Raw genomic sequence first — 117619 nt, 5'->3', positions numbered from 1 at the left:
AGCTACAACTCTGTGAGTTTATGCCTTCTGGGGGAAAGCGGTTCTCAGATCAAATGCCTCTTTATTAAGCTTAATTACTCAAGGTTTTACCTTCCTGCGTTGACTAAAGGTTTGAAATTAAATGTGTTGTGTGCAAAGGGAAAAAAAAGCACCCGCACACAGGCCTCACGTCTGTCAGCAGGAACCTATTGTGCTAATATCTGTCAATGCTCTCAGATTTGTACGACCGTTACATCCATGCTGTCCATCAACACATGTGATGTCACAAGTATGACAAGTTTTTACTGGTTTGAACTGTTCGCTCTTTTCCCACCCTTTTCCCTGAAAAGAAAACCATTCGAATAAATACTTGTCACATTAATTCCTGAGGCCATTCGGGAAAACTAAACGAGAGGATTGAAAACTGCGATAAATAAAGAGGAAAGTAGGTGCATGGATTCAAAAGGGTGCTGAAAACTTTCCTCTGTGGTTTTTAATCCATATTGACATGATAGCATCACATAGTTGCACACCCTAAAGGTGCTATATTAGGTTTACATCGGGTGCATGTGGTGGACTCATTGTCATGTTCAAGAAACCAGTTTGAGATTATCTTTTTTACATTGTATGTTATCCTGCTGGAAGCAAACATCAGAATTCTGTTAATGTCCATCACTATGTGACCACAAGTGATGGACATTGTCAGCAGCAATAGTAAGGAAGGCTGAGGCTTTTAGATGCAGTTGGTACTGACGGGCTCAAAGTGAATATGGTGTGGTCTTCTGCTGCTGTAACCCATCTGCTTCAAGGTTCAAAGTGTGGTGTGTTCAGAGATGCTTTTCTGCATAACTTGGTTGTTATTTGAGTTACTTTTGCCTTCCTATCAGCTCAAAGCAGTATTTTTAATCAAAACTGCTGCTCACTCAATATTTTGACTTTTTCCAGATCATCCTCAGTCAAAAACGGAAAAGGTTTTGTGGGAAAATTCCAGTACATCAGACTTGCCTGCCTGACAGTAACAACCACACCACAGTCAAAGTCACTTAAATCACCTTTCTTCACAGTTCTAACGCTCGGTTTGAACTTCAACAAGATGTCATGTCTACAAGCCTGAATGCATTTAGTTTCTGCTGAATATGTAAGTGCTGAATATCTGCCTGCAATAGCATTTGCGCATGCATAATAGCAAATACCAATTATTCTGCTCTATTTTAATTCATACTTTCCCAAACTATTTTTGAGTCTCTGTTCCAAAATATATTTCTTTGGTTCTTTTTGGACCCACTACTGAAGTCTCAGAAAAAATCTGGGAAAATTTAGGCTGAAAATGACAAAGTGAAAACGTAATTGCCTTCGTGGAGGTCACAATTATTTAAGTGATATTCCATTCCCAGTCAAATATGCTGGTGATTTTTATTTGAAACACTTGTATGATCTCACCAAGCCCAACAAGCAGTTTAAAGCAGCATGCTGAAGGAATAATGAGAAAATATTTGCAAAGTTTTACAGAATCTCAAAATTATTTTTAGAGATTCTGCACACACTCACACACACACACACACACTCACACACACACACACATTAGGAAGACCAACAAAAGCAGTGAGCAAGCAGTGGCTTGACAAACAAATAGCTGTGTGGATGGCTTTAGATACCAAATAAACACAGAAACAAACACACACACACACACATTCACTTTCCGCCCTTTTCAGTTAATCGCTGACATGTTTTATTCACTCTCAGTTGTGCATTTGTCTTGGATGCAGCTTCAGATAACCCCCAGTGTCCTTAGCCAAATATTTTCTTTGGAAAAACAGACAAATAACATTAACGTGCACAGATTTTCCAGTTGCATGTCTCTTCAGTTCTGCCTTGCATTGTTTTAGTTGTAAAACCAAGTTGTTTGAATTTGAACAATCCCTGAGGTGCTGGAGCACGGTGGAAGGCTCGAGACTAAACTATGCAGTGAGCTCACCCTCCTCTTCATGCCCTGGAGATGAGTGACATATAGTTTGTGAACAATTCACTCACTGTGGATGAGTCATTTTAGCAGAAATGAGTGGGAATGGATGAAAAGGGCTTTCTTAGGAGTCTCATATTTAATAGTAGTAGCCAATAAAGCTGAATTCCAAGACAATATTGATGTGCAACGTGTGACGACTTCTCTGAAAAACATTGGCTGTATCCTGAGACCTTCTTGAAGCACTTACACGGTGAACTGTAGGCCCTGAAGCCGAAGAACCACAGTTTATGAAAAGCTGCAGCCCCTCAAGTCCTGCATGACTCTGCAAACCACAGTTGGTAATAATAAACAGGATGGAAAGAAGGATGAAAAACGAGAGATGGAGAGCATCTCGCAGAAAGAGAAGAGCCACTAATTTTCCACTTTTGGGAAAATTCAGTCTGCAATTAGGGTCCAACATCGCCAGAAACTTGACATCCATGTTACTTACATTAGCAATGCGGGCCCAGACTCCGGCCATGAGGCGACGGTAGACGAAAAGGAAAGCCTTTGTCAGGAGGAAAACACAAGCAGTGCAGGAGAGATGAGGTATAAAATCATTAGAGAGGTTTTTTCTACAGGTTTTACACATCTATAAAGGACGTTGACAGAGTTTGTGGAGAGTGAGTTGTTGTGAGTTGCCTGAGGTCACAGTGGGTGTTAACTCTGTGAAATCAGTGTCTGTGTGAATAAAATTTTCAGATAACCCACTTTTACTCATTCATTCAGGTCATTAGCACAAAATTGTGCTTACGTTAAAGAGCAGCCAGTGAAAAGCCTGCAGAAATGAGAGCAGACTGAGAGCTCCGTTGGTTTTAAACACACTGCGGTCCGTGTTCACTATGCGCTCTTTCTCAAGAAAACCGGCTTGAGCAGACACAAAGGACATTCTCAGCCCATTACACAAAACCATGCACACGTGCAAAATTTAAATAAATAATTTACTGCTATATTGAGATTATTGTGTTGAAATCTGGGGCAACACAAGACCTCTCTACAAAAATATGCACAATTCAAAAAAGAGCAATAAGGATAATACATAATGTTTGGTATCATGAACACAAAAATACCTTATAAAATTCATGGATTTGGTCCAATTTAAGTTAAAATTTATTTTGTCTGCTGATTCACATTATGTGTATATACATGTGCTGTTGTATAGAATAAGAATATCATCGTGTAGGTGATATAACAGAGTATTTATCTGGGGGCAGCACTGGATAAGCCACTGCTTCTTTCCTGCTACCTCTCGAACACCTTCTCTTTGTGTTGTACAGACCATTTTTATTTGTGTTTTCCATTTTCTGTTTGTTTTATTGAAATTGTAATTGTTCTAAAAGAAAGAAAGATAAAGAAAATGACTGCTTGTGCATTCACAGACTGCAGGTCTGAAAAGCTTTTTCACAGCGACCAGTTTAAGTTCTGGTGATATGTTCATGCTTATTTTACAGGATAAGTGTGTGCAGAAGGTGCAAGCAGTGCTATTGATTGCACTAATATTAAATCTGCTCTGACACGCTTAATGACTCGTGCCAATATTTTTTTTTAAATTGCTTTAAAAAAATAGCATTCACAGCTGTGTTTTGTTTGTGCCGTGTATAAACTGGTTTCGGATAAACATTATAACTGGGATTTAGAAATTAAGTCAAGATAGGAAAGATAGAAAGTCTAGGCTTGAGTTGCCAAGTATGGGAAAAAGAAAAGAAAGGCTCTTGCAATGTTTGCTCTCTCTTAAACACAATGGAAATCATGACCTGGTTGCTCAAAATCCACAAACCTTCTTCTGCAGAGTGACACGCTTGGTGGGTATAGTTCGGTGGCAGGGAAAAAAGCTCCTTCTATGGCAAATACAACCTCAAAAAGGAAAAAGATATATATAATTACATGGTGCAGGTCAAAGGTAAACATTTGTCACTGTGGGGTAAGCTGTCCCTTTAAGCTCTGCAAAAAATCTGATCCACTGATTTCTAAAGCTGTAACATCCAGCCTACAATTACTCATGCCTGCAATCAAGTGGAAGGATCCATCACTCTTGCATAGAAACAACAAAACAAAGCAAGAAAACAGTCGACCCACATCACAATACTGAATCAGCTTCAAATCCTCAACAATCGCTCACAAAAAAAACATGAAAAAAAAACTGTAAACATCCGGAGTGGAAAATATGGCAACGTTAAAGCAAACTCCCCCAACTATTAGATAGAAAAACAGAATAGCATTACTAACAACAAACACATGAACTTGAATTCCTCCTGTTTGCCTTATGGACCCAGTCAGCCCCCCAGACAAAGAAAGGAATCAGTACATACAAGTGCACCCAGAAAGAAAGGAGGTAAAAGTGGTAAGAGGAGAAGAAGCTAAGTGGGGAAAAAACAGTTATCAGTGAAGGTTAAAGCAGCAGCTTACCTTCAGCCAACTGGTAGAGGAAAAAGAAAGAAAGAAATACAAAGAGTTGGAAAAGAAAATACCTCCAAAGAAGATAAACTGTTTGTGCCCCTGAAGCGATTTCCGAAATAAAGATGTGTGGTTTAGTCAGTATATGCAAACATGAGAAATTATTTCCCCGAGTGAGCAAAATCCACATACTCAAATGTGAGGCAGAGCCCATTCATGTGCCATAACTGGGCCAATGAATTTAATCTGGTGTTATGGCCATTATTGTAGGCTTAAAGTGAAAAAAATGATGAGCTCACTATTTTTAGATTGCCAAGACATTTGTGCTGCAAATTGCCCTCAACCTCGCCTTTATATCAAGATTGATCTTAAAGCTCACAGCTAAAGCTAAAAGCGTAGTATTGTGATTTAAGCTTGTCTCTAGGTGCAGACAAATGCATCAGTCATTTTTATTGAAACAGATGTGGACACATGGACAGACAGCAATGAAAAATCGCCTCCCTCTTTGCCGAAAGTACAGCTGGTTAAGTGTAAGGAGATGTTGAGGAAATGTTTGTAGATGTTATTGTGGTGGGGGTTAGGGTTAGGTATGAAAGACTGAGAGACAGCTGTGTCTCAGTGTTTAGCCTTTCTAACAGTATTATCATAGATTTGGATCAGTCAGTTAGACCACTGTAGTCCTTAAAAAGAGTACAGACATTCATACTACAGAGAGGATGGCTGTTACCTAAAAAACTGATATAACCACCATAATATCACCTGTTGGTTTGTGGATGCCTCAATTATTTTAATCTATGTCAAATATTTATTTATTTATTTTTGTTTTTTGGAAGCAGAAGTAATAAGCTAATGCTTGTTAACTTGGTTAATTCACAGTCACAGAGGCCTAGAGACCAGTCGTCGACTCCCTGGCAACCTCCAGTCTTCTAGGAAAAATATATATTCCACAGCCAGTTGGTGAGTGGTTGCTGCCTGTCGCCTGGTGCAACAAAGAGGGTACTGTACCAGAAAAGCCTGATTGAAATTGTTTTGGTTGCTAGCAGATTGATGCTGCCATCCACAGTTTGCATGAAAAATGCCAACATGTCTGCAAGCACTTGTCACGTACTCTCTGAGCAGTAGAGAAACTTGTGAAAGCTCAATGCAAACTGGAAGCAAAGAACGTTTGCCTCCCTAGAGAATGTTTGCAGACGACTCAGCATCCTCTGTGCAAACTACAGGTGACTGGTGATCAAGGCTTTTGCAAGGAGGTATTCATTGCAACCAGTTTTAACAGCTGCCAGTAATCTCTGACAACAACTTGCCAACTAGTTGGGTCAGTAACCAAAGGTTCCCAGATAGCCACAAATTAAGCTTCACGCCTGTGTCTAAAGGGTCTAAGCAGGAAGCATCCATATACTCTATTAGACTAGAAACATAGCACTTACAGCCATTTATGTTGGCTTCCGCCTGTCATTCAAGGTGGGTATACCTAGCATAAACTTAGTCCTAATAAAACTAATACAATTTAAACTCATGAGTTATATATATGTATATATGTATATAAGTATATATGTATATAAGTATATAAGTATGTATATATATATAAAACACCTATACACAGGGAGTTTTAGAAAGGAAATTTTTTAAACATAAACTAAATATAATTATTTCTGTTTAAAAGGTTGGCATTTTAACACAGGAGTCTGTATTGTTTTCTGAGCCAGCCTCAAGTGGCCATTTCAAGAACTGCAGGTTTTGACACTTTTGACACTTGGGGGTGTGCTTCATTTTTCAGCTGTGCATATCTTCTAAAAGCTTAGAAATCTCCCAATCTAGTTGCACAGTCAGGTAAAAGAAATAATTACCTGAATTATTTTGTATTTAAAAAACAAAAACAAAAATCAGTGTTACTCCCATAAACCTAGCGTGCTAATCTTCTAAACAATGTTTGCAATTTCTAAACGATTAGCACATGAGCATTGTTGCTGTGAATAAGTGAATAACTGTGCTGTTTCTCACTCTCTGTCAGAAAACCACTTTTTAACTTCAAACAGCTCCTTATTCTGGTGCAAAGATGTCAGACAACAAACACGTGAGCAAATGTTTATGTGGTCAATACTTGAGCCTATCCCAGCTGCAAAAGGGTGAAAGGCAGGGTACACCCTGGACAGGTCGCCAGTTAACCCAACCCCATTACCTGCATGTCTTTGGAGAAAAAGCCAGAGGACCTAACCACTGCACTACCAACCTCAAGAGATTACAGCACTCACAGAATCACAAAAAATGTTTTAAGCCACTTTGCCTTGTTTTAATAAAGTTAATTTGAAACACAAAGCTCTGGGTTTCTTTGCTCTAAAGGAAAAACTGCATATCCAAGGGCCAACCCAGATAATTATCTACAGAAACAACAAAGTCAGTGTTAGGTTCTGAGGCTGAGAGTTAAAAGTTCTCTGCAGGACTTCTTTATGTGAAGCAGTAACAGACAGGGCAAAAGACTAAGTGTAAATGCTTGAGAAAATCTGAACTGCAAGGTGGGGAAAACAAAGAATAAAATGCAATAACCAATCAGAAAATATACAAAAAAACAAATAAAAAAATAAAACCAGAGAAAAATAACAGCATTTAAAATGGAAAATAGGGCCAGATAAACAAGCCATGTCCACAGATAGCCAGGTCCTGTCGAGGTGGACCACCACTGTGCAAACGCATTGCCTGACATCTGTTTTGCTGCTTGGTTGTGCACGGTGGTTTATGTTGAGAAAGCGGTGTGTGTATATCATCTTTGGCTCAGATCCATGGGATCTTGACAGTTGGCTGCAGGCAAGGTTGTCGGATGCGATGGTTTCACAGGGAGAAGAAAGAGTCAACAAAGCAAAGATGAGGAGTGTGGATCTAGTCTCTTTCTTCGCTCAAGAGGCCACGTAATGCTTGAGAAGAAAAGCGTCATGGTCTGGTTTACTGCAGAACAACGGAACTGCAAGAGACTTCCTGAAATGTGTCAGTTTTTCGTTTCTCCTCTGGATACACAAAGAGAGGGGAAGCCCCCCGCCCCGTTCCCCCCGTTTTATGCGACAGCAGCATGTGGAAGAAATTTGGTTCAGCTCTCTTGGAAATTTTGTTGAAAATTTCATCTGCCAAGACGATTTCGCATTGTATAAATGTTCATTGTGAAAGTTCACCAGATCCAAGGTGGACAAAAGGTTGAGAGCAATGGGTCAACACAGGGTTGATTTATTTTTAGGATTGATGTTTCTTTTGGGGTCTGTGAGAACTTTTGATTTATTAGCAGCGAATCACACTAAATATGTTGTGTATGCCAGAAAGCATTTATCATTTTTGACTGGAAAACACAGAAAGCAGGAAACATTACGAAATTAAATCATTACCACTCTGCAACACAGCTCTTTCAGTACTGGCTTTGTTCTGCTGTTTGGCTACATTTATTAGAAAGTATCAGCGTTGCAGATGAAAAGAACTTAGGAACATTAAACTCAGTTGGAGTTCTGAATGCAGTCATGTCAGGAAACAAAGACAAAGAAGCATGACTGCCTTAAACTGTTACATGAAACCTTTTTCTTCTGCTGCTGATTGGACAGATCTGGAAACCGATCCAGAGACCAACACTGCAACGCTGACTTTTTGCAAAGTTACAGTACTGTGCAAAAGCTGTGAGTCAAGCCTCATTTCTTTATATTTTCCTTCCAAGGAGCCAGCCTTTCTTGTCATTTTTAATTTAATTCAGGTTTCCTGTAGGTGTTTTTCTTTGGACATTGGCTTCTTTTTCACTCATTATCAACTCAGTCTTTGTACCTGACCATGTTATGTTTTTTTTTATTCAGAACTGGTGGAATTATAAATGCAGAAAAGTACCATCACATTTTCATCCATCATGCAATAGCATCTGTAAGGCATCTGATTTGCAACAGCTTGATTTTTTTGGCATGACAATGATCACAAATACACTGCTAATGAAGTAAAAAAAAAAAAAAAAAACACAGGGAAACTCTATCAGTCAAGGATTGGCCTCCGCAGAGCCCCACTCAGTTTTTGGCAATGTGTTGAAAAGAGGAAAATGATGAAGCATAAAGATCTGATTGACAAATGAAAGAAAAACCTCTGACAACTGCAACTTTCTGTAAAAATTAATTTATTCCAAAAAGCTACAGTCACTATTACAAAAGCTATTGTATCGGCGAGGCAAGCCAGGTGTTTACATTGTAGAGAGAGCAAGATCATATAAAAAGCAAATACAGAATGTATAACAAAAGCAACCTTTTTTTTCTGACACAGAAAAAGCCAAACCCGTACCATGCCAGGCTCACTGGCTGGAATTAATGGGTGCTCAGCACCCTGTTATATACGAAAATGACACCTTGATTCAGTACAAATCACAGATTAATGTGAACTTGGAAAAATGCACTCTTGGGGGAAACCCCCCCACAAACAAATACTGAATTTAAAAATAGTTTTCACACCTTATTCTTTGGTATATTTGTTGCTCCTCGTAAAGAGAACTAGATCAATATGCAGGCCTGTAACCACTTACCCCACACATGCTTATTTTAGCTCACTAGCTTGCACAGCCAGTAATTGTGAGCATCTGAAGTCAACCTAATGCCATGCACTTACAAACTTCTGAGTTAATAAAAGGTTATTTGTACCTCAGCACTCGCAGGAAACGTAGGATCATTTAAAACAATACATGCCACACTGTCACATATCCTCTCAAAAGTCAATGTTTGATTTGAAGAATTTTGTCAGCAAAACCAAGAAAAAAAAAACAAATTCTAAAATGTATACAATGCTTGTGTCCAGCACAGAAACAAGAAATATCAGATTTAGATATTTCATTTCCAATGTTTGAACATCATCTCCCTGCTGTTTGGGCATTCAAAAGCTTTGAACTATGAGCTTTCTAGTAGTTGTTTGTGCGGCCACTTGAAATAAACTGAAACAGTACACACTGGTATAAGTTGTGGGTAGATTAGGTGACAGTACAGTCGTACAGAGAAACAATGATGTCACTGGCACAGATCAACTGAACCACAAACTAAAGAGTGAGGCACTAAACTTTGTTGCATGAGCAAAGCAAAGGAATCAATCTGCGGGTTAAAATGAATGCTTCTTTGGAAATAAGGCGAATCTTGTGGAAGACATGAAGAATACAATGGCTTTCGTGCTTATTCAGAGTTCTTAGATCTTTCTGTCACCTCGCCCAACATTTCACTTGCTATTGTTTCAGTTTGATCTGCCACTAATGCTTCACAGAGAGCACTTCTCCGTCAGTTAACAGGAAGAAGCTCTAATTTTTTAGCTTTTTGGAGAGGGCCTTTTTAATCGGCTGGTTCTTTTGGTCCTGGGTCGTGTCCTGATCGGGGTGACTTTGCGGCTTCTTCGATTCGTAAATCTGTTTGAAGCTGAGGGTTTGCTGCTCTTTTGTTGTTTCTCGTTGAGCCTGGCGTAGCAGACGTTTCATGGTCTTCACCTTTTCTCTCAGGTGGCCGTTGGCTTTCTCCAAGGAACGCACTTTCTGGGAGAGGGTCCTCACCCTCTCTTCTTCCTCAAACAGAGCCTTCTGCACGGTGGAGCACAGCAACTGCGAGGAGAAGGAAAACAGAGCCAAATACGTTTGTATTACCTGAAAAAGCACGAGATGTCTTACACTAGGTAAACGTGAAAGGTTACAGTTAACCTCTCATTGAAGGCCAGTGTTAGCCTTATTCTGCAGGCTTTCCCACAAATTTTCATCCTGCGCTGCAACTTGAGTGAAATCATAGTTGGCACTTTATCCCACAATGAATCACGCTAAATGCTAGAGTCAAGTCAAATCTCTCTGTGATACATTTAAGATGTAACACCTACTAGATCTGTTGCTCTTGATGCCAGAATCTAATGAGAGATGTGTTTTTAGTGCCAACAGCTCATAGGTCTTCCAGTGTTTTAGCTTTTGTATAAACAGCAGAGAATTTATCGCTGTGTAACTGTGGCAGTGAACTGTTTTAAGCATTATCGTGTAGCACAAGTCCCGCTCTTTATGTAATACTGTGGGCAACGGTGCAGCTCTATAGCAACTAGGGAAAAATTATTACACAACATACTTTTCCCATTTCAGTGAGACACCACTGTGAGATGGAACCTGTGACAGACATCCAAAGGCCTGGACCATTCCTGGGTGAAAAAACGAACTCCAGATGCCTCAGAATGCATGCCTGTCTGCTTGAGTGTGGATTTCCGTAGCAGATCCTAATGCTTCCACATGGGCCAGCATGAAACACTGATGTAAATTCTCCTTCATCAGATAACAACCACTCATGGTTTTTCAGGAAATGTTAAAAATGTGCTGCCGGCTGCCTGCCCACATCGCTGCTTAGTACATTACTTCTCGTTATATTAGCTGTGGGTTTTGCCCATGTGCTCTTCCATATGTCCCAGAGCGAATTCTGTGGAAATATTAAACTTTACAATGCAAAGAATGAAGTTTAGGAGCTAAAAGAAATGTTTTATGACGCATAAAGTGTAAAGTGGCACATCTATGTTTTTGTGCACACGTTCAGTTAGAGGTGGACCAAAAGCAAACCTGCTGAACCTAGAACGGCGCCATGGATGGATTAGATGATAGCAGCTAGTGTGAAAAATTCACAAGTGTAATTCATCTTCAACATACTTTGTATTAAACTGTTAAAGTCTGTTGGGAAATGAACTTGGAGAGACATGAAATTCAAATTTGTATAATCAGGATTTGGGAGATATGGTTTTTCGGTTAGATCTCCTGTATGACACATGGTGTCAAACTACAGTTGTTAGGATTTATAAGAACGACGGGAAAAAAAACTTTCAGCTTCTGCAATATTTTTCTATTTGATTGCCATCAAGTGAAAAACTGATAAAATTAAGATGATTTAATTACAATTGTTAATTATATGTTTGTTTTTAATGTCTATTTAGATTTAATGTAAGGAACAAAATTTGTGTGTGTTGTTTTTCTTTGTACACCGACTCCTCCTACACAATAAAGAGCTGAGCAACCAAACTTGGCACACAGGTACATCTTAGGCCCCCAAAGGACTGCTATCAATTTCAGAGATTGTCATGTCATCAGGTTGCCTGGCAGACACATACCAGTGTGCTAAAATCAACTGTTTTTGTCTTTGCGTACGTACATCACCTCAAAAAAGCATCATATCATTTTACCTTCACGCCTAACAGCACAAACCGGCCAAACATACTGTAGCTTGGGCATGTTGTAGTGCATTAAATATATTCTGATGTTTAAACCCCAGAATGGCTCAAGCTCCACATGCAACACTGTTAAAATGATCGTGCCTGCCTCTTCTGTGAACCACACTTTTCTTCTTTCTTTCTGCATTTTTTTCTAAAGTTTCTCTAAAATGCATCCAACCAGCACAGACAATATCCAGGACTTCTAATGTGTCTGACCTAAATCTGTTTTAACCTAATTACTGAAGCAGTGTAGGATGATCTTGGCACAGAGCTTTGAATGTCCTTCATTAAACCTGAAGATCTATTCCTGAAGACTACTTAAAGAAATGACAAGAAAGCTTGATGAGAGAGTTCAGGCTGTGTTGAAGAATAAAGGTGCTCATAATAAATATTGACTTTCAAGCGTGTTAAAGTTTTTGGTGTGTATATTGTATTTTTTTTTTCAGATGTCTCAATAAATCACTTCCCTATGTCACATATTCCTAAGAAAATATAAACAAATGAGAGGCAGCTTGAGACTTTTGCACAGTTGGACCGTATGCAACCTGAAGCTGCGGTCTTCCTACATTGTGTGATTAGTGTTGGCTCTGTGTCCTATCACTGGGTCAAGACTGTTTTTGGCCCGTTAACACTATTATTTCACCATCAGTGTGAGAAACATAAAACTGTGGGAAAATCCCTGCTTCTTAAAATAATGTTTATGTTACTAATAACGTTTAGTGTTAAATCACAACATGACGTCACCCCATCTGATTTACTCCAGTTGACACTGGACTATAAGATGCAGGACATATTATCCAGTCTGATTTGACTTCAGGTCAACTGTCCAAACAACGGTCGCTGAGTAGCACTAAAAGCAAAGTCTGTTTTTATTTTCCTAGAAGGAAATTTAATCACCAGAGTGATATAACAAAGCGGCACCGATATTAAGACGTCACTCTGTAATTATAATCACAAGCCGGATCAAAAGAAAAAAAAAAGTTTTCCATTAATGGAAATACAAAACTATGTTTTCTTTTCTTTTCTTTTCTTTTTTTTTTTTAACCCATGGCAGATTCTTTCTTTTATGAGTAGTCAGCAAATGAAAACCAGACAGGAGTGAACTGATCTTAACCGGGAGGGGGGGGGTTATGCCAAAAGGTTTAAATTCATTAAAAGAGATAAAAGAGCGGTGAGCGGCTGGAAACCCTTTCAAAACTGACTCAGTCGAGGTTTAGGAGCAGCACGTGTAGACACAAACATGCTCTAATCATTTCAGCAGTGACAGCAGGGGTGTGAAGCGGAGACTGAGCTGGTTCATTAAGGTCATATTATAATCTCATGTGCATCATTAGAAGCATTACAAGAGTAAGAGTGTGGCACTGCTACACCACCGATCTGCAATCATGAGCTTTATTTTGTAGAAAATTGTCACTTACTTTGAAAATATTTTAATTATGTTTGTTCTACTTTATGTAGCGACTTTATTCAGGATTTTTTGTATGCTTTTGTCCTTTAAACAATTTTTATCTAGCCCAGTGGTTCTCGAGCCACTGCAGGGATGGCACGTTTGCTGATGCTATTACGCTAACCTTCATTTAAGTAAAGTTCAACTGCTGGATGCAGGCTGTAAATTGTGGGGTGTGAGGAACCAACCTTTGTCAGCCCCTGAAATGAGGCGTGCCAGAAAAAAGTTTGAGCACCGCTGATCTAGCCAAACTTAAAGAAACGTGCTTCTGGTTTCCCATGCTGTAAGAACACATTAAGGTCCTTTGAACAGGATGTCAAACTGAATACTTTTCACATTTACCACAATGCTTGTGGCTATCATGTCCTATAGTATACTTTTTTGCCTGAAGTACTACGTGGGAAGCCACCAGAACTTGCAGCAGCTAAATAAGAAAAACACTCCCCTTCTCACTAACTGGATTTAAACAGATGACTTCAAGAGAGTCAAACATCAAGTCTCTCTTGGTGGGTCTGAGTATCTGCATACCCGGCTGTCCTCCTGAGCCTCCCACTCCGGGGTAAAGGTGTGGACTTGAGTTCCAGGCGTGCAGTTGGAAAACTGGAAGAGGCTAGCAAACATGCGGTGATTCTCTGCGGTGTCGGTAAAGATGGGGTCCTGAAAGTTCACTCCGTGGGGGACGATGTTGTAATTCTCATCCATCCTGCACGACAGAAAGTGGAAAGAATCTGCTGATACAGCGACGAGCAAGAGTGAAATGTGGGCTTTCAGTAAAAAAACAAAACAAAACTCAAATATGTGGAAACAAACAGATGCACGCAGACAGAAGAATAGATTGTGTAACATTTAATTATCACCAGAAGTCCACTCAAAGCAAATAAATAGATTTGTGCAAAAATCGCTATAAGCATTTTGCACAAGTCCACTCACTCAATGTTTGTTTGTTGTCTGAGAATTTAGGCATTTAGTATTTGTATGATTTTCATATATACAATTTCTTTATCTGGGGAAAAAAAAGAAACACATCTCTAGAGAATTGTTAACAGGCCTTGCTCTATTTTTATGCAAATTCAAGCATTATGTGGATGACTCAAACCAGCAAATTACAAGCCAAAGGCTTTTACAAAGCATGTTTCATATCTTCAGGAAGTCTTGAAGCAGTGGGTTTCCATACATCTGGATTCCATCTCATATCCCTCAAGGGACATGAAAAGTTTGGCTGTCCCTATAGGAAGCTGTGTGGGTGTGTGTTGTATATGTGGGTATCTGTGTGTATGTTGAAAGAGCGAGAAGAAAGCTGATGTTTTGCTTCAACAGAAGATGTCAAAGGTGAGATGTAATCACAGTCACTGTGAGGTCTGAAGAAATGAAAATCCTTTTTCTTTTTTCTTTTTTCACACAGTATCGGTTTAGTACATGATCGAGAGTGCAAAAGCAGCATGCATACTTCAAAAACCTTACTTTGAGTAAAAGTAAGTATAGCTTTCTCCTCCTTCAAGGCTCAGTGTTAGGTTACCTCATTTATAACGTAAAAGTTACAAATCCTGAAAAAAATGAACTATAAGCTAAGGTTTTTGCATTGAACATATGGCTAAAGCAGAACACTCAATCTGGCTCATTTAAAGGTCCCGAGGGAGGTCTTCAGTTGCAGTTTTCTCCATGCTCAGCTCTGTCCAGGGAGCTTATACTCATGATTGATTGGAAAGACTATTTTAGTCAGAGACTATGCTTTTGGGGCTTTTACAACAGGAAATGAACATCCACTGGAGACTGTGATGAGAAGTTTTCAGTTTGGACTTGATACTATAGTGTCTGGGACTTGATGTTGTACTCCACTAAAACTAAACTGATCTGTTTCAGGTTCAGGAAACAGGAGGTGCCTCGACCTCGCACATAGCAGAACATGCAAACACAATTTGTTCAAGCCATCATCTCCCATCTAAACCATTTGATTTAATACTCTCTGAATATTTGGTTGCTGTGGTGTCAAACACCACACGAAACTGAGACTAAAACCTATTTCTTCTTTTTTTAGGGTGCTAAAAGAATCGTTGGAAAATAAATCAATTTGCTATGTTTGCAATCACCAGGAAACTTAGTTGGATTGTTTAAATATGTAAATATGAAGCTACTAACAGCATAACAGCATATGGCTTCGAATAAGCATCCTCTCACTCACCAAGCCTGTGCTTTCCAGAATAAGTAAAGGGTGTTCTTCTCCCCCACTTTCGCCAAGTGCACGCTCACAGAGGATTTTTGGATCTTTCTATTAATGCTTTATGTCTTGCTTAGTCACACACTTCCTTTGACTTTAGGAAATGCTGCTCCTGGCCAGCCAATTAACTCCCAGATTGCATCACCCCCTGTTAAACTGTAAGGTGAAATTTTCAGGCTTTGTTCTGATCTCTGCAATTTTTTTTTACATGAAGTTACGAGTCTTGCCACACACTGTCATTTGATATGTTGTTATGACAGTGTAATAACTGTTCCCATCCCAGTAATTACTTGGGTTCTTGAGCTATTTTTTTTTTAAAAAAAACATCTGTTAAAAGCAATACACTGGCAGTCTTTCAATCCTAGATGCCCTGAAGTTAAAGGAAAATGTGGGTAAACATATTTGGGGTTTTTCCTCCATTATATCTTTGGTAAACATTGACAAAGACCACTGTATTGCTTTACTGAAGTAATCATGGCTTTTTAATTATCTTCAGGTCTCCACTTAAACACAACTCTGTTGCAACTTGCTCTAGGAAGTTTCCGATAGCGGTCGCCTGCCCCGATTACAGGGATAACATCCGGATGGTTTTCACCATCGCAACAGGGGGACGGCAAAGCTGTCCATGAAGGTGTGATTAAGTCAGGCTGGTAAAACAAATCATATGAAAGTCTTTTTGCTATCACCACTCACAGCAAAACCCTATCACACATGTGCACGTAATTCTGCATATATGAGGTGTAACATGTGCTATAAAACATTATTGTTGTTGGCTCTGCCACATACCCTCATGTGGGACAGACAAACTTTAAACTTGAGGAATGCATTTTTAGTGCCCCTCTCTGAATATCCTGTCTCTTCATCTGTGAGTGAGAAATTGTCTCCAACTGGGGAGGCGTGTGAGCACACGCTCCTTTTGTCAGGTGACACACTGGTGCATATATGGAGGACAAAAGGTGGTCGTATTGACCACTGGTGTGCTCATAACTCTTCAAAAATTCTTTGTAGTTTACCTTCAAGCTCTTGGAAATGTCTGGCTCTGTAATTACACTAGCTGGAAAGCAACAGACGTTTCCTGAGCAACAGTGTTGTTTCTGTCCAACACAGACATTTAGGAATTAACCTGTTGCATACTTTTCTTTTCTTGTCTTTTTTTTTTTAAATCTGGAAATTGGTTGGTTATTCGGCACATTAACTGAATTTGGGATGGTGTCACAGACAGATAATGACTGAAAGAGAATATGCTGTATGGGGGACAGGTGCCAGTTATCTGCCTTTGAGTGAACTTTGAGTGCAAATTCACTAAATCTGTCAACAATACTTTGTTTCCATGACAGATCTCAGCACAGGCCTGATGAGGTGCTGGTTTTCATTGGAAAGAGTGCTACGTGCCATCTGTGGATTTTGCATTATTCATAGAGAATAAATCACATCTGCACTTAATGAGGATGAAGAAAACTTAAACCTGCTAGTTATTTTTCATCATATAAAGCAATGACATGGCTATTGACTAAACCTTTTGTTCTTCTATTCTTTAAATATTTAACTGTCTCTTGTGTCAAAGAGGACCTAAGAAAAAGATGGACAGGTAGCCAACTTAGTCAGGTAATCATCTTCTGATTCTGATGTAATGCAGTCAAATGCACATTTTGAAGTGCAGGTAAAGACCTGTAGGAGATCATCTGTCAGGGACAAAGCACACACTGCATATTTGAGTGTAAACATATAAAATCCTTAAACGCTGTCTCCCTTTGTCTATATTTCCACATTGAATATATAGGATGTGTGAAATTAAATGCAACATTTGAGCTAAGCATCTTGTACAGGAGGACCCGATTCCTAGTGTACCGTTTACAGTCTTCTTACCAAATTAAACCAGGCGCTTGCAACTTAGGTGAGCATGGTGTTAAAGTCTTAGGAGTGAAGCTTAACTGAGACTGGCATCAAATCAGACTACAGCTGTCTGTTATCACGCGTGATTAATGCCATACCAACTTTATTCATCTGTGAGTTCACCTTAGGAAGAAGTAGTAGTTGTTGTCTTTGGTGACGCTGTAGGAGAAGCAGGGGAAGTAACCGAGGCCGGTGACATTAAACCTGGAACCCGCAGGAACCTCCAGCATGCTGCCCCACGCCTGATCGCACAGGAGCTCAATCTCGGCGGAGAAGAGCAGGTCAGTGTCGTGCTGCCACGGCAGATAGTTATACACGCTGTACGACTCCTTGTGCAGCGCCAGCACCTTGGCAAACACTATGATCTCCGCCAGCTCGGCACGGCACGCTTCCGTCTGCGGTCTCCAGTCATGGGGTAGCTGACATCCCCAGCTCCCCTCGGGACGGACGGCTGCAAAAATAAACGCCAAAATAATCCACATGTTGTGACAACGAGGAGACAACCGTGAGTCAGGGAGGCGCACCAAGGCGCGCAGTGCTGGTGATGGATGAAATCACTGAGGGAAAAGAAGAAGAAAAAAAAGCTGCAGGGATTTCGCTACAGGCGCATACTTCCACCAATGCACAATTAATATTTAGTTTTGAGTAAGTTACTTAGGGAAAAAAAATGTTTTGAGCAACAAATTAATCCTGTGTATCCTTCACCGTGGTCCTACTACTGCCTCCAGCCACAATTCGTTGCAAGTGGACCAGCCCATTCACCTCAGCATCCCCCTGTAAAAACGCTGCCTCTCACCTTTAGGATGGCAGCAGGAGGAGCAAAGACAAAAAAGGTGCTCTTTCAGTTTCAAACCTACATTTTCCTGTGAAAACACAATAAAGGCTCGACCTTCAGTGCTGGTAAACTCGGGTATTTAAAGCAGCAAACCCATCGTGAAATCCCAGCAAACAATAGAAGATTACGGGTTTTAATTGAAACTCACTAAAGAAAGAATAGTGGCGCCCTCTAGTGACTATCCGCAAGATAGCAGAGGTAGAACTAGAAAAGAGTTGATAACCTATACCAGTTGCATGTCAAGTGGCAAATATCCAGCATCCATCTATCCATTAATCGTGGGGACCGCAGCCTAAGAAGGAAAGCCCAGACCTCCCACCCACTCCAGCTCATCCGGGGAAACACTGAGGCCGAGAGTCCTGGGAGGCCTCCCTCCCACTAGGACATGGAGGGAACACCTCGCCTAGGAGGCATTCAAGTAAGACGAACGTTCCACCCCAGCTGGCTCCATGCGATGTGGAGGAGTAGTGGTTCAGATCTGAGTTCCTCTCATTTACATGAATTATGTGGATAGTTTTATAAATGTCGATGATTTAAACAAACGAACCCAGTGTGGTCACAGAAATCTTTAGATGGAGTCATAATTGCTCTGAAAGATCTCTCTCAATCTGACGCATTGCTGTGCGAAGTGTAATTCATTTACAACTGTTAAAGTTGTATAATGAGAATTCCCAGTTTTGGGAGTATTTCCTATTTTCATTTTATACAACAGCAGCTTCCAAATGAGTTCTGCACAAATCCTGTATAATAAGGAAAAAACAACTGCTTTAACATAAATAGAAACTGATTCAGTCAGAGTAAATTTGTTTTTCTTTTATAACCTTTCACACACTATTGAAGAATTGCAGATTTGAACATTAGGTTTTAAAGGTCCATGACGTAATGACCTTCTACCACAATAGCTTCGTACAGAGTCAGTTAGACTGAGTCGCTCCTCAAACAAAGCTACTACTTTTTTCTCCTTTGGATAACTTTTATGAAGTGTTTGAGAATATTTTATAACTCTTAGACCTTTCCGATTATAGCTCTGATGTGCTCCTTCGCACAGTTCTTACTTCCCTGTCGCTCTGTGCAAATCCATCAAATTCTTGTTGTCCCTGTGGGATTACTGCTGGGGATGGTGGTGGGCGTGGGTATTTCTCAGGTAACAAACACAAAGTAGCAGCACCTGAAAGGGGGCACAGTATTCCAGCGTATGACAGTCTGCAAGAAGACATGGCGGTAAAGCTGCTGATTGTGATGCTCACGGTCAACTACATCTGTGACGGAGGTGAAATGTTTTTATGATAGGACAGAATATTTACATCTAGAGGAAATTTGGTGTTAAATTAATGTATCTGCCTCACCTGTTTGTGTGGCAGCACTGTTGAGAAAATCAACAGCGTCTGACTTTTTGCAAAAAACAAGAGAGGAGGAACCATCAAGGTGTTTCCCTGGAGGCTGCAGCAGCACCGAACTCAGTGAGGCTGAAGAGCTGATAGACGTGAACGCAGGAAATGTAAGTAAGGAGGAAAGTGCCACAGATTTACGCCCACACTTGTAGCTTATGTTTACTTTGATTTTAACAACTGCTTTTCTGATAGTAGACAATACAGACTATTTTGGAACTCTTAGCACGAAACAAGTGAAACATCTTCACGTGCTAAAATGTTATTGTTAGAAAATGAGCTGAATAACCAGCACATTTGAGATAAGGGATTTTAAGGGAGATAAGGGAATTTATGCTGAGACATTCTGTACTAATTACTGATGCATTTCCTTTTCATTGTTTCGTTTTAAACTGCATGTAGAGTGTATGTCATCTACAGATCTTTCATGCCACAATCCTCTCTGCAGTCCTCAAAAAACAAAAAACAAAAAACAAACAGACAAAAAAACCTCCAAAACAAGTGTAAATGTCAGTAGCTGCAGACACTGTGAAGAGAAATATTTTAGGTAAAAGTAGGCCATGTCCCCATTTGGCCAGATGGACTTGAGATTCTATCCACACGAAAATAAACCTAAAGAACAAAGACAATGCCCAGAAACTGGACTCCTAAGTCGAGAAGCACTCCTCTGTTTAACCAGCATAATGTGTAACTTAGTCAAGCAAGTCACTGAGACATGTATCATTACCGTGTTCCTACATACCAGGCCTGGAATCTGAAGACACCGCGAAGCCCATTAACACTGACTTTGTTACTTAGTGCATTTGCTACACGTATCAGATAACCAGCGTGAAAGCCAGCAGAGAGGTGGAATGTGATTAAGTGGGCTGTCTGTCATGTTGTACACTTGGGTATTTGTTGTGTTGCTTTGCATAAATCTAACCCATACAGCATTATTATTATTAACAGAGACCTCTGCTAGAGAGAGCTCATGAATATAACAACTCATTTACAGGAGGAGAGTTCCAGCCTGCGGTATAATGGAGATGCTTCCCAGAAGGACATAAACTATGTAAGCTGTAATTACTTGAAGTTGAATTCTGCATTTATTATCCTATTAAAAAGAGCAAATTTTTTTACAATTCACAAGAGGTTTGTGAGTAGAGCCTGGCTGAAATACTGTTGTCCTGTAGCAGAGCCCTGGGAAGGAAACTGTGGTGGATGAAGGATCTGGGATGTAGCGAAGAGAGAGCAGAGAGCACAAGATGACCGTGTTGTTATTGGACAAAAGGAAGCTTGGGTTTGATTGATGATGTTTGATTACACCGACAAAAAAATATACAAAAATGATTACAGCAGAATATTATCAATAGTCTTTAATGAAATACAGCATAGAGGCATGACATATTTGACTAATTTTGCATGTTATACCAGATACAGATATGTGTGCACTATTGAAAGTCAAGTCTTCAAACCAATAATCATCTTTCACGCCACCTTTGTGTTGTGTTTCTCAGCGCACGTAATTTTTCAGTGTTGTTTTATTCCCTCATAAACTGAGATCTACAACTGTGGTCAGAAGTTTACATATACTTATCATGGGCTTAAATGTTATGGTTATTTGGTGCTTTTAATGTATTCTTTAAATTCTTTTATTCTTATTCTTTTGTTTTCAAAGTGGAATAATTGTAAAGGTGTAGTTGAAGAATGTGGAGGGAGCAGTCAACCTGATTTGCAAAATCAAATAAAGCGTGCACATATTAAGCAGCAGCTTTAGTTTACCTCAGTTTTAAAAAATAACACACTGACACACTGCAAAGTTTTAGGTTTTGAAATAAAGAAGAGAGCTTCTTTTCACATTGAACAAAGGATCCACAAAAGAAGTTTTAGGGGTTTAAATGTACTTAATGAACTGATTCTGATGCCTGGCACTAGAAATGATTAATCCCAAGACTGAAAGTCAAACATCTGCTGTGCACCAACCAACCACCCTCAGTGAGATGGCTGGGCTTAGGCTGGGCTGTTTGGCTTAGGAAGGAGTAAATCTGGAGTCCAATTAATGGAACAAGACCTCAGGTGTGGTATACAGACACTTTCTATTTAGAAAATCTGTCTATAAATGAAAGCTGATTTACTACTGTGGCTACCTTTGACAAAACTGGGACCCAGTTAAGATGATTCAACTGCAACACAAGACATATTATTCTCTAAGGTAAAAAAAAAAAAAAGTAGTATCAGGCTAAGTATCAGTACTGGAGCTCAGGAGAGCTGCTCTTACAAGAAATAGAGTAGATGTAGAGATACATACACCTGAGTACCGAATGGACTCAGGTGCAGACCAAGGTTTCCTTTCAAAAGATAAGTCAGTAGGTTTGTTTTTTTTTGTTTTTTGTTTTACAGAAAATGTGTGATCTATACAAAGTGCAGGGCTCCAGGAATCTGTGGGGGAAGAAAGGGAGAAGTCCACATATGAATGCTCCTTCGCTGTTTCTCCACACTCCTCGTCAGACACTCATACTTTTTGTCCCACACGCACTACGCCACTCAGCCGCTCTCAGACAATCCAGGACAGGAAACAGGAACAGTTCCAGGGGATTCTATATACAGGAGAAAATGGTCAGAAACAAGTTAGCGCTTTGCACGGAATAAACAGGTTTTGCCTGCGCTGCACTAAAACAGGTTACGCAATGATCCGGCGACGAGAAGCACAGAATTGTCATCTTAAATAGTGGCCAGGAAATCAGGCAGATCATCGGTAGGTGTGTAATCAGGCCAGGTGCGTGGGCCAGAGGCGGGAGCTCTGCCCAGGCAGACAAAAGACAGAGGAGAGGGAGAGAGAGCACAACAATGACAAGACCACACACATTTCTATATCGTTTTGTGTTTCAAAATAGGTGTGCCCTCTGGTGGACAACCTGTGGAACAGCAAAACAGCTAATACAGTCCTTATTAAAAGTTTAAGACCATTTGAAAAATGGCAGAACTGTTGTCCATTTTTGTAAACTTCTCTTCCCATCCATCCCCAAAGGTTATCAATTGGATCAGGGGAAGGCACAGGATTCAAAAGAGTGATGCTATTCTCCTGGAAAAAGTCCCTTGTCCTGTGGGCATTGTGTATTGTAGCGTTGTCTTGTTGAAAAACCCAGTCGTTACCGCACAGACAAGGGCTCTCAGCCATGAGGGATGCTCTCTGCAACATCTGGACATGGCCAACGGCCGTTTGACGCTCCAGCACCTCCTGAAGCTCCGTTGTTCCACTGAAGGAAAAAGCACCCCAGACCATTATGGTGCCCCCTCCACTGTGGCGCGTAATAAATATCTCAGGTGGGATCTACTGGTCATGCCAGTAAACGTTGGAAAACATCAAGGTTACATTTTTTCCTCATCAGAGATTAAAACTTTCTTCCACCTTTCAATGTCACATGTTTGGTGCTCTCTTGCAAAATCCAAACGGTCAATTCTGTGGCATTGAGGGTTGGGAGATCAGATATACATCCCCCCCCCCCCCCCCCCCCCTCAAATTCAAATATGTTCTTAGCCTTAAGACATTATTTTGAATATATTTTAGATATATTTTAGAGTTGAAATATTGATAATTTCTAAATACATCAAATAGTAATGTGGCACACCCAAAATGCATGGCCACTTTTGTGTTAATCACTTAATTTAATTTATTTAATTTGTTTATCAGTTATTTTCTGTGGCTAGTAATATTCAAAATGACTTTGGTAACATGACCAATTTAACAATTATTTTGTCACATGAACTGTACAGAAGGTACAAAAAAATGGAGCAACACCTCAGGTGGAACTATTATTTTATGGCAGGTGCAACCCAGTTGCTTTAGGGGGATGGACTTCCGCCCACTATTCAGATGCAATCTGAGAGGCAAACCGAGTGCACTGTCTTCATTGCTCCTGAACTTTACCTGTATTTGCAGGGATTTCTTCTTTGTTATTGTGGCACCATTCCTGGGGCCCGTAACAAATTGTGGGGGCTCGTCCGGGATCCACTTCCTGTTGAGTCTTCTAAGGAAGAGGGTCCAGTGATACTAGAACCATAAAGTCAACGTGAGATGGCATCGCTGTAGCCGAGACGACAGCTGGTGGGTGTCCACAAAGAGAAGTCAAGATCTGTACGAGGGTCTTCACTCCACCAACGGAACTGCACCTCTGTGTCTCATTAGTCAAAGCTCGTCATGGCAGCAGTGCGCAAGGAGCTGGTTTGGAGCATCAAAAAGAACCTGTATAAGCTTTCAGGTGCAGAAGCCTATCAGCTCGCAAGGGACCTGGTCACAGACAGCCAGAGTAGTGAATTAGAGTCCACTGATGAAGAAGGTTGTGTGGATTGCATTATCAACTATATGCAGTCAGATGCTTTGTTAAATTCTGAGGATGAGGGAATGAGTCAGTTGCTGGTGCTAAATGATCTTGTATGCAGTATGGTTGAAAATCGTGGCCTATTGAACACTGCTAATGGGGTGGCACAGCCACTGGAGTCACCAGTTGTTAGTGCTAAGACAGTCGAGCGCACTACAGTGACACATGCTACCCTTGGCCAGTTACCACCAGTTACTAACACTCAACAGCATACCACCCCCTTACTTTCCATCCCCAGAGAGCCTACAACATTACAGCAAACTGACTTTGGTGCACAGGCTCGCACCACCAATCTGAGTCCAACCCAGCCTAGAATCATAAATGATGAGCGGGGTGGAGAGCCACAGCATTTTAGAAATGCAAGTAACACACACCCTAGTGGGGCACACAGTATAGGTGGCCCAGCAACACATGCAGCAATATCTCACCCCTCACCACATGTAACCACTGAGAGAATGGTTTCCTTAAAGGACCTCTCTTACCTTCAACGGAGGGAATTTAAGGTACATGGTGGCCAAATTGGGGACCACAATGCTGACATAACTTATAGCAGCATGTGTAAACAGATAGATGAAGGCATTAGAGAGGGTTCCACAGAGGCTGAGGTTATCCGGGGTGTACTGAGAATTGTAAAGCCAGGTGTCTTCAAGGATATGCTCATCAACAAAGATGAAATCACTGTGAATGAACTCAAGGGCTTTCTCAGATCACACCTGGGTGAAAAGGCCAGCACTGAATTGTTCCAAGAGCTTATGTGTGCAAGACAGAGTGAACAAGAAACCCCACAACAGTTCTTGTACCGCATGATTGGACTCAAACAGAAGATCCTGTTCCAATCAAAACAGGTCAGTACAGACATTCGTTATGAACCCAAAACCATTCAGGAAGTCTTTCTTCACAGTATCTACCAAGGCCTGGGCACAAAACATACTGACATCAGACAGCAACTAAGGCCACTCCTTTCAAACAGCGACGTCACTGATGAGGAGATTCTCAGCCAGGTTATGAAGATGATTAGCGATGAAAATGAACACCAGCGTAGGCTAGGTCATGCCCCCCGTCAAAAAACAACACATACACATAGTGTCCAGGTGGAAGGAGGAGATGTGAGTGCAAACAGTGGGGATAATGAGGCGATCCAACAGCTTAGTGTACAAGTAGAGGCTTTGACTAACATGGTTGCGACTTTAATGGGCCAACAAGCGGCAGCTATTCAAACAACCCAATCAAAGACTGCACCTGTCCAAACGCCAGGCCAGGACCAATTTCATGGCACTCAACCTTCAGCTGCAAGGAGGGGTAAAATACCCAGCTGCACCAAATGTATGCAGCAAGGCACAGAAAATTGTAATCACTGCTTTGTGTGTGGGGATGCCGGGCATAGGGCAATTGGCTGTTTAAAACGAACCAACCGGCCGGGAAACGGGAGCCGGTCTCTGTTGAGGGACAGACAGAGACCATCCCAAATCCCCAGTCCCACTCAGTAATGCCCACCAGCAAACTGAGACATCTGAAGGGAAAGGAAAAAAAACGCTGCAAAAAAGAAAGCCAGCCCTCCACACCGAAAAGCCAAGCAGTTACTGACAGTACAGCCCGAACAGTGCCATTGATTGGTAAAAAGAGCCTACTAAATTGTTTTGTCAATGGCTATGCTGTGACAGTACTATTTGATACTGGCTCGCAAGTGAGCAACATTGATAGATCCTGGAAGGCGACGTTCATTCCCCAATATGCAGTGAGGCCCTTACAAGAACTTCTTGATCCTGGGGAAAGCCTTGACCTGTATGCAGCAAATGGACAGCCAATCCCATATGATGGATGGGTGGAGCTAACAGTTAATCTCCCGGGGAACACCGATCCCAACCTTACAATGGAAGTACCCTTCCTAATCAGCCAGCTCCCCCTCCCCCAGCCACTACTGGGAGCCAATGTCCTCCAAGGGATGATTAATAGTCATAAGTGTGATGCAGATGCACACACTATGATCCTCAGCCTTCTCCGCAAAGCCCTAGGAGTGGAGGAAGAACAGGCAAGAGCCATGGTCAACTTTATCAATCTGCAGAAAGAGTCAAACCACAGTATAACCACCATTAGGGTAGGGAAGGAAAATGTTTATGTTCCACCTGGTAAAACGGTAAATGTGCGATGTAAAGTACCATCTACCTTTGACATTTCCAACCCTGTTGTCCTGTATGAGCCACTAGAGGATAGCGCCACGCTAGAGCAGCTTAGTGTGGGAGAAGGATTGCTAGAAATCAGTAACAACAAACAACCATTTGTTAGAGTGCCAATTTCCAACCACACAAACCAAGTAATCACTCTGCCAAAGAGGTCCCAACTTGGCTCCATCCAACATGTTGCCAAAGTTCTTGAGCCAGGCGAACAGGACGTTGGAGATGGGGGTCCAACACAAGCTTGTGTATTGAAGGCTGAAGTTAATGTGGCCTCTCCTGGTACTCCCTCTGCTGACCTGTGGCGGCCACCGGTTGACCTCAGTCACCTTAGTTCAGAACAGCAGAAAATAGTCGAGAAAATGCTGAATGAGGAATCAGCTGCTTTTGCACAGGACAGCAGTGACATTGGATGTATACCCTCTCTCCAAATGTCAGTTAGACTCAAAGATGACACCCCAGTCCAAAAGGCTTATGCATCAGTCCCAAAGCCGTTGTACAGGGAGGTTAAAGAATATATACAGGAGCTGCTTGTGAAGGGGTGGATTGTAAAATCACACTCACCATATGCTGCCCCTATTGTTTGTGTGAGGAAGAAAGACGGATCATTGCGCCTGTGCATTGATGTGCATTGACCAAAAAGACTGTGCCAGATCGGCACCCCCTCCCCCGCATACAGGACCTGATTGACTCACTCGGAGGCTACAGATGGTTTTCCATCTTAGATCAGGGTAAGGCTTACCACCAAGGCTTTATCGCGGAGGGGTCCAGGCACCTGACTGCATTCACCACCCCATGGGGCTTATATGAATGGGTCAGGATCCCGTTTGGCCTTTCTAATGCGCCAGCAGCCTTCCAAAGAAGCATGAAGGAAATGCTGGACACACTCAGAGATGAGTGTTGCATCCCTTATCTGGATGATGTGCTGTGTTTCTCCAGGTCTTTTGAGGAACATGTGGAGGTCTTGCGGCGTGTACTTCAAGCTCTGCAACGTCATGGAGTTAAGCTCCGTCCTGAGAAATGTGAGCTACTCCGCAAAGAGGTCAGGTATGTAGGCCGCTTGGTGTCTGCAGATGGAGTGAGGATAGATCCAAAGGATCTAGAGGCAGTACAGGCGCTAAAGCAGAAAACCCCCTAAACAGTCGGTGATGTCAGGCGGCTACTGGGTTTTCTGAGCTACTACCGGGCTTATGTGCAGGACTTGTCCCGCATAGCCAGACCGCTTTATGAACTGCTCAAAACAAACCCCAGCCCACCTCTAACTAATCTTGTAAGAGCAAAAGTGAAGGGGCCGCAGTTATCTTCACGGACTCCAGTAGAGTGGGGCAGTCAACACCAACAGATTCTTGAGCATCTCATAGACATTCTAACAAGCCCACCAGTGCTAGCCTACCCAGACTTTGATCACCCTTTTATACTGCACACAGACGCGTCGCAACAGGGCCTGGGGGCGGTCCTGTACCAAAAGCAAGATGATAAGATGAGGGTGATAGGTTATGGGTCGCGCACACTGACTCCAGCAGAACAGAATTACCACCTCCATAGTGGGAAACTGGAGTTTTTGGCCTTGAAATGGGCAGTATGTGAAAAATTTGTCGACTACTTGTACTATGCACCCCATTTCACGGTCTTTACAGACAACAACCCCCTGACCTACATTATGAGCACAGCCAAGCTCAATGCTGTGGGTCATCGCTGGGTGGGGCAGCTTGCCGATTTCCATTTTGAAATCAGGTATCGGCCAGGCAAACAGAACATTGATGCAGACACCCTTTCACGCTGTCCACTTGATATCAGTGCTTTTATGGATCAGTGCTCAGAAAGACTACCAGAAGAAGCAGTGTGTGCCACTTGGGAGGGAACTAGGACGGCCAAAAAAGGGGATGTAGCATGGGTGGCAACCCTCAACATAACATCACAACACCAGACACATGCAGACACTGAAACATTTCCAGTCATCAGCTGCAAAGAGCTTTCAGATGAGCAGCGGAAAGATCCTGTTATCAGCAAAATGTTAGAGTTAAAGGAGAATAACAGAGATCTAACTGATGAGGTTCGTAGAACATTGGACAAGTCCACAAGGAAATTGTCACGAGAGTGGAGTAGGCTGCAGGTGGAAAATGGCCTACTCTATAGGAAGACTCCCAGCCGAAAGCAGTTAGTCCTGCCTGCCATTTACAAACAAACTGTCCTCTCACACCTACATGACAACATGGGGCATGTTGGCGTGGAAAGAGTCCTTAGCCTAGTAAGAGATCGCTTTTATTGGCCCTTTATGAAGAGAGAGGTTGAGGAATATATCACCAGACGATGTCGTTGCATTAAGCAAAAAAAGCCAGCCTTACCTGACAGAGCACCTATGGGGAGCCTTACATCGAGCTCACCCCTAGAGCTCGTATGCATTGACTTTCTGCACCTTGAGACCAGCCGGGGTGGGTATGAATATATACTGGTTGTAGTCGACCACTTCACGAGATTCGCACAAGCATATCCCACTAAAAACAAGGCTGGAAAGACGGCTGCAGATCGAATCTTCGGTGACTTCATCCTGCGGTTTGGTTATCCAGCTAAGCTTCACCATGATCAAGGCCGGGAGTTTGAGAATGAGTTGTTTAGGGCTCTCAGACAACTGTCCGGTGTAAACCATTCTAGAACTTCCCCATACCATCCACAGGGCAACCCTGCAGAGAGGTTCAATCGAACTTTGCTACAAATGCTCAGGACGTTGGGCGAGAAAGAGAGAGAGAACTGGAAAGATCACCTGTCTTTTTTTTTTTTTTTTTTTTTTTTTTTTTTCTTTTGCCTGTCCCGTTTGGCTCTTTTGCCATCAGAATTATTGTCTAAAGGCGAAGAAAGATGCCCAACGGATTTTCTTTACCAAATTGACCATCCCAGCTTTGCCGTAATGGTCCATTTGATTCACCTTTTATTCTTTATTTTATTTTCACTTGCTGAATACGGGACAGACTTGACTGGGGGAAAGAAAAGGGAGAAAGAAAGAGGGAAAGAAAAACAGTTGAGAAGAGGGACGGGGGAGAAGGGCAAAAAACAAAAACCAACAGAATAAGCAGAAAAAAAAATAAAAATACATATATCGATCACCTGGATCACCTGTTGAGAAAGAAAAAAGAAAACAAGCAGAAGAAAACGAGAGTAATACAATAAACAACATCACAATGATATATGGAAATATGACAGTAAATACTAAATATTAAACATTATTGTGCAGCACGTAAGATCGACAGCACAGTGTGCATTGAGGTAGGAGCCAAAAAGGGTGTAGTTTGTGTGTGTGAGCACCCGTGTGTACACCTGTGAGCATGGACGCGCTTGTTTTCTTAAAAGGTTCCCTCATGTAATGATCTGCTAGAGGGTGTGGGGGGCCACTGCCCCGTCCTCCAGGGCATGAAGCAGGTATGGAGGAGATCAAAACTCCAGACATCCAGAGGCCCCCAGAACACAAGAGACCAAGGAAGACCAACAGAGGGGCAGCCGTGCCACTGTCCCAGAAAGAGCTGAGGAGAGTCCCAGATGAGGGGTCACCCAGCAGCCACGGAGCAGAAGCCAGGGGGGGTTGCAGTGACGTGCCCGTGAGCTCCGCCGGCAGCCAGCTGTGCCTGACTGACCGAGCCCCAGGCCGAGAGGCCGGGGGCACCCCACCTCCGAAGTGGCCCAAGCGAGCCCCAGGCTCCAGGCCCCGATAAGCAGCCGCCAAGGAGTGAGCCGGTGTGTACCCGGACGCCCACCCCCGGACACAAAGAACCACCAACGCACCGATGTCTGAGGGAGTCCGCCCCCGGCAGGGGAAGTGGTGGGGGGAGATAGGCCTCCAAACCTTGGAGGGCCTGAGCTGTCCTCAGAGAGGTGGCGTCTGATACCCAACCTGACATATGGACACAGACATACAGGCACACACAGATACAAACATCCATTCCCACCCTCATGCTCTCATATGCACTTACTCCACACTCAACCAACGTGGAGACAGACATAAAGAGACGCTGTACACACAATCACACTCCCCAAGCGTACTCTACGAACCGGGTCTAGGTACCCTTGCCCCTGGAGGGGGGAACTGCACCCAGACCCAGGTTGTGTTACCCTTTTCCCTGTGGTGGGGAGAAGCAGACCGCCCCGACTCCGCAGCAGCAGGGAGGCCCCACATTCCGGACCCCAGTCGGACGGCCAACTCCTCCTCCTAGCCCCCCTGCTCCAGCAGACCGCAGAGAACGAGGGTGAGAGAAGACTCCTAACCTCCCTCCATCCGCTCATTGTAGTGTTGATGTATGTGTGTTCTAAGGTGCATTTAAAACCCAGGAGGGCATGGAGCTACCTGCCAGAGAGCAGCAGGTAAGCGCATAGTCCCTCCTGCTAGCCCTCAATGTCTACGTGTATTTAAAATTGAGAGGTGGGCAACGACGCCAGGGGTGAGGTGTACACCCTGATGGTAATTGGGATTCCGTGTAGCGTTCCCACCCCCAAGATCCTATATGTATGTGTAATGAGAGTGTGAGTAATGTGAATGTCTAAGTTGCGGGATAAAATTGAGGCAGAGGCAGCCAGAAGGGGACAGAGGGGGGGGTTACCTCCTCTGCACCCTGGTGACACACCCCTACTCCAAGGCCCTGCATGTGTGGGTGGTTGTGGTGGAGCGGGAAGAGGGAGGCAGCTGGAGATGGGGAGGGAAGGAAGGGAGGGGCAAGTGACCCCTCCCTGGGGCCAGCTCCCCCGCTGACCCCAGTAGTCACCCCCATACACCGCGACCCGCCAGGGAAGGGGGGCCCAGGCCCATCCGAACCGGGGCCCAGTGCAGCGGCGCCGCCCGGCCCCACAGAGCCCGGGGCAGTCCACCCAACCCCACCACAGAGAAAACTGCACCCACCCCATCATCCACTCATCTTCCAGACTACATAAGACAATAGACGCCCAGGCTGAGATCTTCCTCCACCTCTCCTGTATCTCCCCCTCTTGCAGAGAGAGTTCCTGAGAGAGGAAAGCTCCTGCAAGATGTGACAACCCCCCCCCACCCCCTCACCAGTTGAAGAGCCCCCCAGGTGGCTCGGCGCACCGGCGGCACCCTGCGCCAGTGGTGGGCCCCCATATACCCACCGGCCCACAACCCCGGCAACACACCAACCAGGACCCAGGCCCCCGAGGCCCGGCCAGGGCCCCAGGCCAGAGCCGGAGCGCCCCCAGAACCTCACGCCCGTCCCGGACCCACCCAGGGGCAGCCAGGCTACCAGGTCAGTAACCCCCGTCCGTCAGCACAGACCCTCCCCTAGCCCTGCTGCACTTAGCCACGAGGAAACCGTCACCTAAGAGCCAACAGAGCCCCTAATTGGCCATGACCGCTACCCCGGGTTGAGCCCCCCAAGGAAGATGCTCCCGGGGAACCTCCCGACGCCCTAAGCCTGACCCTACCCCCACACCAATCACAACAGTGAAGGCGAGACCAAAATATGACCCCCCACCCCCACTAGGTGATGGAGCTGATCAGAGGAGTCCAGAGCGATTGATCTGATGTGGTGGCAGAGGCTGTATCAAGACTAATGTAATCTAATAGATAATTTCTATATTGGTTAGAATTAAGATTGTTTTTATTTTTCCAGTTCATGAGGACTGTTTTCTTGGCTATGCATAGGGCAGTGAAAACCATATGGGCTATATTCTTTTCTGAAGTGACATTATCTAAGCTGCCCAACAAACACACTAAGGGGGAAGTTGGAATGTTACATTTCAGACACTTTGATAAGTCTTCACATATCTCGCGCCAAAACTTCTGAACTGGTGGACAGAACCAAAGAGCATGGATATAATTGTCCGGTGAATTGGTTTGGCAGTGTGAGCAGTTGTTGGTAGATGCAAAGCCCATCTTGAACATCCGATGACCTGTATAGTGCACTCTATGTAGTATTTTGTATTGAATTAATTGAAGACTGGGATTTCTGATTAGATGAAAGGTTTTTAAGCAAATCTGAGACCAGAAGTTTTGGTCTAAGTTAACTGATAAATCCGCTTCCCATTTTGCAATAGGAAGTGATATTGATTCATCTGTTTTAGAAAGCATTCTGTATATTTTGGATAGTAATTTGGGGGTTTTAAGAGTAAAAAATTGAACCACACTTGGTGGTGTTTGTAGTTCAACTTGACCCGGTTTAAATTTCTTTTTTATTATGGATTTAATTTGTTGATATTCTAAAAATCTTTTCTTGTTGATCCCATATTGTGTAACTAGTCTGTCAAATGAAATAAATTCTGTTCCTTCTAGTATATGTTCTACATATTTGATTCCTTTACCATTCCAATCTGAAAAGTTTATCATATTATTGTTTTGTAATATGTCAGGGTTGTTCCAGATAGGTGTACGTTTGCATGGGATTAATGAAGACTCTGTCAACTTCAGAAACTCCCACCATGCTGTCAGAGAAGAGCTGATGTTGATGCTTTTGAAGCATTCATGTCGTTGGATGTTTGAGCTGATAAATGGTAGATCTGAAATCTCTAGATTATTGCAAAGTGCTTGTTCTACATCTAGCCAAGGTTCATCTAAAAGGGTATGTTTTAGCCATCCTGAGATAAACTGAAGCCTGTTGGCTAAGAAGTAGTGCTGAACGTTAGGTAGTTCTAATCCTCCTTTATCCTTGGTCTTTTGTAGTGTTTTTAAGCTTATACGTGGGGGCTTATTTTTCCAAAGGAATTTGGACATATATGAATCTAGAGATCTGAACCAATCTTGCGGCGGTTTAGTTGGGATCATTGAGAATAAATAATTTATTTTTGGTAATACCATCATTTTTATAGCAGCAACCCTTCCCATGAGTGATATGGGTAGACATTTCCATCTAGCCAGATCACCTTCTACTTTCTTTAAAAGTGGTGTATGGTTTAATTTAGTTAGATCTGCAAGCTTGGGAGAAATATTAATACCTAAATATTTTATATTTCCCGATTGCAGTGGAGTAGAAGAGGAATTATGGAAGCAGCAATTAATAGGAAGGACTGTAGATTTTGACCAGTTAATTGAGTAATCTGATATTCTTGCAAAAGAGTTTATCAATTCAATCACCCCAGAGATATTGGTTTGTGAATTTTGGAGAAAGAGTAACACATCATCAGCATAAAGGCTGATTTTATGTTCCACGTTCTTGCATTTTATGCCCTTAATTGCTGAATTCTGTCTAATTGCTGCTGCTAGTGGTTCGATAAAAATTGCAAACAGTGAAGGGGAGAGTGGGCATCCCTGCCTGGTGCCCCTCAGGAGACATAAGCTGGAGGATGTCTGGTCATTTGTTCTGACACAAGCTGTTGGGGATGACACAAGCTGTTGGGGATGACACAAGCTGTTGGGGAAAGATCACCTGTCTCACATTGTTCACGCATACAACTGCACCAAACATGAGTCTACTGGGTTTTCTCCATATTACATCCTTTATGGTCGCCATCCACATCTCCCCGTTGATCTCCTCTTTGGATTGGTAGCTGAGGACGAGGCCGACACTCCAAGTGGATATGTAAAACTATGGAAGGAGAAAATGATCGAAGCATACAAGATAGCCAGCACAAACAGCCAACATTCGAGTGCCAAAGGCAAGCACTATTATGACAAACAAAACAGGGGTGTAACCCTACAACCAGGTGACAGGGTTCTCGTTTGCAACGTTGCAGAAAGGGGAGGTCCATGCAAACTGAAACCCTATTGGGAGAAAACTATCTACATTGTCAGAGAGCAGGTTGGTAACAACCCAGTTTATAAAGTCAGCCCTGAAAACAGAGGTCACCATACTCGCACCCTCCACAGAAATTTGTTGCTTCAAGTTAATGGTCTACCAGTAGACATTACAGATGTTTTCATGCCTGATAGACCGCCAAGGGCAAAAGGAAAGTCAAACCAGCCACGTGAAACGGTCGACCAAAGAGAGGCTGGTGATGCAAGTGGATCTGAAACAGATGAGGAGGCACCTTGTTACTGGCTGCGGGTACCCAGAGAACCATCAAGGACCAATCGGGACATTTCTAATCAGGTCCCAGTGAGTGGGCCATTGGTTAGTCCTGAGACACCTGGTGATATGCAGGGTGGAGATGTTCCTTTGGGATCAGAGTCTGACCGAGTGAGTGTAGGAGAGATGGAGCAAGAGAGAGAGAATGACATTTCACCCTCTGTTGAGGAACCAGAGTTTTGCGAAGAGCAGCTGGCGCCCCAGATCAATGACTCCAGTGAAAACACTCAAGGGTTTCAACCTGAACCTCAGCCCGCACTAAGGAGATCTGCAAGGGAGAGAAGACCTGGCCAGATACTAACCTATTCTTCCCTTGGTCAGCCAACGTACCAGCCACGTCTTGCTGTTAGTTCTATAGGTGTACAGCCAGTGTTTTATATGCACCAGTATCCACAATCGTACTGGCATTCAGTCCAACCCATCCATATGATGCCTGGTGTACACTCCGCTCTCACTTACCCCGTCTGCTGCTGAGTATAAGACGGACATAGGACCTTGTGCACATATAGTGTGGGGTATTCAGAAAATGTAGAAAATCATTGCACACCCATATGTATTTGTAATATGTGTGTATATTGAGTGAAGAGTTAAAGCCTGATTCAGAGTTAATGGAAGTTTGCACTGTTAATTGCAAGTGTCGGGAGCCACTTTTGTTTGTAGGGGAGCGTGTGGCACACCCAAAATGCATGGCCACTTTTGTGTTAATCACTTAATTTAATTTATTTAATTTGTTTATCAGTTATTTTCTGTGGCTAGTAATATTCAAAATGACTTTGGTAACATGACCAATTTAACCTGTATATTATTTTGTCACATGAACTGTACAGAAGGTACAAAAAAATGGAGCAACACCTCAGGTGGAACTATTATTTTATGGCAGGTGCAACCCAGTTGCTTTAGGGGGATGGACTTCCGCCCACTATTCAGATGCAATCTGAGAGGCAAACCGAGTGCACTGTCTTCATTGCTCCTGAACTTTACCTGTATTTGCAGGGATTTCTTCTTTGTTATTGTGGCACCATTCCTGGGGCCCGTAACAGTAACATATAAGTGAATGTAACACAAACAAAATTTAATGATAATAAACACATCATTTATCATTAAAGGTAGACAGTAACCCACAGGCCTCATAGTATTACTGCACAGTAAATATGATATGAACTAATTATACATGCAAAGCAATACAGTTTTTAGTTGGTCTCCTCCCAACACTCATGATTTATTGCAGTTGAGCACACAAAGCCTGTCGCACCAAACCCCTACAGTGATCATTAGGGTCAGTCTAGAAACAATTCCAAAAAAATTGTTGTGTAAAATTAAAATAATGATCTGCAAGGCTCATAAACCCTTGTTTTATTCAGAGTGGAAAATGGAAAACACATTAAATATTTAAAATGAGAAAGTGTGGCGTTTTAAAGTTCGGGTTCAGGCGAGCTGATGACAGAATAATAATCAGTCTTGGGATTGCGCACAGAGATTTGTCCAGATTATTTGATACTACGTAGAGGAGATGATTAATTATTCAATTTATTTACTTTTTTTTACACAACATTATTTTGAAATTAGTCTATAATTTTTTCTTTCTAGCAACACCCTATTTTCCTGCCTTTCCTGGAAAGTCACTTGAAATGTAATGCTGCCATGAAATTGAAAATGAAGTTATATTTTTTATGAAACAGTAAAATTTATTCTTCTAAATTCTAATATTAGTATTATTTTCTGTGTTCTAATGTGAATAAAATATGGATGTATAGTGTTTGCGCATGTAATATAAATAATGAGTCAGAATCCGCTTTACAAATATTTTGTATGATAGGAGTGAGTTAAGTAAATTTATGGATTTTACATTGAGTGACCCATACAGCAATAGTACTTACACAATACATTATTGTAAACAAACCACGGCGGACACGTCCACATTTTTATGCTCTTCGGCATATACTTTTAGTTGTTATCCCTTCACACAGCTGCAGCTTTCAAGCTCGCAACTGAACGCTTCACCAACAAAAACTGACACAGGCAGCACACAACTTTTTGTGACCTTGACATTTGAAGCAAAGTCTAGCAGTTTGCAAACATCCACCTTGGGTTTCTAGATATGTCAAACTTTAACTTTTTTTCTATCGTACTTTGGGTGGGACAACATTTTAGACTGAAGATCTAAAGGACCCTAGTTCGATCCTGGTTTTCGGCAAAGCTATTTTGGTCACCATCTAGGGCTTGGTAGGTTTGTTGGTAGGACTTCATTATACGGCCTACAACTACGTGGATCATTGCCATCGAATGAGAAAACAAACACAGATGGTGCAGCTTACAAACGTCCATCAAGTGGAGGTGGAATTTGAAGAAGGTCCTCCTCCAGAAGCTCCCAGGCCTCAACCATTATACCATTGACTTACCTAGGGCTTGGTAGGTTGGGTGATCACACGTCATAATACAGCCTAGCCATGTTTCCCCTAGAATCAAATCCTTCCCTTGGCTCCCGTCTGAAATGACGATTTAATAATATCTAACTGCAAATCCTCACCTACAGTAAAATGAGAGGATACGAGATCACGTTTTTACAGAAAAAAAAGACAATATGTGGCCCAGAGGACAAACATGCAACTCTTGTTATCTGGGTAGCTCAGATAGAAGAGCATCAGACTTTTAATCTGAGGGTCCAGGATTCAAGTCCCTGTCTAGGTGTCTCCTTTGGATCTGTGCCCTTCCATGGATTTACCTAACAAACTCAGTTGTTCTTGATAGTTCTGTGACCTCATTGTCATCTTTAGCAAAGTCCATAGACTGCAAGTGGGATGACGATGTGGGATTTGTGGATATCAGGAACACAGGCCTCTTTCAGATAATCCCAGCGTACAAGCTCTGTAAAGAATCTTTCCCTGCCCCTCGGTCCAACTCACCGCCAGTTGGTTCTCAGCGCAGCTTCTTTCCGAAACCTGGTGTCTAAGACATGCCAATCTCACCAAATCCGCCTTGGGTTTCTCGACACGTTACACTTTCACTTTATTTCTGTCTTACTTTGGGTGTGACAACATTTAAGAGAGCAAAGTTCATCACAGTTCACTGTTAAATCCAAAGCTTACAAGTTCACTTCACATTGATCTACTGTCTCAGAAGATCAGCTCTAGTGCAATTTGGCCAGCTGTAGACCTGACTGGTCATTAGAATGCAATTTTTGAGCACTTTCCTTTGGCGAAAGTGCCGAAATAGCTCAGCTGGGAGAGCGTTAGACTGAAGATCTAAAGGACCCTAGTTCGATCCTGGGTTTCGGCAAAGCTCTTTTGGTCACCATCTAGGGCTTGGCAGGTTTGTTGGTAGGACTTCGTAATACGGCCTACAACTACGTGGATCATTGCCATCAAATGAGAAAACAAACACAGATGGTGCAGCTTGCAAACGTCCATCAAGTGGAGGTGGAATTTGAAGAAGGTCCTCCTCCAGAAGCTCCCAGGCCTCAACCATTATACCATTGACTTACCTAGGGCTTGGTAGGTTGGGTGATCACACGTCATAATACAGCCTAGCCATGTTTCCCCTAGAATCAAATCCTTCCCTTGGCTCCCGTCTGAAATGACGATTTAATAATATCTAACTGCAAATCCTCACCTACAGTAAAATGAGAGGATACGAGATCACGTTTTTACAGAAAAAAAAGACAATATGTGGCCCAGAGGACAAACATGCGACTCTTGTTACCTGGGTAGCTCAGATGGAAGAGCATCAGACTTTTAATCTGAGGGTCCAGGATTCAAGTCCCTGTCTAGGTGTCTCCTTTGGATCCGTGCCCTTCCATGGATTTACCTAACAAACTCAGTTGTTCTTGATAGTTCTGTGACCTCATTGTCATCTTTAGCAAAGTCCATAGACTGCAAGTGGGATGACGATGTGGGATTTGTGGATATCAGGAACACAGGCCTCTTTCAGATAATCCCAGCGTACAAGCTCTGTAAAGAATCTTTCCCTGCCCCTCGGTCCAACTCACCGCCAGTTGGTTCTCAGCGCAGCTTCTTTCCGAAACCTGGTGTCTAAGACATGCCAATCTCACCAAATCCGCCTTGGGTTTCTCGACACGTTACACTTTCACTTTATTTCTGTCTTACTTTGGGCTGGACAACATTTAAGAGAGCAAAGTTCATCACAGTTCACTGTTAAATCCAAAGCTTACAAGTTCACTTCACATTGATCTACTGTCTCAGAAGATCAGCTGTAGTGCAGTTTGGCCAGCTGTAGACCTGACTGTCATTAGAATGCAATTTTTGAGCACTTTCGTTTGGAGAACGTGCCGAAATAGCTCAGCTGGGAGAGCGTTAGACTGAAGTTCTAAAGGACCCTAGTTCGATCCTGGGTTTCGGCGAAGCTCTCTTGGTCACCATCTAGGGCTTGGTAGGTTTGTTGGTAGGACTTCATTATACGGCCTACAACTACGTGGATCATTGCCATCAAATGAGAAAACAAACACAGATGGTGCAGCTTACAAACGTCCATCAAGTGGAGGTGGAATTTGAAGAAGGTCCTCCTCCAGAAGCTCCCAGGCCTCACCCATTATACCATTGACTTACCTAGGGCCTGGTAGTTTGGGTGATCACACGTCATAATACAGCCTAGCCATGTTTCCCCTAGAATCAAATCCGTCCCTTGACTCTTGTCTGAAATGACGATTTAATAATATCCAACTGCAAATCCTCAACAGTACCTACAGTAAAATGAGAGGATAAGAGATCATGTTTTTACAGAAAAGAAAGACAATATGTGGCCCAGAGGACAAGCATGTGCCTCTTGTTGCCTGGGTAGCTCAGATGGAAGAGCATCAGACTTTTAATCTGAGGGTCCAGGGTTCAAGTCCCTGTCCAGGTGTCTCCTTTGGATCCATGCCCTTCCATGGCTTTACCTAACAAGCTCAGTTATTCTTGATAGTTCTGTGACCTCATTGTCATCTTTAGCAAAGTCCATAGAGTGCAGGTGGGATGACGATGTGGGATTTGTGGATATCAGGGACAGAGCCCTCTTTCAGATAATCCCAGCGTACAAGCTCTGTAAAGAATCTTTCCCTGCCCCTCGGTCCAACTCACCGCCAGTTGGTTCTCAGCTCAGCTCCTTTGCGAAACCTGGTGTCTAAGACATGCCAATCTCACCAAATCCGCCTTGGGTTTCTCGACACGTTACACTTTCACTTTATTTCTGTCTTACTTTGGGTGTGACAACATTAAAGAGAGCAAAGTTCATCACAGTTCACTGTTAAATCCAAAGCTTACAAGTTCACTTCACATTGATCTACTGTCTCAGAAGATCAGCTCTAGTGCAATTTGGCCAGCTGTAGACCTGACTGGTCATTAGAATGCAATTTTTGAGCACTTTCATTTGCAAAACGTGCCGAAATAGCTCAGCTGGGAGAGCGTTAGACTGAACATCTAAAAGACCCTAGTTCGATCCTGGGTTTCGGCAAAGCTATTTTGGTCACCATCTAGGGCTTGGTAGGTTTGTTGGCAGGACTTCGTAATACGGCCTACAACTACGTGGATCATTGCCATCAAATGAGAAAACAAACACAGATGGTGCAGCTTGCGAACGTCCATCAAGTGGAGGTGGAATTTGAAGAAGGTCCTCCTCCAGAAGCTCCCAGGCCTCACCCATTATACCATTGACTTACCTAGGGCTTGGTAGGGTGGGTGATCACAGGTCATAATAGAGCCTAGCCATGTTTCCCCTAGAATCAAATCCTTCCCTTGGCTCTTGTCTGAAATGACAATTTAATAATATCTAACTGCAAATCCTAACCTACAGTAAAATGAGAGGTTAACATATCATGTTTTTACAGAAAAGAAAGACAATATGTGGCCCAGAGGACAAACACGTGACCCTTGTTGCCTGGGTAGCTCAGATGGAAGAGCATCAGACTTTTAATCTGAGGGTCCAGGGTTCAAGTCCCTGTCCAGGTGTCTCCTTTGGATCCTTGGCCTTCCATGGATTTACCTAACAAACTCAGTTGTTCTTGATAGTTCTATGACCTCATTGTCATCTTTAGCAAAGTCCATAGACTGCAAGTGGGATGACGATGTGGGGTTTGTGGATATCAGGGACACAGGCCTCTTTCAGATAATCCCAGCGTACAAGCTCTGTAAAGAATCTTTCCCTGCCCCTCGGTCCAACTCACCGCCAGTTGGTTCTCAGCTCAGCTCCTTTGCGAAACCTGGTGTCTAAGACATGCCAATCTCACCAAATCCGCCTTGGGTTTCTCGACACATTACACTTTCACTTTATTTCTGTCTTACTTTGGGTGTGACAACATTTAAGAGAGCAAAGTTCATCACAGTTCACTGTTAAATCCAAAGCTTAAAAGTTCACTTCACATTGATCTACTGTCTCAGAAGATCAGCTGTAGTGCAGTTTGGCCAGCTGTAGACCTGACTGGTCATTAGAATGCAATTTTTGAGCACTTTGCTTTGGAGAACGTGCCGAAATAGCTCAGCTGGGAGAGCGTTATACTGAAGATCTAAAGGACCCTAGTTCGATCCTGGGTTTCGGCAAAGCTATTTTGGTCACCATCTAGGGCTTGGTAGGTTTGTTGGCAGGACTTCGTAATACGGCCTACAACTACGTGGATCATTGCCATCAAATGAGAAAACAAACACAGATGGTGCAGCTTGCGAACGTCCATCAAGTGGAGGTGGAATTTGAAGAAGGTCCTCCTCCAGAAGCTCCCAGGCCTCAACCATTATACCATTGACTTACCTAGGGCTTGGTAGGTTGGGTGATCACACGTCATAATACAGCCTAGCCATGTTTCCCCTAGAATCAAATCCTTCCCTTGGCTCCCGTCTGAAATGACGATTTAATAATATCTAACTGCAAATCCTCACCTACAGTAAAATGAGAGGATACGAGATCACGTTTTTACAGAAAAGAAAGACAATATGTGGCCCAGAGGACAAACATGCGACTCTTGTTACCTGGGTAGCTCAGATGGAAGAGCATCAGACTTTTAATCTGAGGGTCCAGGATTCAAGTCCCTGTCTAGGTGTCTCCTTTGGATCCGTGCCCTTCCATGGATTTACCTAACAAACTCAGTTGTTCTTGATAGTTCTGTGACCTCATTGTCATCTTTAGCAAAGTCCATAGACTGCAAGTGGGATGACGATGTGGGATTTGTGGATATCAGGAACACAGGCCTCTTTCAGATAATCCCAGCGTACAAGCTCTGTAAAGAATCTTTCCCTGCCCCTCGGTCCAACTCACCGCCAGTTGGTTCTCAGCGCAGCTTCTTTCCGAAACCTGGTGTCTAAGACATGCCAATCTCACCAAATCCGCCTTGGGTTTCTCGACACGTTACACTTTCACTTTATTTCTGTCTTACTTTGGGCTGGACAACATTTAAGAGAGCAAAGTTCATCACAGTTCACTGTTAAATCCAAAGCTTACAAGTTCACTTCACATTGATCTACTGTCTCAGAAGATCAGCTGTAGTGCAGTTTGGCCAGCTGTAGACCTGACTGTCATTAGAATGCAATTTTTGAGCACTTTCGTTTGGAGAACGTGCCGAAATAGCTCAGCTGGGAGAGCGTTAGACTGAAGTTCTAAAGGACCCTAGTTCGATCCTGGGTTTCGGCGAAGCTCTCTTGGTCACCATCTAGGGCTTGGTAGGTTTGTTGGTAGGACTTCATTATACGGCCTACAACTACGTGGATCATTGCCATCAAATGAGAAAACAAACACAGATGGTGCAGCTTACAAACGTCCATCAAGTGGAGGTGGAATTTGAAGAAGGTCCTCCTCCAGAAGCTCCCAGGCCTCACCCATTATACCATTGACTTACCTAGGGCCTGGTAGTTTGGGTGATCACACGTCATAATACAGCCTAGCCATGTTTCCCCTAGAATCAAATCCGTCCCTTGACTCTTGTCTGAAATGACGATTTAATAATATCCAACTGCAAATCCTCAACAGTACCTACAGTAAAATGAGAGGATAAGAGATCATGTTTTTACAGAAAAGAAAGACAATATGTGGCCCAGAGGACAAGCATGTGCCTCTTGTTGCCTGGGTAGCTCAGATGGAAGAGCATCAGACTTTTAATCTGAGGGTCCAGGGTTCAAGTCCCTGTCCAGGTGTCTCCTTTGGATCCATGCCCTTCCATGGCTTTACCTAACAAGCTCAGTTATTCTTGATAGTTCTGTGACCTCATTGTCATCTTTAGCAAAGTCCATAGAGTGCAGGTGGGATGACGATGTGGGATTTGTGGATATCAGGGACAGAGCCCTCTTTCAGATAATCCCAGCGTACAAGCTCTGTAAAGAATCTTTCCCTGCCCCTCGGTCCAACTCACCGCCAGTTGGTTCTCAGCTCAGCTCCTTTGCGAAACCTGGTGTCTAAGACATGCCAATCTCACCAAATCCGCCTTGGGTTTCTCGACACGTTACACTTTCACTTTATTTCTGTCTTACTTTGGGTGTGACAACATTAAAGAGAGCAAAGTTCATCACAGTTCACTGTTAAATCCAAAGCTTACAAGTTCACTTCACATTGATCTACTGTCTCAGAAGATCAGCTCTAGTGCAATTTGGCCAGCTGTAGACCTGACTGGTCATTAGAATGCAATTTTTGAGCACTTTCATTTGCAAAACGTGCCGAAATAGCTCAGCTGGGAGAGCGTTAGACTGAAGTTCTAAAGGACCCTAGTTCGATCCTGGGTTTCGGCGAAGCTCTCTTGGTCACCATCTAGGGCTTGGTAGGTTTGTTGGTAGGACTTCATTATACGGCCTACAACTACGTGGATCATTGCCATCAAATGAGAAAACAAACACAGATGGTGCAGCTTACAAACGTCCATCAAGTGGAGGTGGAATTTGAAGAAGGTCCTCCTCCAGAAGCTCCCAGGCCTCACCCATTATACCATTGACTTACCTAGGGCCTGGTAGTTTGGGTGATCACACGTCATAATACAGCCTAGCCATGTTTCCCCTAGAATCAAATCCGTCCCTTGACTCTTGTCTGAAATGACGATTTAATAATATCCAACTGCAAATCCTCAACAGTACCTACAGTAAAATGAGAGGATAAGAGATCATGTTTTTACAGAAAAGAAAGACAATATGTGGCCCAGAGGACAATCATGTGCCTCTTGTTGCCTGGGTAGCTCAGATGGAAGAGCATCAGACTTTTAATCTGAGGGTCCAGGGTTCAAGTCCCTGTCCAGGTGTCTCCTTTGGATCCATGCCCTTCCATGGCTTTACCTAACAAGCTCAGTTATTCTTGATAGTTCTGTGACCTCATTGTCATCTTTAGCAAAGTCCATAGAGTGCAGGTGGGATGACGATGTGGGATTTGTGGATATCAGGGACAGAGCCCTCTTTCAGATAATCCCAGCGTACAAGCTCTGTAAAGAATCTTTCCCTGCCCCTCGGTCCAACTCACCGCCAGTTGGTTCTCAGCTCAGCTCCTTTGCGAAACCTGGTGTCTAAGACATGCCAATCTCACCAAATCCGCCTTGGGTTTCTCGACACGTTACACTTTCACTTTATTTCTGTCTTACTTTGGGTGTGACAACATTAAAGAGAGCAAAGTTCATCACAGTTCACTGTTAAATCCAAAGCTTACAAGTTCACTTCACATTGATCTACTGTCTCAGAAGATCAGCTCTAGTGCAATTTGGCCAGCTGTAGACCTGACTGGTCATTAGAATGCAATTTTTGAGCACTTTCATTTACAAAACGTGCCGAAATAGCTCAGCTGGGAGAGCGTTAGACTGAACATCTAAAAGACCCTAGTTCGATCCTGGGTTTCGGCAAAGCTATTTTGGTCACCATCTAGGGCTTGGTAGGTTTGTTGGCAGGACTTCGTAATACGGCCTACAACTACGTGGATCATTGCCATCAAATGAGAAAACAAACACAGATGGTGCAGCTTGCGAACGTCCATCAAGTGGAGGTGGAATTTGAAGAAGGTCCTCCTCCAGAAGCTCCCAGGCCTCACCCATTATACCATTGACTTACCTAGGGCTTGGTAGGGTGGGTGATCACAGGTCATAATAGAGCCTAGCCATGTTTCCCCTAGAATCAAATCCTTCCCTTGGCTCTTGTCTGAAATGACAATTTAATAATATCTAACTGCAAATCCTAACCTACAGTAAAATGAGAGGTTAACATATCATGTTTTTACAGAAAAGAAAGACAATATGTGGCCCAGAGGACAAACACGTGACCCTTGTTGCCTGGGTAGCTCAGATGGAAGAGCATCAGACTTTTAATCTGAGGGTCCAGGGTTCAAGTCCCTGTCCAGGTGTCTCCTTTGGATCCTTGGCCTTCCATGGATTTACCTAACAAACTCAGTTGTTCTTGATAGTTCTATGACCTCATTGTCATCTTTAGCAAAGTCCATAGACTGCAAGTGGGATGACGATGTGGGGTTTGTGGATATCAGGGACACAGGCCTCTTTCAGATAATCCCAGCGTACAAGCTCTGTAAAGAATCTTTCCCTGCCCCTCGGTCCAACTCACCGCCAGTTGGTTCTCAGCTCAGCTCCTTTGCGAAACCTGGTGTCTAAGACATGCCAATCTCACCAAATCCGCCTTGGGTTTCTCGACACATTACACTTTCACTTTATTTCTGTCTTACTTTGGGTGTGACAACATTTAAGAGAGCAAAGTTCATCACAGTTCACTGTTAAATCCAAAGCTTAAAAGTTCACTTCACATTGATCTACTGTGTCAGAAGATCAGCTGTAGTGCAGTTTGGCCAGCTGTAGACCTGACTGGTCATTAGAATGCAATTTTTGAGCACTTTGCTTTGGAGAACGTGCCGAAATAGCTCAGCTGGGAGAGCGTTAGACTGAAGATCTAAAGGACCCTAGTTCGATCCTGGGTTTCGGCAAAGCTATTTTGGTCACCATCTAGGGCTTGGTAGGTTTGTTGGTAGGACTTCGTAATACGGCCTACAACTACGTGGATCATTGCCATCAAATGAGAAAACAAACACAGATGGTGCAGCTTGCAAACGTCCATCAAGTGGAGGTGGAATTTGAAGAAGGTCCTCCTCCAGAAGCTCCCAGGCCTCAACCATTATACCATTGACTTACCTAGGGCTTGGTAGGTTGGGTGATCACACGTCATAATAGAGCCTAGCCATGTTTCCCCTAGAATCAAATCCTTCCCTTGGCTCTTGTCTGAAATGACGATTTAATAATATCTAACTGCAAATCCTCACCTACAGTAAAATGAGAGGTTAACATATCATGTTTTTACAGAAAAGAAAGACAATATGTGGCCCAGAGGACAAACACGTGACTCTTGTTGCCTGGGTAGCTCAGATGGAAGAGCATCAGACTTTTAATCTGAGGGTCCAGGGTTCAAGTCCCTGTCCAGGTGTCTCCTTTGGATCCTTGCCCTTCCATGGATTTACCTAACAAACTCAGTTGTTCTTGATAGTTCTATGACCTCATTGTCATCTTTAGCAAAGTCCATAGACTGCAAGTGGGATGACGATGTGGGGTTTGTGGATATCAGGGACAGAGGCCTCTTTCAGATAATCCCAGCGTACAAGCTCTGTAAAGAATCTTTCCCTGCCCCTCGGTCCAACTCACCGCCAGTTGGTTCTCAGCTCAGCTCCTTTGCGAAACCTGGTGTCTAAGACATGCCAATCTCACCAAATCCGCCTTGGGTTTCTCGACACGTTACACTTTCACTTTATTTCTGTCTTACTTTGGGCTGGATAACATTAAAGAGAGCAAAGTTCATCACAGTTCACTGTTAAATCCAAAGCTTAAAAGTTCACTTCAAGTTGATCTACTGTCTCAGAAGATCAGCTGTAGTGCATTTTGGCCAGCTGTAGACTTGACTGGTCATTAGAATGCAATTTTTGAGCACTTTCCTTTGCAAAATGTGCCGAAATAGCTCAGCTGGGAGAGCGTTAGACTGAAGATCTAAAGGACCCTAGTTCGATCCTGGGTTTCGGCAACGCTATTTTGGTCACCATCTAGGGCTTGGTAGGTTTGTTGGCAGGACTTCATTATACGGCCTACAACTACGTGGATCATTGCCATCAAATGAGAAAACAAACACAGATGGTGCAGCTTGCAAACGTCCATCAAGTGGAGGTGGAATTTGAATAAGGTCCTCCTCCGGAAGCTCCCAGGCCTCAACCATTATACCATTGACTTACCTAGGTCTTGGTAGGTTGGGTGATCACACGTCATAATACAGCCTAGCCATGTTTCCCCTAGAATCAAATCCTTCCCTTGGCTCTTGTCTGAAATGACGATTTAATAATATCTAACTGCAAATCCTCAACAGTACCTACAGTAAAATGAGAGGATAAGAGATCATGTTTTTACAGAAAAGAAAGACAATATGTGGCCCAGAGGACAAGCATGTGCCTCTTGTTGCCTGGGTAGCTCAGATGGAAGAGCATCAGACTTTTAATCTGAGGGTCCAGGGTTCAAGTCCCTGTCCAGGTGTCTCCTTTGGATCCATGCCCTTCCATGGCCTTACCTAACAAGCTCAGGTATCCTTGATAGTTCTGTGACCTCATTGTCATCTTTAGCAAAGTCCATAGAGTGCAGGTGGGATGACGATGTGGGATTTGTGGATATCAGGGACAGAGCCCTCTTTCAGATAATCCCAGCGTACAAGCTCTGTAAAGAATCTTTCCCTGCCCCTCGGTCCAACTCACCGCCAGTTGGTTCTCAGCTCAGCTCCTTTGCGAAACCTGGTGTCTAAGACATGCCAATCTCACCAAATCCGCCTTGGGTTTCTCGACACGTTACACTTTCACTTTATTTCTGTCTTACTTTGGGTGTGACAACATTAAAGAGAGCAAAGTTCATCACAATTCACTGTTAAATCCAAAGCTTACAAGTTCACTTCACATTGATCTACTGTCTCAGAAGATCAGCTGTAGTGCAATTTGGCCAGCTGTAGACCTGACTGGTCATTAGAATGCAATTTTTGAGCACTTTCCTTTGCAAAACGTGCCGAAATAGCTCAGCTGGGAGAGCGTTAGACTGAACATCTAAAAGACCCTAGTTCGATCCTGGGTTTCGGCAAAGCTATTTTGGTCACCATCTAGGGCTTGGTAGGTTTGTTGGCAGGACTTCGTAATACGGCCTACAACTACGTGGATCATTGCCATCAAATGAGAAAACAAACACAGATGGTGCAGCTTGCGAACGTCCATCAAGTGGAGGTGGAATTTGAAGAAGGTCCTCCTCCAGAAGCTCCCAGGCCTCACCCATTATACCATTGACTTACCTAGGGCTTGGTAGGGTGGGTGATCACACGTCATAATAGAGCCTAGCCATGTTTCCCCTAGAATCAAATCCTTCCCTTGGCTCTTGTCTGAAATGACAATTTAATAATATCTAACTGCAAATCCTAACCTACAGTAAAATGACAGGTTAACATATCATGTTTTTACAGAAAAGAAAGACAATATGTGGCCCAGAGGACATACATGTGACCCTTGTTGCCTGGGTAGCTCAGATGGAAGAGCATCAGACTTTTAATCTGAGGGTCCAGGGTTCAAGTCCCTGTCCAGGTGTCTCCTTTGGATCCATGCCCTTCCATGGCTTTACCTAACAAGCTCAGGTATCCTTGATAGTTCTGTGACCTCATTGTCATCTTTAGCAAAGTCCATAGAGTGCAGGTGGGATGATGATGTGGGATTTGTGGATATCAGGGACACAGGCCTCTTTCAGATAATCCCAGAGTACAAGCTCTATAAAGAATCTTTCCCTGCCCCTCGGTCCAACTCACCGCCAGTTGGTTCTCAGCTAAGCTCCTTTGCGAAACCTGGTGTCTAAGACATGCCAATCTCACCAAATCCGCCTTGGGTTTCTCGACATGTTACACTTTCACTTTTTTTCTGTCTTACTTTGGGTGTGACAACATTAAAGAGAGCAAAGTTCATCACAGTTCACTGTTAAATCCAAAGCTTAAAAGTTCACTTCACATTGATCTACTGTCTCAGAAGATCAGCTGTAGTGCAGTTTGGCCAGCTGTAGACCTGACTGGTCATTAGAATGCAATTTTTGAGCACTTTCCTTTGGAGAATGTGCCGAAATAGCTCAGCTGGGAGAGCGTTAGACTGAAGATCTAAAGGACCCTAGTTCGATCCTGGGTTTCGGCAAAGCTATTTTGGTCACCATCTAGGGCTTGGTAGGTTTGTTGGCAGGACTTCATTATACGGCCTACAACTACGTGGATCATTGCCATCAAATGAGAAAACAAACACAGATGGTGCAGCTTGCAAACGTCCATCAAGTGGAGGTGGAATTTGAATAAGGTCCTCCTCCGCAAGCTCCCAGGCCTCAACCATTATACCATTGACTTACCTAGGTCTTGGTAGGTTGGGTGATCACACGTCATAATACAGCCTAGCCATGTTTCCCTAGAATCAAATCCTTCCCTTGGCTCTTGTCTGAAATGACGATTTAATAATATCTAACTGCAAATCCTCAACAGTACCTACAGTAAAATGAGAGGATAAGAGATCATGTTTTTACATAAAAGAAAGACAATATGTGGCCCAGAGGACAAGCATGTGCCTCTTGTTGCCTGGGTAGCTCAGATGGAAGAGCATCAGACTTTTAATCTGAGGGTCCAGGGTTCAAGTCCCTGTCCAGGTGTCTCCTTTGGATCCATGCCCTTCCATGGCTTTACCTAACAAGCTCAGGTATCCTTGATAGTTCTGTGACCTCATTGTCATCTTTAGCAAAGTCCATAGACTGCAAGTGGGATGACGATGTGGGGTTTGTGGATATCAGGGACAGAGGCCTCTTTCAGATAATCCCAGCGTACAAGCTCTGTAAAGAATCTTTCCCTGCCCCTCGGTCCAACTCACCGCCAGTTGGTTCTCAGCTCAGCTCCTTTGCGAAACCTGGTGTCTAAGACATGCCAATCTCACCAAATCCGCCTTGGGTTTCTCGACACATTACACTTTCACTTTATTTCTGTCTTACTTTGGGTGTGACAACATTTAAGAGAGCAAAGTTCATCACAGTTCACTGTTAAATCCAAAGCTTAAAAGTTCACTTCACATTGATCTACTGTCTCAGAAGATCAGCTGTAGTGCAGTTTGGCCAGCTGTAGACCTGACTGTCATTAGAATGCAATTTTTGAGCACTTTCGTTTGGAGAACGTGCCGAAATAGCTCAGCTGGGAGAGCGTTAGACTGAAGTTCTAAAGGACCCTAGTTCGATCCTGGGTTTTGGCGAAGCTCTCTTGGTCACCATCTAGGGCTTGGTAGGTTTGTTGGTAGGACTTCATTATACGGCCTACAACTACGTGGATCATTGCCATCAAATGAGAAAACAAACACAGATGGTGCATCTTGCAAACGTCCATCAAGTGGAGGTGGAATTTGAAGAAGGACCTCCTCCAGAAGCTCCCAGGCCTCACTCATTATACCATTGATTTAACTAAGGCTTGGTAGGTTGGGTGATCACATGTCATAATACAGCCTAGCCATGTTTCCCCTAGAATCAAATCCTTCCCTTGGCTCTTGTGTGAAATGACAATTTAATAATATCTAACTGCAAATCCTCACCAGTACCTACAGTAAAATGAGAGTATAAGAGATCACGTTTTTACAGAAAAGAAAGACAATATGCGGCCCAGAGGACAAACATGTGACTCTTGTTGCCTGGGTAGCTCAGATGGAAGAGCATCAGACTTTTAATCTGAGGGTCCAGGCTTCAAGTCCCTGTCCAGGTGTCTCCTTTGGATCCTTGCCCTTCCATGGATTTACCTAACAAGCTCAGTTGTTCTTGATAGTTCTGTGACCTCATTTTCATCCTTTGCAAAGTCCATAGACTGCAGGTGGGATGACGATGTGGGATTTGTGGATATCAGGGACAGAGGCCTCTTTCAGATTATCCCACCATACAAGCTCTATAAAGAATCTTATAGCAAGTATAAGCAAGTTACTTTGAAAAAGTGATTTATTATAGTTACTGGTTACTTCTTCAAAAAGGTAATTGAGTTAGTAACTGAATTACAAGATTCTAAAAGTGATTAATTAGTTGAAAAGTAACTATTGTGTTACTTTAAAAAAATGTTTAACCCTCTGGGGTCTGGGGTTTAATTGGCCATTTTTAACTACTTTTGATATTTCCTCTACATTTCACCTTTAAAAACTATTTACTTTGCCTTGCTTGGTATCATCCTTTTCAGCACAACCTCATGTGTCTGAATTTACAGTTATGTTTTCATTTTGACATACTGTATTAAGACAATCGATCTAAAATCAGACAAAAAACATAAAAACCAAATAGAAAAAGTTGTATTTTTTACTGTAACAACTAGAGATGGACCGATCCGATATTACGTATCGGTATCGGTCCGATACTGACCCAAATTACTGGATCGGATATCGGCGAGAAATAAAAAATGTAATCCGATCCATTAAATATCAAAAAAGCACCTCACAAAACTTGCTACACGGCGTAACTCGGCTCATAACCGTAGCACGTCGCAGCAGTATGCGTCACATGATACAGCGGCTGTGTGTATTTGTAGCCTTGCTAGCAAACCAGCATTTCATCTATGAGGAAGTTTTCCCAGAGAGAAGTAAAGCAAGTGTGTAAGTTCATCTCTGAATGTTTGTAAAGCATTCCCACCTTAAGCTTAACAACAGATATATGGAGCGACTGCCTCTTTTTGCTGCTACTTCAATCATGAAACTGATCAATGATCAGCTGATCGGCTTTTCTGTCGAGAGTCCGTCTCTCTTCTTAGTTTTTGGCCCACTTCTCACCAGAAAGAGGAAACCAGCGGCTGAACAACAGCAGCACCATTAAGCTTGATAAGCTGTTGTTAGAATTTATTTAACATTACTTTCTACACCAGGATCCTTTTATATGCACAAAGACATACTTTTCTTTCTTGTTCTCATTTAAAATGTCGAGCTTTTAATAAATAATTATCTGAATTTTACACCCAAAGTTTTAATCTGATGTAAAATATATAGAAGTCCATTACTGTATATAGTAACTGTTAAGTCTAATATACCCTAGTAAGCTATAGTACTTTTTCCTTTGGGAAGATACCATCTGTGCAGTCTGCAATTCTGTTGAAGAAAGATGTTGAATCTATTTAATTATTCTTGAAAAAAAATTTCTTTCTGTGCATTTTTCCCCCTGCATCAAATTAAATTTGATTACATCGATTAAGCATCATGAGCTGGAGGGTGGGGGGGGTGGTTCCCTATTTTTTATTTTGCTGGGAGTTTGCAACCCTATTAGTTAGGTTGCTTAATATTTCTGCTATGTACTCTTTAAAATACCAGAATAGGGAGGATGGAGCAGGTTTAAGTTTATTAGATTGATCAGTTTTGCTGAACTATGAAATATTTTGTTGTATTTTTTACATACAGGTATAACAGAATAGCTTTAGTGTTGTTGTTTATTTAAACTTGAGTATAAACTTATACAAAATGCAGCAAGATATTAAAAAAAACTTTTATTGATTAAAAAACACACTATATCGGATTCATATCGGTATCGGCAGATATCCAAATTTATGATATCGGTATCGGTATCGGACATAAAAAAGTGGTATCGTGCCATCTCTAGTAACAACCACAAACATGTTTTATGAATCATATTTAATAACTTTAAATGCAAATATAAATTGTCAATTTTAAAATCATATGCACAAGTTTTGCAAACAACAAAGTTATTTGCATGTATTTACCTTTTACCCCTTTTTAATAACAATTTCAAACTATTTACATAACAATCAGCTGTTCTGCATTAAATAAGATGCCACACAAATTATTTGTGCCACTCCAAATATTTCTGTCCACTATAAAGGAGAACATCACAGGACTGATACCTGCAGGTCTGACAGCAGCAGGTGCATCACTCCTGTTTTCTACCTGGAGACAGCAGTCGCCTCATTGTTCTGACACACAACACAAAACTATCCACAAGACTACACACTAGCCACACAAGACAACACATTAACTACACACTCCAAACATGCTAAACATCACAATCTCAAAACTCGCTCGCTCTCTTTTTCTGCTGTCTTTCTTTCTTTCTTTCTCTCTCTCTCACCATGACTCCTAAAACTTCCCCCTGTTCCTAAACAACCAAATGTCATGTGCCATATCATTTTTGATTGGTTGACATGATGCATTTTTCCACCAACACAATAGGCTGGGGATTTTTGTGTGTGTGTGTGTGTGTGGGGGGGGGGGGTTATTTTTTGGTCATAAGCAGAGAGTGCTCACTAGCGCTCTCCTTAAACAGTAAACGTGACGAAACTATTGACAAAAAACATAGCGTATATATTGTTTATCATAACTCTGGTTTAAGTGTCTGTGAAGGTTCTCAGTCATCCAGGTCATCGTAGTCAAAGGAGCTTGCAAAGAAAAGCGTCTGGACTTCTTTAAGTTACTTGAAGACGTTTCACCTCTCATCCGGGAAGCTTCTTCAGTTCTAAGGTCAAATGGTGGAGAGTCCCAGATATAAACCTAGTGGGAGTGTCCCCCCACAGAGGGACTGTCGCGAAATCGATCAATGTAGAGCAGTGAGACAAACCACGGAGGCCCCAGTAAAGTGCAATCAAACGATGAGTTTATTAACAGCCCGGAGAAAACATCAGCATATGTCTTCTGACCAAAATACATGTTGTCGATACTTATAAAGCAGTGGGGTACACGCCCCCCCATGGCGTCAATTACAGATTAAAATAGGTTCCAGACATTAGTCACAGTTAATCGTATATCTTGTACATCTTTAATAGCTATAAGCAGACATAGAACTTCTCTTTTCTATAACATCTTCCATACAAGGTAATAAACTTCGAGCCCTCAGGACCTCTGGGGCTAATTATATATTCTGGTCATCTGTTGCCAAGTAGAGTAAAATATAGTAAGACATCAAATGAGTTAAGGCCTCAGGCCTGACACATTCCTAGATTATATGTGTTATATGTATTGTAAGCATGCATTGCAGTTATCCTTCTATGTTCCAGTTTCCCTCAGCATGTATCACCTGGACAGTCACGCCAGTGAAGCTTAAGACCTTTAATGAACCGAACATCAATTCGAAATAAGCACAAATATGCAATGTGTATGAAATACTTCTAACCGTACTTGTAATAAAAGTTAACATAATGGAAGGATCCTCAAATGGACATCTTCACTAAACAACTTTAATGCAATATCAATACTGTGAGAAATATTATTAGATGAAATAATGCTGTAAAGAATGTTATCAATGCAGTTATAATGATGCAGATTATATGGCAGCAATAAAATAATTTCTGTATCTCCACAGGACAAAAGGACCCCCTGATGATCCTCTAATCGCCTGAGCCAAGGTGTGGAACTGGGTGTGGGTCCCAATCAGCCAGAGTTTCGAGTGAGTTCATTGTGAAACCTGGCCCCACCTTATCATGCGAATTCCTGAGGTCAGATGGCCCAGGATGTGAGTGGGCGTTAAGGCGTCTGGGAAGGGATCTCAAAATTGGATTATAGATGGCAGAGAGTTGGTGTCGTAAACCACCGCCTCTGTTCAAAGATGGTCGCTCACAGTGGACATAGATGGCTTTTTTCACTCCTCTTTCAAACCATCTGTCCTCTCTGTCCAAAATGTGAACATTGGCATCCTCGAAAGAGTGTCCTTTATCCTTAAGATGCAGATGGACAGCTGAGTCTTGTCCTGTGGAGGTGGCTCTTCTGTGTTTTGCCATGCGCTTGTGAAGTGGCTGTTTGGTCTCTCCAATGTAGAGGTCTGGGCATTCCTCGCTGCACTGTACGGCATACACCACATTGTTAAGTCTGTGTTTTGGCGTTTTGTCTTTCGGGTGAACCAGTTTTTGTCTGAGTGTGTTGCTAGGTCTGAAGTACACTGGGATGTCATGCTTGGAGAAAACCCTCCCGAGTTTCTCTGATACACCGGCTACATAGGGGATGACAATGTTGTTGCGTCTGTCCTTCTTATCCTCCCTCGCTGGTGTCTGATCTTCTTTTCTGTGCCTCTTTGCTGACTTTAAGAATGCCCATTTAGGATAGCTGCACGTTTTGAGTGCTTCCTTTACATGTGTGTGTTCCTTCTTTTTCCCTTCAGGCTTAGAGGGAACATGTTCTGCCCGGTGGTGTAGGGTCCTAATTACTCCAAGTTTGTGTTCCAGAGGGTGATGGGAGTCAAACAGGAGGTACTGGTCCGTGTGTGTGGGCTTCTGGTAAACTTCGATGTTGAGGTTGCCATTCTCTTCAATGTGCACAGCGCAGTCCAGTAAAGGCAAACAGTCATCCTTTGTGTCTTCCCTGGTGAACTTGATGTTTTTATCCACAGCGTTGATGTGCGCAGTGAAGGATTCCACTTCTTGTGTCTTGATTTTGACCCAGGTGTCGTCTACATATCTGTACCAGTGGCTGGGTACTCTTCCTTTGAAAGAGCCAAGAGCCTTCCTTTCCACTTCCTCCATGTAAAGGTTGGCTGCAATAGGTGACACGGGGGAGCCCATGGCACAGCCATGTTTTTGTCTGTAATAGCCTTCGTTGTATTTGAAATATGTAGTGGTGAGGCAGAGGTCTAACAGTGTGCAAATCTGATCGGGTGTGAAGTTGGTCCTGTCCTCCAAGGAGCTGTCTTCTTGTAGTCATTTTCTGACAGTCTCCACTGCCTCCGTGGTGGGTATGCATGTGAAGAGAGAGACTACATCAAAGGACACCATTGTTTCATCTGGATCCAGGGTAAGTTTCTGGACCTTGTCAGTGAAGTCGGTGGAGTTCTTGATGTGGTGTGGGGTGTTCCCCACGAGAGGAGCAAGGATGGTAGCAAGGTGTTTTGCAATGTTATAAGTGGCTGAGTTTATGCTACTGACTATGGGTCTGAGTGGGACAGCTTCCTTGTGGATTTTTGGAAGTCCGTAAATGCGGGGTATGGCATCCCCTGGGTAAAGGCGGTGATAAGTAAGGCGGTCAATGATTTTGTCCTTTTCCAAGTCTTGAAGGCAAGCTATAACTTTCTTTTTGTAGCTGCTTGTGGGGTCTCGCTTTAAGGCTTCGTAGGTATTGTTGTCACTGAGGAGAGTTGTGATCTTTGTATGGTAATCTGTAGTGTTTAGGACCACGGTGCATCTTCCCCTATCAGCTGGTAAAACAGTGATGTTGTGGTCTTTGCTCAGGGAAGCGACGGCCTTCTTTTCCTGTATTGTGAGGTTGGGCGGACGGACTTTGGCACTGGAGAGGGTGGCTAAGACTTTCATCCTGATTTTCTCTGCTTCTGTCTGTGATAATTTATTAATCCGTATGGCAGATTCTGTGGCTGTGATGAGGTCCACTATGGGCAACTGTTGTGGAGAAATGGCAAAATTGAGTCCTTTGGCTAATACTCTCTTTTCAGGTTCAGTGAGATTCCTGTCTGAAAAGTTCTTAACCCATTTCTCCTGACTGTCTTCAGGTGTGTTTTCTTCTATGGGTTGTGTAGGTTCAGATTCAGAATGAGGAGTGTGTGTTTTTGAAAGCAAGGTGTGAAATTTCCTGCATTGTCTTTCTTTTCCTTTCGAGTGTTGGGCCCGCTGAGCCTTGTCCACAAACTTGTAAACCTCTTCTAAGATTGGAGAGGGTAGAAGGGTTTCCAGTTCCTGCAGAGTCTGGCTGATCTTGATCTGGAGGGCATCTATAGTGAAATGGACCTGTCTTATACTTTCACTTAAAAGGTGATTTTGTGCTCGCTGTAGAATCAAGTCTGCTCTGTATCCCCTGACAGTGGATCCAAGGTGCAGGCTCTTAGGAACAACTCTGGTTTGTCTACATCTTAGGTTGAAACGGAGATGGTTCCTATAATCCGCTAGTTTCCTTGATTCCCTTTCATACTCCCGCACCAGTTGAAGGGTGTTCCTCCCAAAATGTACGGCAATATGTCTGTGAAGGTTCTCAGTCATCCAGGTCATCGTAGTCAAAGGAGCTTGCAAAGAAAAGTGTCTGGACTTCTTTAAGTTACTTGAAGACGTTTCACCTCTCATCCGAGAAGCTTCTTCAGTTCTAAGGTCAAATGGTGGAGAGTCCCAGATATAAACCTAGTGGGAGTGTCCCCCCACAGAAGGACAAAAGGACCCCCTGATGATCCTCTAATCGCCTGAGCCAAGGTGTGGAACTGGGTGTGGGTCCCAATCAGCCAGAGTTTCGGGTGAGTTCATTGTGAAACCTGGCCCCACCTTATCATGTGAATTCCTGAGGTCAGATGGCCCAGGATGTGAGTGGGCGTTAAGGCATCTGGGAAGGGATCTCAAAACTGGATTATAGATGGCAGAGAGTTGGTGTCGTAAACCACCGCCTCTGTTCAAACTCTGGTTTAACTTGGCCTATCAACACAATTTAAAAACTGGTATATATCACCTTGTTGCTTAAAGTGGTCATGTGATTGGCTTACCACGACTACTTTATTTGTCCTAAGTCAAACAGCAGCACTCATGCGATTGTTTTGCCCACTTAGCTCCAGTTTTTGTGCCAAAAAGTGATCATCGGGCAGAAAGTGATTTTTGTCCGCAGGAGCGCGCAGCTGCATAAAGCTGTAGTGCCCAGATTACTTACAGCTACTCCCCTGCAACTGATATAAGGTGCGGTAAGGTGAACACAGATTCAACCTTCTGTTGAAAATAGTAACGTGACCACACCACATTTTATTGTTAGTAACGGTAACGGCGTTGCAGCGATAGAAATAGTAATTAGTTAGATTACTCGTTACTGAAAAAAGTAACACCGTTAGTAACGCAGTTACTTGTAATGCCATTATTCCCATCACTGCTCATGAATGTATTATTTTTTTCATTCTTCAGGTTTAGATTTTTCCAACTTAGTAAAACTTGCCCAGCCTTCCAGGAAAACTGCAGCCAATTATCAAACCTTGAATACAGGAGAAAAGTAGATTCCGTGCTTATTACCAAATTCCCTGGTCTACTACTACATGTACTACAAGATTATAGGGCTCCAGTTCCAGGGGCTATGAGGTCATTGTATAACCAATGTGAGAGCACAACTCTGGCAAAAAGTTAAGTAGATTTTCAACTGGTGTTTGCCTTCAAAAGGGTCATCCTATGTCTCTGATCCTGCTTCTGATTTTTGTGAACATGATCTCAAGGCGTAGCCAGGCTGAGGATGGTCTGCTTTAGAAGTAGCATCCCTGCTTTTTGTGGATGCTGTGATTCATTTGGGTTTATTAGCGCATGACTTTCAGCATGCGCTGAAGTGGTTTGCAGCCAATTGTGAAATGGATGGCATGAGATTTAGTACATCCAAATTGGATGCCATGGTTCTCTGTCAGAAAATAGTGGAATACTCCCACTGGATTAGGGAAGAGAGGCTGCCTTAAGCTAGAGGGTTCAAGTATCTTGGAATCTTATTACTGAGTGATAAGACGGAGTGCAAGCTGGACTGGTGGATTGGTGCAGTGCATCTGGTTAGAGTCCTTCAAGGGGTAAATGAAAAGTATAGGTAGGGAAAAGGACATCAGAAGTACCCTGCTCAGGCTTCTGCCTGTGTAGAAGCTCTCACTTTGGTTATACAATGAGCTCATAGTACTTTCTGCCAGATGATCATCGGGCAGAAAGTGATTTTTGTCCGCAGGAGCGCGCAGCTGCATAAAGCTGTAGTGCCCAGATTACTTACAGCTACTCCCCTGCAACTGATATAAGGTGCGGTAAGGTGAACACAGATTCAACCTTCTGTTGAAAATAGTAACGTGACCACACCACATTTTATTGTTAGTAACGGTAACGGCGTTGCAGCGATAGAAATAGTAATTAGTTAGATTACTCGTTACTGAAAAAAGTAACACCGTTAGTAACGCAGTTACTTGTAATGCCATTATTCCCATCACTGCTCATGAATGTATTATTTTTTTCATTCTTCAGGTTTAGATTTTTCCAACTTAGTAAAACTTGCCCAGCCTTCCAGGAAAACTGCAGCCAATTATCAAACCTTGAATACAGGAGAAAAGTAGATTCCGTGCTTATTACCAAATTCCCTGGTCTACTACTACATGTACTACAAGATTATAGGGCTCCAGTTCCAGGGGCTATGAGGTCATTGTATAACCAATGTGAGAGCACAACTCTGGCAAAAAGTTAAGTAGATTTTCAACTGGTGTTTGCCTTCAAAAGGGTCATCCTATGTCTCTGATCCTGCTTCTGATTTTTGTGAACATGATCTCAAGGCGTAGCCAGGCTGAGGATGGTCTGCTTTAGAAGTAGCATCCCTGCTTTTTGTGGATGCTGTGATTCATTTGGGTTTATTAGCGCATGACTTTCAGCATGCGCTGAAGTGGTTTGCAGCCAATTGTGAAATGGATGGCATGAGATTTAGTACATCCAAATTGGATGCCATGGTTCTCTGTCAGAAAATAGTGGAATACTCCCACTGGATTAGGGAAGAGAGGCTGCCTTAAGCTAGAGGGTTCAAGTATCTTGGAATCTTATTACTGAGTGATAAGACGGAGTGCAAGCTGGACTGGTGGATTGGTGCAGTGCATCTGGTTAGAGTCCTTCAAGGGGTAAATGAAAAGTATAGGTAGGGAAAAGGACATCAGAAGTACCCTGCTCAGGCTTCTGCCTGTGTAGAAGCTCTCACTTTGGTTATACAATGAGCTCATAGCCCCTGGACCTGGAACCCTGTAGTCTTATTGTACATTATACGTATAAAATCTGGATCTGTGATTACTTTTTCATTTAATTTGAGATGTGACAAAGATTGGAGCTGGGCCAGATGGTGTTACAGCCTGTAAAACAGATTATTTTCCTGGAATACTGAATAGCACCACAATGGGGCACCTTATTCCTTCAGCTGTGTTAAGGTTGAGTTGAGAGCCAAACACACACCTTTGTTCTAAGGACTTAATGACTGATCATGTGTGGTACAGGACTTCAGTAAATAATAATAATAATAATAATGGATTGCATATATATAGCGCTTTTTGGGACCCCTCAAAGCGCTTTACAATTCCACTATTCATTCACTCTCACATTCATACACTGGTGAAGGCAAGCTACAGTTATAGCTACAGCTGCCCTGGGGCAGACTCACAGAAGCGAGGCTGCCATATTGCGGCATCGGCCCCTCTGGCCATCACCAGTAAACATTAAGCAGTTCAATTTTTATTTTTTGAGTTAAATTAAATTCTAAGCCAGTGCATGTGAAATGAGAATTGGTGAAATGAATGACTTTAACAAAAATGATTGTGTTGTCAGTATGATGATTCTGTTGATCTGGGGAGTTGCTGTTCTAATTGAAATTGGCATCACGATTGACAAGGAAAATGTGAGGCAAGCTGTTTATCAGAAGCTCTAATATCAACCACTCTCGCATGCATTTTCTCCTTTTATATCCTAGTCATAATAATGCTTAGTATCTATTTGAAGATTTTTCTTGTTGCACAAAAACAAGTAAACAGCATCCAGAATACAACATGTCAGAACACACAGTCTGGAGCAACTGCCAGTAAGATGGAGAAAAAGGCCACCAAGACTCTAGCTGTTGTTATAGGAGTTTTTCTCTTATGTTGGACTCCTTACTTTCTTTGTATTATCTTTCAGCCTATAACATATAATGAAACACCAATTGCAGTTATTGAAACACTTAACTGGCTTACATTGTCAAATTCAATGCTAAATCCATTCATTTATGCTTTCTTTTATAGCTGGTTCAGGTCAGCTTTTACAACAATTATTTCTGGAAAAATATTTCAAAGTGATTGACTTGTTGTTTTGAAAAGCTCAAAAGCATTTTAATTGGTACACATTCATGAAATTTGAAATGATAAAGACTACTAACAATGACACAAGCAGAAGACTAAAAGAAAATGCTTCTATGTATTTTTAATGTCTGTTCCGAATGATACATATTCTGCAACTCTTTTAAACATCATGTTTAATTTGGGAAACACTAATGGAAGGTGAACAGATTCAATGATACTATTCTGCTGAAGTAATCAGTTTTTGCGTCTTACAGTATGTGATTTAAATAAGTAAGTTGATAATGTATTCATGGAAATTTGAATTAAAATGTTTAAAAAGCATATCTAAGGAAAATGGTTGAATAATGACAATACCTATAAATTCTTTAAGTAGCATATCAGTTACTGGGTCTGTATAGGCAAACAGCATCAATCCTATGAAATATAAAATAAATAAACATAAAAAGACCTATTCTGCTATATAAATATATATAAAAGAATTCCTCTCTCGCCCCTTTGGGTGGTCTGTCTCTTTCAAGCCTGGGTCCTCTACCAGGGGTCTGGGAGCTTGAGGGTCTTGAGCAGCATCTTTCCTGTTTCTAGGACTGCACTCTTCTGGACACAGATGCTGTTAGAGTAAATTGTTAAATGTTTGTCATTTTTATGTTTGCCATTTGTACATTGTTTTAACTCTGATGAAAGAAATTCCACTGTCCTCTCCCCCAGATTCTCGAGGTTCTAGGTGGGGGGCTGTAGTCTTTTATTACAGACACATCCTTGTGCTTTTTGATGTAAGCTTCCTGCGTTTACAACCCTTTGGTCAGCAGGAGGTCTCACACACACACACACACACACACACACACACACACACACACACACACACACACACACACATTCTTACAGAAGTTCACACATATACATACAATGCCTTGTCTTAGAACCAAGTGGGCGTTGCTTTGCTATGACGTGTTTTGTGTGAACTGTCTCTCAATAAAAAGGCAGCAGGAGGAGGTCAGAGTCGGGGTCATTTTCATGGTGGACACAGACGAGGCCTCCCTTGCGCAAATAATCGATCGATCGACTGTCTTTTTTTCTTCATGATGAATACGTCTCTAGAATTAGCGGGGCTTGTGGAAACACAAACCCAACAGATGCCCTTCCTAGAGACACTTCTGAGTTTGGTGACCACTCGGGGACCACTGTTGCCTTCACCGTCGACGTCCACATCTTTATTCAACTAACCATTTTCTTCCATTTATCCTATCCTGTTGCCTAGCGGGCGATCGTGGCTCAAGAGTTGGGAGTTCACCTTGTAATCGGAAGGTTGCCGGTCCGAGCCCCAGCTCGGACAGTCTCGGTCGTTGTGTCCTTGGGCAAGACACTTCACCTACCGCCTACTGGTGATGGCCGGAAGGGCCGATGGCGCGATATGGCAGCCTCGCTTCTGTCAGTCTGCCCCAGGGCAGCTGTGGCTACAACTGTAGCTTGCCTCCACCAGTGTGTGAATGGGTGGATGACTGGGTGTGTAAAGCGCTTTGGGGTCCCTAGAGGGGACTAGTAAAAGCACTATACAAATACAGGCCATTTACCATTTATTTAGGATTGAGAAGGAGCTGAAGTTTCATTAGTCATTTCTAGTCTTTAAATGTTATACAATATTTATTTATACAATATTTAAATATTTTAATGTTAACCATCTACCTTTATCTACTAGAAATATTATCAAATCTAAATAGGGATGTTGTCTGATTTAGTAAATCCTATTTATGAATTATAAGAAAAATGTACATGTTTTTGAAAAATTTCAGACTTCTTTAAGTTACATAAATCTTGGCTGCATTGAGCTTGTTTTCAGTGTTCAAGGAAGAAATGCAAAGGACATTAAACAAGTGATTATCACTGAGATACAATCTGCATCTGGATTTGTTATTCTTCAATTCTTGATTGCTCTCCATTAGGGATGGGTACCGGTGTCCGGTGCCATGATGGCACCGGTTCTGACATAAACGGTAGTAACCAGACCGAAAAGCAGCGCACATTTCAGTGCTTTATTTCGGTGCTTTTTTTTCCTGAGCTGTGATACACTTTAGATTCTAGCCAATCATTTTACGTTTCCGAGGATAGTAGGCGGGCCCAGGTACGTACGTTCTTTTAGAGCAGAGCTACAGATTAAAAATGCCCAAGGCTAAGCGGTCAAAAGTCTGGCTGTACTTCACAGCAGAATATGCAAACTCAGCAGCCTGCAACAAGTGCTTTAAGGTGACTGTTACTGTGATACTGTCAAAGGAGGTAACACCTCAAATCCGATGACACACCTGGCGACGCATAGCGTTTTTTTTAAAAGCCGAGAAATGCGCCGGATTTGATAGCTTGCTGCGAGAACTCACACCGAGCACATCTACTGCGGGTGTGGTGCCTGTTATCGAACCCGGAGTTAGCAACATGAACCCGAAGAGGAGAGTCCTGGCCCCTAGTCCTGCCAGTGTAGCAGAAATGATGAGGATGATGATGCAGCAGCAGCCGTTCTTCTCTGCGTGAGTAGCTTAATGTTGTTCGTGTGTAATTTACGTTGAGTAGGCTAACCACGTTATTACATTAATGCATGAAAGGTGAACTAGCAAACACCGTCGTAGTTACATGCGGCTGTCTTCTTGTTTGATGGCAGATACTCCCTTCATCCTGGCCAAAAAGGCTAAAATGACCAAAGAAAAAGTGGAAAACAGCTAAACATGAGAGGTTTTTGGACAAAGTTTGTGTTTTTTCCATTGTTTAAGCACTGCTTCCAGCCAAGAGTGATACCATATATGCCCTATAGCTGCAGAAAAGGCTAACATTGTTATCTTTTTACAAAAAACCAGCTGAACATGAGAGGTTTTTGGACCAATTTTGTGTTCTCCATTCTTTAAGCACCGGTTAGAGCACCGTTTAAGCACAGGCACCGTTTCAAAAGTACCGGTTTGGCACCGGTATCAGATAAAACCTAAACGATACCCATCCCTACTCTCCACATATAAAATCTAAGTCTAAAGCTAATCAACATCTTCTGAGCATATCTCTATATCTCTTATATGTGGAAAGACCACTTTTAGAGAAGAGTAACAATTTAGTAGTATTGCTGAATAGAGGTGCTCTCCTGGCAGTAAATCAAAAGTCCAACAAACTGTCTGTGATTCAGTGCTCTGGCCCTGACTAAGGCAACTCTTTTACCTACATCAACAACATAGCTAATTTTTAGAACTGATTTATACAACTCCTGGTGTATAATCAGTGTTGAGAGTAACATGTTCCAAAGTAATGTGGTTTTAAGTGTCATTAAACTATAATTATAATAACACTTTTCTGTAACGTTCTATCCACTCTCTTCCACCTATCAGGGTTACTGGAGCCTACCCCAGCTGTAATAGAGTGAGAAGCAGGGTACACCCTGCATGGGTCACCAGCCTGAGGCAAGACTAACACACAGAGACAGACAACCGTTTGCACACACATTCACGCCTATGGGCAATTTAGATTCACCAATTCACGTAACCTGTCAGGGTGTTGGGTGTTTTGAGCCAGCATTGTGAGTTTATTGTTTTTTTGTAACTTTTCTATTATAAAGATGGTTTAATTTCACAACTGTGGGCACACATCTCGCACTGGCCACCTGGCCGTCACATAAACTCAATAACTGCATGTCCTTGAACTGTGGGAGGAAACCAGAGCACCCAGAGAGAACCCATGCAGACACAGGGAGAACATGCAAACTCCACACAGAAAGACCCTGGCCAAGTGGTGGAGTGGAGCTCGGGGACTTCTTGCTGTAAGGCAACAGTGCTAACCACCATGACAACATGCTGTTCAAACAAGTTATTGGTTACAGACTGTAACCAACAACTTGATTTCCAAGTTATTTGTACACCTGGCGGGTAGAAAGAAAAAGTCAAACAATTTTGCTTTTTTCCTCCAAATTTGGATTGCAATCAGGCAATTTCAGTTAATTCAGCAGAAGGAGCTACAATTTTTGATGAGTGGAGATATGGGGTAATATTTATATTAGGTAAAAGAAGTAGAGGGTCATGGTAAAGTAAAAAGTGTGTTTAGGACAGAAGTCATAACATTGGCTTTTTATTTTCATTGCTAACACAAAGCTTACACATAACCCACAGTGACCCACAGCTGTGTGTACATCAACCCCAGTGCAGGAGCCAGAAACTGGGTCATCAGTAGGTAACAAAAGCACTAATGGACAGTCACGCTTGTAGTGTTGTACGTTTCATTCTTCCTTTTCCTACAATAGAATCATTGTGGCAGTTGGTTTGAAATTTCTTTGGAGTGTCTTTCAACTCAGAATTTTTTCCTTGTCAAATGTGGATATCCTTCTGTTGTAACCCCTGCTTATCAATGCATGAAGTTAACTGTATCACAGAAATCACAGTTATCATCCTGAGAAATAATAAGTAATAAGTATAATAAGTATTAAACTTCAAACTTTGAAGGACCCAGGTGTGGACACAGACGAACGAGGCAAAATGTTTACTGAACTCAAAGTGAGCCTTTATTAGGGCCGGTAAACAGTAAAGCAAAAATAACCAAACATAAACTATGGCAATAACCTAAACAAAGTGCCTAAACTGGGAAACAACTAAAGACTAAGACAAACTAAGACTCTGACTTGAACTGTAACTATGAACTATGAACACGACATGAAAAAGCAAAGAACAGAATTCTGGACTGGTACATGAAAGACTATGAAAACATGACAGGAGCAGATTACTATGAACATGACCAGAACAGAGACTGAAAAACTATGAATCATGACGTGTCGCTAGAGTGACAGGAATGATAACAGACGACGCGGCACAGATAGGGGACCTAGCTTCTATCGGATATTTATATAGAGATCCTCCAGCTTCAAACTGTATTACCCTTCAAGGACCTGCAGTTCAAAAAAGCGCCCCTCCGACAGTCAAACCCATCTGTTTTCTGACTGGATTGTTAAATTTGTGATTGACATGATATTAACCAATCAGCTGAAAGGAAGAAAAATAGGGTCAAAATTCATACTTGTAACTTGAAACTTGAAACTTGAGTGCAGAGTTTCACATGTATTTTTTGGCTAAGTTAAAACACAAATCTTTTTTTTACGCACACACAAATTCTTTTTACACATACAAATCTTTTTTACACAAACACAAATTCTTTTTACGCATACAAATCTTTTTTACACACACACAAATTATTTTTACACATACAAAACAGATTTACAAGTACAAAATATTTATGACCATAATTTGAGCCCATACCATTAGACCAGTCTGCATCAAATTTGATTTGATTTCTCCCGGGATTTATTTAGTAATGTCAATTCAAGTTCCATCCTCTGCCACTTGCCCTATGGTAGCGGGCGGGCTGGAGTCTACCATAGGGCAAGAGGCGGGGTACACTCACAAAGACACACATCCATCCACATCAACACCACACTCTGAACGGCAGACACTTAGATGCCCCCCTTAGTCTGCAACAAACTCAGGATGTAGCCAGATTGGCGACGGATTATCAGCCAGGGGTGTAGGAAGACCTGCCTGCTCTCCTCCCCGCTTGGCAGTGTTAGGGGTGGCCTGTTGGGTGCATGTGTTGGTATAGTGAATATGACGTGTGAAAACTAGAAAGCTTTAGAAATTGAGAAGAAAAAAGCAACATATTACAATTCAGTTTTATTTATAAAGTGCGAAATCAAAACAAAAGTTGCCTCAAGCACTTTATATTGTAGGGTCAAGACTAGGGATGTTACTGGCAACTAATTTCTTAATCAACTACATGAGGAAAAACAATTAGACTAACCAACTAGTATAAAACTAAGAAACAATGACAACAGATATGTCATGGTCCTGGGTGTTCAACCCAGTTTTGGGTTTTTTTTGTTGTTATGAACTTATGCTGTAGCTCTATATTACTGTTTCTAGAGCTTCCGTTACACTAGTCTCTGAGTCTTCTTTATTCGTATTTTAAATTCTATATTTATTGTTGCTCTTGTTTGTTCCCTTCACATCCATGCTGTCCTAGTCTCCTCTCTGTGTCTGCCAGTCTACCCTCTCATGTACCCATGTCAGTCTGTTTCTTCCCATTCCCAGTGTCAACCCCATGTGTCTTAGTCCTGGCCTCTGTGTTTGTTACTTCCTGTTTTATTGTGATAGTGTTATGCTTTATGTGTATTATGTTTAGTATTGCTTCCCCTTTCTTGTCAGTCAGATTAGTGTCAGCTGTATTCCCACCTGTGTTGTGTTCTCCCTCATGGTTGTGTTGTGCCTCGCAGAATGTTTTACTCATTGACACAAAGTGACAGAAAAACATGACCACATAATGGACCCAGTGGACTCAAATTTTTTTTCTGAGGAAATATTTGCTCTTTGGGATTATTGCCAGAGCTTAATCCATGCTATAGACCTGTACTGGAGTCACCTGCAGGGTGTTGTCTTTGATAGTTTCCTTTCCTTCACAACCTGTGTGTTTCCCAACACTATTTTGTTAGCACCCAGCTAAGAACAAAAATATGTTTTGAACTGTTTGGCATGGGCACCCGAATTAAAGACTTGGAATTCCTGGCCTCTTGGTTGTCTCGCAATCTGACAGCTCTCTACAGCTCTCAGTCACCTACAGCAGATGTGTCCTTCCATGTCTCCATTACAGCAGACCTGCTCCTCTTTGCCTTTGCAGCCAGTTCACTCCTCACAAGCCTATTTTCAGGTTGGATTGTGTGCTGAAAAAGATGAACTTGCCCCTGCCTCAGCCTTCTCCTATAAATTGAAACAGAGGGTTTGATTTCCACCTCTGTGAATTCTAAGACTGTCAACATTCCAGAGAAGTGTTCCAAAAAACCAAAAAACAGATATCTGTCCTCCAAGCTCTGAGATTGTGAGACTTACTGCTCCTATCCTGGTTTGCCCTCAGACTGAGTCGTAGGTCTCAGTGCACTCTCCACTGCAAAAATATGCAGCCTTCTGCATCAGCTGGGTACTGAGCCAAAACGTCCCAGCCGTCCTATTCCGCAGCATCTGCTCCTGCGCTATCTCCACCAGAGGTTCCCACACCATCTGCTCCATCTCTGATAGACTTCTCTGCACCGTCTGCTAATAGGTTCATCAGTGTAGCGTGTAGCTGGCCTCCTGCCAAGCCTCCCAAGGGTCCCCATCTCTGCTGCTGCTGTTGGCAACCTCCAGTCCTGTCACCCCAGAGTCTCCACCACTCTCGCCCAGGGTCTGCGTCACCGCTGTCAACCCAGGGTCTGCACCACCGTTGCTGGCCTCTAGTCCTGTTGCCTGAAAGTCTCTGTCCTTACCAAAACTGGCCATTGGTGGTCACTTTTTAAGTTAGATTTGAGAAAATGTAATGGTTTAATGGAAAAAATAAAGCCATCCAATTTTATCAGAAAGTTCCCTTCTGCCCCTTGTATCGGCAATCTCATTCTAATAGTGTTAACAAAAATGTGAGGCCTAGATTAACAGATTTGTGGTGTTTCTCAACAATGATGCATCATCTGGCGGCAGATGGCTGCATAACATTTAGGACACAATAGTTTTTCAGCCCCCTGTGTGAATCACTATCTTATCGTGATGGAATTGTCTGTGTGTCCCAGGGATGCCAGGCACTATGTTGTCTGGGGCTTTTTGTCCCCTGGTAGGGTCTCACACGGCAAATTGGTCCTGGGTGAGGAACCACACAAGGAGCGATCCAAAAGCCCCTATGAGCAGAAGATTGAGGGAACCCTTCACCCTGCCCAGAATAGGATTACTGGGGCCCCGCCCTGGAGCCATGCCTGGGAGGGTGCATGATGGTCTGGTGGGCAGGCCTTAGTCTATGGGGCATTGCAGGGCACAGCCTGAAAAAAGGACATGGACCAAACCTCCTGTAGGCCAACGGCCCACAGGACACACCATAGGTATCAGGTGCAATGTGTTGGGCAGGGGCTAGAGGCAGAGACCTTGGCAGACCAATCCCCAGCTACAGAAACTAACATTTGGGACGTGCAGTGTAACTTCTCCAGTAGGGAAGGAGCATGAGTTAGTACGTGAGGTTAAGAGGTACCAGGTGGACATAGTTGGGCTCACCTCAATGGAGATAGAGTTGGGCTCACCTCCTGGAGACTTGTTCCAGAGCCCAAGCTCTGGAACGAATCTCCAGGTGAGGGTCTGGACTCTTTTTCAGTCTAGAGTACACTCCCTTGGTGAGAAGCAGCGGGCTGGAGTGGGTATCCTCGTATCTGCCTGAACGGTTGGGTTTTTCCCAGTGGAAGAGAGGGTTTGCTCCCTGCACCTTCGGGTACGGGAACAGGTCCTGACTGTCGTCTGAACTTATGCACCAAATGTTTCAGAGTATCTGGCTTTCTTTCTGGAGTCCCTGGGCAAATTGGTTGAGGGTACTCCACCTGTGGTCCTACTAGGACACTTCAGTGCTCATGTAGGCAATGGCAATTAGATGTGGAGGGGTGTGATTGAGAGGAATGGTCTGCCAGATGTGAACCCAAGTGGTGTACTGTTGTTGAACTTCTGTGCAAACCACAGTTTGTCCATAACAAACACCATGTTCAAACATAAGGGTGCCCATAAGTGTACGTGGCACCAGGACACTATAGACCGCAGAAGGGCTGTTGTGGATGAGGATGCTGGACAGACCTGGCGCGCCTAAAAGTATAGTCGGGTTAAGGCCCCAATCCACGAGATCTTCAACTCCCACCTCCGTCAGAGTTTCGACAGCCTTCCAAGGGAGATTGGGGACATTGAGTCCAAATGTTCAGCACCTCCATTGCTGAAGAAGCTGCACTGAGCTGCGGCTGCAAGGTGGTTGGTGCCTGTCATGGTGGTAACCCCGAACTAGATGGTGACCAGAACCAGAGGTAAAGTTAACCATCAGGATGAAGAAAAAATCTGGCTTGGTTAGCTTGTGGGACTTGGAAGGTAGGTCGTGACAGGCAAAGTGGAACTGGACTCGTGGCTCAAGCAAAAACTCGAATGTGAGAGGAGTACGGAGAGGCCATGGAAACTGTCAAGCTACTCAGGAGGGGAAAGCGGTGCTCTACCTGCAGTCTGCATAGTGCGGGCAGAGCGCTGCTGACTTGGACATTGTCGGGCAGTGGAAGGAATACTTTGAGGACCTCCTTAATCCCACTGACACGTCTGTCGTTGAGAAAGTAGAGTCTGGGGTTGAGGGAGACAACTCATCTTACCTGACAACTCAGGTAACTGAAGCAGTTAAACATCTCCTTGGTGGCAGGGCCCCTGGGGTGGAGAAGTTTTGCTCTGAGTTCCTGAAAGCTCTGGATGTTGTAGGACTGTCTTAGTTGACATGCCTCTGCAACATTATGTGGAGATCGAGGGGGTACCTCTGGATTTGTAGACCAGTGTGGTGGTTTCCATCTTCAAGAAAGGGGACCAGAGGATGTGCTCCAACTATAGGGGAATCATACTCCTCAGTCTCCCCCAGAAGGTTTGTGCCAGGGCGCTTAAAAGGAGAGTCTGTCCATTAGTCGAATGTCAGATACAGGAGATACAGGAGGAGGCATGGGAGTTTTCCCAACCAATCTACATGTGTTTTGTGGACTTGAAGAAGGCATTAGACCGTGTCCCTTGGGGTGCCCTGTGAGAGGTGCTTCCGTAGTATGGGGTTTCTGTCGCATTGCTACAGGCCATTCAGTCCTTATACAACCATTGTAAAAGCTTGGTCCAAATAGCTGGCAATAAGTTGAACTGGTTCCCGGGGTGTGTTAACCCTCTGGGGTACAGGGTATAATTTGACGTTTTTGACTACTTTTGATTTGACCTCTATATTTCACCTTTAAAAACTGTTCATCTTGCCTTGTTTGGTATCATTATTTTCAGCACAACCTCAAATATCTGAATTTGAAGTTATTTTTTCATTTTGGCATACTGTATTAACACAATTGATCTAAATTCAGACAGACACAGGTCCTCCAATCAGCTCTATGCAGCACACAGGCTTACAGTGGTGCTTGTGGGATAGAGAAAGAAACACTTCTCTTCCAGACATGAAACTGAAAAGAACAATGGCCTCATTCCCCACTGACTGTACAAATAAAGATGTATTTTTTAATTGTTAATTATCTCACGAGTCGCTGTTGCTACCATCAGCCACCATGCAGACAAGTTTTTTGTTTACAGATCATTTATTCTAAGTTACCCAAAAGGATAGCTCATTTTTGTCATCGTGAGAACTAATTAAAATGAAGTCAGTTATATTTAGAAACATCACCATATCTTAAACATAAAAATATAATGCTACTCTAGCTTTTCTCACATATTTAGTGAAATTAAATAACTTAAACCATCATGTGACATGGTTTGCAATAACACTGTTATCAAAATAAACCCAGCAAATAAAAGTGTAGAAACACAAATACATTTTATCATGGTTTCATGGAAACTCAGAGATACCATAAAGACACCTCATTGTTGCCATAGTGCTCTTCGCAGCTGCACTTCATCTCAAAAAGGTAGGTTAATAAATTGGATTTAACTTAATCACAATACTTAAACATTTTTTATAAACTTGAGTCCAGCTTGAAGTGATACAGCAAAACCCGTGGTACATGCTTTACTTGCTATGTGTCACTAAAAAGTCCGTGCTGAACATTACTTTCGCTCCACTAAGTTTCAAAAGAAAATCCCGCAATTAAAGTAAAATTATTTCTAACAAATACAATGAAGAACATTAAAATAATTCACTGTCAGGTATAACTGCTATGATTTTCACGACAGAGATTAGCTGCTTAATTTTGCTCTGCCCTGCCTACTGAGAAACCTGACACCAGGTTATTTGCATACTAACAGTGATTAGATGTTTAGCTGGGGGGAGGGTGAGTGGGGGTTCACTGCCGAGTGCAGAGCACGGAGGGAAAGAGCAAACGTGACGTGAAACATATCATCTCATTTGTGCCTTTTCCAGCAGATTTTTCAGCTACTGTAGTAAATGTCCATATTGTAATGGGTTGCCCTTGAGGATTCACACGCAGGACTCCTGAGTTGCGAGTTAACAATGCCCCTGGGATCCCTGGGACACACAAACCCCTCCACCACGATTCACAGAGAGGAACAACGTCTAGCTAAATTTAATGTTTGTGATTTGGAAAATTTCTATCACAGCACTTGCTTTTGAAAGTTTATTCTTTGGCCATCTTGCTTGAGCCGTTTGACATTTTGTGAAGAAATTTTTATCCACCAGTTCCGCACTATGACTCTTGGGATAGGGCAGAACTTAAAGGATAAACCTAACCTGTCCTTTGAACTCAGACAAAAAAGGCCAAATATGTGGGCAACATTTGGAGGAGTCCTCTAATTTGGACAGCCTTTTTCTTCTCACTGTGACACAATTGGCCTTCAAATGTGGTGTTTGAATTCAGCCCCTGACTTGGGACACAACCTTAGCAATGGTGGTACATACTAAGGTAGAGAAACTCTGAGCGTGCAAGTCTAAGCTCATGGTTAATGAAACTTTGACTTACAGACAACTCTCCACACAGATACAGATTGCTGCACAGATCTGCTACAGCAGAAATAGCAAACGTCACGTGTAAAAAGAAAATCAAATGGAAAGCTGGGTGACCTGTAAGTGATGACTTGTCTGTACTTTGAGCAACCATTAATGCACGCTTCACAGTTATTTACATAAATCTTTAAAACCATATTCTGAATACTGTCATGAACTAGCTGTGTGGAGGCAGATGAGGACCCAAACGCAAAACTCACGGAGACAGGAACTGAACTTAAAATCACTGCTTTATTGCAGGCCTTACAACAAAACTAAACTAAACTGGGAATACTAACAGAAGACCGAGGGAACACAGAAAGACACACAGGTTCGGGGAGGAGACATTGACGACGCAACACTAAACTGAGGGAGACATGCACATAAATACACAGAGGGTTAACGAGGGAAGTCGGAGCACACGGGGAACACAGCTGACACAGATAATCGTAACGAGACAGGGCAGGAGTGAACACAACATGACGCATACTGACGAGAGACTGTCAAAGTAAAACAGGAAGTACACAGGTTCAGACAGGAGAGAGAGAGCACAGACATAACGGGCTGGGGAAAACATTGAATGAAACACAAGGAGGGGAAACTGTTAGGGTGAATTGTTAAATGTTTGTCATTTTTATGTTTGCCATTTGTACATTGTTTCTGTGAAAGGAATTCTTTCTGTCCTCCCCTCCCCAGATTCTCGAGGTTCTAGGTGGGGGGGGGCTGTAGTCTTTTATCACAGACACATCCTTGTGCTTTTGATGTAAGTTTCCTGCGTTTACGACCCTTTGGTCAGCAGGAGGTCTGACACACACACACACACACACACACACATTCTTACAGAAGTTCACACATATACACACAATGCTTTGTCTTAGAACCATGTGGGCGTGGCTTTGTTCTGACGTGTTTTGTGTGAACTGTCTCTCAATAAAGGCAGCAGGAAGAGGTCAGATCTGGGGGTCATTTTCGTGGTGGATACAGACGAGGCCTCCCTTGTGCAAATAATCGATCGATCGACTGTCTTGTTTTCTTCATGATGAATAAGTCTCTAGAATTAGTGGGGCTTGTGGAAACACAGACCCAACATTTATTTGGTCCTCCGAGCCGGAGCCTAACACATCGCATCCACAGAGGAGAGGGAGAGGACACCACCGCAGTCTGCTAGCAGCCATAGTCTGGGATGGTTGACGAAAGCCCTGTTACTTTGCTTTGTACCAGGCCGGAAGTTTGCGCCTGAACTCCCCTCGGGATGGATGGCGATTGACGGGATCCAGAGACTCTTCCCATGAACGTAAACAAACAGTGAGTGCAGAAGGCCTTAGAGAGCGCCTACGTGCCCGTGCGTTAAAGCAGGTACGTGAGCGCGCAAGCTGTGCATGTAGACGCAAGCTGCCTGGTTTCTCCGCCAGTGTTTTTGTTTTTGTTTTAATCTTTTTGATTTATTTAAGGAGGGTTAAGTCGGTTTCTCCACCGAAGGTGGTTTAAAGAGGTTTCTCCACCGAATAGAAGGAGGGTAAGGACAGTTTCTCCACCGAATAGAAGGAGGGTGTTGCGAAATCAGTTTTACCCCTGTTCTTTTATTCGTCGAAACTTCCAGAGACGGCACCGGAACTCAGTAGTCATTTTCACAAAACTTTTATTCATCTTTATTCATCTTCATTTAAGCATGCACTTCTAGAAGGGAAGACGAGGCCGGTGTGTCCCTCTGCAAAATCTTCACCCCTTTGTTAGTTACAGCCAGCTTTATAGAGGTGTCCCCATCATAAAACCCCCCTACGGTGTGCTGCAAACTCTGTGTCTATGTGAGTGCTCGTGTGTGACTGTGTAGCATACCTGTATGTATGTGTGTGTGCACGTAAGTGAGTGTGCGTGACAGTTAAAACACTGTGGGTGTAGGTGACTCCCTAGAGGTCATAAAAAAAACATTTCCCTTCCAGACCACAGTTATCCAGGTCAAATGTTGAGACCCCCACCCAAACATTCTCTGGGGAATTTCCTCTCAGGATTAACTCCTCTCTGTTTTACTTTCACAGTTCAACTGGGGAGGGTCTCCTATACTCTGCTCCTAAATTCAGGACACCATCAGGCCTTTATTACATTGAGGGCAGTGTCAATGTCTCTACAATAATTCTAGATTCTATGTTAACACATTTCTAAACTCTAAATCAGCTAAACATTTCTACAAGGGTAAGGACGGTTTCTCCACCGAAAGGAGGATAGAGCTCTATAAAATAAAAAAAGGATCTCCGCAGTTGAGGGCGTTGAGTGTTATATGGTTTCTCCACCAATGTTTAAGGAGGAAAGAGCTCGCCGCAGTAAGGGGGATTATAGGCCAAAAAAGTGTGAATGAGCATATATGTGTGCGAGTGCCAGTAAGTGAACGCAGCAGCACAGAAGGAAACCTAAAGCGGTAATTCTGTGACCTGTTGTGTACACGTAGCCTGGGTTTTGGTGTAAGTCGTGTTGCCTGCTGCAGACTGTGTAAGTCTGCCTTGAAAGAGGATGAAATACACTGCAAAGTTTTTATTGGGCAGCACGTGGTGTGTGGATCATTGACGAACAAAGTGTAATTGTGATCTAAGCAGAAGTGAGTGTGAGCGTGTTTGACGTCACGGTGTGTGTGAAAAGATATCCAGCTGGGGCAGACATGATTCTGCAGATCACCTGCCCAGTGGCCAAAAAGAAATAAAATAGTTGTGTGGATGAATGATAGCATGAAGAGTGTTTGGTGTTTCTCAGTCTGAAACAGCTGTAATGCTATTTTCTGTTTTGGAGAAAAGTACAGTTTACAAAAAAAAACAGAGAGAGATGTGTGTTGTTTAAGCAAGTGATGAGAATAATGAAAATGTGATGAGAGAGGAACACAAAAACATACAGAAAATGCATTAACTATACTAACCCTACATGCATATATACATACAATGATACTCATGAAGACCAGACAGCACCTTAAGCATGAGATTCTGTTTGTCATCTTGTCCAAGTCACTAGTAAGATGAAAGTGATACATAGACTAGTGGACTGAATATTATAGGAGGACAGATGGTTGCATCATAGAGGAGAAAACAGAATGCTGATGAGAGTTCTTAAATGAGTGAGCTGATTGTGAGTTTCTGGTGTGTGAAGAAGTTTTAACATGGCACACATTTAGTTACATGAGAAGAAACTTATGTGCTAAGACAACAGGGTTATGCTGTATGTTGTGTGTGATTGGATGAATGTTTGAGATTAAACTGGCTGTTGATTTGTCTTTTGTTACTAAGTTGAGCCTGCCAATTGGGTTGTTACGATTTATCCCCCTGGCATGAACAACACGTGTCATGACTTAAACAAGGCTTTTCTTTCCTTTCCTTTCCTTTATTTTCTTTCTTTCCTTTTATTTTGTTACTTTCATGGTGCACTGAAAGTTTTGTTTGATGATCTCTGTTTGAGCAGATCTGCATGATTAGAACCGAAGCGTCGTCGAGAATACTGTTGCAAAGTGCTCAGGAGAAAGCCACTTATTTGGGACAATTAGGAAACAAGTTCCTGTCCAAAAGGATTCAACGAGGAAATCCAGTCTAAATTATTTTTCTTTTTGAAATGACGTCATTTTGCTGAGCGTGGAAACGAATGCGACGATAATTTCCACAATCTGCAAAGAATCACTGAGTGAATGAGTAAGAATTTTAAAATAAATGGGGAAGCTGACAAGACTGACTGACTTAACATCATTGTGTGAAGTTAACCCCCACCTGACAGAGGTGTGGATGTATCTCTGTGTGTGTCTCTGTTGCAGGAGCAGAAGGAGACCACGGGAGGAAACTTGGGTCACATGACTATGTGAACTCTGCAAATTTAACCTTTTTAGTTTAAATTTTTCTGTCTGTGAATTTACCAGGTACCATTCACTACCTTGTGTTGCTCACAGAGATTACTGTGAGAAAGAGTGTATACACCTGCGCAGCACTAACATTTACATTTCTTTTTACAGCAGATGGTTAATCATGTGATTTGATCATGTGATTTATAGCAGGACACAACTTAATTATGTTTTTCTACCACAGGATTACTGAGATTTCGTGTGAAGAAAATTGTAGTTACAGGCTATATGTTGATGATGAAATTACACTGTGTTGTTGAGAGAATGTTGGAGAAAATGTGAATGTTACAGGGGAGAAATTAATACAGTTTGAGACATACTGTGATGAGACCATTGTTACTTTTCCACAGCGAGTGTTAACTTTATGACTTTTCACAGCTCCTCTGGAATCTGGATGGCCCACACCTGACCAGGATGAACCGTGTGTTTGGCTAATGTTTGTTTTTCCTTAAGAGTGCTTCTAAAGGATTCAGCACAGACAGACAAGTGACAATTGAACAGACGTGCAGTGGTTACAAAATAGTTACATGGGGCTCATTACCTGACCACTATTGGGCTCATGGTGAGTGACAAACTTAAGGGAAGTCACTGATTACAATGTGGAATGACGTTGAGATGTTAAATGATTTGGAACAAATTATGGGAAAAAGTAGGAGTTTAATGAGTTTAGAATAAACCTACAATGATACTTGTCTCTGTGATGCTGAATACTTTATTACTCTTATGATCTATAGTTGGTTGCAAATGTGAGGTTCTTTTAACTTTAAGACTTTGTCTTCTAGGATACAGGCTGAAGCTGGGAGTTAAACAAGCAAAACATTTAATTGCTGACTAATATTTTTACACAGGGTTACAGCTTGGAGTGAAGCTGCTCCAAGGGACAAACCCTGGAGATTGTTTTAGGGAGACTGTGCAACATTCTTGTACATGTCTCATTGGGGAGTTGACACATGGCAAAAAGCCATGTGGTGAGAGGTCGTTTTTTTTAATTTGTAGATGTCGTGAGGTGCCATAACGAGAAGGAGTGATTGAGAGGATCGCCCACAAGATGGAAGCTGAGGCCTGGAGAGAGTCTTCAGGAGGATCGGAGATCACCTTCAGCACAGAGAGCTGTGCTACTGGGCTTCCAAAGGATTGTCACGAGGAGATCGTCACGAGGAGACTTTGCACAGCAAAATCTTAAATACAATGAAAGGGTTTCGACGTTGACGTTAAGGATGACAACTAAGGTGTACGACGTGCTCTGCCTTAAATCTTCAGCAGCGTTGGAACATGAGAACCTGAGGGAGCGTGCCAAGCTCCAAAGAGTGACAGCGCAGAGGAGGTCCAGCGATGGACTTGTGGTTCTGTGAACAGCACAAATGCCAGGTGACTGTAAAATAACTAACAGTACTTTTTCCACAAGTGAAGCCAGTAACTTACTATCCTAAAAGATTAGCTCTAGTTGCTCGTGCTTTACCTCCATGCGTGAGATCAGTATGTGCAGCAGCTTAAGCTGTACAATGTTTCAGGAAATAGTTTATTTCACCTTTTGACATTGTTGGTTCCACACGAGGTAGATGTCTACTACTGCAGACTAAACTTACATTTCTGTCACCTACAAGACACTTGTCTTTAATGTTACTGTTACTCTCACAACCATACATAACCATAAAGTGATGTACAATTCTGAATTTGTCAACCCTTTTTGCCAACGCAAGAGGAGGGCACTTCTCATGAGTGTAGAGAGCACGTGGAGAAGAAGTGTAAGCCGAGGGATGACTTAATAGCTGTGCCACTCGTTGAGGGAAAGGTTTGGTTTGTTGATGATTTGAGTTTTACGACAGCAGAGGGACAGACTAAAACAGGTTTTACTGTAGTAGACAGAGAGATAGGTATCTATGCATGACAACTAACATGTTTCATATTTGCTCAAGCAGCAGAGATGCTAGCTTTAACAGAAATGTGTAAAGCTGCAGAGAGACAATATACCCCGATAGCCAGTGTGCATTTGCTACATTACATTTTTTTTGTAGTGCAGTGAGTGAGACGAGGTGTGACGACCTCTACAGGGAAACCTGTAGAACACGCCGAACTCTTGCAAAATCTGCTGAAGGCAGTGTTATTAACCAGTGGAATTGCCATTTGTAAATGTGCAGCACACATGTGAGGGAAAGATCCAGTTGCATTAGGGAATGTTTTTGCAGATAACATCGCAAAAGAGGCAGCTTTAGTAGAACATGGTGTTAACATTTTAGCAGTACAACATCAGCAGACATGTAGGGCCATTCACCTACAGCAGGCAAACAGTTGTGACTTACAGAAGGAGCGAGCTTGCAGGTTGGTGATTATCATCTGTGTGATAAACCAATACTGCCTAATAATTTGTACAAGACTGCTGCTATTTTGAGCCATGGGCTTTGCCATGTCTCCACAGGGGGGAGATGAGCAGTAGTTTATACTCACTCTAGGATTAGTTTATACTCTAGGATTATTAAATACCTTAAAAAAATTGCATTTGCAGGCAGAGAGAACTAATAGAACAGTAAAGTTAAGACTTAGGAAGACAGGCGGGACATGGTTAGACGATATAGAAATAGTTAAGATATACATGAGGATTCCTCCAACAGAGAATGGTCTGACTCTTTGAGATTACATATGTTAGAGCATTTCTAGTCTTCTGTAGTGATGATAGAAGAGCAGAAGAGAGAGCATATTAGCAGATTAGATGCTTGAAATGTTTAAAAGTAAAGAAGTCTTGAGAACAAATGATCTGCCAGATGATTCTGTTTCTCCGCAGGAGCAGAGTCTGAAGTCTGGAGATTGGATGTTGATAAGGCCATGGAGAGGAAGTGCTGGTCCAGTCCGCGGTGGAAGGTTCCTATCGGGTGCTGCTGACGACGATCACAGCAGTGAAGATTGCTGGAAGGAATACTTGGATACATCAAGCGCACTGCAAGAAGGTGACACACATCCAGGCCAGCTCGGAGTAAGTGGCAGGAAGACCGGGTACAAAGGGGGGGGAAAGCCTCCAGGGCCCTTCGTCTCAATCCGGTGAAGAAACCAACTGAGCCACAGGTACTCATCAGAATGGCTGGGAATGTGCTGTGCATCTTCTTGAGCCTGTGGACCCAGAGTGGGATGACAGGGAGCGCACTGGAACAGAGCAAACCACACCCAGTGCCCGCATGTGTTTTCAACAACTACTGGTGGCAGTTTAAGAACACAACCGCTCACATAAAGAACGAGACCAAATGGTTATGCTTGTGATGCCACTGGCTACACATTCTTCTGGACTGTGGCCATATAGCATCACTGAGAGCGAGACAGTTTGTTTGGTTGCTTTAGCAACACATCCAGGAGTAAACGTACTTGGAACACTGCCAACTTTTCAACTGCTCTGGTACGACAGACCTGCTAGTCTGACTCAAAGAATATAACTTGTTGCAGGACATTGAACAGCTAAATGAACTGGAAACAGGCCAATTGCCTATGTGCATAAAGGGCAATGGATTAGTCCAAGTTGGAGATTTACCATGGGATTTGTGCAACATCACCTATTCTTTTGTCTTCTGCAAGAAGGATATAAACAGAGAAGCCTTTTGTCTACATTTACATCATGAACACTTGAGGTTTTGAGCCAAGAAGATCAAAACAGCTTGATCCAATTTCCCTTACAAAGCTTTTCCTGTGGTGACAGCAGGACAGGAGAAGAGTTGTAAATGCAGATAACTCACCAGTTGACTCTAACCCCCACAGGATGCCTACAGTGAGATTTGGGGAGTTGATAGGAGTCATAAAGAAGGGTGTTGACCAGGATACAGCTTTGAAGTTAGCTGAGAGCCATATGGACAAACAATAAAGTCAACTGATGTGTTTGAATGCCTATGTCTGTATACAGTTGGATTGTAGTGACATATGATTTTTGAGAATGATGATTCTTCTTGTTTGACTTTTGACATTCAGTTGTTTACTTGCAGAAATACATAATGAATTACATGACAGGAGTAGATGCACCATAAGGCTGGATAGCTTGGTTAATGTCTGGTCCTTGGTGGCATCTTCTTTTGAAAATATTAATTCCTGTTTTTGTATTGTTGATACTGATTTGCTTATGTATAGGAGGCATTTTAGCTTGTATAAGATCAATGCTAACTAAGATGATTTCCAATACATTTGTTAATTATGTACTTTTACAGCAATATGAAATGACTGAAACAAATGACATGACAGAAGCCTGTGTATAAATGACGCCTGCGCTAAAAATGTCAAGCACGAGGTGCATGGCTAGAATATACTACATAGGAATAATTTGAAGCATAAAAATAACATAACAGGAGGGAATGTTAGGGTGAATTGTTAAATGTTTGTCATTTTTATGTTTGCCATTTGTACATTGTTTTAATTCTGTGAAAGGAATTCTTTCTGTCCTCCCCTCCCCAGATTCTCGAGGTTCTAGGTGGGGGGGCTGTAGTCTTTTATCACAGACACATCCTTGTGCTTTTGATGTAAGCTTCCTGCGTTTACGACCCTTTGGTCAGCAGGAGGTCTGACATACACACACACACACACACACACACACACACACACACACATTCTTACAGAAGTTCACACATATACATACAATGCTTTGTCTTAGAACCATGTGGGCGTGGCTTTGTTCTGACGTGTTTTGTGTGAACTGTCTCTCAATAAAGGCAGCAGGAAGAGGTCAGATCTGGGGATCATTTTCGTGGTGGATACAGACGAGGCCTCCCTTGCGCAAATAATCGATCGAGCGACTGTCTTGTTTTCTTCATGATGAATAAGTCTCTAGAATTAGCGGGGCTTGTGGAAACACAGACCCAACAGAAACGAGGGCTCACAGATACACAGAGGGGCACACAGGGGGTAATCAAATAAGGAACATCTTTAACAGAACCTAGGAACCACGGAATAAGGAACAAAATACAAGAAAACTAAGAATGCTGGGCCAACATTTTTTCTAGTTTTTCATTTTCTTAGTGTCATTTTAACTACTTGCAGCATGAGTAGTGCCACACGCCATTGAGGCTTTACTGGTAGATGAGCTCCACCAGGATGACCCATCCGTACATGGATCATCCAGTCAGAAGAGGCTTGCTATCACAGCCTCGAAAGTATGGAGGGCATAGCAGCAGATGGGCTATCACACGAGGGAAGTTGGACAGGGCATCAACCCAGCACCAGAACCAGTATTGTATTAACATTAATTTAGTGACCCTTCAGGTGTAGAATCAGAATCAGAATCAGAACGACTTTATTTATCCCCAAGGGCAATAAAGATACAACAGAGCAGCATGACGTTGAAGATAAGGACAGGCCATAAACAGGCAATAAGAGTGAGATAATACATACACAGAATATACAGTATATACACAGTTTTAAAATTACACAGTTTTAAAATTAAAGTGACTGAATAGGTGAATAAATAACTGTAAGTGACTAAAAGTGAGTAAAGTGTCGGCAGTATAAAAAGAGTGTAGAGCAGTTTATGTTTATGGGTGTGGGAAATGGTCTTATCGGCTAAAGTTATAAAGCAGAGTGGTTTTGGGGACAAAGGTGGCTCTCCTCCTCTCAGTCCTGCAGGAAATACAGCGAAGGCGTCGCCCAGAGGGGAGCCATTGAAATGCGGGGTGGAGAATGTGAGATGGGTCATTGATGATTTTGGCTGCCTGTCTAAGGGCCTGTTGGCTGAAAACCTGTGGCAGAGTTCTGACAGGCAGGCCAATGATTTTAGAGCACCCTGATTTAGTGTGCTGCAGTCTGTTCCTGAGAATTTCAGGAGGTTCTCAAAGATGGTTCCCAGGTATTTGTACTCCTCAACTACCTCCACTGGCTTCCCATGGATAGTGGTGGTGACTGAAGCAGCCAGATCCCTCTGCCTACTGGAGAAGGTCACCACCATCTGTTTGGTTTTGCTCACGTTCAGTTCAAGTTTGGAGCTGTTACACCACTCTACAAACTCCTGAAGAGTGGGCCCGTGGTGTTGTGAGGGGTCTGACAGCAGTGACAGGAGAACTGTGTCGTCAGCATATTTCACCAGGTTACAATTGGGCTGTGTGGATCTCCATCAGTGTAGAGGATGAAGAGCAGGTGGGAATGCACAGAGCCCTGGGGGGAGCCAGTGGAGGTGGAACGGAGAACGGAAAGAGAGTTGTTGACCCGAACTTTCTTATTTTAAACTCTCACTTTTAAGTCCTGGTGAGTGAGGATGTGGACTCTTCAAGCTTGGCGATGTTGTCCATCTCAAACCTGGCGTAGAAATTGTTGAGGTTGTCAGGGAGGGAGGAAGGGTTGCTGCCTTCCACCTGGATGGTTCTGGGGGTGGTGACCACAGTATTCATACTGTTGATATCCCTTAAGCGACTTGTCAAGAGAATATTGGTTGAAATCACCCAGGATGAACTTGGGAGAGTCCGGTGATAATTGTTCCAGTTTGTACAGAGTTTTGGTGAAGTACTCTGTGGCTTTAGCTGCATCAACTCTGGGGTGGATGTAAACCAAGATGATGAAAAGCTGTGGGAATTCTCTGGGGAGGTAGTAGGGGTGCAGGGAAACTGCCAGAAGCTCAATGTCTGTAGTGTACAGCTTCTGCCTCACAGTGACTGTAGAGCACCAGCTGTTGTTTACATACAGACACACGCCGCTGCCATGTTGCTTCCCGGTGCGTTCGCGGTCTCTGTCCAGACGAAGGGGTGGTGAAAAGCCATCAGTGTGCAGCGTGCTGTCATAGTCGCTGTTGTTTAACCATGACTCCATAAATGCCAGAACGGAGGAAGTTCTGTACTCATGCAGGTGGTTGACGCAGGCTTGCAGCTCGTCCAGATTGGAGCAGAGAGACCGCACATTAGCAAGGATAATGGATGGGAACGCTCGTTGTTTGTGTGTCTCCCTCTTGAGTCCTGGTTACCTTGTTATTGTGAGTTTTTTGATTTCCTTGTCCACTGAGTATTTCCTCGGGAAAGTAGTCCATGGGAGTGGAGCGAAAAAGCCGGAGGCTGGGCTGCAGCTGCAGCCACAGCTGGATGAGGAAGTCCCTGGTTTAGTTGAGCCTTGGGGTCATGTCGAGTGTCGAAAACAAGTCCGAATATCACAAAAATGATTAAAAAGGAAAAGGAAAAGGAAAGGAATACAACTACACCAAGTACCTAGCTCAAAACAACAATGAAAAGAGCAGTAAAGTTAGAAAAAGAATGAAAAAGAACACAAAACTTGTCACGATCCTGGGTCTTTTGACCCAGCGTTTTGAGTTTGAGTTTATGTTCATGTTTATGGCTTATGTTTAAGCCCTTTAGGTTTTCTAAGTTCATTTTTTACCATACCTAGGTTGTTATAGTTCTTTGTTATTATATTCCCCTTGTGTCTTCCAACCCCTGTTAAGTCTCCCTTGCCCTTCATGTGTTTCATGTCTGTGTCTTATGTTGTCAAGTTCAGCTTGTCATGTCTGCATCTTATGTTTCCTGTTTTATTTTGAAGAGGTCTTGTGTCCCTGTGTTCATCATGTTTAGTTTTACTCTTCCACTGTGATGTCATTATGTTCATGTGTGTCAGCGGTTTCCCCATGTGTTCCCACTTCTCTCATTAGCCTCCTGTCTGTATTTAGTCTGTGCCTTCTCATTCAGTCTTTGTCAGATCGTCTGCGTTGTTCCCATGCCATGTACTGCGTTCAGGTTTTCATATATCCTCATCACATTGCCATGTTTGGAGTTTGTTTGTTTTTCTATTTGCCGGGGTTTTTCATAGTTCGTGTTTCCTTTCTAGTTTACCCAGTTTAGGTTATTGCTTAGTTTGCATTGTTTTCGCCCTTTTATTTTGTACTGTTCTGTCTGCCTTAATAAACGGCTCATCATCAGTTAAGTTTGAGTTTTAGAATGTCTGCACCTGGGTCCACTCTTCACACTCCAGTTTGCCTCACCAGACAGTGACAAAACTGCTCAGCTGACTGGCCAGTCGACCACACGAGCAGTGACCCGGAAATACCGGAAATCTCTGCTGAACGTTGTACTACAGTCAGCAGAGACAGAGCTTTATACAACATTTCTTGTAGGTCACCCAGACATCCAAAGACCTCCGCTGACTTGCCAGAAATGTAGTGATGGGCAGATGAAGCTTCATGATTCAATTCAATTCAAATTTTTATTTGTCACATACACAGTCATACACAGTACGATATGCAGTGAAATGCTTAGACAACTGCTCGTGACCTAAAGAAAAAAAGAAAAGGCTATGAATAAGATAGGAAATAAATATGAAAATAAAAAAGGGTACATTTAACCAGGAAGGAATAAAATAAAATAAAATATAAAAATTAAGTTAAGAATGAGATAACTATACAACACAAATTAGAATGAAGGGTAAATTTAACTGGGAAAGAATAAGATAAAATATATAAATTAAAGTTGAAGCACTGAAGCTTTTCATCCGATTGGTTCACCCCAGCGCAAAGCTTCTTGAAGCTTCATTTGCTCTAGTAGGACACCTGCTGGACATAAAAATATTAGTTGGCATGAATTTGAAGAGTGTGGCCTTTTGCACATAGCCTGTAATTGTCAACAACAAAAGGAGTGTGTAAAACATCTATATTGTAGTGATGGCAGTATACTTTGTATATTTATACTGGCAGTATGGAAAAGGATCATTTGGAAATGCTTAAAATGGAAATGATCATTTACTGTGAGGTGTGGTTGGGGTGTGGACAGTGGTTGTGCTTTTGTAACGTTGAGTTATGGACAGCTACACACTGAGGCCTCAGTCCTGCCTGTTCACATTTTATTCTGTAAAAATTTTCACTGCTTTTATGACCTTTTAGTGGGGAGAACATAGCTAGGATTTAATGATTTAACAAATCTTTTAAATCCTTTGTCCTCCACAATGCTAAATGGCTGGGAGTCCTCAATCACCATGCTAACCAGGTCTTCATCTATTTGAGATTGTTCTCCTGAGGAAAGACAATAAAGACAAAGCACAAATATAAATATCACACACGTAACTTATTACAGCTGTATAATATTGTTATATCATTTAGTAACATTACTGCATGCTATATTATCATGGCATTTGATGGTTCACCTGTGTTCCCCTATTCTCATGCAAAGCTCTGTAGTGCCTAAGCATGGATGAGGTGTTGTTGTTCCCTGGCACATAGCAAACACTTCACCTTGTACAAAAGTAAAGCCGCTTAACATAAATTGTATTGCACCATCAGTATTATGAAAATACATCTTCTGTAGAAATTTACATACCTTGTTTGGAGGAATAAGATCAAAATGTTCCCACACAGGGGAGGACATCCTCCTCTTCTTAGCTGGCTCCATTCTCTCCTGACATTCTCTCCTCACTCTCCCAAACACCTACATTTTTGAAGGAAGTCTGAGGGGTTTGTATCGCTGTCATAGCTCGCGGCAAAATTCGAACCACTTCATGAACCAGTCACGTGGTACAGCCGGGCAGCGAGGCTTCGGACGTCATCATTTTCAGCTCCTCCCATAAATGAAGCAAGCCTCCATACGCGCATCGCGTAAACGCCCCCTCCATTACTCGACACAAACTTCGAAGCCTCGATACAGAACGTCACATCACTACAAAAATGCCTTGTTAGGTAGCAGGACTCACTGTCAGATCTTATGCTCCTGCAGTGTGCTCTGGTTTCTATGGCGAAACACAATGCCTGATATTATGTAGCTGCAATGAGCAGGCTGTTTATAGGTGACAAAGGCATGCTTCTGACTGGTCCTAATTTATCACTGACCTAAACCCAGATAGGCCACAGTCTGTACAGGAGCTCACTCATGCCCTGATTCACATCTTAAAAGAGGACAATATGCACTGTGTCATAAGAAGCATATCCAGACATCATAGAAGTGAATAGGCACACTGGGCCCATACTCACTACTAGTGGTGCAACGGATCAAAAAACTCACGGTTCGGATCGGATCACGGTTTTAAGTCACGGATTGGATAAATTTTCCGATCAGCAAAAAAAGACAAGACAAATGTAACTGTCCGTTTATTTAGTTAAGTATTTTTTGCCCTTTAAAAAACATTCAACTCTAGAATAATTCCACACAATTATATAACAACAAATTAAGGTGCATTATAGGGCATTTTAATTATTTCCTTTAATGTGGGCACAATCAAAAACAACTTAAAATTTAATTTAAGGTATTATTGCTTCTTACTTTGAAGATTTGGAGAATGAAATAAAAACTAGCTTATGTTCACATCATCAAAAAAGAAGAAAGAAAGCAAAGCAGATGTGAGCTTATAACTTCAATTTTTTTTTTTCAAAAAGATGAGGATGTCTACATTTTCTGGGGAGAGTGTAGACCTCTTTGCTGTAACTATGTCCCCTGCTGTTGAGAACACCCTCTCGCTAGGCACTGAAGTGGCAGGCACACCCAGATAGCGTCTTGTCATTATGGCAAGGTGAGGGTATTTACATTCATTACTTTTCCACCATGTCAGTGGATCACCATCCACTAGAATGCCACTTGCTGCCTCATAGGATGCCACCTCCTCTTTGATGGTGTCAGCAAAAGCCTTGCTGCCCATGTCCTTCTGTACAAAAGTATCGCCAAAAAGCTCTGCCATTGCCGACTTCTTTTGAGGAGGACTTGTGTCTGCTCCTGTTGGTGCTGCTTGACCCTACAGGGAAAGTTACTTTATTGATTAAAACAATTATTTTTTAAAAGAATATTTCATTGACATTAAAATGTGGCAATAACTTTGAAGAAAAACATTATCATTAAAAATAAAAAAATATATAATTTCTAAATATTTATTTTCTTTACCTCTTCACAGTCTGCAGTGCCAAGACTGCTCACAGTCTCAGTAGTGAGATCACTGTATGTCCAGGCGTAGGGCAATGTCTAGGTGAGACAGGGACTTGAACCTTGGATCAACTGCAGTAGTTCTGTGAAGGTACTCCTGTAGGGCTGGTGGTGAAGTGTATCTGTGCTTCAGGTCCTCTGTAATGGTAGTCTTGACATCTCTTGTGATGGTGCTGTCTTCCTCACTTGGGACCATGGATTGTAGGATCCTTGTTTTCAGAGGCAGGATTATGGACACATGGTGCAGTTTCAGTGCTCAACAGAGTTGTAACCGCTTTGAGTGGTTTGAGCAGCTGAAGGACCTCCTCTGCCACTCTAACATCATCATCAGACAAGGTGACGATGTCTCTGACATTTTTCTTCAGGGTTTTGTCTGTTAGTGCAGAGTATATAGCTGTCTGCTGCTCATGATAACGTTCCAACATATCATAAGTAGGGATGGGTACCGGTATCCGGTGCCATGATGGCACCGGTTCTGACATAAACGGTAGTAACATGACCGAAAAGCAGGGCATATTTCGGTGCTTTATTTCGGTGCTTTTTTTCCCTGAGATGTCATACACTTTAGATTCTAGCCAATCCTTTTACGTTTCCGAGGATAGTAGGCGGGCCCAGGTACGTACGTTCTTTTAGAGCAGAGCTACAGATTAAACATGCCCAAGGCGAAGCTGTCAAAAGTCTGGCTGTACTTCACAGCAAAATATGTATACTCAGCAGCCTGCAACAAGTGCTTTAAGGTGATACTGTGATACTGTCAAAGGAGGTAACACCTCAAATCCGATGAAACACCTGGCGACGCATAGCGTTTTTTTAAAAGCCGAGAAATGCGCCGTATTTGATAACTTGCTGCGAGACCTAACACCGTGCACATCTACTGCGGATGTGGTGCCGGACTTAGCAACATCCCCCAAAAACCCGAAGAGTAGAGTCCTGGCCCATTAGAAATGATGACGGATGATGATGGCAGCAGCAGCCATTCTTCTCTGCGTGAGTAGCTTAATGTTGTTCGTGTGTAATTTACGTTGAGTAGGCTAACCTCGTTATTACATTAATGCATGTAAGGTGAACTAGCAAACATCATCATAGCTACATGCGGCTGTTTTGTTTGATGGCAGGTACTCCCTTCACCCTGGCCAAAAAGGCTAAAATGACCAAAGAAAAAGTGGGAAACAGTTAAACATGAGAGGTTTTTGGACCAATTTTGTGTTCTCCATTCTTTAAGCACCGGTTTGAACGTCGTTTAAGCACCGGCACTGTTTCAAAAGTACCGGTTTGGCACCGGTATCGGATAAAACCTAAACGATACCCATCCCTAATCATAAGTGGAGTTCCACCTTGTTGGGACATCATGCATGAGTTTATGAGTAGGCAGTTGTAGCATATCTTGCTTGGTCTTAAGCACATGAGCAGCTGTTGAACTTCGGCGGCGGTCCATCTTACTCACTTTCCCTTTTGGGATGCTAAATTAATTGCATGTGCAAAGCACCCTATCTGTGGGCCTAGTCCTGCCTCGTTCACTGCATTTATTTGGTTTTTAGCATTATCTGTTGTGACTGGGATATTGGTATTGGGCCTCTCTATCCTCCACTCTGCCACCGCTTCCGTTAGTAAGTGCGCCAGATTTGTACCCGTGTGACTCTTATAGAGGGGGCGTGTCTGCAGTACAGGGCTTCGTATCTTCCACTCGGCTGTGATGTAATGAGTGGTCACAGTCACGTAGTTTTCCATTGCCCTGGAGGTCCAACCATCTGTAGACTTTTTCTCCGCCACGAGCCTTGATGCTCTCTTTTTGACAGAGACCTGGATTCGCCCTGGTGAGTCGCTTCCCTTTTCTGAGTTTCTCCCCCCGGACTGTGTGTTTTTTAGCTCACCGAGGCTTACTGGTAGAGGCGTTGGCTTACCCTCAGTCTCTAAATGTAAATACAAAGTCCGACAGCTACCCTGTCCTTTCTACCTCAGCTACGAGGCTCAACTTCTGGAGATGACCGCCTCGCGAACTTCTCTGTTTGTTGTGGTTTACCGGCCACCTAAATATAATAAGACTTTTGTTCACGAATTTGCTGACCTTCTTGGTTCAGTTATTTTTAAATATGACTGTGTGCTTATTGTTGGTGATCTTAACATTCATATCTGCTGTAATGACGATCCGTTAGCCAAAGATTTCATTGCATTAACAGACTCTTTTAATCTTGTCCAGTGGGTTAATCAACCAACCCACGCTAGGGGCCATACTCTCGATCTGTTTTTTTCATATGGTTCATAAAGTTCTACGTCTTAAGTTCTCGCTCCTTTTGGTGCCGAGTTTTTCTCCCACCCCTGGTTGTTCATTATCATTTCAACAGTTTGAGCCGGTGTCACTCCATACTCTCAAGCGACTTATTGACCAATCAAAGAACACCTCTCCTGCTTATGATATCCTTCCATCTCGTATAGTTAAGGCTTCAGCGTAATTGGACTCAGCATCCTATCTCTAATGAATATATCCCTACTTGCAGGCTCTGTTCCTTTAGCCTTCAAACACACTGTTGTCCAGCCCGTTTTTTTTTTTTTTTTTTTCTTTTTTTTTTTTTCCGCCTGTCCCATTTGGTTCTTTAGCCGTCAGAATTGTTGTCTGAAGACCAACAAGGATACCCAATGGATTTATTTTGCCAAATGGATCATCATGGCATTGCCGTATTGGTCCATTTGATCGACCTTTGTTTTTATTATTTATTTTATTTTCAGTTGTTACAGACGGGACAGACATGAGTGAGGGCTAGGAAAGGGAGAAAGAAAGAGGAAGGAAAAGAAAAACAGAAGGGGAGAGGGACAGTGAGAAAAGGGGGGAAGAAAAAATATCTCCGGGATCACCTGTTGAGAGAAAAAGAATAGAAAACAAGCAAAAAAAACAAAACAAAGCAACATACTATACACAACACCATCGCATTAATCTAGCTAAGTGTAAACAGCAGTAAATACTAAATATTGAATGTTGTTGTGCAGCACAGACAGCGCACAATGTGCTTTGAAGTAGCAGCCAAGAAAGGTGTGATTTAAGTCTACGAACAGTGAACACCCATGTGCACACCTGTGTGGATCGGCGCGCTTGTATTCAAATGGTTTCCCCATGTAATGGTCTGCTAGAGGATGTAGAGAGCCATAGCCCCGTCCCCCAGGGCATGAAGCAGGCATGGAGGAGATCCAGGCCCCAGACATCCAGAGGCCCCAGAGTGCAAGAGCCCAAGGAGGACCACCGGAGGGGCATCCGTGCCACCTTCATGGGAAGGGCTGAGGATCCCCAGACGAGGGGTCACCCAGTAGCCACCGGGCAGAAGCTAGAGGGGGCTGCACCGGCGTGCCCGCCGGCTCCGCCGGCAGCCAGCTGTGCCAGAGTGAACCGAGCCGCAGGCACAGAGGCCGGAGGCCCGAGGGCCCCCCGCGCCCCGGAAGAGGCCTGACCGAGCAGCAGGCGCCAGGCCCCGCCAAGTAGCCACCGGGAGTGAGCTGGCACATGACCTGAGCGCCCAGCCCCGGACACCAAGAACCAACAATGCACCGACCCCTGAGGGCATCAGTCACCGGCAGGGAGTGTGGTGAGGGGAGATAGGCCTCCACACTTTGGAGGGCCTGGGAGTTCCCAGAGAGGTGGAGTCTAAGACCCGACCTGACATATAGACACAGACAAACAGGCACACACAGACACAGACATGCATTCCCACCCTCATGCACACATATACAAACACTCAGCACTCACCCAACGTAGGAATAAACCCGGACATGTAAATGGACATGTACACACAATCACACTCCCCAAACATACTCTATACCCTGTCCAGCCCGTTCTTAAAAAAAAGGAACCTTGATCATAACGACCTTGGAAACTATAGGCCAATCTCTAACCTTCCATTCCTGTCCAAAATACTGGAGAGGATCGTTCTTTCACAACTCCAGCCGTATTTGGATCCGAATGCCATTTATGATAAATTTCAGTCTGCTTACAAACCCTGTTATAGTACTGAAACGGCCTTGCTCAGAGTCCTCAATGAACTCCTTCCGATTGCTGACTCTGGACGCTCTTCAGTCTTGGTCCTACTAGATCTATCCTCGGCTTTTGATATGGTAGATCATAACATCCTATTAGCGAGGCTTGAACACACAGTTGGCATTGGAGGTGCCGCCCTTGATTGGTTTAAGTCATACCTTTCTAATAGGTCCTTCTCGATCAATTTTGGCCCTTATTTCTCCTCTGCTGCACCTGTCTCCTGTGGCGTGCCTCAAGGATCTGTCCTTGACCCCCTGCTCTTCTCACTGTATATGCTCCCCTTAGGCGCAATATTTGAGAAGTATAACATTACACATCATTGTTATGCCGACGACATACAGATGTATTTCGAACTAACTGATGATCCCGCTATGTCTTTGTACGGCTTTCGTGAGTGCATGCGTGAGGTCAAACATTGGCTCGCAGGTAATTCTCTTATTCTAAATGACAGGAAAACTGAAATTATTGTGTTTGACAGCAGAGTCCCCCGTGGCCAACTCCGTGACACCCTCGGTTCCTTTAACAGTTTCCTCACCGACACTGTTAGTGACCTGGGTGTATTCTTGGACAGCTCTTTTAAGTTCGACAAACAAGTGTCTTCTGTTGTTAAATCTTGCTTCCATCAATTGTGTCTTATTAGCAAGGCCAGACATTATGTTCCACATAGGGACCTTGGAAAGCTTATCCACGCCTTTGTGACATCTAGGTTGGATTATTGCAACTCACTTTACTTCGGTCTTAACTCTCCTCTCCTCCATAGACTCCAAATTGTTCAGAATGCGGCTGCTCGTCTCCTTACTGGTAGTGGGCGCCATGTCTCTATTACTCCTGTCCTTGCTGACCTGCATTGGCTTCCCATTAAGTATCGCATTCAATTCAAAATCCTGTTGCTTACCTTCCGAATTATTAACAATATAGCGCCAAGCTACCTCATTGAGCTACTTAGATTATACACCCCTACTAGAGCACTAACATCATCTTCCCAGTCACTCTTGGTACTCCCGAGATCCCGGCTGAAGACTAGAGGTGACCGCGCGTTTGCCTTGGCTGCACCTGATTTATGGAATAACCTCCTCATCGCTATACGCGAGTCTGATTCCATCCATTTCTTCAAATCGCCTTTTCTACCAGTTAATGCCTGCTTGTCAGTTAGCTTAATGCTTATTCTTATCTTTGGCTTATTCTTAATTACTTTTAATCATTTTAAAAAAAAATTGACTGTTTTATCCTTTACACTTAGTTTCCTTTTATGCTTTTAGCAATTCTTTTGCTTTTGTGTTTTAATGCCATTCAACCTGCTAGCATGTTTTGGTACCTTGCCCCATAGCCCTCATCCTTCCCTGTTACTTCATCCTACTCTCTTACATGTTAAGCACTTTGGTACACCACTGGTTTTAAATGTGCTATATAAATAAAGTTTGTTGTTGTTGTTGTGTTTTATCCACCACCCTTTACCCAGCTACATATTTAACGGGGAAGCCAAAATGCTCCCACACATGAGATTTAAGTGATGCTGGAGGTTTCTCGAGCGCCTCTGCTCCTTCAGTTGGACCGCTAACGCTGGCCATGACTATTGCTTGAAAGACTGACCATGCGCAGATTGCGCATGAAACTTGTGCAGTGAAACTTTTTTTTTCTTTTTCGAATCTTCGGATCACGTGCGTACTGAACCATGGAGAGGGATCGGTTCGGATCACGGGTCAACAGTGATCTGTTGCACCACTACTCACTACTGAGCCACAATGACAGAAGAGACACAAACAAAATATAGCATAAAACAGTATCTGTTTGTTAAAAGATTTTACCTTAATAATTGTTTAGCTTATTTGAATTTCATAGAAATGCTTGTACATAGCATGTCAGCTAATTCTTTAGCTGGAACAAAGTGACCACATGAGGAAGTTGCTCAAGTTTAGACAACACCCACATGTATTGTTTTAACCCACTACAAGATCGTTAATCAACTTGTCCATCTAAGTCTTGCAAGGCTGCATCCTGTGCAGCCTCGTATGCAATCACCAGATAAGAACTTGTTTTTTCCTGAACTTGTACTCCACCCATGAGTAGGACAGTATATAATAAAGTCTGCGCAGATGCCTGGCGCGCTTTTCCTGCACGTCTCTGTAGTTGACAGAATTAACTCTGGGCCCGTGATTCTTTGCTTTCCTGAGGTTTTTCTCCTAACATTTCTTGGTCCTCCGAGCCGGAGTTGGAAAAAGCAACTCGATTGTTGTGACTCCAAACCAGAGATCTACCTGTATCCTGTCGCCGTGGGGAGCCCGCACTGCAGACTGTCGACAGCCTCCTTTAGGAAGGAGTGAAAGTCCTGGGACGTAAATAAATTCGGGTTCAGGCCGGTTAAGCGGTCCATGGCGCTGGGATCCAGTGAAAGACCTCAAACATAGACGGAGAGATCTTGGAAAGGTAAAGAATCCACTCAATCACACTCGCGTAAAAAGGAAATAGGTTTCACCCGCCGAAAGGGTTTGACAGTCTAATCCACTGTACGGATTTCTAAAAATACGTGTAATAAGGTTGTAAGGGTTCATAGGACTAATCCGCCGAAAGGATTGTAAAGTAAAACACGTTAAAGGTCTCACCCGCCGTAAGGGTTTAGGAGTGATCCGCCGTAAGGATCTGCGCGACTGTGTATAAATGTTTGTGTTTTCTGTGTGTCGGAAGTAAGTGATTTTTTACAGCACAATAAGATGCTGAACTACTTCCATTGTTACTGTCTTTTTATTTAGTGTAAGGAGCTCAAGTACTGGTGACAAAGGGGAAAGGTTGGGTTTCATCCCATAAAACTGACACCGCTTCGTGATTAGCAGGAAGTAGAAGGGCGTGTCAGCAACCACCCCCGCGTCTCATGCCAGAGACGGCTCTGCAGTTGTGTGATAATGGGTAATCAGCCCACCAAACTCACTGCTGACGAGCAGTGGCTAGAGAAAAAATGTCCAGGCGCCGGACAAATTAGTGTTTGTAGATGGAGAAATTCTAAGAAAACAAAATGTCCCAACTGGGAAGGAAAATGCAACCCCTCAGCTGTAACTCAGCTAAAAGAAGCTTTAGTAGAGGAACTAAATGACACAAAGAACTTAAAAAAGAAAGGTAGACGTGCACACGAATTGCAGCTTCATGCAGCCTGGGAGGAGGAAGTAAATAGACGTCAAGAAAATAAAAAGAAAAAACAGCAACAGAAAGCTAAGCAATCAAAAAAGCAAAATCCCCTTTTAGGCGGAACTCAAGCTGCGTGCGGCCACCCTCCACCTTATGCACCAGCATCACTTCCCGCACCAACGGCAGCAATGCCTGCCATAAAAACATACATAGAGAAACACTGGGTGACCAGGAACACAGGGCCTCTACCTGAGGCTTTGCAGTATGCAGAACATGCTTTCCGTGTAGTTACAAAAAAAGAGAAAGACGCAGGTACTTTCACAGTAGATCCAGCCACAGGATTTATTGCATTTTCAGGAGGATTCAGGGGACAAAGGCAGGGACAGAGAAGAGGCAGAGGAAGTTACAGAGGGAGAGGTTGCAGACGCTCAGAACAAGATGGTGAGGAGAAAGATAACAAATGCTGGACATGTGGAAAGGAAGGTCATTTCTCAAGGAATTGCAGGTCAGGGACAGGAAGGCGTCAGCATGAGGATGAATGACTAGAGGATAGAGAACAAGCTGAGGAAAGTGAGGAAGACACAGAGGTGTTCAATGTTCACCAATTAGTTTCACAAGCTGTAGACAAACCCGAGATCACAGTACATGTTAATGGTATGTTATTGATCGCACTCTGTGATACGGGGGCGTGTAAAACAGTATTCAATGTAAAATCAGACGAGACACTGTGCAGTCCTCGAAATCCTTTTATTAATCCACCACCCGTTCCTGCAGCCGCATCTGCAGCACCACCCGTTATACATTCACCCATATCAGGAAGAACATAATAATCCCTCATCAAGTGAAAACTGGAGATCAAAGTAGTTTAAAGTAGTTTAAAAAGGGTTGGAAACAGACCCGACTGAATAGATATAAATACAAGAGGAATAAAGTAAAATAAACATAAACAAAAGGTTAAATTACAACTTACCTTTAATGTATTCATACTAATAATAGCAAGGATAACAACCTGTAAACTGGTGTTAATGATGAAATAATATTAATATGAAGAGGCACCTCAGTCAGTCATGATGTGAGGTGGATAATTGTTGAAAGTAATCTGCATTAAGCTTAGGGTTGCTCAAATTCAGTACAATGACATATGAAATAAAATAGGTAAATATTTTAACTAATTAAGTGCATAGAGGCACTTGACCTGCTTGAAAACCTGTCATCCTGGATGAGACCTTGCTGAGATATAGAGCAAACCTATAATAACAACTAATATGCTGAACCCTGTATGAAACAGCTGAAAACTACATGACGGAGAAGCTGAATTGAATATGAAAGTGCAAGTCTTTGCCACTGTGGGGCAAAGCACGCAACCACTGTGTGAGGTTGCATTGTGGTCTTTTCTGAGCTGATGAGCAAGCTACACATTATCAGATCAGGAGCTGGCTGAGAACTCTTCAAAGAGAGGGAAATAGAACTGTGATAACTGGAATGTGCAGAGTTTCCATGAGCAGTTTTCCTGCATCTTGACTCATATGTGTAGAGTGTTCATAGCATCAGCATCATGTTTTTGTTTATTTGTTTTGGTGGGTTGAAAAATAGTTAAATAAACTTGTGATCATATTTATGGATCACGATAGCACATGCCATTGGCCAAATGATTTATTTATGCAGATGAAAAAAGTGAGTGTTAATGTGTCTGACGTCACAGTGTTTTTGTGCGCTGTGTAAAAGTAATTGCCTCTGATTGTGAGAGCGGTGATTCTGCAGGTCGCCAGCTATTGAAAGAAAAAAAAAAAGAGTAAAAAAAAGACAAAATTTACATTGTAGATGAAAAATAATCATAGGAAAAAGGTTTTGTGTTTATCAGCCAAGAACAACTACAATCTCATTTTCTGCTTTTAAGAAAGGACAGTTCACAAAAACAGAGAGAGAGAGTTGTGTGTGTTGGTTAAGCAGTGATAATAATAATGAAAATGTCTTAGTTTGTCACTTTCAGGTGACAAGCAGACCTGAATCAATTTTCCACATGCAGCGGTCGGAAGAAAGTTATAGTTTAACATCATTGGAAACATTCAGGCCAGGTTTCTGGCTAACTTATTTACAGCACCATGTGTCTCTTAAACTCACAAGCGAGCTCTCACTCCCCCCTGAAGACAAGGAATGCAGCTCCAAAGAGCAATAACATGGCAGATAAAGAGACAGCAGCAAAGTCCTGGGCAAAGAGTCCCAGCAAGCAGCAGCAGTGTGGACAAACAGCATCAGAGAAGAAGAGCAAACCCATCATCCTGCCTGATTGGATGAATGGCACTGTGTTCCCAACAAGCTGCAAATTCACTGTGCATGTGAAAAGAACGTTTGAGGAGAACTGAGGAGACTGTTGGAGTTTGACATTTGCCACTTTTGGAGAAAATGGCAAGAAGAGACAGTGAAACACAGGACAAAGCTGAAAGAGAACTGCCTGCTATTGGACTGTTGAAGTGGGAGAGGACAACAGTGAGAGTAAGTGAGAATGCTGGTGTTTAAAGTGGGAAATCAAAATTTGGGTTAGCAAACCTGGGAAAAACAAAACTGACTGCTTAAGTGGGAAAATTGTGAAGGAGTCTGAAACACTGCAAAAAGAAACATACAAAATCACACACACACAAGCAGAACATGTATTAACCCTACTAACACTTCCAAACACAAGAGTACTCATGAAGATTAGACAACATTTTAAGCATGTAAGTCTGTTTACCATCTTGTCCAAGTCACTTAGTGTGATGCAAAGATCAATGGACTCATAGCAGATGCAGCTCCACAGACATGCATTAAACCTGCCTAATAACACAAACACCCATGCAATGAAAATTAGCTTGTTATCTCTCATCAGTGTTAAAATAGTGTGAATTTAACAGACACTTGTTATCAAATGCTGAATTTATCCAATAAAAAAAAATTTACTCTCTAGGTTGCAGGACAACAGTTTAACTTTTGTGGGAAAAAAGATTCTGGTTTGACCAACCAGTGATCAGACAATAAATTTAGTTGTTAATACAGTAAATTGGGAGATGCTTTCTGCTTGATTGATGCAGCACAAGTAATTTACTGCATGAGGGAAATTCTATTTTTGTGATAACATTTTGAATATGCATTTCTGTTGTCCTGTCATCTTAGTGGGTTAATAGCTGATATGCAAATTTAGTTGATCGTTCTTAGATTCAGGAAAGGTGACTGAATTTTAGCACGAGTGAATGAGATGTGTTGGAGTTTGTTAGAGTGGAGACTCTAAAACACTGAGTTTCCTGTTTTGATGTGCGAGTGTATCCTGTACTTAGATACACAACTCTGAATACGTCAGAACAAACTTCTTTTGTGAAGTGCATGACAACATGTCACATGTTTTATGATGACGGGAAAAGAGGAAAACTGAATGAAATGGGTGTGTGTGGCCTAAATGAGTGAGAAGCACAGACCTGGGGATTAAACTCATAGCTAATAACATATTAGGCTTATGTTGTGTGTTGTGCAGCTGATGGTTGGTTCGGAGTGAATCTAGCTGATGATTTTTCTTTTGTTGTGAAGTTGAGCCTGCCAATTAGTATGATGGTATGATAAACCATGCTAATGGTATGATTTACCCTCCTGAGATGAGGAGCTTGTGTCATGACGTAACAAGGCCTTTTTATTTTGATACTTTCACAGTCCACTGAAAGTTTTGTTCGATAATCTCTGTTTGAGCAGATCTGCATGATTAGAAGCGCTATACGATACGTCTTCAAGAAAATTGTTACAAGTGAGTTTCTCCACATTAAAATGGGCTCAGGAGAAAGCCACTTATTTGGGATGATTAGAAAATGAGAGTCCCTGCCTAAAAAGGATTCAGCGAGGTAATCCGATCTAAAATTCTTCTTTTTTCTTTTGAAATGACGTCATTTTGCTGAGGGTGGAAATCAAATGCGGCGATAGTTTCCACTATCACCAAAGAAAGAAAGAAAGAATGGATGAATGAATGAATGAATGAATAAATGGAAATAAAAAAAAACTGACTGACTGGTAAAAGCTGACAAGACTTGACCACGACTCAAAGTTAACCTTCACCTAGACAGGCCAAAAGGGTGGATGAATTTACGTGTTTCTTTTTACAGGAGCAGAAAGATGACAGCAACATCCGAGGTTGCATACCGATTTAACTTTTAAATGCCACTTTCTGTGTTTGTGAATCTACCAGGGGTGTGTTATTCATGGGTTTGTGTTGCTCACAGAGATTACTGTGAGAAAGAGTGTATACACCTGCGCAGCGCTAACATTTACATTTCTTTTCTACAGCATTACAGTTCTTCATGTGACTTGATCATGTGATTTATACCAGAACAACTAGTTAATGTTTTTCTACTACAGGATTTCTGGGTTTATGTGTGAAGAAAACTGTGTTTACAGGTTATGAGTGGTGATGCTGTTACACTGTGTTTTGGGGAAAATGTGAAGGTTACTTTGATGATGTGAATAACATTCTTTCCACAGCTATGGATGGCTAACTTTATGGTCTTTTTATAGCACCTCTGGAACCTGTCGACCTGCGCCTGGTCACCATCTATGTGTATTGCTAATGTTTGTTTTTCTAAGAGTACATGTAGAGAATTCAGCAGAAGCGGACAAGTGACATGAGAAAAACAAATAAGAGATGCAGTGTTTATGGAATAATTTAATATGGGGCTCATTAGCTGACCACCATTGAGCTCATACTGATTGATGAGTTGAGTGACTTTGCTTAAGGGAAGTCAGCGATTACATTAATGTTGACTGAGTACATGGGATGATCCATGTCTGAGGCAAATTATAGAAATAATTGTAGTTTACTGATTTGAAAAAACCTGCACATGATACTTGTCTTGCTGATGTTGAATGCTTTATCACTCTTATGATATAATTGTTTATAAGTGTGAAGTTTGATTTCACTTCCAGATCTTGTTTTTCAGGCCATGATGGTGTGTATGCAGGCTCCTGGTGGAGCCAGTTTTTAAAGCAAACTTAATATGCAAAACACACTAACATCTTTTATTGCAGGATTATAGGTCCGGAGTGGTGCTGCTCCAGAGGAGGAGACGCCTTGATGTTGCCTGGGACACGATCTAGCTAATCTTTTTCTTTAAGACAGGAATCTGGTTTTGATGAGTTGACTCATGGGAGTGTCCATGTGTCAAGAGGAGGGGTCCAGGATTAACATGAAACAATGAATTAACATTAAACTATGTTTTATATGATTTTTGCAGCGATTTGTGTGATTAACAGTTCATTCAACGGGTATTGAACCTATGCAAGTAGTGCATCCATGTTCAGATGAGGCTTTGATGGCCTATAAGTGAAGTTCACTGAACTAAAGAATGTGGTTTGATGATTGTTGACATGCTCTCCAAATAGAAGTTTTTCCTACTAGCAAGGAAATACAGGTGCAGCAGTCATCTCCTGAAAAATCTTCAGAGGCCCGGTGAGAAGCAAGAACCATTCCAGGCATAGCTGACAGCCCAGGCAGTGGTTGAGGTCAAAGGTCAAGCTGGTTGGGGCCCATCATGAGATTAGACTTTGGAGCCGCAGCAAGGACCATGAAGCTGCGTTGGAATGAGAACTGTGCCAAGGGGGATTTCCAGAGGCCAACAGAGGAGATTTTGGACAACAGACGGGCACCTGAAGGATGAGGGGAGCGTGCCAAGCTCCATCGACAGCGCAGGGGGAGTCCGAGGATGACATCATGATTCTGTGAAAAGCACAGGAACCAGAAGCTATGGTGGTGATGACAGCAGTTTCCTATGAACATCACCTAATGCTGTGTCACTGTATTGTGCATACGATGACACTCTGAAGACTGCTGGGATCATAACAGCACTAAGATAACTGGACCCAGCACCCTTTCCACAGAGGGGTTTTTTCTGCAGTATAAGAGTCATAAGTATTCCTATCACAGGACAGAAAGTTCTCCACGCCCTTTTCCCATGGACAGGGACTGGAAAACATGCTTTAAGAATAGAGACATTAGAATATCGATTTGGGCTGTTCTTGAACGCATCCATGAAGATTAATAAAGGCCAGAAGACGACGTTAACTATGACAATGATGATAGTGATGACTATGATGTAGACTCTGATACAAGTGTCTAAGTTGCCCATAAAAACAAGCAAATGCATTCTATGACGAACTAACTGAAAATACATGTTGTAAGAAGTTATGTTCTGATAAATGATATGTGTTTTGCTGTACAATTCAAATCTGCTAAAAACAGGAGGGAATGTTAAAAAATTTTACCTTAATAATTGTTTAGCTTATTTGAATTTCATAGAAATGCTTGTACATAGCATGTCAGCTAATTCTTTAGCTGGAACAAAGTGACCACATGAGGAAGTTGCTCAAGTTTAGACAACACCCACATGTATTGTTTTAACCCACTACAAGATCGTTAATCAACTTGTCCATCTTTGTCTTGCAAGGCTGCATCCTGTGCAGCCTCGTATGCAATCACCAGATAAGAACTTGTTTTTTCCTGAACTTGTACTCCACCCATGAGTAGGACAGTATATAATAAAGTCTGAGCAGATGCCTGGCGCGCTTTTCCTGCACGTCTCTGTAGTTGACGGAACGTGGTCAGGCATTCGCCCATGTACATGAATTAACTCTGGGCCCGTGATTCTTTGCTTTCCTGAGGTTTTTCTCCTAACACTGTCCCTCCTTTTATTTGTGTTATAGTGAATGTTATGTGAGGCCTAATGTTAACATAGAGTAAGTTTGATGGGTATCTGTAAACATCATGTTACCAGTATGATCTAGTAAGAGTACAATGGATTGAAATGGAATTCATTATAATAACACAGTTCAATAGTATTTCTTCACTAGCGGTTGGCAAGCCATCTCAACGAGCAGTTTCCTTCAGTGACCTGAAACTGGACCTTCAGTGAAGGTCCAGTTTCAGCTCTCCCACCTTGTGTTATCGGCGTTCTGAACAGAGGAGAAAAAAGGGCCAAAGAGACACACTTACATCGATTCTTTAAGTCTCCGATGTGCGGGAACCTAGCTTGCTTTAAGAGGCCAATGATATGTTATTGGCTGAGGAGAAACTCCCTCTCTTGTAGTCAGACCTTAACTGGCCCAACAACATGCAGGTGTGTGATAATGTGTCACACTCAGGTGCAGAGAGAATAGCAGAAATACTCAACTTTGGAACACAAAGCAAACCTGACGCACATGCACACATTCTCTCACACACAAGAAGAGGGAAAAAGAGAGTGAAAGAGGGGAAAAGGTTTACTGCATTTAAACTCCCACTTTTAAGACAGTGAAATGAAAAAGCTTTTTTGTGGGTGGCATAAACATATTTTATCTCAGTGTTGCTGTTCAGATTCATGATTCAGTTTCTTTGATGGGAACACATGTGTGTTATGTGTCGCCTGAAAAAAAGTTGTTCCCATGTTCAATATATATTTAGTTTTCCTGTTGAGATATACTGTGTGTATGGATGTACGTATGTTTGTAAATAAAAAATTAATAAAAACAGACTTTTTGAGTTAATTTAGTGTGAGCAATGAAAAATGTCACCATCCTAAGGCAGTAATTATGGGAAAATATCATGTCACTACTGTTGTTGCTCTTTTATTGTTTTCTGCTCCAAACATCTTCACCTTATGTAATTGCCAAGTGCTAAAGTTAGACCTTTCTTAGAGCTGTTTGGGAGAAAGTTAGCTCTGTGTACAAGCAGACGCTTGATTAGGGATTCTGTGTTGTCGTGTTTCATTTACACAGTACGCATAAGGGAAGTGGACTAAACACCTTGTTAAGGTGAATTGTTAAATATTGTCATTTTTATGTTTACCATTTGTACATTGTTTTAAGGAATTCTTTCTGTCCTCCCCTCCCCAGATTCTTAAGATTCTGGGAGGGGGGGCGGTAGTGTTTCTGATCACAGGAACACCCTCTGTGAAGGTCTGTTTGATGTGGTAAATTTCCTCCCCTTTGTATGGCTTCACTGTGTTATCTAGGGTGTGGGGGGACTACCCTCTTTATGACCAAGGATGTTCCTGTGCTTTTATGTTATATGACCCTTTGATCAGCAGCATGCCACACACACACACACACATTCTCACATAACACACACACACACACAGTGCCTTGTCTTTGTAACCAAGGGGGGTTACGTGGGGAAGGTACGTGTTGTAAACTATTGTTTATTGTGTGAACGTTGTCAATAAAAGGGAGCGAGAGGGGTCAGTCGGAGAGGTCATTGTGACGAGCTAGGATACCGACAAGGCCTCCCTTGCAAGTAAAAAGATCGATCACTGTTGCCTTGTTTTTCTTTCACGGGAATAAGTTCTGGGATCAGCGGGGTCTGACTTAGACCCAACACACCTGTAATTACAGACAAGCAGACACGCAGACAAGCTTAGGGAATAAGGATTCAACAGTCATTCACACCTTTAATTAGGGACTCTGTGTTGTCGTGTTTCATTTACACAGTACACACTTAATTTTTGTTTTTTTTAAAAGAGACAGAATTATTATAACAATTATGTACATGTTTATTGTAACATTATATGCTGTTTGTCAACAAGGTCTTCTATAAGGGCAATACAGAAGTAGTAGTAGAAGAATGATCATTTGTGTCATGCTCACTTTTAACAGCCATTCAATATATCTTCATATTTTATAGAAATGTGATAATTACATGAACAAGCTCATTAACCGTGTACTGATAAAATCTGTACATAGGCAGTTCAGTCTGTGCATAGTGACAGTTGACTTACATAGTTGAAACTGTAATGAACAACATAGAGAAGATCAACTGTGGAGATATTTACTCTTATTGATATAATTCATAATATATATATAGCTGTCAGTGTAGTTTTATGTTAGTAACATCACCTTGAAATATTTTTCCAGAAATTATCATTTTAAAAGCTTTTCTAAACCAAGTGTAAAAGAAAGCATAAATAAAGGGATTGAGCATTGAGTTAGAAATTGAAAACCAGTTAAATGGTTCAAGAAGCACATAAAGTATAAAACTATCCAGAGGAGAAAATGAATAACTAACAAAAAGAGGAACCCAAAAAATTAAAAAATATTCCAATAACTATGGTTAATGTCTTTGTGGCCTTTCTCTCCTTACTGGAAACTGCTTTAGACTTTGTGTTCTCAGAAGTTGTATTATGGATGCTGCGTGCCTGCCTCAGTGCAACAACAAGAATTTTGATGTACATGGAAACTAAAACTATTGTTGGGATATAATATGCTACCACTGATGATGCAATGAGAGTGAAAATGCAAACTGTGTCACATTCGCCTGGAATAAAAAACATCAGGAAGCCAAAAATTCCAAACAAGATAGCACCAGCCCAACTTCCTAGGCCCATCATCATGGCAACACAATCAGTCATTTTAGTTTTATATATCAGAGGGTGGCAAACAGCATAATATCGATCAACAGAAATACAGCACAAATGTAATAAGGAAGATACACCTATTATCATATCTATTGCGCTTCTTAAGGTGCATAGTAAACTGAATTTATACAAACATGACTTTAGAGACACTGTCATGCTCAAAGGAAATATTAAAGCACCAACTTGTAGATCAGGCACAGCCAGAGAGAGGATAAGGTAGTTAGTAGGAGTGTGGAGATATCTAAAGTAAATTATAGAAATTATCACAAGAAGATTTCCACATATTGTAATAAGCATAAATGAGCTGAGGACAACATATAATAACACACATAATTTGTTCTTTTGTGAATCGCAGAGAAGGTGGCTTATAGTATTAACAGTCACATTGAATAACTCCATGACTCCCTGTCACAGCCCTGAAACAATTTTCAATTTTCAGCATTCAAAAAAAACATTTCTTTCTCTGTTCTCATGAACAAACAAACAAACAATATGCATTCTTTAGGTTGTCTACATACTTGTATGAGGAGTTTGTTGAGTTTGTCTAACACTGTTAAGAGACTTTTAACATGACAGTCACATGACTGTAACATTTCTCAGCTAATTAGAATAACGAATACATTATGCACTTGTCCAATTAAAAGTGAGAAATGTATGGCCGTTGCTGACATCACAAGTATTGATGAGTTTGCATGTGTGTTTATGCATGATTTGTATCATCATCACAAATTAGATGAACTGGCAATAACTATTTGTGGCCACTTCTAATAAAAACAATTTGTTTTTAAGGAGATAGTGTACAGTTGACCTTTTTCATTGTTTGTTAACACCTGAGCACTGATAGCACAACATCTGCAGACACTATAGAAAAGCATGTCCATGATGATGAGTGCTAATATTGTTGTATCATCAGCAGCTGTGTTGATCTGATCTGTGCTGAATTTGGCAGCCACAGTCACCACAGTAAAGAGCAGTTGACAAAGTACTCAGCCCAGAGTGCAGCCCTGCTTTGGTGATTTCTTACTGCCAACCAGTGTTGGGATTAACGCGTTATTAAGTAACGCGTTACAGTAACTACGTTATTATTGTGGTAACGCGCACGGTAACTAGTTATTATGCCAAAACCAGGAACGCGTTACTAGTTACTGGGATTTAAATAGGCTCGTTATTCGTTACTTCGTGTGGTGGCATCGCGGAGCTTCCACAGATTCAATAACATTAGCAAGTGGTGGAAGCCAGCAGGTGGATGAAGGAAAAGGGAGGCAAGAGGAGAGACCCGAAGCGGCCGCTGGTCCGAGAGTGTCAGGTGAACTGAACTTCAGGTAAGAAGTTATAACCTGCAGTCCATCTGGGTCAGATATGAACCAAGTTTAGGTGGAGTTTATTTTCGTTATGCTGACTTTTTCATACTGCGTGCTAGCTAGCATGACGGAGTTTCTATACAGCTGGGTGGGTGAGCTGAAAAGGAACACAGTTTGTCCCGGACTTCAGCTACAATGAAAAAGACACAAAGTTGGAGTTATTCTGTGTTTACGCTGCACAGCTGCCTCTTCTTCTCTCATTCTCTCCCCTCCCTCTCCTGTTTCTACTTCAATCATGAAACTGATCAATGATCAGCTGATCGGCTTTTCTCTCTTGTTTATTTATCGCCCACTTTGCGCCAGAAAGAGGAAACCAGCGGATGTCACGGTAAACAACAGCAGCACTTTTAAGCTTGATCAGCTGTTGTTAGAATTTATTTAATATTAATTAAGTATCAGCTGATGTTTGCTGGAGCCACAGCTGTAAACCTGCTGGTCATGATATCGGTTTGAATATGTGGTGAGAGGGAAACATGAAGATGAAACCAGAAGATGACAGCTGGTAACTGTGCAGGGGCGGGTCTAGCAAAGTGTTGCCAGGGTTCCATGTAGGGCATTAAAAGGGAAAGGGGGGCACAAGGAAATACTTTTCTTATTCTCATTTAAAATGTCTCACTTTTAAAAAAAAAATTATCTGAGTCTTACAACAAACGATTGATAGATTGATGCATATATACCATCAGAACAGTGTACATCACTGTCACAACAGTGTTTATTTTCATTCAAAGGCTTTATGATTTTTCCTATAATGGTGGGCCGGTCTCTAGCCAAAATGCCCGGGACGATTTTTTTTGTCAAAGTCCAGCCCTGTATGCAGCTCATCTGCAGTCTGGTGTTGCCTACATCTTCATATTCAGAAGGCAGAATTTCCGAGTTCTGAGTACAATCGAAAACACCATGACTGCAGTTTTTGTGTTGGATGTAAAAAGCAGGCTAGGATAGAATCAGGCGTGGGATTTCTCTCGTGGAAATGTGCACATTATTTTTTCCTTTCTATTGGTAGGTGGCACAGTGCACTTGTGGCAAGTAAGCAAGCTAGAAGACTGGCAATCTTGCTGGGTATCCAGTTACGGAAGCAACACATTAACAAGAGAATTCTGAGTAAAACCAAAGTTACTTTCCCTAGTAACTAGTTACTCTGAAAGTAACGAGTAACTTGAAGTAACTGAGTTACTTTTGATAGAAGTAACTAGTAATGTAACTAAGTTACTAATTTAAAGTAACTTACCCAACACTGCTGCCAACACATACTGTCTGCTGTCTTTCTGGCAATAAGTCCAAAATACAATTACAGCATGAGATAATAAAACTGAGCAGAGACAGCTTCACCTTCTCCAAGCTGATTTTGTTAAAGCAGGGGTGGGCAACTCCAGGCCTCGAGGGCCGGTGTCCTGCAGGTTTTAGATATCACCCTGGGTCAACACACCTGAATCAAATGATTAGTTCATTATCAGGACAAAAAAGGCAGAGGATATTTAGTTTTAACAGTAATTTTGTTTATCCCACAGAAATCAGTGACAGAAGTGTTACTGTCTTAAGTGACAGATGATTCCAGCGGCTAGTGTACTGTGCAATCAAAACTGCTCCCAACAAACATAGATGTTTACATCAGCACTGTAACTTGCACTATTTTATCAACCGATTCACACTACAACCTGGGTTTGCCTCTTATCTGTATTTAATTTTACTTAATTCTAATAACTGTACAGTACTCTGTTTTTGGTAACTATTGGTCCTTGATGTAAATATGTAAAACAAAATGTGTATTTTTCTGTTCTGTGACCTGTATACTGTTTGTTTGTATATGTGTTTTAAATTAAATGATGATTCAATTCTATTCTATTCTGTTCTATTCTAGTAAATTGGTTATGTAACTATATAGATGGCTTGAGGTGGATGGAGCATCTGGTAGCAGATTGATTGTGCAATCATATGGAAGCAGCAGTGGTGGTGTAAGTGAAAGGGTGAGATCTTTACTAAATACCTCAGCAAGGTCATGATATACTTCTTGTACAGTTATGAATATTAAATCTACCAGGGGAGTGGCTGACTTTAAACCCTGTTGGAGACAATCGAGGTTCCACCCAGAAATACTGTTTTGCTTAAATCAATGTGAAGATTATGCAAACTGCCATTAGACAGAACAGAGGTACAGCACTTAGGAAAGAGAGAGACAGAAAGTGGCAACTCAATCGGCGAGGACAGAGGGATTCTGCCAATTATGAGGCACAGTAGTCTGTTTTCTGCAAATGGCATTCCAGTGACTCAAAATGGTACTGAGTAGTGTTTATGGTATAAGGCATATATATATTTATAAGGCATAACTGAGCTCCTGGACATTCTGAGGTGAAACCTGGCAGCATCAGATGGACTGAAATAAAATGCATCAGAGGTATTGTATTGGTCAGCCGACTGTGGAGGGCAGTCAGTGGTGTCACTTCCTTAATCCTCCAGGAACTGCCTGCATATTCTTCCCACACAAGGCCACGAACTGCGTGCAGCATTCGATACTGTTGACCATAATATCCTATTAGAGCAATTAGAACATGCTGTAGGTATTACAGGTACTGCACTGCAGTGGTTTGTATCATATCTATCTAATAGACTCCAATTTTTACATGTAAATGGAGAGTCCTCTTCACCCACTAAGGTCAATTATGGAGTTCCACTGGGTTCGGTGCTAGGACCAATTCTGTTTACATTATACATGCTTCCCCTAGGCAGTATCATTAGAAGACATAGCATACATTTTCACTGCTATGCAGATGACACCCAGGTCTATCTATCCATGAAGCCAAATAACACACACCAATTAGTTAAACTGCAGGAATGTCTTAAAGACATAAAGACCTGGATGGCCGCTAACTTTCTGCTTCTTAATTCAGATAAAACTGAGATTATTGTACTTGGCCCTGAAAATCTTAGAAATATGGTGTCTAACCAGATTCTTACTCTGGATGGCATTACCTTGGCCTCCAGTAACGCTGTGATGAACCTTCGAGTCATTTTTGACCCGGATATGTCCTTCAACACACATATTAAACAAATATGTAAGACAGCTTCTTCCATTTGCGCAACATCTCTAAAGTTAGAAATATCCTGTCTCAGAGTGACGCTGAAAAACTAGTTCATGCATTTATTACTTCCAGGCTGGACTACTGCAATTCGTTATTATCAGGATGTCCAAAAACACTCCCTGAAAAGCCTTCAGTTAATCCAAAATGCTGCAGCAAGAGTACTGACAGGGACTAGAAAAAGAGAGCATATTTCTCCTGTTTTGGCTTCCCTTCATTGGCTTCCTGTTAAATCCAGAATTGAATTCAAAATCCTGCTTCTCACATACAAGGTCTTAAATAATCAGGCCCCATCTTATCTTAATGACCTTGTAGTACCATATCACCCTTCCTTTTATGCTTCTAGCAATTCTTTTGCTTTTGTGTTTTAATGCCATTCAACCTGCTCAACCAAACTCAGGACCTTCTTGCTGTGCTGCAACAGTGCTAACCACAGGGCTCACACTGTCAAGGCAATACACCAGACAATTACATTGATTAGACTGGGTAACCTTTGGATGCTCATGTCAGGGAGTAGCAGCCCAAGACAAGGTATTCTACTAATTTGACAAAACTGAAGACAAAAAAAAAATTTTTTTGACAAAACTGAAGACAACAAACGACACAAGAAGGAAGCACACATATCTACGGAAAAAGAAACGAACACCAGACAATTGGTAGCTTGTTGCACCAAAACTGAAAAATAAGCCACTAGGCCAAGGCTCTTCCAGCAGCCACCAGGCCCAGGATCCTCCAGCAGCCACCAGGCCCAGGCTCTTCCAGCAGCCACCAGGCCCAGGCTCCTGCAGCAGCCACCAGGCCCAGGATCCTCCAGCAGCCACCAGGCCCAGCATCCTCCAGCAGCCACCAGGCCCAGGACCCTCCTGCTCCACCAGGCCCAGGATCCTCCAGCAGCCACCAGGCCCAGGACCCTCCAGCAGCCACCAGGCCCAGGACCCTCCAGCAGCCACCAGGCCCAGGACCCTCCTGCTCCACCAGGCCCAGGACCCTCCAGCAGCCACCAGGCCCAGGACCCTCCTGCTCCACCAGGCCCAGGACCCTCCAGCAGCCACCAGGCCCAGGACCCTCCTGCTCCACCAGGCCCAGGATCCTCCAGCAGCCACCAGGCCCAGGACCCTCCAGCAGCCACCAGGCCCAGGACCCTCCAGCAGCCACCAGGCCCAGGACCCTCCTGCTCCACCAGGCCCAGGACCCTCCAGCAGCCACCAGGCCCAGGACCCTCCTGCTCCACCAGGCCCAGGACCCTCCAGCAGCCACCAGGCCCAGGACCCTCCTGCTCCACCAGGCCCAGGATCCTCCAGCAGCCACCAGGCCCAGGACCCTCCAGCAGCCACCAGGCCCAGGACCCTCCAGCAGCCACCAGGCCCAGGATCCTCCAGCAGCCACCAGGCCCAGGCTCTTCCAGCAGCCACCAGGCCCAGGCTCCTGCAGCAGCCACCAGGCCCAGGATCCTCCAGCAGCCACCAGGCCCAGGCTCCTGCAGCAACCACTAGGCCCAGGCTCCTGCAGCAACCACTAGGCCAAGGCTCAACCAACAAGTTAATCAACAGTGACTTCAACGGGCCATCACAAGGAAATACAAATCTCATCATTTTCAAAATGCCGCCTAAAAAAGCAAACCCAGGAGTTGAAGAGGAGTTGGAGGAGATTAGGAAATCGCTTAATTTCATGTCTGATGAACTGAGCAAAGTGGCTAAACAACAAGGTATGCTACATGACCTAATGGATGAAATAAAACAACTAAAAAACCTCATAAAGGACAAGGACAAGAAAATAGACGACTTGGAACGGCGAATTGAGGACCTTGAACAATACACAAGAATGGATGATTTAGTCATAAGTGGACTGGAGACGCAACACCGAACCTACGCCGGAGTAACAGCTGGGGGAGGTAAAGATGGTGAAGATGCCCCGGTAGAGGAGCTGCAAACGCTTGAACAGCAAGTGATAAAATTCCTTCATACGAAGAATGTAAGTATTCAGAGCCATCATATTGCAGCATGCCACACGCTCCCCAGGAAAGACAGTAAAACAAAGCCATCAATTATTCTTCGGTTTGTGAGTCGCAAAACAAAGATTGAGTTACTGAAACAGGGTAAGAAGCTTAAAGGGACTGGTGTGTATTTAAATGAACATTTAACGAAAAAGACTGCTGAAATTGCAAGACAGGCACGCAGCCTGAGAAAACAAAATAAGATACAAGCGACATGGACGAGGAACTGCAAAGTAATGATAAGACTAAATGGCAATCCCGAAGAAGCGAAAGTTGTGATGATAAGAGAACTCAAAGACTTAGAGCAATATAAATAATCAGGAATCTGCTCTGGAATCTATTGGAAAAGTGACGATTGGATAATGAACAATGGGTATGGAAAGTGTTTCTGGCCTTACGGCTCAAAAAACAACAACAAAAACAAAAACACATAAATGACAAGTTTGGACACAGATTATAGGTTTCCATTCAGAGATATTGAAGAGGAAGAATTTGATTATGAAAAGGACTGTCAAGGTGGTTATTTTGCCACACACGCTGAGAAAACGAACTTCAAAACGTTTAACTATGCAGAGCACAACATGCATGACCCTGAAAGTAACATTGACCCAGATACCCACTTCTACAATAACACCAATAATACTTGTGAGTACTATACAGATGACCAATTCAATATGAATATTAAAATGGCAAATGCATTGTCGGTCATACATTTCAATAGTAGAAGCCTGTATAAAAAAATTTCTAAAATTACAGAATGTTTAAGTAAGTTAAAAAAGTTTAATATAATTGCAATATCAGAAACATGGCTCGATAATGAGAAAATTAGTGAAATGGGACTGGAAGGATACAAATTATTTACAATGAACAGGGTGAATAAAAAAGGAGGCGGTGTTGCCTTATATGTAGATAAAGTTTTGAAATGTAGTCTGATTGAATGTATGTCAAGCACCATAGATAACGTATTGGAATGTGTCACTATTGAAATCCATGTTGAAAAAGCTAACAATATAATTATAAGTTGCATCTATAGGACACCAGGTTCATGCCTTGAGACATTCAATGAAAAACTTGCTGCTATGTTTAGCAACCTAAATGATAAAAAAGTGCAAATAATTTGTGGTGATTTTAATATAGATTTGCTAAACCCAAATGGACATCAGAAAACAACAGATTTCATAAATACAATGTATAGTAACTCCCTTTTCCCTGTAATTATAAAACCAAGTAGAATAACAATTGATACAGCTACATTGATAGATAATATATTCACAAATAAAATTGACCATGAAATAGTAGGTGGACTTCTTATAACTGATATAAGCGATCATCTTCCTGTTTTTGCAATTTTTCAAAATTATTTTGGGATTAAAACTAAACAAAAGAATCAAATATTTGATATGATACGACTTAGAACAACAAGAGCCATTGCTGCCCTCCAGGTGGACTTAAAGGAACACAATTGGAATGAGGTTTTTGCAAATGAAGATTCAAATAGTGCATATGATGCATTCTTATCAACTGTAATTTCACTATATGAAAAACATTGTCCTTTAATGAAAATCACTAGAAAGCATCACAGATCAAATAAGCCATGGATCACAAAAGGGATAGAAGATGCATGTAAAAAGAAAAATAATCTATATAAGAGATTCATAAAACAGAGGACAAAAGATGCTGAAATAAAGTACAAGTTATATAAAAATAGATTAGTAAATATTATAAGAACAAGTAAGAAAGAATATTACCACAAATTATTGGAGCAAAGTAGAAGTAACACACAAGAAACATGGAGGATATTAAATAGTATAATCAAAAAGGGCTCAAAAAATAAGAATTATCCAGATTATTTTAAAAAAGATAAAGATATTGTGCTTGATAAAACTAAAGACATTGCAAATGAATTTAATGATTTCTTTGTAAATGTTGGCTTTAATTTAGCAAAAGAAATTCCAGAGTCAAGAAATAATAACGACCTAAATAAACATATTACTCAGAATGTGTCCTCCATGTTTATTGGTGTTGTAACTCATAGAGAAATAATTAACATTGTGAAGACATTTAAAAATAAAAAGTCCACTGACTGTTTTGGTATTGACATGATATTAGTTAAAAGTATTATAGAATATATAGTGCAACCTTTCGCATACATTTGTAATCTGTCCTTTCAAACTGGTGTATTTCCCTCACAAATGAAAATAGCAAAAGTTATTCCAATCCATAAAAACGGAGAGAGAAGTCAGTTTACCAATTATAGGCCAATATCACTGCTCCCACAGTTCTCAAAAATTTTAGAAAAGTTATTTGTTAATAGACTTGATAAATATATTGAGAAGCATAATCTCCTAAGTGATAACCAATATGGCTTTAGAGTGAAAAGGTCCACTTCGATGGCAGTGATGGAACTTGTAGAAGGGATATCTAATGCTATAGATAATAAGGAATATACTGTTGGTGTTTTTATAGACTTAAAAAAGGCGTTTGATACGATTGATCATTCTATATTAATGAATAAACTAGAGAGATATGGCATAAGAGGGTTAGCATACAAGTGGATGAAAAGTTACCTGGATGACAGATATCAATATGTCGAATTCAATAATGTAAAATCTAAGCAGTTGAAGGTAACTTGTGGTGTTCCTCAGGGCTCTGTGCTGGGCCCTAAATTATTTATATTATACATAAATGACATATGTAGCATTTCCAAACTGTTAAAATGTGTATTGTTTGCTGATGATACCACTCTGTATTGCTCAGGTAAAAACCTAGAACAGCTTCTGACTACAGCGGAAAAGGAGTTAAATATATTAAAAAACTGGTTTGATGTAAATAAGTTATCATTAAATATAAAGAAAACAAAATTGATTATTTTTGGCACTAGACAAATGAAAAATGTATCTAAAATCAGGGTTAATGGAATTGAAATTGAAAGAGTGTACGAAAATAAATTTCTTGGAGTGATAATTGATGATAAGCTGAGTTGGAAGTCTCATATAAACCATGTGAAAACAAAAATGTCAAAAACCATTGCTATTCTCTATAAAACAAAGCATGTCCTGAACAAAAAATCATTATACACACTCTATTGTACTCTGTTGCTTCCATATATGACTTACTGTCTGGAGATATGGGGTAATGCATCCTATTTTCAAGTTGCAAAAAAGAGCTATAAGAATTATAAACCAATCAAACTATATAGAACCAACTAACATTTTGTTTATTAATCTGAATACCCTGAAATTTTATGATTTAGTTGAATATAAAATGGCACAGATAATGTATAAAGCACAAAATAACTTGCTTTGCCCCAGTACTCAGAAGCTGTTCAAAGTCAGAGAGAGTCAATATGACTTAAGGGGAACAGATTTCTTTAAAAAAAAACAAGATAAGGACAAATATAAAGCAGAGATGTGTTTCTGTTAGAGGAGTTAACCTGTGGAATAGTTATGACAGTGATTTAAAAAGGTGTAGTTCATTTTCCTTGTTTAAAAATATGTTTAAAAATAGAGTATTAGAAAAATATATATATCAAGAATGAAAAGAGCAGAAAAAAAACAAAAACAAAAAACAAAAAAACCTCTTGATTCTTTTGCTTTGATGTAGTTACTTACTAAGGTGGAAAGTTTTCTGTTTTTTTGTTTTTTTCTTGTTTGTTTGTTTGTTTGTTTGTTTTGTTTTTGCTTTGTTTGCCTTCTCTCACCCCAACCGGTCGCAGCAGATGGCCGCCCCTCCCTGAGCCTGGTTCTGCCGGAGGTTTCTTCCTGTTAAAAGGGAGTTTTTCCTTCCCACTGTCGCCAAAGTGCTTGCTCATAGGGGGTCATATGATTGTTGGGCTTTTCTCTGTATCTATGAAGCGCCTTGAGGCAACATTTGTTGTGATTTGGCGCTATATAAATGAAATTGAATTGAATTGAATTTTATTATTTGCTTCGAGCCCTGTGTACAGGAGCTGCATGCTAAAAGATCTTTTGTTAAAAGGGTTGGCGTAATAAGCAAATGCTTCAGCCAATACCTTTTGATTAGCCTTGTCTCATGCTTTCTTGCTTTGTGATAAATCTTTGTTCTGTCTTCACTGAGATATTTGAATGCTAATCAATAAAAACATATCACTCACTCACTCACCTGCTAGCATGTTTTGGTACCTTGCCCCATAGCCCTCATCCTTCCCTGTTACTTCATCCTACTCTCTTGCATGTTAAGCACTTTGGTACACCACTGGTTTTAAATGTGCTATATAAATAAAGTTTGTTGTTGTTGTTGTGTTTTATCCACCACCCTTTACCTAGCTACATATTTAACGGGGAAGCCAAAATGCTCCCACACATGAGATTTAAGTGATGCTGGAGGTTTCTCGAGCGCCTCTGCTCCTTCAGTTGGACCGCTAACGCTGGCCATGACTATTGCTTGAAAGACTGACCATGCGCAGATTGCGCATGAAACTTGTGCAGTGAAACTTTTTTTTTTCTTTTTCAAATCTTCGGATCACGTGCGTACCGAACCATGGAGAGGGATCGGTTCGTATCACGGGTCAACAGTGATCTGTTGCACCACTACTCACTACTGAGCCACAATGACAGAAGAGACACAAACAAAATATAGCATAAAACAGTATCTGTCTCTCCTTTTATTTGTGTTATAGTGAATGTTATGTGAGGCCTAATGTTAACATAGAGTAAGTTTGATGGGTATCTGTAAACATCATGTTACCAGTATGATCTAGTAAGAGTACAATGGATTGAAATGGAATTCATTATAATAACACAGTTCAATAGTATTTCTTCACTAGTGGTTGGCAAGCCATCTCAACGAGCAATTTCCTTCAGTGACCTGAAACTGGACCTTCAGTGAAGGTCCAGTTTCAGCTCTCCCACCTTGTGTTATCGGCGTTCTGAACAGAGGAGAAAAAAGGGCCAAAGAAACACACTTGCATCGATTCTTTAAGTCTCCGATGTGCGGGAACCTAGCTTGCTTTAAGAGGCCAATGATATGTTATTGGCTGAGGAGAAACTCCCTCTCTTGTAGTCAGACCTTAACTGACCCAACAACATGCAGGTGTGTGATAATGTGTCACACTCAGGTGCAGAGAGAATAGCAGAAATACTCAACTTTGGAACACAAAGCAAACCTGACGCACATGCACACATTCTCTCACACACAAGAAGAGGGAAAAAGAGAGTGAAAGAGGGGAAAAGGTTTACTGCATTTAAACTCCCACTTTTAAGACAGTGAAATGAAAAAGCTTTTTTGTGGGTGGCATAAACATATTTTATCTCAGTGTTGCTGTTCAGATTCATGATTCAGTTTCTTTGATGGGAACACATGTGTGTTATGTGTCGCCTGAAAAAAAGTTGTTCCCATGTTCAATATATATTTAGTTTTCCTGTTGAGATATACTGTGTGTATGGATGTACGTATGTTTGTAAGTAAAAATTAATAAAAACAGACTTTTTGGGTTAATTTAGTGTGAGCAATGAAAAATGTCACCATCCTAAGGCAGTAATTATGGGAAAATATCATGTCACTACTGTTGTTGCTCTTTTATTGTTTTCTGCTCCAAACATCTTCACCTTATGTAATTGCCAAGTGCTAAAGTTAGACCTTTCCTAGAGCTGTTTGGGAGAAAGTTAGCTCTGTGTACAAGCAGACGCTTGATTAGGGATTCTGTGTTGTCGTGTTTCATTTACACAGTACGCATAAGGGAAGTGGACTAAACACCTTGTTAAGGTGAATTGTTAAATATTGTCATTTTTATGTTTACCATTTGTACATTGTTTTAAGGAATTCTTTCTGTCCTCCCCTCCCCAGATTCTTAAGATTCTGGGAGGGGGGGCGGTAGTGTTTCTGATCACAGGAACACCCTCTGTGAAGGTCTGTTTGATGTGGTAAATTTCCTCCCCTTTGTATGGCTTCACTGTGTTATCTAGGGTGTGGGGGGACTACCCTCTTTATGACCAAGGATGTTCCTGTGCTTTTATGTTATATGACCCTTTGATCAGCAGCATGCCACACACACACACACACACACACACACATTCTCACATAACACACACACAGTGCCTTGTCTTTGTAACCAAGGGGGGTTACGTGGGGAAGGTACGTGTTGTAAACTATTGTTTATTGTGTGAACGTTGTCAATAAAAGGGAGCGAGAGGGGTCAGTCGGAGAGGTCATTGTGATGAGCTAGGATACCGACAAGGCCTCCCTTGCAAGTAAAAAGACCGATCACTGTTGCCTTGTTTTTCTTTCACGGGAATAAGTTCTGGGATCAGCGGGGTCTGACTTAGACCCAACACACCTGTAATTACAGACAAGCAGACACGCAGACAAGCTTAGGGAATAAGGATTCAACAGTCATTCACACCTTTAATTAGGGACTCTGTGTTGTCGTGTTTCATTTACACAGTACACACTTAATTTTTTTTTTTAAAAAGAGACAGAATTATTATAACAATTATGTACATGTTTATTGTAACAATATATGCTGTTTGTCAACAAGGTCTTCTATAAGGGCAATACAGAAGTAGTAGTAGAAGAATGATCATTTGTGTCATGCTCACTTTTAACAGCCATTCAATATATCTTCATATTTTATTGAAATGTGATAATTACATGAACAAGCTCATTAACCGTGTACTGATAAAATCTGTACATAGGCAGTTCAGTCTGTGCATAGTGACAGTTGACTTACATAGTTGAAACTGTAATGAACAACATAGAGAAGATCAACTGTGGTGATATTTACTCTTATTGATATAATTCATAATATATATATAGCTGTCAGTGTAGTTTTATGTTAGTAACATCACCTTGAAATATTTTTCCAGAAATTATCATTTTAAAAGCTTTTCTAAACCAAGTGTAAAAGAAAGCATAAATAAAGGGATTGAGCATTGAGTTAGAAATTGCAAACCAGTTAAATGGTTCAAGAACCTCATAAAGTATAAAACTATCCAGAGGAAAAAATGAATAACTAACATAAAGAGGAACCCAAAAAATTAAAAATATTCCAATAACTATGGTTAATGTCTTTGTGGCCTTTCTCTCCTTACTGGAAACTGCTTTAGACTTTGTGTTCTCAGAAGTTGTATTATGGATGCTGCGTGCCTGCCTCAGTGCAACAACAAGAATTTTGATGTACATGGAAACTAAAACTATTGTTGGGATATAATATGCTACCACTGATGATGAAATGAGAGTGAAAATGCAACCTGTGTCACATTCGCCTGGAATAAAAAACATCAGGAAGCCAAAAATTCCAATCAAGATAGCACCAGCCCAACTTCCAAGGCCCATCTTCATGGCAACACAATCAGTCATTTTAGTTTTATATATCAGAGGGTGGCAAACAGCATAATATCGATCAACAGAAATACAGCACAAATGTAATAAGGAAGATACACCCATTATCACATCTATTGCGCTTCTTAAGGTGCATAGTAAACTGAATCTATACAAACATGACTTTAGAGTCACTGTCATGCTCAAAGGAAATATTAAAGCACCAACTAGTAGATCAGCCACAGCCAGAGAGAGGATAAGGTAGTTAGTAGGAGTGTGGAGATATCTAAAGTAAATTATAGAAATTATCACAAGAAGATTTCCACATATTGTAATAAGCATAAATGAGCTGAGGACAACATATAATAACACACATAATTTGTTCTTTTGTGAATCGCAGAGAAGGTGGCTTATAGTATTAACAGTCACATTGAATAACTCCATGACTCCCTGTCACAGCCCTGAAACAATTTTCAATTTTCAGCATTCAAAAAAACATTTCTTTCTCTGTTCTCATGAACAAACAAACAAACAATATGCATTCTTTAGGTTGTCTACATACCTGTATGAGGAGTGTGTTGAGTTTGTCTAACACTGTTAAGAGACTTTTAACATGACAGTCACATGACTGTAACATTTCTCAGCTAATTAGAATAACGAATACATTATGCACTTGTCCAATTAAAAGTGAGAAATGTATGGCCGTTGCTGACATCACAAGTATTGATGAGTTTGCATGTGTGTTTATGCATGATTTGTATCATCATCACAAATTAGATGAACTGGCAATAACTATTTGTGGCCACTTCTAATAAAAACAATTTGTTTTTAAGGAGATAGTGTACAGTTGACCTTTTTCATTGTTTGTTAACACCTGCGCACTGATAGCACAACATCTGCAGACACTATAGAAAAGCATGTCCATGATGATGAGTGCTAATATTGTTGTATCATCAGCAACCGTGTTGATCTGATCTGTGCTGAATTTGGCAGCCACAGTCACCACAGTAAAGAGCAGTTGACAAAGTACTCAGCCCAGAGTGCAGCCCTGCTTTGGTGATTTCTTACTGCCAACACATACTGTCTGCTGTCTTTCTGGCAATAAGTCCAAAATACAATTACAGCATGAGATAATAAAACTGAGCAGAGACAGCTTCACCATCAGCTTCAAGCTGATTTTGTTAAAGCAGGGGTAGGCAACTCCAGGCCTCGAGGGCCGGTGTCCTGCAGGTTTTAGATATCACCCTGGGTCAACACACCTGAATCAAATGATTAGTTCATTATCAGGACAAAAAAGGCAGAGGATATTTAGTTTTAACAGTAATTTTGTTTATCCCACAGAAATCAGTGACAGAAGTGTTACTGTCTTAAGTGACAGATGATTCCAGCGGCTAGTGTACTGTACAATCAAAACTGCTCCCAACAAACATAGATGTTTACATCAGCACTGTAACTTGCACTATTTTATCAACCGATTCACACTACAACCTGGGTTTGCCTCTTATCTGTATTTAATTTTATTTAATTCTAATAACTGTACAGTACTCTGTTTTTGGTAACTATTGGTCCTTGATGTAAATATGTAAAACAAAATGTGTATTTTTCTGTTCTGTGA

General features: G+C 42.1%; 2 protein-coding genes, 5 long non-coding RNA genes, 24 other non-coding genes and 2 pseudogenes across 33 annotated transcripts in view; 29 read left to right on the top strand and 4 right to left on the bottom strand.

Annotated features, from left to right (window-relative positions):
• Positions 1–8486: 8486 nt before the first annotated feature.
• On the bottom strand, positions 8487–17615 carry ccdc3b (coiled-coil domain containing 3b). Its single transcript, XM_085159013.1, has 3 exons — positions 17257–17615; positions 13554–13728; positions 8487–9953 (listed from the first exon to the last, which is right to left on the bottom strand). Exons 1-3 carry the CDS (start codon positions 17613–17615, stop codon positions 9660–9662), a joined length of 828 nt encoding a protein of 275 aa, XP_085015139.1. The 3' UTR covers positions 8487–9659.
• Positions 17616–18176: 561 nt separating this feature from the next.
• Positions 18177–21551, top strand: LOC146518792 (uncharacterized). Of its 2 annotated transcripts, none has more exons than XR_014874009.1 (4): positions 18177–19238; positions 19330–19466; positions 20351–20407; positions 20532–21551. It is a non-coding gene; the product is annotated as an uncharacterized LOC146518792 (long non-coding RNA). The 2 variants fall into 2 exon arrangements; XR_014874008.1 differs by having other exon boundaries at positions 20529–21549.
• A 15534-nt stretch (positions 21552–37085) lies between these two features.
• Positions 37086–37158, top strand: trnaf-gaa (transfer RNA phenylalanine (anticodon GAA)). Its single transcript has one exon. It is a non-coding gene; the product is annotated as a tRNA-Phe (tRNA).
• A 421-nt stretch (positions 37159–37579) lies between these two features.
• Positions 37580–37652, top strand: trnak-uuu (transfer RNA lysine (anticodon UUU)). The gene has a single exon. It is a non-coding gene; the product is annotated as a tRNA-Lys (tRNA).
• Positions 37653–38166: 514 nt separating this feature from the next.
• trnaf-gaa (transfer RNA phenylalanine (anticodon GAA)) lies at positions 38167–38239 on the top strand. The gene has a single exon. It is a non-coding gene; the product is annotated as a tRNA-Phe (tRNA).
• A 427-nt stretch (positions 38240–38666) lies between these two features.
• trnak-uuu (transfer RNA lysine (anticodon UUU)) lies at positions 38667–38739 on the top strand. The gene has a single exon. It is a non-coding gene; the product is annotated as a tRNA-Lys (tRNA).
• Positions 38740–39254: 515 nt separating this feature from the next.
• On the top strand, positions 39255–39327 carry trnaf-gaa (transfer RNA phenylalanine (anticodon GAA)). The gene has a single exon. It is a non-coding gene; the product is annotated as a tRNA-Phe (tRNA).
• Positions 39328–39748: 421 nt separating this feature from the next.
• trnak-uuu (transfer RNA lysine (anticodon UUU)) lies at positions 39749–39821 on the top strand. Its single transcript has one exon. It is a non-coding gene; the product is annotated as a tRNA-Lys (tRNA).
• Positions 39822–40336: 515 nt separating this feature from the next.
• trnaf-gaa (transfer RNA phenylalanine (anticodon GAA)) lies at positions 40337–40409 on the top strand. Its single transcript has one exon. It is a non-coding gene; the product is annotated as a tRNA-Phe (tRNA).
• A 421-nt stretch (positions 40410–40830) lies between these two features.
• trnak-uuu (transfer RNA lysine (anticodon UUU)) lies at positions 40831–40903 on the top strand. The gene has a single exon. It is a non-coding gene; the product is annotated as a tRNA-Lys (tRNA).
• Positions 40904–41417: 514 nt separating this feature from the next.
• trnaf-gaa (transfer RNA phenylalanine (anticodon GAA)) lies at positions 41418–41490 on the top strand. The gene has a single exon. It is a non-coding gene; the product is annotated as a tRNA-Phe (tRNA).
• A 427-nt stretch (positions 41491–41917) lies between these two features.
• Positions 41918–41990, top strand: trnak-uuu (transfer RNA lysine (anticodon UUU)). Its single transcript has one exon. It is a non-coding gene; the product is annotated as a tRNA-Lys (tRNA).
• Positions 41991–42505: 515 nt separating this feature from the next.
• On the top strand, positions 42506–42578 carry trnaf-gaa (transfer RNA phenylalanine (anticodon GAA)). The gene has a single exon. It is a non-coding gene; the product is annotated as a tRNA-Phe (tRNA).
• Positions 42579–43005: 427 nt separating this feature from the next.
• On the top strand, positions 43006–43078 carry trnak-uuu (transfer RNA lysine (anticodon UUU)). Its single transcript has one exon. It is a non-coding gene; the product is annotated as a tRNA-Lys (tRNA).
• Positions 43079–43593: 515 nt separating this feature from the next.
• On the top strand, positions 43594–43666 carry trnaf-gaa (transfer RNA phenylalanine (anticodon GAA)). Its single transcript has one exon. It is a non-coding gene; the product is annotated as a tRNA-Phe (tRNA).
• Positions 43667–44087: 421 nt separating this feature from the next.
• On the top strand, positions 44088–44160 carry trnak-uuu (transfer RNA lysine (anticodon UUU)). Its single transcript has one exon. It is a non-coding gene; the product is annotated as a tRNA-Lys (tRNA).
• Positions 44161–44675: 515 nt separating this feature from the next.
• Positions 44676–44748, top strand: trnaf-gaa (transfer RNA phenylalanine (anticodon GAA)). The gene has a single exon. It is a non-coding gene; the product is annotated as a tRNA-Phe (tRNA).
• Positions 44749–45169: 421 nt separating this feature from the next.
• Positions 45170–45242, top strand: trnak-uuu (transfer RNA lysine (anticodon UUU)). Its single transcript has one exon. It is a non-coding gene; the product is annotated as a tRNA-Lys (tRNA).
• A 515-nt stretch (positions 45243–45757) lies between these two features.
• Positions 45758–45830, top strand: trnaf-gaa (transfer RNA phenylalanine (anticodon GAA)). Its single transcript has one exon. It is a non-coding gene; the product is annotated as a tRNA-Phe (tRNA).
• Positions 45831–46257: 427 nt separating this feature from the next.
• On the top strand, positions 46258–46330 carry trnak-uuu (transfer RNA lysine (anticodon UUU)). The gene has a single exon. It is a non-coding gene; the product is annotated as a tRNA-Lys (tRNA).
• Positions 46331–46845: 515 nt separating this feature from the next.
• trnaf-gaa (transfer RNA phenylalanine (anticodon GAA)) lies at positions 46846–46918 on the top strand. The gene has a single exon. It is a non-coding gene; the product is annotated as a tRNA-Phe (tRNA).
• Positions 46919–47339: 421 nt separating this feature from the next.
• Positions 47340–47412, top strand: trnak-uuu (transfer RNA lysine (anticodon UUU)). Its single transcript has one exon. It is a non-coding gene; the product is annotated as a tRNA-Lys (tRNA).
• A 515-nt stretch (positions 47413–47927) lies between these two features.
• trnaf-gaa (transfer RNA phenylalanine (anticodon GAA)) lies at positions 47928–48000 on the top strand. Its single transcript has one exon. It is a non-coding gene; the product is annotated as a tRNA-Phe (tRNA).
• Positions 48001–48426: 426 nt separating this feature from the next.
• Positions 48427–48499, top strand: trnak-uuu (transfer RNA lysine (anticodon UUU)). Its single transcript has one exon. It is a non-coding gene; the product is annotated as a tRNA-Lys (tRNA).
• A 514-nt stretch (positions 48500–49013) lies between these two features.
• trnaf-gaa (transfer RNA phenylalanine (anticodon GAA)) lies at positions 49014–49086 on the top strand. The gene has a single exon. It is a non-coding gene; the product is annotated as a tRNA-Phe (tRNA).
• Positions 49087–49513: 427 nt separating this feature from the next.
• Positions 49514–49586, top strand: trnak-uuu (transfer RNA lysine (anticodon UUU)). Its single transcript has one exon. It is a non-coding gene; the product is annotated as a tRNA-Lys (tRNA).
• Positions 49587–58411: 8825 nt separating this feature from the next.
• LOC146518767 (trace amine-associated receptor 1-like) lies at positions 58412–61134 on the top strand (annotated as a pseudogene).
• A 10046-nt stretch (positions 61135–71180) lies between these two features.
• On the top strand, positions 71181–79695 carry LOC146518766 (uncharacterized). 2 transcript variants are annotated; one of them, XR_014874011.1, is made up of 3 exons: positions 71181–72430; positions 75936–76307; positions 77719–79695. It is a non-coding gene; the product is annotated as an uncharacterized LOC146518766 (long non-coding RNA). The 2 variants fall into 2 exon arrangements; XR_014874010.1 differs by having other exon boundaries at positions 71183–72379.
• Positions 79696–91928: 12233 nt separating this feature from the next.
• Positions 91929–95524, top strand: LOC146518764 (uncharacterized). Its single transcript, XR_014874172.1, has 2 exons — positions 91929–92522; positions 93640–95524. It is a non-coding gene; the product is annotated as an uncharacterized LOC146518764 (long non-coding RNA).
• LOC146518765 (uncharacterized) lies at positions 92778–93814 on the bottom strand. The gene is made up of 2 exons (XR_014874171.1): positions 93714–93814; positions 92778–92831 (listed from the first exon to the last, which is right to left on the bottom strand). It is a non-coding gene; the product is annotated as an uncharacterized LOC146518765 (long non-coding RNA).
• A 1111-nt stretch (positions 95525–96635) lies between the features above and the next one.
• LOC146518763 (uncharacterized) lies at positions 96636–100258 on the top strand. The gene is made up of 2 exons (XR_014874173.1): positions 96636–97364; positions 97825–100258. It is a non-coding gene; the product is annotated as an uncharacterized LOC146518763 (long non-coding RNA).
• Positions 100259–101724: 1466 nt separating this feature from the next.
• On the bottom strand, positions 101725–102739 carry LOC146518762 (trace amine-associated receptor 1-like; annotated as a pseudogene).
• A 12451-nt stretch (positions 102740–115190) lies between these two features.
• The window catches only part of LOC146518760 (trace amine-associated receptor 1-like), a 9314-nt gene continuing 6885 nt past the window's right edge, over positions 115191–117619 (bottom strand). Inside the window, exon 1 of the mRNA XM_085161121.1 lies at positions 115191–117619. This exon is cut by the window's right edge and continues 6885 nt beyond it. Within this exon, the coding sequence (XP_085017247.1) occupies positions 115504–116448 (945 nt within the window). The 5' untranslated portion in view covers positions 116449–117619 and the 3' untranslated portion in view covers positions 115191–115503.

The sequence above is a fragment of the Neolamprologus multifasciatus genome, chromosome 5 (assembly GCF_963576455.1).
Source record: "Neolamprologus multifasciatus chromosome 5, fNeoMul1.2, whole genome shotgun sequence".
NCBI classification, from domain to species: domain Eukaryota; kingdom Metazoa; phylum Chordata; class Actinopteri; order Cichliformes; family Cichlidae; genus Neolamprologus; species Neolamprologus multifasciatus.
The sequence above is the reverse complement of the archived record's forward strand: the minus strand, read 5'-3'. Positions and strand labels throughout refer to the sequence as shown.

What these genes read in the sequence shown, in the direction of transcription:
- ccdc3b (XM_085159013.1), bottom strand. Translation starts at nt 17,615, where the DNA reads ATGTGGATTATTTTGGCGTTTATTTTTGCAGCCGTCCGTCCCGAGGGG. An exon ending in AACTACTACTTCTTCCTAAG is followed by an intron (nt 13,729 to 17,256) that starts GTGAACTCACAG and finishes TCTGTCGTGCAG; the next exon opens with GATGGATGAGAATTACAACA. An exon ending in AGGCTCAGGAGGACAGCCGG is followed by an intron (nt 9,954 to 13,553) that starts GTATGCAGATAC and finishes TTCTCCTCGCAG; the next exon opens with TTGCTGTGCTCCACCGTGCA.